Source organism: Elephas maximus, chromosome 3 (genome assembly GCF_024166365.1).
Source record: "Elephas maximus indicus isolate mEleMax1 chromosome 3, mEleMax1 primary haplotype, whole genome shotgun sequence".
In the NCBI taxonomy this organism is placed as follows: domain Eukaryota; kingdom Metazoa; phylum Chordata; class Mammalia; order Proboscidea; family Elephantidae; genus Elephas; species Elephas maximus.
Window position 1 is genome coordinate 62,288,506 of NC_064821.1, and position 143,381 is coordinate 62,431,886.

Consider the following 143,381-nt stretch of genomic DNA (forward strand, 5'->3'; position numbering starts at 1 on the left):
GATCAAAAGAAATGTCATTGGTGTGTTCTGCAAACTATTCTTTCTAGTTTTTGAACAGCAAGCACTGGGGAAAGAGGTGCCGAGTTGAATACTAAACACGTGAGCCATTCCGGTCTTGCGCGTGCGCGTTGGTCCAGCGCAGCGGAGGCGGAGGAGGAATTTAGGCTCCGCCTCGAGCCGTCCCAGCCTCTTCCTCCCCTCTCCATCCCTCCCACTTCCGCGGGCACCCAGCCGTGCGTCTCCTGCGTGGTGACGTCAGGTGCGTGCCCCTGTCCGGCAGTCGAGGAGACCCCGCGCAGTGCTGCCAACGCCCCGGCGGAGAAGCTGAGGTGAGTGCGGGGCCTCAGGCTCCCCGAGGGAGCGACTCCCCCATCGTCTTGTCCCTACCGCGTCGCCCCCAGTCTTTCCCCATTCTCGGGGACCCGTGGTCTCCGGGATTCTGGGACGGCTGGGAGCGCGGAACGCGGGAGGGTGCCCGGCTCGCGCTGCGCCCTCCGGGCGAGCGCGGGTCCGCGTTCTGTAGGGGCACTAAGGGGCGGGAGTCGCGGCGGGGAAGGCAGGGTGCGCGCCCGCTGCGAGGCGCGGGGCCGGTGCTCCGGGTGTCGGCCCGAGGGCACGGGCGGGGCCGGGCTGTCACCGGGCAGCGGCGGAAGGAAGGGGTCACACCCATCCCGGCCGCCCGGGTCCCCCTCCCCCTCCGGCCGGGCCCCGTGGGCACCCAAGGGCGGGCGGCCGGGCTGGGGCGCCTGGGGCCCCGCTTCACGGAGCCGCGCGCGGGCGCTGGAGGCGGAGGACGTGTCGGTGGCCGGGGCTCGAAGGCTGGGTGCTGCCCACTGCGCTCGGCTTCGACTTCCTGCTTCGCCGGGCGCCGCCGCGGACATTTTGCGGCGGGCGGGGGGAGGGGAGCGGCCTCGCGACCGCGGCGGGGAAGTGGCGGGCGGGGAGGGGGCAGTTTGCGGAGTGGCCCGGCCGGGCCTGCGACGCCCTTCCCGCCGCGGCCGCCCAGCTCGCCGGCTTCTCGGGGCAGGGTGGGTCCGGTCGCCCTCTGGCCGGGGTCCTTTTTCCTGCCCTAGGTAGAGTTGCCCACAGCGTTGCCGTTTGCTCCTCCAGCACCTAACGCTCTCCTGGCTCATTCAGCTGCGGCTTCCCCTTCAGGGAGTTACCTAACCCCTCCCGAAACTGTCGCTCGGCCGTCGGCTTAATTCCTCTTACTAAGGGGAAATTTTCTTTGTTCGTTTGTTTTTTTCCTCCCCTTTAAATCCTAGAGAAATGCAGTGTGGAAGATTACGTCATCGCAGTCTAAGGGGTGAGAGTTTTAACTCCTCCAAGTCAGGGACTCAGCAGAGTAAGACAGCGTTTTTGCAGTTTCAGTGGGTCACCCAGAGACTTCCCTTGCTCCGCTCCCCAGCGCGTCATATTCGGAGGTGGTTTTTTTTTTTTTTTTGATATCCTGTTACTCTTGTTCTTGGCCACCTCAGTTGCATCTAAAGGAAGGTTTAAATGTCAAAATTAGGTTGTGACAGAAAATAAAGCGTAAGACAACACTTTCTGTAGCCATTTGCATAGAATATAACTTTAAAATTCCCCTCTGACTGTACTTGAACGAAGCCACCTTATTTGTGGGTGCATTTTTTTGGCCCCCAAATGACTTTCCGGGAGTGATTGACTTGTCCCATATACTTGTTTGATGCACGGTACCTACCTAGATTGCCTCAGTTGCTCTCTTTGTGGCAAGGGTGTGGTAGTGAGAGGATCAGTTTTGCTTCCTAGGCACTTTAGTTTTTTAATTCAAAACAGTTTTGAGCTTTTACCAAAAAAAGTAAATGAGTGATATTTTTAGGCTTTTGGGATCACTGTTTTTGTTCCCAAGAATGTGAGGTACAGTCTAAATTTTCCATCCTTGTACAGAGTACGGTAGCACAGAAAAATGTTAGCATTGTAAAGCAGATGAATTTCAGTTGTGTGAATGCATTGTTACAAAGGGTAGTTCATGTTGGTACAAGTACTTTTCTATTGTTTCTCATTTGTGTAGAGAGAACAGATTGTTTGTTAAGAAACACAAACTTTAAGAAGTGGTAGATTTAAATGCGCTTTCTCCAGTGTGGGTGTTGAAGATAGGTATGGCACATGAATCTTCTGAAATAGTTTTCTTTGCGTTAAAGTGGTATCTTGCTTTAGAAGTATAAAAATGAAACACTGGTCTGCTGCCTTATTTCTCGAGTCCTCTATTTTTAAGAAGTCTCTGTGTATCAGTTCACATCTTTCTTCTTAAAAATATAGCAGAATAGTTTAAATGAACAATTTTCAGACTGAGACAACAAAATAATTGAGGATTGAAAATAAGCTCTTCCAGTAATGTCTTTAAACATCCTCTGTCTACTCTTAAAATGGTTTCATGTAGTAGCCAACACTTGTGCTCAGTGAAACTTTTTTCTTTGGAATTTAAAGGTAAATACACAGCTTTGAGTAGTCGGGGCTTAAACATCAGTGAGATTCTTAAAGAATACCAAGACCAAATCTTGAAGTCTTTTTGTAACTTCAAGGTTTGTTCCTCTTTTTTAGGATGCTTTTCCATTTGCACTTTTGTGGACTATTTGGAAGAGCATTTCTTGTTAAACGGTTATGCTAATAAAATGTTTTGATTCAAGAGCTGTCAAATTTGGAAAACTACAATTGCTGTGCCTGTCTGATGAGTAATATTGATAGTCATTCTTGAAAGTAAAAGTCAAGTTGTACTTATGGATAGATTTCTAAATGCATTTGTTTATTGTTTTAGTGTCTTTTTTGAGAGCAATGAAGAGCCCCTAATGAGAACTGTAGGCTACAGGGCTTTTCGGGGAGCAGGGAGTAATAGTGTGTTAACTTATTTCCCATATATGAATCTGTATATCCTCCTATTTGTAAAGGGCTCCATTCTAGGCTTTTATTATAATTCCTTATTCAGTTTTCTTTTCTAAATGTGTTTGTTGTCAGTCTCTCCCACTAGCATGTAAGCTCTATGAGGGCAGAGCTTTGGCCTGGTATGGTCACTCCTATATCCTAGCATCTAGAATAGTGCCAGGCACAAAGTAAGTCTCAAGAAATATTTGTCAGGTGGATGAATTTGATGCTGTCTAAGGGTTGACATTTTTCCTCTATGCGTATTCCATAAGCCCTTGTACTTTGTTTCCCAAGGCATCTTTTTGTGCTTGATCAGCTGTATCCATATTTGGGCTCATTGAAGTGAAATTACTAACTTACACTTGCTTGAGTTTATTTATCTGCAGCTTCATTACCTGGACAATTTACCATCACTTAGAAAATCTTTTCTGATGTCCAGCTCCCTTATTTCCCTAAAAATTACTCAGATTTAATGTTTGTTTCCTTATCTTCATCTATTTCTTTGCTTGCTGATAACAGTTTATTTTCTTCCACTTACTCCCTTCTAACCTGTTACTGTCGAGTCGAATGGCGTAGAATTGCCTCACAGAGTTTCCAAGGAGCGGCTTGGTGGATTCAAACTGCTGACTTTTTGGTTAGCGGCGGAACTCTTAACCATTTCTCTACCAGGGCTCCTATTCCCCTCTACAGTATCAAATTCCTAGTCATGTTGTGCTTTGTCCTTTACCAGTTTCTACTTTTAGTTCCTCATCCCTTCAGTCCAAAATGTTTTTGCTAAAGTAATTTTCACTGCTTGTCATTTCAGCTGTGTCTGCCAGTGCTGCTATTATAAGTCCTGGGTGTCAAAACTCTTCTTCACCTGTCACCCCTGGGACATTGGTTCTCAAATGGTTTATTCCCTGAGGTGAAAACCAGGTGTTTTGCCACCAAAATGGTATCTTTCCTTTCAATTCTAGAAAAATATTTTTTTTCTTCAAATACTTGGCATTTTTTTTACTTGGCATTAGCTCTTATGCTAAAGTTGAGAACAGTTTTTAATGTAGCAAAGAACTACATATTGTGAAGTCTGGTATTCACCAAGCAACAAAGTTTGTAGGTGGTCTGTCATCTGAAGAGAACCTCTACCTTAGGCTATGTTACTCTCTGTTTTTCACTTTAATATTTGGCATTCTCTTCTCCAAAGTAAGCTGTTTCTCTCCATTTGCTGTTTTAATTCTGCTACTCTGTGTTCTTGAGACATGTACTGCTATTATAGTGGTTAAAAGTGTAGACTGTAGAACCAGATTTCCTGGGTTCAGATCGTGGCTCTGCCATTTATTATCTGTGTGATCTTGGGCAATTTAAGTATGTCTCTGTGACTTAGGTTTCCTTTTTGTAAAATAGGGGTAACAGTAGTCCCTATCTCACAGTATTGTTATGAGGATTAAATTAGTTAATATATGTGAAGTGCTGTCTTACTCATCTATTGCTGCTGTAACAGAAATACCACAAGCAGATGGCTTTAAAAAAGAGAAGTTTATTTCCTCACAGTAAAGTAGGCTTAAAGTCCAAATTCAGGGTGTGAGCTCCAGGGGAAGGCTTTCTCTCTGTTGGCTATGGAGGAAGGTCTTTGTCCTCAGTCTTCTGGTGGGGGAGCTTCTCAGGGACCCTGGGTCCAAAGGACACAGTCGGCTCCTGGTGCTGCTTTCTTTGTTGTATGAGGTTCTCAGCTCTCTGCTTGCTTCCCTTTTGATTTCTTGAAAGAGAAAAGGTGGTGCAGGCCACACCCCAGGGAAACTCCCTTTACGTTGGATCAGGGATGTGACCTGGTAAGGGTGTTACAGTCCCACCCTAAGCCTCTTTAACGTAAAATTACAATCACAGAGTGGAGGACAGCCACAGAGTACTGGGAATTACGGCCTAACCAAGTTGATACACACATTTTTGGGGGGACATAGTTCAGTCCATGACAAATGCTGTATAGGTATTTGCTCTTGACATTACCACAACCTCCCTCAGATCCTTGAGACACTATCAGTGTTTCTCCCAGACATCAACATTTTAATAACCATCCTCTCCCAGACTAATCTCATGAAATCATAAACACTATTAAATGAAGTGGGGGTTGTTACTTCCTTTAAAGTTTTATCCATTCTTTTTACCAGTGAGGAGCCCTGGTGGTGAGGTGGTTAAAGCCGTGACTGCTAGCTGAAAGGTTGGCATTCGGAACCCACCAGCCTCTCCACGGGATAAAGACGTGGCAGTCTGCTTCTATAAAGATGTATAGCTTTAGAAGCCCTATGGGCAGTTCTGCTTCTGTAAAGGTGTATAGCCTTGGAAGCCCTACGGGGCAGTTCTGCTCTGTCCTGTAGGCCACTGGGAATTGGAATCAACCCGACAGCAAACCACATTCTTACCCGTGTCCTAGAAGGAAGGGTGTCAGGCATCAAGCGTGCAGCATGTGGTTGAAGGACTAGTAGCATAAGCGTCACCTGGGAGCTGATTAGAACTCTCAGGCCCCATCCCAGGCCTACTGAATCAGAATTTGCATTTTTTACAAGATCTCCACTTAATTTTTATGCACATTAAAGTTTGAAGCACCCCCATTAGGGCTGCTAGACTAATGTGTTAATGAATTTTATTAACAACGTGGAGTGCTTTTATTTATAAAATTTTATTGTGTTTAAAAAAAAATATATAACAAAACACCATTTTAAGCATTTTTAAGTATACTTTTATTCAGTGACATTAAATACATTCACCATGTTGTTTGAGTGCTTTATTTTATGTTTATTTTTGTTCCTTGCTTAAGTATAATGTAGTTTTAGCTTATGTGACAGAACTTACTGCAGGAATGATAATCTGTAGAGGAATCTCAAGCCTGTTTGGCTTTTAAAGGAATTAGTTAATAGTTTTTCTTGCCTGCTGTGTAGAATTGCCTCATGTCGATGCTGATTATCAGCAGCTAATGTGCTGATTAAAGTTAATAAATCGGCCACTGCCCCCGATCTTAAGTTCTAGTTCAGTATATGAATTAATATTTGAACCTAAATGATGCTTTATTGAAAACGAATTGTTATAAAGTGTACGATCAGGATAATTCATATAATTATTGACTATGAAAACTTTAGATAAAATAAAAAATTGGTGTTTAGCTGGTCAAATGTAAAAATGTTATCTTCTTTCTTTGCTAAAATAAACCTTGTTGCCACTCTCAAGGGAAAATGTTAATGACTAAAATCTAGTCCCATTTAGCTGCCATCCTGGAAAAAAAATTATTGCTATTTTGCAAAGACTAAATTGAATTTGGGGGCATTGGTAGTTCAGTAAAAGGAGACCTGGTGGCACAGTGGGTAAAGTGCTTGGCTGCAAACCGAAAGGTTGGCGATTAGACCCTACCAGCTGCTCTGCAGGAGAAAGATGTGGCAGTCTGCTTCCATAGAGATTTACAGTCTTGGAAACCTTATGGGGCAGTTCTTCTCTGTCCCGTTGGGTTACTAGGAGTTGAAATCGACTAGACGGTAGCAAGTTTGGTTTAGACTGAATTTGGGGACATCGGTAGTTTAGTAAAAGGAGCCTTGGTGGCACAGTGGTTTAAGTGCTCGGCTGCTAACTGAAAGCTTGGTGATTTGAACCCACCAGCTGCGTCTCAGGATAAAGATGTGGCAGTCTGTTTCCATAGAGGTTTACAGTCTTGGAAGCCCTCTGGAGCACTTCTCTTCTGTCCTTTCGGGTTGCTATGAATCAGAATCGACTGGACAGCAGTAGGTTTGGTTTCTGTTTTTTGATAGTTAAGTGGTACAATTCTCGTCTTCCATGCAGGAGGCCCAGGTTCAATTCTCTGTCAGTGCACCTTATGCACAGCTACCACTCACCTGTCACTGGAGGCCTGCGTATTACTATGGTGCTGCACGGGTTTCAGCGCAACTTGCAGACTAAGAGGAACTAGAAAGAAAGGCCTGGTGATCTTCTTCCAGAATTCAGCTAGTGAAAACCCTATTGATTGATTACCATGGTCCGGTCTGCAACTTATCATGGGGATGGTGCAGGAATAGGCAGCATTTAGTTCTGTTGTGCATGGGTTTGCCGTGGGTCGGGAGCTGACTTGGCAGCAGCCGACAAGAAGAAGATTAAATTTATATCTCTAATACTTTCAGATTTTCATTTTTCTTAAACTACTTGGTTTAGGAGAAAGTGTCGTAAATGGTTAAGTACTCAGCTGCTAAACAAAAAGTTGGTGGCTTGAACTTACCCAGTGGGGCTCTGCAGGAGAAAGACCTGGCAGTCTGCTTCTGTAAAGATTACAGTCAAAGAGAAACTAGGTAACTGGGAGCCCCTAAGAAGCAAACACCTATGCTCATCCAAAAACCCAAAACCAAAAGAGTAAAAAGATTACTTACAGACTGGGAAGAAGTTTTTAGCTGTGGCATTTCTGATCAGCGTCTGATCTCTAAAATCTACATGATACTGCAAAAACTCAACTACAAAAAGACAAATAACCTAGTTAAAAAATGGGTAAAGGATATGAACAGGCACTTCACTAAAGAAGACATTCAGGTAGCTAACAGATACATGAGGAAATGCTCACAGTCATTAGCCATTAGAGGAATGCAAATCAAAACTACAATGAGATTCCATCTCACTCCAACAAGGGTGGGATTAATCCAAAAAACACAAAATAATAAATGTTGGAAAGGTTGTGGAGAGACTGGAAGACTTATACACTGCTGGTGGGAATGTAAAATGGTACAACCACTTTGGAAATCGATTTGGCACTTCCTTAAAAAGCTAGAAATAGAACTACCATACGATCCAGCAATCCCACTCCTTGGAATATATCCTAGAGAAATAAGAACCTTCACATGAATAGATACATGCACACCCATGGTCATTGTAGCACTGTCACAATAGCAAAAAGATGGAAGCAACCAAGGTGCCCATCAATGGATGAATGGATAAATAATGGTGTAGTCACAAATGGAATACTGTGCATCAGTAAAGAACAATGATAAATCCGTGAAACATTTCATAACTTGGAGGAGTCTGGAAGGCATTATGCTGACTGAAATTAGTTGCAAAAGGACAAATATCCTATGAGACCATTATTTTAAGAACTCTAGAAATAGTTTAAACAGAGAAGAAAATATTCTTTGATGGTTACGAGAGTGAGGAGGGAGGGAGAGGGGTATTCACTAATTAGATAGTAGACAAGAACTATTTTAGGTGAAGGGAAAGACAACACCATACAAGAGAGGTCAGCACAAGTGGACTAAACCAAAAGCAAAGAAGTTTCCTGAATAAACTGAACGCTTTGAAGGCCAGAGTATCAGGGATGGGGGTCTGGGCTTCATGGTTTCAGGGGACATCTAGGTCAATTGGCATAATAAAATCTATTAAGAAAATGTTTTGCATCCCACTTTGGAGAGTGGCATCTGGGGTCTTAAATGCTAACAAGCGGCCATCTAAGATGCATCAATTGGTCCCAGCCCACCTGGATCAAAGGAGAATGAAGAACACCAAAGACAGAAGGTAATTATGAACCCAAGAGACAGAAAGGGCCACATAAAGAAGAGACTACATCATCCTGAGACCAGAAGAACTAGATGGTGCCAGGCTACAACCGATGACTGCCCTGACAGGGAACACAACAGAGAACCCCTGAGGGAGCAGGAGAGCAGTGGGATGCAGACCCCAAATTCTTGTAAAAAGACCAGACTTAATGGTCTGACTGAGACTAGAAGGACCCTGGAGGTCATGGTCCCCAGACCTTCTTTTAGCCCAAGACAAGAACCATGCCCAAAGCCAGCTATTCAGACAGAGATTGGACTGGACCGTAAGATAGAAAATGACACTGGTGAAGAGAGAGTTTTCTTGGCTCAAGTAGACAAATGAGACTATGTGGGCAGCTTTCGTCTGGAGGCGAGATGAGAGGGCAGAGGGGAACAGGAGCTGGTTGAATGGACACGGGGAATACAGGATGGAGAGAAGGAGTGTGCTGTCTCATTAGGGGGAGAGCAATTAGGAGTATATAGCAAGGTGTCTATAAATTTTTGTATGAGATACTGACTGGATTTGTAAAGTTAAAGCACAATTTAAAAAAAAAGATGGCAATCAAGAAACCCCTGTGGGACGGTTCTGCTCTGTCACACTGGGTTGCTAGGTTAGAATCGACTCGACAGCACCCAGCAACAATATCCCTGTGCAGTATATCTCTAGAGTAGTACTTCCTTAGGACCTTTTTCAAATCGAGGCAGACATAGAAATATTTGTATGCTGCACTGGGGTAAATTGATGGTGTTGCTCTTGGCTAGCTGTATGTGCTCCAGACCCCAGGTGCCATGAGGACTGGGGGATCAATGTCTTCAGGCATAACCGTGTCCCAGCCTCTTTGTCCCAAGCGGCAATATGAAGCCGTAGCCATCCTTTGAGTTAAAAAGGTTATCCTGTTACTTTGTGGAAAGAGAAGAGCTTGTTTGAGAACATCAAATGAGCAGTGAAACCAGAGGGAGAGACAGAGGTGGAATAAAAGATACTTTATTAGCCTTAAGGAGCATGAGAAAAGAGGATAATTTCATAGAAGAAAGTAAGTGCAAGATTTCAGTTGCAAACTATTTGCTTGGTTGGCCGGCGATTCAGGAAGAGGTATTTGGTTTTTGTTTGTTTTTAAATCTGATTAAAAACAAACGAGTGGGAAGTCAGAATAGATTCTTAACAGATAAAGAATGCTGTCTGTGGTTTCAGGAATTTTCATTATAAGACAGCTTCACTATTACGCATGCGCACGAAAACCAGTGGCCATTGAGTCAACTCCGACAGGTGAGGACCCCATGTGTTTCAGAGTAGAACTGCGAGCCATGGGATTTTCAATGGCTGTGATTTTTTGGAAGTAGATCACTAGGCCTTTTTTTGGAGGCACCTCTGGGTAGATATGAACCGCCACCCTTTGGGTTAGTAGCCGAATGCTTAACTCTGCGCCACTCAGGAACTTTTTAATTTCATTATAAACCAAAAACCAAACCCGTTGTCATAGAGTTGACCCTGACTCATGGCGACCCCATGTGCTTCAGAGTACAGCTGTGCTTCATAGGATTTGCAGTGGCTGTAATCTTCAAGAAGTAGTCCCCAGGCCTTTCCCAGCGCTGCTGGGTGGATTTGAATCACCAGCTTTTTGGTTAGTAGCTGAGTGCAAAGTATTTGAGCCACCCAGGGACCTAAAACTTCAGTGTAGCTACTGATAATGTGTCACTAGCTGAATGTTACTTGAGAGGAGCTCAGTTTGAGAATCCCTTCTGAAATGTAATTAAGCCAATCATATCATTTATTACTTTCCCAGAAAGCCGAATTTTTAATGTGGGGTTTAAGATTAACATTGATATATTTAAATTATTAGATTTTAAAACGTAAATTTTCATTTATCAGGTTAAGGAAAACAATGGATAGATAGTTCCTATGAGTTCCACAGTGCTAGGATTTAAATCAATATCTAATACTTTAATTTGTTTCAGAAAGTGTACAAATAGTATTCCTAACATATAAGCTTAATGGAAATATTTAGATTCTTTCATGTCATGTTGTTTATTTCCTTTTCTCATCATAGGGCTAAAGGGAATGTTAGATCATTGTATAGTTTATAAACCAGTTGAGGTATAAACCAGTAGGAAATAATTGTAATTTTTAGACTAATGCCTATTTTTTTTGTTGAATGTGTTTCAGGGTGCCTGTAAGATGTTTCCATGGGCTATAAAATAAATCGAAAATCTACTTTTTTAATCTCTCCTCTTTGGGAATTTATTATGTGCACAAAAACCAAACCAAACCCATGCTGTCAACTTGATTCCGATTCATGGTGACCCTGTGCGTAGAACTGCCCCATAGGTTTCCAGGGAGTGGCTGGTGGATTTGAACTGCTGACCTTTTGATTAGCAGCTGTAGCTCTTAACCACTGTGCCACCAGGGCTCCCGTTATATGTATAACTTTATTAAAAGTTCAGAGAAGTCAGGGAATCTTTTTAACTCAGTGTTCCTTAAACTTGTTTCGTGAACTTTTTTTTTTTTTTTTTAAGGCTCGAGGGCAGTTGGTGTGGCCAAACAATGTTTAGTATAGGTAGAAAAAGGGGGAAAAATTCCTCTTAAGTTCCTGAGGTAGGTGAATGGAAGAAACTTCAGCAGAGGCCATTGATCATCTAGTGGCTTTGGCCAAAACCCCACTGGGGAGCTGGTTTACAGCTACTCTAATTTGGAGTTTCTTGAGATGGGACTGAACATGCTATGTATGTGAAAAATCTTTGTGGTATCTATGGGAAATGGGCCCATCTCAACCTAGAATCGGGACAAGGGAGAAGTAGACCAATATTAGGGATTGGGGAAGGGATCGTCCGTTGGCTGCGGGAAAACTTCTGAAACGGAATCCATGTATCCAATTTCTTCAGGTCTTGAATCGGTGAAACTAACTGGAGTATTTTATTGTTTTCTAATACTCTGAAAAGCTTGCAGTAATTTCAGAGCTATATTTTAATTTGGAAACCCTGGTGGCGTAGTGGTTAAGTGCTACAGCTGCTAACCAAGGGTTGGCAGTTCAAATCTGCCAGGCGCTCCTTGGAAACTGTATGGGGCAGTTCTACTCTGGCCTATAGGGTTGCTATGAGTCGGAATCGACTCGATGGCATTGGGTTGGGTTATATTTTAATATTCTGAAAGTCATATAATTCTTGTTTTATTTGCTCTTCAAAGAATTTGATAGTCATTATTGCTATGTAGTTTTTTCTTAATCGTTCGCATTCGTGGAAAGTTAAGTTTTTGGGGAGCTTGTGGTAATAATTTCCTATAAATTTTTTGTATTTTTACAGTTCAGAGTATTTCTTTTGCTGTTTATTCTTGGGGTAACACACACCTCCCCGCCCATCTCATCCTCTGAGAAACTTAGATTCTGTCCTTTAAATTGAATTTTCTTCTAGTTGCGGGTATTAACGTGGGCATGAAAATGGTACCATTTTGTACTCTTTAAATGTTGAACTTGGTTCTAGTTAAATCAGAGCCAGGAACAGAGAAATCACGCCATTTCTCTTACATCTGTGTTACCAGTTACTCAAGGGGCATGGAGGAGCGGGCAAAGTTGTAACTTTGTATATCACGGTTAGGGGTAAGCATTCAGTTTGTTTTATATCTTAAAACACATTGCTCTTTTTTTTGTAATTCAGTGAATTTTCTTCAGGGTCAAGATTAGTTAGTATCCTGGATATGACGTGTTGAAAAGACAAAAGTTGGTTTTTTCCTGCCACCAAATCCTTTACCTCTTACTCACAGTTGGGGAAATTGGTATCATTTCTCCTCTTAACTTACAAAAAATAAAAACCTGCGTCTCTTGCTCTCAGTCTCTCTCTTTTTTTGTCTAAAGATGAAGTCATTATTTCCAGATATCAAAAAGACAAGTTTGTAACTAACTTAATATGTAGAAGCAGCTTTTAAAATACGGCCTAATCAATGGCAAAGACTTTCTGAAGACATAAATTCTGGAGGTGATTCTCTGACAATCCCGGGATTCCTTAAGTTCATTATACAGTATTTTAATGAATTGAAATCCAGGTAGATTGTTCCAGAATTAAAGGCATGGTTGTAAAACTACGGACTGTAAAACGGGCTACACTGTTTCAGTGTGATACTCCTGTAGTTTTTGAGAATGCTGCAGCTTTTTGTAGAGTGTCTTTATTTTTTTTTGCTAGTTTCAAGGTCAGTAGAAGCATGCATTCCCAGAAGAGGATAGAGTTGCTCATGATGATACAGAACGTTTATCCTTTGAAAATGATACTGGCTGGCTTTAAACGTTTGGTGTTAACTACTTTAGCTAGTTTAGGTTGTAGACTTACGCTTTAGGAATAGGATTTTTCTCTTTCAGAGGGGTAGCCATTAATTTCTTTTTTTTCCTCTAGACAGTAAAGGAGAGGTTTTAGGTGCTTTGAGGACATGTTAAGAAGTGTATTCTGCATCCACTGCGCGAGTGTTTTGATGTGCTGTTTCTGTTAACCATGCTGTCTTACTGTTCGACAAGTCCTGGAGCACTTGCTCTGACAGTCACTGTCATAGGTGCTGGGGCTACGGCTGTGGATTAGACCACAACCAGTTTCTGGCCTCATGAGATTTACATTGTAGTGTATGATTTGGAGAAACATGAAGGGAGGGTCAGGGATAGGGTGGAGCGGGGTACGGTAGGGTCTAGTAGAACTCCGGCTGCAATTTAAAATAGGGTAGTCAGAGGAGATCTCACTTAGAAAATGACAATTGAGCAAAGACCTATAGGGAAGATGACTGAGTGAGCTATCCAGGCAAGAGCATTCCAGGTAAAGGGAACAACAGCCAAAGCGACTTTTAATCAGTGACAAGTACTGTCGTGCTTAATTGTGTATGAAACCTTTAAAAATAGACATTAAGCAAATGTATTCTGTAATGCATTAGGGGAACCATTATAGGAGATTTATTTTACCAAATATGATGTGTATAATTTCCATAGAAAAAATTGATAGGGTAAAAGTTTGTGCCTTGATGCTGGTGTTCTTGGTTTCAAAGTATGCTTGAAAAGGCAGATCTGTTGCAAACGCAGGATTGGTTATTTTTCAGAGTCTTTGCAACTCCGTCTTTGTTGTTTTTCTCTTGATCTCTTTTAGCGGATAGAATTATACTGTGACTGCTGTGCAACCAAGCCGAACCATCTGCAGTCATGCCAGCTGTACTGATTTGACACAGACCTCTGTACAAATGCTGTACCGTCTCTCATTTTTCTTTCTGGAATTATTCATGAAGTTTCTGATTGAATGCGTCTATGGAAGTTCACTCCGTTAATAACAGGCTTTACATCAAAATAGTAGACTGCTTTGATTCAGAATCTTGGTAATCTTATCTTGCCCTTTTAAAAATGGCTTGTGGTTTATAAGATTGTTTGGGAATTTGAATGTGAGTACGTCTCCTTCATCAGATATGACAGAGAATCATGACTTGTTTTGTAGTTGGCACTTAGTCTGGTGACCTTCCAAAGAATGTGCCAGGGTCCCTCATTTGGCTCTCAGTTTGTCACTCATTTACAGTGTTGCTTAGATAGTACAGTATAGTGATTTATTTTATGCTGCAAATGTATGCATGTATGCAGGATTTATGATATAATCTGGCACATGATTTCATCCTTGATAGACTTATGATCAAATTCCTCTGTATTGATTTTGAAAAGGGTGTAGTGGTTAAACACTCAGCTGCCAGCTGAAGGGTCAGTGGTTCGAACCCACCAGCCGCTCTGTGGGAGAAAGATGTGACAGCCTATTCTGTAAAGATGACAGCCTTGGAAACCTTACGGGGCAGTTCTAGTCTGTTCTGGGGGTTGCTGTGAGTGGGCGTCAACTCACTGGCAGTGGGTACGCCCTCGGACATAGGAAGGAAGCACTGGTGATCTGCTTTAGAGAGACCAGCCGGTGAGAACCCTGTGGGTCGCAGCCGTTTGATCTCGTCGGGCCTGAGGTTGTGGTGAGGCCGAGGCGACTCATGGCAGCTGAGCGGCAACCCTAGTGTAGGTTTTTCCATTTAAGTCTCGAATTATTGCATTGGTTTCTTAGCAGAGTTCCCTGACTTTTCCGCTTGCTTTTAGCAGTCTACTTTGGAATATAGGTACAAGAGTGATTTTCCTAAAAAACTGTAGTTCTTGGATAAGATATAAATGATAGCTTCCTGCTCTCTACCAAGTTAAATTAAAACTTCTCTGTCTAGCTTTCAGAGACTCTCTGACCTGGACTTTTCCAGCAGGTACTACTTGTGCCATTTTTCTTGGTATTCCTTCTAACTGGAGATTTATTTTCACATTCTCCCAGACCACTCTCTCATACTTATTATTCTTTTAAAAACCTGTGGCACTTGGAGTGTGTAGTAGAAGTTCGTAGCAATCTGAGACTATTAAAATTGTGTTAACCTTTTCCTTTTATAGCCAGTAAAGTATATGGGTGATGTATGTCAAGTTGTCTGGCATAGTACTTGGCACAGTGCAGACATTGTGTAAATTATTGAAGTGTTTTGAGGGCAGGCTTCCTTTCTCACCTAGTGTTGTGTTATTATAGGCATTTAAATATTTTGCTGACGTGTATAGTTAATAGAATCGCTTCTTGGAAAAACAGAAGCCTATTGTAACAGATGTTTTAGGCCCTAACTTGTGTTCAGATGCAATTAAGATTGAATAGGATCTGTTCAGTCCTTGGGCCCAGCACAGTTACTGTTAAACTTTTTATTTCTGTTTTTTTTTCCCCCCAATAGAACAACAATAACAAAAATCTTAACCATTAGTGATAATGTATGTTTTTAATAACATTAGGTGTGTTACCATGTAGATAGTCTTCACAACTATTTTTCATATGTATAGCATTTCATCCTATAGTGTACTTTTAATCATTTTTCTCTTGCATTAACTATTTTGCTGTTATAGCATTCCAGTGTTTCTTGATAAAGTATTTTTTTTTCCTTTTGGATAAATTTATCTAAGGTGGAATTACTGAGTCAAAGGATGTGAATATTTTTATGCCTCTTAAAATATTTGTGCAAGACTTTTAAAGAAATAGATCAAGGCTTTTTGTGAATTTGGTTTACTAGGACTTGTTAGGCTGCTAGACCTCAGGTCTGCCGATGATGTTTTTCTTAATTGTTGAATATGTTTTGGACGTTTTTTTATTTTAGTAAATTAATTTCCCTTAGTAGATTGTTCTTTTAAATAAATGAAAATATTACATGCATGTGGTGTAAAAATGGTGTGAAGGCAGTGTTTGACCTCCTCTAACTTCACCAGGGGGAAGGAGAATCAAGGTCGACAGCCCAAGGCTGATGCCTGTGAGGTGGAGGTCAGATGTGCCTCTTCTCTCTGCCATCTTTACCAATTTTGACACCAACCGTCCCTCCCACAGCACTCTATTTCTCTGCTGGGTTCAGTAATTCATTGCAGTGGCCACAGAGAACTCACAGATGGTACTCAAGATTATGGGATTTATTAGGGAAGTAACGTTACAATTCAGGTTCCAGAATGCTCAGGATACAGTTCTTTGATCAGAACAGCCCGCCCTCAGCCGTGTCTGCAGGCAGACCTCTCTCTGACCCCTCGGCCTCTGCCCTGCTTGGGCAAGTGTTACGAAGCCGTTTTAGCTCTGGCGATCAGTGTCCAGAGACATACTGCCCAAAGGCACTCCTGTGGGCCCGTGGATGCCTACTGCTCTGTCTCCTGCCTCTGTTTCTTGCTGTCTTCAGTGTTACAGCTCTCTTTGTCTGTCTCCTGGTTCCAGGAGCTTCTTGGCGCAGGGATCCTAGGTCCAAAGGATGCCCTCCACTCCTGGCTCTTCTTTCTTGGTGGTGATGAGATCCTTTCCTCCCGCTTCTGGGATGGCTCATTTTAAGCCTAGCAGAATGGCAAAACTGACCAATCCCTTTGCTAGGGTTCCATAGACATTATCTGCACGGCCCCATCCCCACACAGGTGTCACAAACTTTATTTGCATTATCATCAAGCTATCCAATCCCCTTGGTGTGGGAGACATTTGCCTTATTTACATGGTCCCAACCAGGTACTTGGGTGGGAGTTAGAAGGCCATGTCCGGAAGGGCTGTGTAAAAGCGATCCGCTGCGCTGCACGTGGTGGAAACTTTAGTACAAGAGGGAGTACGATGAAAAACAAGCCTTCCACCCACCTCAGATATCCATATCTCCTTCCCAGAGGAGCCAGTTACCAATTTCTTAAATATCTTTGCAGATAGTCTTTAGGTGGTGTATATGTGTATACACACATGCAGTCCCTGACTTGAACGGGGTTCCATTCCAATGACTGCATGGGAAGTTGGCTCTGATGCAAGTTGAATACCTCCTTTTTTTTTTGAGTTTTCATTGATGCCTTTTATTATCAGTATCTTCATAAATCTCATCTTTATTTGTCTTTGGGGTTGGAAACATTACGTTTAAATTTACAGATGTATTTTAATAATATATACATAAAAAAACTACACGTAACATAATTTTCTCCGATGAAGAAGAGTTGGATGACATTGGTGTTCTGTCAGTTGCGGTAATAACTCCACTTGTGGAAGGTTCTTGATTATCTGGATTATCCCTAGGAATGGGGATGGTGTGTCTCATCAGAAAAGTAGTGGGAGTTGTCTGTATGGTCCTTTTTTTTTTCTTTATTTTGTAACATCTCACTGCATCCTAAACATGTCTGTCAGCTTTAGCAAAACGATCAGCGTTTGGGTCCATGTTTTCAAGCAGCTGAAGCCCCTGATGTAGTGTAGAAAAAACTCCAGCTAATCATTGCACCGTAAAGTTCTTTAACAGCTGCTGCTGCTTCTTCATTATCTCTTTCTCCTTCAGCATTTCTTTCCTCTTCAGCATTCGTTAGATTCTGATATGTCAATTCCCCTTCTTTTGTGATCTGTGAGCTCTTTTACATTGGTGATACCAAATTCTAAATTCAGCGTTCTTGCCATATGGATGATTTTTCTACTGATCTCTTCCATCGTATTATCCTCATCAGATGCTTGGAGCGTGTTCACGTAACTCAGCAATTTTTCCAACATCCCCTGCACCCCTGGATGCATTTTCCCTGCACGTGAACATCTGAGAATGATAACATCAGCAAATTACGCACTGCAACGCTGTGTGTAGTACATATTACTAACGATAAAATGTACCCAAAAAGTTAAAAAAAAAAAAAAAACCCCAAAAACCAGATGGTCGTAAGTGTGGTTTGTTTTAACTCGAATACGTTGTAAGTCAGGAACTACCTGTATGTCACCACCAGTTGTTGTCAAGTTGATTGCAACTCATGGTGACCCTTTGTGTGTCAGTAGAGCTGTGCTCTATAGGGTTTTCAGTGACTGATTTTTTAGAATTAGATCTCCAGGCTTTTCTTCCCAGGTGCCTCTGAGTGGAGTTGAACTGCCAACCTTTCACTTAGCAGCCCAATGCCTTAACTGTTTGCACCACCCAGGGATCCCAGAGAAGTTAAGTAGCTTGGCCAGAGTCACACAAGAATAGGGATGTGCGCTTAGGACTGCTTGACTTGAAAGTCCATGCTCTTTACTGCTACTTTATATTGCCTTTCTTGGACATAGTTGAGATTTGGTAAATATTTGTTGAATGTTGAGCAGTGTTATTTTGTCTCTTCTTAAAATAGAAGTGGGTTATATCCCTCTCTAACATTCAGAATCCCCTGACTACAAATGTGACATTTATTTTAAACCTCTCTTTGAGATCAGAGGTAGGGAATTTCAGAAAGGAATGATCAAGTTAGCTAATAACCCTGTCAAGTAGAAGCAAGAATTTTTCTGAGTTTTCTCTTATATTGTTTAGATGCTTTCACCTAATAGCAGTAGTTCTGAACTTTACCACAGGGCCATTTGGGTTTCTCTCAATTTGAATTGGAGATAAGGATAAGGTGTCGTATTTGGTGTTTATTCTGCCAGGTGGCCTACTAGTGCTTTATATACCTATTTTATATATAGCAGTTTTGCGCATAAGATATTCTGTAAATGAGAAAATTAAGGTATAGCAGTGAAGTGACCCGCCAGGATCACATATTGAAGTGGAACCCATATATTTGCTTGTCTTCAAAATCCTATGCTTTTTTTCATATTATTACATTATAGTCAACAAAGTGTTAAAAATTTTTTAATATTTTACTTTTTTCTTTCCCTAAATGTATACTCAGTACTGTATTAGGTGCTTTGCGAGGGGGATAATGAAGTGTATAAAACAGAGAGCTTAAAATCTGTTAGAATAAAAACAGCGTGATTAAGTACTCAGGGAGTCCCTGGGTGGTGCAGCTGGTTAATGTGCTTGGCTGCTAAATGGAAAGGCTGGAGGTTTGAGTATACCAGAGGCACTTTGGAAGGAAGGCCTGGCCATCTACTTCTGAAAAAGCAGCCACTGAAAATCTTGTGGAGAACAGTTCTACTAACCGACATGGGGTTGCCCTAAGTCAAGTTTATCCTGAGGGCAGCTGGTTTGTTTGTGTGAGATCCATTTACTCAGTGCCTATTGTGTGGCAGATACTGAGTTATTTTCTGAGAATGTAGCAGAGACTAACATGTCCACTTTTACAGAGGTTTCTTTCTTTATTATCTGTCTCCTTTACTGTGATATAACAAACAAGATAATTATAAATGATGGCCCTGCTATAAAGGAAATAAACAGGGTGATATGATAGAGAGTGAGGAGGGAGGGGCAGCTACTCTGGGTAGTGTACCAGGAGAAGATTTTCTGAGGAGATGATGACTGAGTTGAGATCTGAAGGATGAGAACCTTTGTTTTAGTTACCTAGTACTCCTATAACAGGAATACCGTGAGTGGATGTCTTTAACAAAGAAATTTATTTTCTAACAGTTTAGGAGGCTAGGAGTCCAAATTCAGGGTGCTGGCTCTAGGGGAAGGTTTTCTCTCTCTGTCGGCACTGGAGAAGTGTCCTTGTCTCTTCTGAGCTTCTGCTTCTGGGCAATCTTCTTGTGGCTTAGCATCTCTCTTGCCACATCTCTGCTTCTCTCCCTTGCTTGTTTTCATCTTTTTTGTCTCAAAAGAGATTGACTCAAGACACACCTGTATCATTAACAGAACAGAGACAACCCATTCCCAAATGGGATTATAACCACAGGCATAGAGGTTAGGGTTATAACAGATTTTTGCGGGACACAGTTCAGTCCATAACTGTATTGTAGGCAAGTGTAAAGCCCTGAAGGCAGGACAGGGTCTGGAATGTTTGAGGTCTGTGCAGCTAGAGCATGGAGAGTGAAGGGGAGAAGAATATGAGATAGGAGATTTAAGCTGTAAGAACAGCCTTGCCTTGGGAGGTCAGAGGAGAATTGGGGGTAGTTTTTGAGAGCTGGAATAGTTTGGGACTGCTTCCCAGATAGGGTGGGATTTTGGGATAGAAGCTTAGAATAGAAATAGGAAGAGTTGTAAAGCCAGACATCCAAGGTTTGGGGGAACTATGTGAATAAAGACTTTGAAATAAACAACAAGCCATGCTCGATAATTTAAATACTATCAGGCACTTAGCAATTGATTAGATGGCAGAGTAAGATGCATAGAAGCTGGTTGATCAATTTCTGTCTGATTTTCTCTAGGTTGTTTAGACCTCAGTCAGAGCTGTGGTAAACATAGATTCGAGAATTGGGATAAGCCAAATGCTTTTATCTTTTGTTATCTGGTCTTTTGCATGAAAATAAGAGGATTAAAAAAAAAAAAACACTCCTTGTTAAGAAAGTAGGATTGTGTTGCCCTTTATTAATTTGGAAACCCTGGCGACGAAGTGGTTAAGTGCTACAGCTGCTAACCAAAGGGTCTGAAGTTTGAATTCACCAGGTGCTCCTTGGAAACTCTACAGGGCAGTTCTTCTCTGTCCTATAGAGTCGAAATAAGTCAAAATTGACTTGACAGCAACAGGTATTTACGGGTTATTAATTAGAGATCAGGATTGTGGGAAAACTGCACATCAGTAATGTTACAGAGGAAAAATATGTGCTTTAGAAGGGTGATGCTTAATTTGTTTATTGTCTGTCTACTCCAGTAGGATTCTTGCTCCAAGAGGCATGAACTTTGTTCCAGATTTTGGGAGATGTGACTATGTATAGGACAATGCTTGGTGCATAGCAGATGCTTCCTAATAGCTTAATAAAGGTTTGTTGAATAAATGAATAAATCTACAAGTCTTGAATATTTGTGGGAAAATCTCATTGTAATCTTCATCTCTTCTAATGGAATACCTTGTTAGTGCTGTTATATGTTCATGCACTCTTCAACTTTTCTAAATTACTTGTTTTGAAATAATCTAAAATTATGTAGCTTTATTTAAATAATTACCAATTTAATTTTTAAATACCCCCCCCCATACAATATAAAATGATGACTCTGGCTAGTATCCCTTAGTTTTTGTAAATTCGAGGAAGGAAACTCAGCATTATAGTAAAAATTCTGATACAAGTTCTCATTGTATCAGACATTCCAGAATGAAGTCATTTTCAGAAATGAAGCTGAGACAGCAAACCTCTGCCACTGCTGAAAACATCTTTTACCACATAGAACTGTAGCCCTTCATTTTATAAATGTCACATCAGCATATTTTCTCATGTATGTTGTGATTTCACAACATGGATCAGTTTCACATGAGGCAGAAAATGAAGGAGTTTGAATAATTGCTTCAATAAGTGCTTGCTTAATATTTGCCATCCAGCACTTTGCATGTATAATGCATTTAATTGGCATCTGGAGATGTTCGTTTTGCAACCATTATGTGGGAGACATATGCTTGAAAAATTCCAGATGGTATGTAGATTTGCCAAAAACCCAAAGATACTTTTGCTTTATACGATATCTGAAAACGTCAGTGTCTTTCCCAACAATCAAAAGTTGTAGTGGTGCTGTTGTCACATGTCTACATGCATCTATGCTGATTTCTTTGACTGTTTTTTTGTAAAATATCGATGAATTTTTCACATATTCACCAGTCTCATGTCAGAAATCAACAAGAGGAATGCAACAACAGGGTTCTCTGCCATGTATCGTGGAAACCCTGTCCTTTAAATTTTTATCATGATTTGATCTTAGAGGTGGATACATGAAATTTGGATAGAAAACAAGATTACCTACAGCTATTCAAGGATAGTAGAGAACAAAACAAGATTTACTTGAAAGATTAAAAATGTAATTTGCGTTCTAAATTTACAGCTAAACAAGCTAATAGTAAATAATTCTCGTTTATTTTTATAAGCTCACTGTGAGGAACCACCTTGCTTACCACCTAATTGTTCTTGTTAGAATAGACACACCTAGAAGATGGAACATGAACTAATTAAAACAACCAACTCCTAGAGAAGATATGCTGGCTGGTCTAGGAGTGAGGGGAAGAACAAAAAACCAAAAACCAAACCTGTTGCCGCCGAGTTGATTCCGACTCATAGCCACCCTATTGGACAGAGTAGAACTGCCCCATAGAGTTTCCAAGGAGCACCTGGTGTATTTGAACTGCCTACCATTTGGTTAGCAGCCGTAGCACTTAACCACTTACGCCGCCAAGGTTTCCGAGAGGAAGAAGGTAGAAAAAAAATGCAAATTATTTTAAGAACATTTTATCTCTCACAAAGTCAGTCAAGTAAACAATGTAAGGGCCTGGGGGTTTTATTTTATCCTGCTTACAAGCTGGCACGTTAACCTGGTACTAATGAATTAGCTGGCAGAAGACACAAGACTCCTGGGTCAGAGACGAAGAACTTAATTACTTAAGGCACACTAGGTGGCCTGAGCATTTGGTGTAAAACCCATGGAGAGATACAGAGGCCCAGATGAAGAGTTTGCTACACAGCTGGGGAACACTGAGTTTGGAGAGCCCACCATTTAACAGCAAGCAGTAAGCATACCTAGGCTTTGTCCTAGAGGGAGGTGTTACTGCATACATTTATCATTGAGAGCTGAAGGCAAACTCCTGGTGATATTCAGCCTCTTTTGGGTTTTTGTTAGAGCAAATACTTTGAGCAGTAGCTGTATTACTTTGACGTTTAGAGTGAGTGCCAAAAGTTCTCTTGAGATTATTTTCTGCCTACTGAAGACTCTGAAAACAAATTATAAAGGTAAATAAGAACTGTCTTTATATAACTTATTCTGTATTTGCCAGAAGTTATAAGAGTTGGAAAAGAATGTTAGGATAATTGGGTGCCAGATGTCTGGCTTTGGGGCAGGTCTCTTGGCGGGTTAAGTTAGTTCATTAAGGGACGGTCCGTTTCTTTAATTAAAAAAAAAAAAAAAAAAATTCATCCTTTGCTTTGATTCTTTTGAGTAATATTGGCTGAAGTCATATGTTTTAAGTTCCCTTAAAATTTTTTCGAAGTGCATTTCAGGTTTTAAAAACATTCCCTTTACAGTGCTTTCTTTGTTTTGCTGGAGAATGGTAAATGTGGTAGAGGTGTAATAGGATTTTGGGGTAAGACTTTATAGGCAGTATTTTATTCTCAGTTGAACATACAAGATCAGTCATATGCTTTTTATATTCATATATGAAGGAAATAAAAAACCGGGCCAGACAATATGTTAGTACAAATGCATGGGATACATCTCTCTAGTTTTGTATACTTAATAATCACAAAGAGCAGATATTTAAAAAGTTGTAGTTGAGGTATGCTACCATAATGTACAGCAAAAAAGTGCCTGGATTTGATAGGAGAGACTAGTGGTCTTGACTTTGTTGTTTATTCTATCTATAGTAAATTCTGCCACCAGACCAGCTGTTCCGTTGGATTGGTACAGAGGCTGACTTGTGAAATTAGGTCATTTCTCTTGATTCTTGTAGTGCCTCTTTCCTATGTCCTAAGAGTGAAGATGGATTACTTCAGGGGAACATGTATTTCAAATGAAAACAGCTTTATTTTTAGTGTATTTTGGATTAGTGTGAATTACCAAAAATTTGGTTTGCCTTTTATTCACATAGTTTACTATTATACTTGATATAGTTTTATGAAAGATACAATAATCTGGTTGAGAATATACATTTTGTGCAAAACAAACACACTTATTAGCAAATACTTAATCTCAAAGCTTTTCGTAGGTTATCTGTTCATTGTACCTAGAATGAACCATGGGACACTAGACGATAGAGTATCTGTAGCTGCGACCTGCCTCTTTGCCCATGCAAATCCTTTTATCAGGGATTGTTTATGGTGGAGTTTAGTTGGCAGCCAACCAGTAAGTATAGTGGTACTGAAGAGGGTTCAATAGCTCCTTAAAATCTAGAGCTCGTGGATCTCTGAAAACTTCAGGGGCTTTAGCCCTAAGATTCTCAAAGGGTAATTGGGCCACCAAAGCATTAAGGTCCTACCAGGTACAGATATCGGCATGGCTATCTGGTCGAGGGATAGGTGCTGTGAAGGAAGGTGACAGATACACCTTTTCACAATCTCACATTTGCCTTGTGAGCCGCAGAACCCCACCTCCGATTCTAAGTTGTAGTACAAATGATCTTCTATTAAAGAGAGATTGTTGTTGTTTTTGCTCAGTCCTGTGCCATTTTCACGATTGTTGGTATGTTTGAGCCCATTGTGGCTCTTATGTTAGTCCATCTCGTTGAGGGTTTCTCTCATTTTCGCTGACCTTTTTACTTTATCAAACATGATATCCTTTTGTAGTGATTGGTCTTTCTTGGTGATGTATCTGTAGTAAGTGAGCCAAAGTGCCATCCTTGATCCTAAGGAGCATTCTGATCCCAGTTTCCCTAAACCTGACTGGTGCGTCCTTCTGGCAGTCCCGGGATAGTGAGTGTTCTCATCAGCACCGCAATTTGAACGCATCAATTCCTCTGTCCGTTTTCATTGCCGAGCTTTTGCATGCACCTGAGGCGATTGAAAATACCATGGTTCGAGGCAGGTGCACCTCAGTCATCAAAGCGACAGCTTGGCTTTTTAAACTTTAAAGAGGGGCAGTATTCAGTTTCTGGGGCACAATAATTTTTTTAGCCGCTCTGGACAGCAGAATGGTCATTGGTACTATGTAGCCTCTTTTCTCCATAGTGATTTGACATTCTTTCAGTAGAAAGTGAACACAGATGTGCAGACAAGTCTGGCCTACTTTCCTCAATGCTGTTAAAGCAAAACCGGTCTCCTCCTTGATCGCTCCCTTCCCCCAAAATCTGTGGGTCATCTGGTGGCATTTTAATACATGAATTTAATTATTAATACATATCAGATGATTTGCAGAGTAGTTTTAATTGAACTTGATTGTAAAATGATCACCTTTGTAATGGTGGTTCTGAATTTGACTGCAAGAAGTTTTAAAACAGCAACAATTCCAACCTGCTTAGAAAGAAGCACACAAAAAATTTTATTTATTTCCTAAAATTATACTACTCATTGTTCTTATCACAATAAGTTTTTTTTTGTTTTGTTTATTTTTTATTTATTGTGCTTCAAGTGAAAGTTTACAAATCAAGTTAGCCTCTCATACAAAAACTTAAACACACCTTGCTATGTACTCCTAGCTGCTCTCCCCCTAATGACAGCACACTCCACCTCTCAACCCTGTATTCCCTGTGTCCATTCAACCAGCTCCTGTCCTCTGCCCTCTCATCTTGTCTCCAGACAGGAGCTGCCCACATAGTCTCATGTGTCTACTTGAGCCAAGAAGCTTACTCTTCACCAGTATCATTTTCTGTTTTATAGTCCAGTCCAATCCCTGTCTGAAGAGTTGGCTTTGGGAATGGTTCTAGTCTTGGGCTAACAGAGGGTCCAGGAATCACAACCCCCGTGGTCCCTCTAGTCTTAGACCGTTAAGTCTGGTCTTTTTTACGAGAATTTGAGATCTGCATCCCACTGTTCTCTTGCTCCATTAGGGATTCTCTGTTGTGTTCCCTTTCAGGGCAGTCATTGCTGGTATTTCTTCTGGTCTCAGGCTGATAAAGTCTCTGGTTTATGTGGCCCTTATCTGTCTCTTGGGCTTGTATTTACCTTGCGTCTTTGGTGTTCTTCATTCTCCTTTGCTCCAGGTGGGTTGAAACCAATTGATGCGTCTTAGATGGCCATTTGCTGGCGTTTAAGACCTCAGATGCCACTTGCCAAAGTGGGATGCAGAACGTTTTCTTAATACATTTTGTTATGCCAGTTGACCTAGATATCCCCCAAACCCCCGTCCCTGCTGCTCTGGCCTTTGAAGCATTTGGTCGTATTTAGGAATTTCTTTGCTTTTGATTTAGTCCAGTTGTGCAGATCTCCCCCGTATTTATTGTGTGTTGTCTTTCTCTTCACCGAAAATAGTTCTTGTCTACTGTCTAACTAGAGAATACCCTCCTCCCTCTCTCCCCAAACTTATACTCATCTCAATATAAGTTTTGACCCATTGGACAATCAAAAATACATGTGATTGAATTGATTGATTGGCACGTAGTAGAGGGAATGCATGTATATTGAATCTGTGCTGTCAGCCAGGTTCTTTTATGTTACTGAATCCTCATAATAACTATGCAAGGCATTGACCTAATTCTATTTTACAAATGAGAAAACTGAGCAAAAAAAGATTAGCTAGTAACTAGTGCTTGAGCAGAGATTAAAACCCAGAGTTTTCCTAACTTCAGAACTGCTCAATAACTTAGTCTTAAGTTATTCTATTGGGACCTTGAGACTTTGGAGTTTTTTTTCCCCCCCACCCTTTTGGATTCATCATCTTTGCTTTGTTGATATTCTTCTCATTTGATTGCACTTAAGATTTGATTTGATGTGGGTGATTAAAACTCTCAAATTGTTACGTCATTTGTCATATTTTATTTTTCCTTTTTAAAAATACGACAGATTTAAGAACTGAATTTAGACGTTGTACAGTTTAGAGCAGGGATTAGTAATTTGTATATTTTCAGTATGTTTACCGCTGTTTCAGAAAACAGAATGACCTTTTTAATCTAGAGATTTGTTGTAATCGTGTTCTTTTAAGAAGAACAGCAGGTAATCACAGGAGTATTTTATACTGTAACAGATGGACAGAAACTATAACAGTCCTTTTAATTATTACTAAAAATGGCAAGTTTATGTATTTTGGATATTTTTTCCAGTTATTAGGCAGGATACACGAGAATGACTGAATTGACTTGGGGGTGGTTTCTCCTATCATAAGAAAATAGAAATTAAGTTCCCAAAGTGGTAGTGTCTCTTTAATAATCTAGCCATATTGTCTGCAGAGCACTTTTCTGCACTATGAATTCTATGTTATGTGCTATTGGAAAATCCTAAAGCTCTCCCTCAGAAATTTGGCATTTAATTGTAATGAATTCATGCTTAAGGATATAGAGATATTTTAAAAAGTACACATTTAGAGGATAAAACTCATGAGCCATTTTGAAATATTGCTACGTTTAGTCCTAAGCTTACTTTGCAAATTTCTTTTAATGCAAGTTGTGTTGTGATATGTGCTTAACTCAACAGCTGTGAGTTTCCTGGTAGCCAAAACAGTCTCGTGTTTTAACATTTTCTTATACTGGTTCTTTGTCTCAGAAAGAGAGAGAGGGGTACAGCATTTAAAGTTTCTACTACATAAAGAACCAATATTCTAAGACAGTTTATTTGTAGGTGGTCTTCTGAAGACAGTTCATTTTAAAGGAGTTTCCAGATACATCTATAAAAAAGGAATTCAACTTGAATCAGATCTAAGTTCTTCTCCTTTAATGCAGTTATTAATGATAGCTTTTCCTTTTTCTGAAATGTTTTAGATAGCTCTGACCTTCTCCAGCACAGCTGTGTTTGTGATTTAGCCATGTGTCCCTCAGCTCATCATACTGTGGGAGCTTGTGTGTTGTGTTGATGCTGGAAGCTATGCCACCGACACTCAGATACCAGCAGGGTGTGACCTATGGCAGACAGGTTTCAGCTGAGCTTCCAGACTAAGACAGACTAGGAAGAAGGACCCAGCAATCTACTTCTGAAAAGAATTAGCCAGTGAAACCCTTATGAGTAGCAGCGGAACATAGTCTGATACAGTGCTGGAAGATGAGCCCCCCAGGTTGGAAGGCACTCAAAAGACGACTGGGGAAGAGCTGCCTTCTCAAAGTGGAGTCGACCTCAGTGATGTGGATGGAATAAAGCTTTTGGGACCTTCATTTGCTAATGTGGCATGACTCAAAATGAGAAGAAACAGTTGGAAACATCCATTAGTAATCGGAACCTGGAATGTACAAAGTATGAATCTGGGAAAATTGGAAATCATCAAAGATGAAATGGAACACATAAACATCGATATCCTAGGCATTAGTGAGCTGAAATGGACGGGTATTGGCCATTTTGCATTGGATAATCATATAGTCTACTATGCCGGGAATGACAAGTTGAAGAGGAATGGTGTTGCATTCATCGTCATAAAGAAGATGTGTCTTGCAGTACAGTGCTGTCAGTGATAGGATAATATCATACACCTACAAGGAAGACCAATTAATACAACTGTTATTCAAATTTATGCACCAACCACTAAGGCCAAAGATGAAGAAATTGAAGATTTTTATCAGCTTCTGAAGTCTGAAATTGATTGAACATGCAGTCAGGATGCATTGATAATTACTGGTGATTGGAATGCAAAAGTTGGAAACAAAGAAGAAGGATCAGTAGTTGGAAATACGGCCTTGGTGATAGAAACAATTCCAGAGATTGCATGATAGAATTTTGCAAGACCAACGACTTCTTCATTGCAAATACATTTTTCACCAACATAAATGGCGACTGTACACATGGACCTCACCAGATGGAACGCACAGGAATCAAATTGACTACATCTGTGGAAAGAGATGATGGAAAAGCACAATATCAGAACAAGGCCAGAGGCCGACTGTGGAACAGACTTATATGCAAGTTCAAGCTGAAACTGAAGAAAATCAGAGCAAGTCCACGAGAGCCAAAATATGACCTTGAGTATATCCCACCTGAATTTGGAGACCATCTCTAGAATAGATTTGACCTGTTGAACACTAATGACTGAAGACCAGACAAGTTGTGGAATGATATCAAGGACATCATACATGAAGAAAGCAAGAGGTCATTGAAAAGACAAGGAAGAAAGAAAAGACCAAGATGAATGTCAGAGGAGACTCTGAAACTTACTCTCGAACGTCGAGCAGCTAAAGCAAAAGGAAGAATTGATGAAGTAAAAGAACTGAACAGAAGATTTCAAAGGGCGTCTCGAGAAGACAAAGTAAAGTATTATAATGACATGTGCAAAAAGCTGGAGATAGAAATCCAAAAGAGAAGAACACACTCGGCGTTTCTCAAGCTGGAAGAACTGAAGAAAAAATTCAAGCCTCTAGTTGGGATAGTGAAGGCTTCTATGGGGAAAATATTAAACAACACAAGAAGCATCAAACGAACATGGAAGGAATATACAGAGTCATTATACCAAAAAGAATTGGTTGACATTCAACCATTTCAAGAGGTGGCATATGATCAGGAACCGATGGTACTGAAGTAAGAAGCCCAAGCTACACCGAAGGCATTGGAGAAAAACAAGGCTCCAGGAATTGACAGAATATCAACTGAGCTGTTTTCAACAAATGGATGCAGCACTGGTGGAAGTGCTCACTTATCTATGCCAAGAAATATGGAAGACAGCTTCCTGGCCAGCTGACTGGAAGAGATCCATATTTGTATCTATTCCCAAGAAAGATGATCCAACTGAATGTGGAAATGATCAAACAATATCATTAATATCACATGTAAGCAAAATATTGCTGAAGATCATTCAAAAGCAGCTGCAGCAGTATATCAACAGGGAACTGCCAGAAATTCAGGCCGGATTCAGAAGAGGACATGGAACCAGGGATATCATTGTTGATGTCAGTTGGATCGTGCCTGAAAGCGGAGAATACCAGAATGATGTTTACCTGTCTTTATTGACTATGCAAAGGCATTCGACTATGTGGAGTATAACAAATTACAGATAACATTGCAAAGGATGGGAGTTCCAGACCACTTCATTGTGCTCATGAGGAACCTGTACATAGATTCGAACAGAACAAGGGGATACTGATTGGTTTAAAGTCAGGAAAGGTGTGTGTCAGGGTTGTATCATTTTACCATACCTATTTAGTCTGTATGCTGAGCAAATAATACGTGAAGGTGGACTCTGTGAAGAAGAACAGGGAATCATGATTGGAGGAAGACTCATTAACAACCTGGGTTATGCAGATGACACAACCCTGCTTGCTGAAAGTGAAGAGGACTTGAAGCACTTACTGATGAATATCTAAGGGTACAGCCTTCAGTATGGATTATACCTCAGCATAAAGAAAATGAAAATCCCCCCAACTGGACCAATAAACAACAACATGATAAATGGAGAAAAGATGGAAGTTGTGAAGGATTTCATTTTACTTGGATCCACAATCAATGCCCATGGAAGCAGCAGTCAAAAAATCAAAAGATGCATTGCACTGGGCAAATCTGCAAAGGACCCCTTTAAAGTGTTGAAAAGCAAAGATGTCACCTTGAAGATTAAGGTGCACCCCTAGCCGTGGTATTTTCAATCACATTATATGCATGTGAAAGCTGGACAATGAATTAAGGAAGACCGAAGAAGAATTGATGCCTCTGAATTGTGGTGTTGGTGAAGAATATTGAACATACCATGGACTGCCAAGAGACTTACGTGAGAAATAAATTTATCTCTAATTAAATCTGTCTTGGAAGAAGTATAACCAGAATGTGCCTTAGAAGAGCCTAGATAGCGAGACTATGTCTTACATACTTTGGACGTGTTGTCAGGAGGGATCAGTCCCTGGAGAAGGACATCATGCTTGGCACAGTTCAGGGTCATCGGAAAAGAGGAAGACCCTCAATGAGATGGATTGACACAGTGGCTGCAACAGTATGCTCAAGCATAACAATGATTGTAAGGAGGGCGCAGGACTGGGCATTGTTTCGTTCTGTTGTGCACAGGGTTGCTATGAGCTGGAACTGACTCGATGGCACCTAACAACAACAACAAAGTCATATTCATGGCTTTAATTGTAGAAAGTTTTTGTTTCCAATTTCTTCTTCCTTATTCCCTTGTTGTGTACCACCAAGTCAATACCAACTCATAGTGACCCCATAGGACAGAGTAGAATTCCCCCATAGGGTTTCCAAGGAGCCACTGGTGGGTTTGAATTGCTGACCTTTTGATTAGTGTTGGAGCTTTTAACCACTGTACACCCAGAGTTCTCTTTACTCCCTAGGGAATAAATGAAAATTTCAAGAAATGATAGGTCTTCCTTTACTAGAAGTTTAAAGTTTATAGATGGCCTCTTGGTCTTAAATTTGCTTGTTAGTGTGGGGTATAATTCTTAAAAGTGAATACCAGATATAGAATGATGATAAGGAGTTTTGCCTTTAGGGATCACAATAAATTTGATTTCAACCACAATTAAAACTTAAACACAGCATTTCTTTTAGGTGATTTTGAGCCATGAAGCCAGTGATCAAGTTTCACTATAAAGTTACTCAGTGAATCCAAATATTTTTTATTGATTCTAAGCCTTTCCCACATGCATCGTCTCTGAATTTAGAGTGCATGTAATTGTCTTCTGTTAGAGTCCATAGGATAAGTAGTTGATTAGAATTTCAGTTCTGTTGTTGTAACAGAGAAATCCAAAATACTAAGGGAGATAAGTTTCTTTCTTTCTCATGTAAAAGTCCTGAAAGACAAACCAGGGCTGGCCCCTGCTGTTGTGTTGGTCATCCGTAACATATAATTTCTATCTTGTGGTTCAGCATGACTGCTTCAGCTCCCACCATTATGTCTGCATTCCAGCCTAAGTAGGGAAGGCTATGCCCTTTGCTTTTTTAAGGCTACTCCCAGAACTTGCATCTATCACTTCCATTCCCATTTTCCAGAGCCTAGTTACAGTGGTCACATCTAGTTGAAAAGGACTCTGGAAAATTCTTTATTAGAGGCCATATACTTAGCTTTGGGAGCCCTGGCAGAGCAGTGGTTAAGTGCTGGGCTGTTAACTGAAAGGTTGTTGGTTTGAACCCAGCTCTGCAGGAGAAAGACCTGTTGACCTACTTCCGTAAAGATTACAGCCAAGAAAGCACTGTGGGACAGTTCTACTCTGTAACACATTGAGGTTGCCGTGAGTCGAAATCAACTTGATGGCACCCGGCAACAACATGCTTAGCTAAAAATTGTACTAAAGAAGGGGGAAAGAATTGGCAGACAACTTGCAGTTTCTGCCACAGTGATCAAACATTAATTTCTGTCCAGTGTTGATGATTAAATTCTATGCTAAAAAAGATCACCTAATAATACTGGTCAGGAGAAATAGAAGATAGGTAAAAGAACTGAATTTAAAATATGTTTATAGGTAACTGCAAAATAGTCTGCAGAGTGATCAGAACTCTACCTGCTTACCTTGTTTTCCTTCACTCTGAATTGAAAAGAAGTTCTCCAGAAGACCTTATTTCTTAGTAGGACATTGCTCTGTTTTTCACAGGTGGACGCATAGGAACCGTGAGAGGACAGCTATTCTTCTTCCGTTTTAAATTTTTATTGGGAAAATATATACAACAAAACATTGGCCAATTTAATAATTTCTGTGTGTATAATTCAGTGACATTGATTACGTTCTTCATGTTTTGCAACCATTAACTATCCTTTTTAAAATTATTCCGCCACCATTAACAGAAACCTCCTAAGCAAAAACTCCGCCTTTACCCACCCCTCCCCCTAGTAACCGCTTATAATCTTTCATTTCTATATATTTGCTTATTCCATATAAGTGAGGTCATAGAGTATTTGTCCTTTTGCCACTGACTTATTTAATTTTTTTTCCAATGACTTATTTCATTTGGGGGGGGTTTATTTCATTCAGGACCCAAAACCCACTGCCATTGAGTCGATTCCAACTCATAGTGACCCTATAGAATAGAGTAGAATTGCCCCATAGAGTTTCCAAGGAGTGCCTGGCGGATTCGAACTGCTGACCCCTTGGTTACCAGCTGTAGCACTTAACTGCTACGCCACCAGGGGACAGATATTCTTTTTTTTTTTTTTTTTATAATTTTTATTGTGCTTTAAGTGAAAGTTTACAAATCAAGTCAGTCTCTCACACAAAAACCCATATACACCTTGCTACACACTCCCAATTACTTTCCCCCTAGTGAGACAGCCCGCTCTCTCCCTCTACTCTCTCTTTTCATGTCCATTTTGCCAGCTTCTAACCCCCTCCACCCTCTCATCTCCCCTCCAGGCAGGAGATGCCAACATAGTCTCAAGTGTTCACCGATCCAAGAACCTCACTCCTCACCAGCATCCCTCTCCAACCCATTGTCCAGTCCCATCCATGTCTGAAGAGTTGGCTTTGGGAATGGTTCCTGTCCTGGGCCAACGGAAGGTCTGGGGGCCATGACCACCAGGGTCCTTCTAGTCTCAGTCAGACCATTAAGTCTGGTCTTTTTTTGAGAATTTGAGGTTTGCATCCCACTGCTCTCCTGCTCCCTCAGGGGTTCTCTGTTGTGTTCCCTGTCAGGACAGTCATTGGCTGTAGCCTGGCACCATCTAGTTCTTCTGGTCTCAGGCTGATGTAGTCTCTGGTTCATGTGGCCCATTCTGTCTTTTGGGCTCGTAATCACCTTGTGTCCTTGGTATTCTTCATTCTCCTTTGACCCAGGTGGGTTGAGACCAATTGATGCATCTTAGATGGCTGCTTGCTAGCGTTTAAGACCCCAGACGCCACTCTTCAAAGTGGGATGCAGGATGTTTTCTTAATAGATTTTATTATGCCAGGGGACAGATATTCTTATTTCTTTCTCTTTCCTGTCCTGGAGTGGCAAGAGAGCATGCTGGCAATTTTATAGACTTGGGCCTTGTCTCAGAGCACAGTACCTGAAAGACAGTGTTCTGATTATCATTGAATTTCCCTCAAATCTAGTAAAGGACATTCTTCTAGAATAGTTCCCTAGAATTAATTTAGCTTTAAGTTTAGTATGCTTGGTTTTTTATTTTGACAAATAATTTTGATTTAGTTTAGGGATCAGATTCTTTAAACCTTTATTGCTATTTCAGTGTGAGTGCTTCTCTGGTGTGTAATAGAGAAAGGAAAAAGGAGAGATAAAAGGAAGTTAAAGAAATAGAATCGAGATGGTTTTGGTGAGAAATGGGAGAGAGTGTATTTTCTGTAGGTTACTCATCCACGAATAATTGAGTTTCATGTTGTGTATTTTGTTTGTTGTCATTATGTGATTTTCCATCCATTCAACAACTATGTGCCAGTCTTTGTGCTAAGTGCTAGAATTTCAGTGGTGAGTACCTGCTATGGATTGAATTGTGTTTCTGAAAAATGTGTGTCTACTTTTCTAGGCCATGATTCCCAGTATTGTGTGATTGTCTACCATTTTGTCATCAGTTGTGACTTTCCTATGTGGTGTACATCCCACCTTTATGATGTTAATGAGGCAGGATTAGAGGCCGATATGTTAATGAGGCAGGACTCAGTCTACAAGATTAAGTTGTATCTTGAGTCAATCTCTTTTGAGCTATGAAAGAGAGAAGCAAGCAGAGAGACAGGGGACCTCATGCTACCAAGAAGGAAAATGCCAGGAGTGCAGTGTGTCCTTTGGGCCCGGGATCCCTGCGCTGAGAAGCTGCTAGACCATGAGAAGTTTAATGACAAGGACAATCCCCTGGAGCCAACAGAAAGAGAAAGCCTTCCCCTGAAGCTGGCACCCTGAATTTGAACTTCTAGCCTCCTAGACTGTGAGAGAATAAATTTCTCTTTGTTAAAGCCATCCAGTTGTGGTATTTCTGTTATAGCAGCACTAGATAATGAAGATAGTACTGATTTAGGAATATAGAGATGTTAACAGGCATTTATAAAATAATCAGTTTGGTTAAGTGTTGTGAAGGTGCTGTAGGAACACACAGACATGGCATCCAACCCATTGCTAGGTGGTTCTATGATATTTTTATGTTTAATAAGGTGGTAGCTCTAGCCAACAAGGAATTGTAACCCCTTTAGGTTTATAATTGAAACTGAAATTTATCTTAAAAACTAGGCATACATGGGGTGATTTTTTTTTTTTTTTTTAATGTAGTGAAAAAATACACAACAAAAACATTCGCCAATTCAACAGTTTTTACATGAACAGTTCAGGGGCATTGACTATGTTCATCATGTTGAACAACCTCACCACTACCCTTTTCCAAAGTATTCTACCACAATGAACAGAAACTCAGTGTCCCCATAGCAATGGCTCCCCCTTCCGCCTTTCCATTCCTGGTAACCACTAATAAACTTTGGTCTGTGTATTTGCCTCTTTCATGTAAGTGGGGTCATACAATATTTGTCCTTTTGTGACTGATTTATTTCACTCAGCCTGATGCTTTCAAGGTTCATCCATGTTGTAGCATGTATCAGGACTTCATTTCTCTTTATGACTGAGTCATAGTCCATTGTTTGTATATATCACATTTTCTTTATCTGTGTATCTGTTGATGGACATTTTGGTAGTTTCCACCTTTTGGCTGTTTTGAAGTGCTGCAGTGGACATTGTTGTAGAGGTTTTTGTTTGCATTCCTGCTTTGAATTTTTTGAGTATATACCTAGGATTGGGATTGCCGGATCATTTGGTAGCTCTGTGTTTAACTTTTTGAGGAATTACCAAACTTTTCCACTTTGTATTCCCACCAGCAGTGAATGAGCGTTCTAATTTCTCCATATCCTTGGTGTTTGTTTTTTATTCCCCAGAAAACTATACATCATTTCACTGAATCTAAGATGCCATTTATCCCAATTTTGTAGATGTCAAAATGTTGAGCGAAATGGCTGATAATGATTGTTGTTGTTGCTGTGTGCCATCCAGTTGGATTTTGACTCATACCAACCCCATGTGACAGAGTAGAACTTTTCCATAGAGTTTTCTAGGCAGCAGTCTTTATGGAAGTGGAACATCAGTTCTTTCTCTCTCGAGCTGCTGGGTGGGTTTGAACTGCCAACCTTTTGGGTAGCAGCCAAGCAATTATTGTAAGGCTCCCTTAATAAAGACACATTGTGATTGTAGAGATTGTTTAAATGAGAAAAAAAAGTATCTCAGAAATGATGAAATAATAATCTTTACTAATCTTTGCATTTGTAATAACATCTTAGAATGGAGGAAGAGAGTAAAAGAAACTGAAGTAATGTATCTGTCTATAAGTCAGAATGATTTAGAGCAGTCTTTTCATTATAAAATGTAGATTTTGGCCTCTTCATGTCATGAATATTGAATTAGTAACTAGGCAACCTAGTGCTGAAACAGCTGCTGAGATCAGGGAGCAATCCCCCCGATGTTTACCCAGCTCCTCATGCTGCTCGTGTATCACAGGGAGGTAGCGGTGATGCCCTGCTGCTTGTTGGTTATAGCCTGAGCAACTACAACTCTGAGGCTGGGCAGATGGACAGTTCTTTAAAGCAGTGCCCTTTGTATTGCAGTCTGGTACACATACACATACATATGTATGTGTGTGTGTACACACCACTGAAGGAAAGCTTTCACAAAATAATACGTGTGATTCATTCAGATATAGCTTCTTGTCTTATAAAACGAATCATGCTGCTCATTACACCACTTGGACTTTTTTTTTTTTAATACTTAAGTCAAAATAACCAGGGGTCAGAAATTTAGAAAAATTGACTTTTAGATTTGGTGTTGTGACTTTCAGTAAGTCACTAGTTCTCTTCTTTTAGGTTCCTTTGTCTGTAGTAGTTGTGGTGCTCTGGATCAGTGAGCTTGTTGCAAATTGAGAAAATAATACATGTATAAATATATAGAAGGAAATAAAACAAATATAATCTTTTTATAGGTCAACGTCGAATCTGAAATATTTAAAGTGGATACAAAACTATTTCAGCAATGCAGACAATTAAGTGTGTCGTTGTGGGTGATGGTGCCGTTGGTAAAACATGTCTCCTGATATCCTACACAACAAACAAATTTCCATCTGAATATGTACCGACTGTAAGTATAAAGGCTTCTGTCTGTTCATAAAATGTATTGTGATTTGCTATCCTTTTGAAAACTTTTCTTGTTTGTGTACTGAAATTTTTCTGTTGTCTGCCTTTGTTTCCTGTTTTTAAAGATCTTGACTTCTCATGGGTAAATTATATACACTTTAAAGTTAAACAGCTGAAAATTCAGTGGAAAGTCAGAAGGGGTGACACAAGGGTTTGCAAGAAGTACTGGGAGGCAAATCTCCAGTAGACAAGATTCTAAAGAGTGGTGGTCTCAGTTTGGAGAAATATGCCCTACATCTTGGAATGAGGTGACTTTTATTTTTCTTTGATATCTTAGCCAATGATTGATCAGTGCTACAAGGTTCCCTAGGATGTTTTTTAGGATTTTGTAACTTCAGAGAAACTAGTGTGTCTCCACTTAGAGGGAAAGGAAAGAATCTTGTGGAGCTATTTCCTTAGAAATAATGGAGTTCCACACTGGTTCTTAAGGGTAGAGAAGACATGTTTTGTATGAGAATACCCATCAGTAGCCTTTTGGGGTCCTTTCCCACAATTACTTTACATCAACTCCTTAGGAGGAGGGTAGAGGGAAAATGGGAATAACAAAGATGATAGAGAGAGAGGGGACACAACTTATTTAGAGTACCACTCACTCGTGAAAGAATGGGTTTGGGATCTAGTGTTTGTCCCAGGTTGGTTGACTGACCCAATGGTATAATTACGTTAAACATAGATGACTATTCAGTGGTGAGAGGGAAGTTGGGGGTGACCTGTCATGGCAACAACCACCTCTGTTAAGTGAGCTGTTTTTAGGGGTTATGAGGATCCTATGTGTAATTAACATGGGACTGATATTCTTTGGAAGTGAAAAGGAAGGAAATATGTGAGTAATTTAGGTTAATCATCAGAGATACGAGCATTATTAGGAAGATGAATATAGGGTTAAAGCCTTGGTAATTGTGTTCCATCGGAATTAACAGTCTCCATAATGTTCCAAAGGAGCACTGGTGATGCAGTGGTTAAAGTGCTGGGCTGCTAACCAAAAGGTCAGCAGCTCGAACCCACCAGCCGCTCTGTGGGAGAAAGATGTGGCAGTCTGCTCCTGTAAAGATTTACAGCCTTGGAAACTCCTGGGACAGTTCTGCTGTGTCCTAGAGAGGATTGTTTTGATATGGAATTGACTTGAGGACAATGAGTTTTTTTTTTTTTTTTTAATAATATTCCAAGACAAGAAAAGAGATTGAGGTTATAGGAGAAAGAAGGTGAAGTTTCTTAGAGGGGGAGAATTCGAAGGTGTAATTAAATACAGAATCACATTTTTGGGTTGGTTCACTGGGGACGGTGTAGGTAGATGAAGTTCTGAGGTTGAAAGGGACTTTTAGATGCCAAGATCTTGTGTAAGAAAAGGACAACTGTAAGAATTTTTGTGTTTAGTCTTCATTAGAGTTATTTACCTATAAACATAGTTTCTCAGTGTTTTATGACTTTGGTCATTAGGTGTTATATTAAAGGTGAACTTGTGTTTGTATGTGAACCTCTGGGAAAAGGGTAGGGATGGGGGGTAGTAATAGAAAAAAAAAACTTAAATAAACTTTTTAAATACATGGACCATGAAGCACCAATAATGTAATCATGGTATCTGTTTAATCTGTTATGAAAATGAATTTGGTATGAAATGCTTTTTGTGTCCATATATAAACTGGGAGTTGCCATTTCTAAAAAACAAATTTAGAGCTAGAAGGGATTGTATCATCTTAACTCCTTCTCTTATAGTTGAGGAAGGGAACTCAGGCTGAAATGAAGGACGAGACTTAATGTCTTCAGTAGTCAAACACTAGATTAAGTGGACTGGAAAATGGAAACCTGCTTTTCTGATTCTTAGTCCACTCTTGTATGTGAACAGTCAGTAAAGGAGGACTATTTTTGAATTTCTTAAATGCGACTTAAAATAACTTGTACGTTTTGCAAGCTTAAACAAATTCATTACATCTTTTTGTTCTTGTTACCAAGAACCGAATTCATTTAACTTACGACCTTCCTCATGCCCTTGCTTCCGCTCTCCACGTTTAAACCAACTTCCAAACAACCCATAAAACATGAACCAGCACATTTTAGAGGCAGATAACAAGATAAGCAGCACTGGTCTTAAAATACAGCATCTTTCCCCTAGTTTGAAAGCTTTGTTTGTCAATTGTAAATTAATTCAGAGGAGGCCATGTCTTAGTGTTGGATCTTTACTACGTTCTACAGATAGAGTACCGTTACCTCCCTTTTTCACAAGTACTCAGTCCAACCAATATTAGTATAAACTGAGTTTGTTATGGGTTTTATGGCTTATTTATAAATAAAACATTAGTCAAAAAAAGTATCCTAGATCATGTGATACAGTTTTGTATCCAATAACGTGAATTTTCTTCATGAAATTCCCAACAAATAATCAGCCAGCCCTTTCTTGGACACTTTCCTTGAGTACCTTGAGGGACCCTTCATTTCTCTCAAATGGGCTTGTTTGCAGCAAGGTTCTTCTTGACTTGGACCTTGAAAGGAAGAAGATTACCATGACTCTAGGAGATTATAATTTTGATTAACAGGAACTGTTCCATTAAGAAATAATTTTTTTAGAAATCACATTGAACACTGAAGTAAACTACTGTCTCAAAAGTTTAAAACTTGAGCAATTAAACTCAAAAGTTTAAACTCGTATAGCTAGAGGACTCTGCTCCTGTGACACTTTTAGACCTTCTGGGGCTCTTCATCCAAGCTGCTGGGGTAGAGCAGACATCCAAGAACACATCCCCTGTCACTTTTTCCAAGAACCATTTAGCTCTTCCAAGAACTTCACTGGCAAGTTTGATATTATATAAGGAAGAGGGATAAGTCTTAGGAAGGAAACATGGCCTTAGTTTGGGAGTTTTACAGTCCCATTTTGACCATCCTCCTGCATACTAATGATGTTATATTTTTGTGTTTTTAGGTTTTTGACAACTATGCAGTCACAGTTATGATTGGTGGAGAGCCATATACTCTCGGACTTTTTGATACTGCAGGTGAAAACTTAATGTCTTTTGTAACAATGTTCTGGGCTATAATTACAACAGTTGCTGGTTATCTGTCTTTTTGGATGTTTTGAGAAACTAGCATATGAGCAAATCACTTGTTTTTGTTAGTAGTTAGCAGGATTGAATGTCATCATAGTTGATGCTTGACCAAGGAGCAGTCCCAGACCTGGACTAGGTAGCTGTCAGCTGGAGTTTAGAGTACCCTGGGTAGATAGTGTGGTAGGAGAAAAAGTAGACTGAGAGCAGAGTACAGCAGACAAACTGTGAACTGGACTAAAAACCGATGTGTGCACCTTGCAAGAGGATTGGGGACTGTCTTAGTCATCTAGTGCTGCTGTAACAGAAACACCACAAGCAGATGGCTTTAACAAAGAGAAGTTTATTCTCTCACAGTCTAGTAGGCTAGAAGTCCGAATTCAGGGCGTCAGCTCCAGGGAAAGGCTTTCTCTCTGTCGGCTCTGGAGGAAGATCCTTGTCATCAATCTTCCTGGTCTAGGAACTTCTCCGCTAAGGACCTCCAGGTCCAAAAGACATGCTCTGCTCCTACACTGCTTTCTTGGTGGTATGAGGTCCCCCTCTCTGCTTGCTTCCCTTTCCTTTTATCTCTTGTAAGATAAAAGGTGATGCAGGCCATATTCCAGGGAAATTGCCTTTACATTGGATCAGGGATGTGACCTTAGTAAGGGTGTTACAGTCCCACCCTAATCTTCTTTAGCCACAGGCAGAGACTATGATTTATTGTAACATACAGGAAAATACAGCCACACAGTATAGGGAATCATGACCTAACCAAGTTGACACATATTTTTGGGGGACACAATTCAGTCCATGACAGGGACTATATTAGTGATTGAGGGGAGACTAAGGGAATCAATATGTATGAAGCATGCCTACTGATTATCTCCTTTCACAACACCCTCACCCTCCTTCTTTCTTTTTAAAGCACAGAATTTCCTAAATATGCCCAAGGCTGTAAGCACATAACCGTATCCAATATTTGTTATCATCACCCTCTGAAATTTGAAGGCTTATTTAGTATATCTTCTGTATAATATATGTCTAGATAGCTTGTAGTTTTATATTACATCTGAAGATGTTTTGAGAGTGAACTAGTATCTAGCTAACAGTATTGAATTTGTGGTCAACTTTCTAAATTATAAGAACATGTTACTTTCTTCCTTAAACGTACCTAATTCCTCAGTGTTATTTCCTTCTTATTTTAAGAGTGGCCACTGGTCTTAATTTCTCCCTTCTTTCTCTGTAGTCTCTGTAATCAGCTCAGTTAGCCAAAGGAAAATTTCAGAAAGGTATTGTTGTAATGTGTAGGAATTTTAAACTCCATGCTTTTTGTGAGCTATCTTCTTGTTCTGTGCCATCTAGCAACCCTATATGACAAGGCAGAACTGCCCTGTAGGGTTTCCTGGGCTGTAATCTTTACAGAGGCAGATCATCACATCCTTCATTTTGCGGAGCCGCTGGCACGTTTCAAGCGCCGACCTTTCCCGCTTAACACGGCACCACCAGGGCTCCTTTATTAGAAAACTCTTCATCTTTTCTAAGTTTAAGTGTTCACTATTAGTACTCTTTGCATTTTACCTTCTCGATCAAATCCAAACAGTTCCTCAAAGTGGGCAGTATAATATGTTCCATGAACAGCAGTGTGTCAGTTATACTGCCCACTTTGAGGAACTGTTTGGATTTGATCGAGAAGGTAAAATGCAAAGAGTACTAATAGTGAACACTTAAACTTAGAAAAGATGAAGAGTTTTCTAATAAAGGAGCCCTGGTGGTGCCGTGTTAAGCGGGAAAGGTCGGCGCTTGAAACGTGCCAGCGGCTCCGCAAAATGAAGGATGTGATGATCTGCCTCTGTAAAGATTACAGCCCAGGAAACCCTACAGGGCAGTTCTGCCTTGTCATATAGGGTTGCTAGATGGCACAGAACAACAGCAGTTTTGTAAATGTTTCTTAGGCCTTTAGAACTAAAAGTTACATGAGTAATGTTATATTAGGGCTTTAACCACTGCGCGACCAGGTCTCCTTTACTAATGATAAGATGTACAAAAGAAAAAAAACAAGCAAAAGACAGACAGTTGTAAGTGCATTTGGTCATAACTCGACTATGTCATAAGTTGGGGATTACCTGTACTTATATGCCATCATTATTAGTTACATAGTAGTCCATTTTGTGGCACATCACATCACAATTTATTTAACTTCTTTGTGGAATATTGGGAACTTGCAGTTTCCTTTTATATTATGACCTATTTCAGTGCAAACATTTTAATATTTTGACACACATTTTTAAATCACTTTTTATCTTGACTTAATTTCAAGCTTGCAGAAAAGTTGCTAGTACAAAAAACTGTTTACCCAGATTCACCCATTTTTAACATTTTTCCACATTCTGTATATTCTGAACTAGTAGATTAAATGCATCATACCCTTTTGCTCCTTAATGCTTTAGTGCATATTTCTTAAGAATAAAGATGTTCTCTTACCTGATATAGTATAGTTATCAAATTCAGAAAATTTGACATTTTATATAAAAATTTAAACTTTAATCTATAGCCCGTTTTCTAATTTTGTCAATTGTCCCCAGTAGTGTCCCTTATAACATTTTTTTTTTTCCTCTGGTATAGATTCTAACCCAGGATCACACATTGCATTTAGTTTTAATGTGCCATTAGTCTCCTTTAACATGGAACTACTCCTCAACTTTTGATGACATTGGTATTTTGAAGAAAACAGTTTCTCTGTTGTTGTTAGGTGTCGAGTTGATTCCGACTCATAACGATCCTGTGTACAACAGAACTGTCTTTCCGTCCACACAGTCGTTACTGTTTGAGCCTGTTGTTGCAGCCACTGTGTCAGCCCATCTTATTGAGAGTCTTCCTCTTTTTCGCTGACCCTCTACTTTGCTAAGCATGATGTCCTCCAAAGACAGGTCCCTCCTGCTAACATGTCCAGAGTACCTAAGATGAAGCCTTGCCATCCTCCCTTCCAAGGGCCATTCTGGCTATACTTCTTCCAAGACAGATTTGTTTGTTCTTCTGGCACTCCATGGTATATTCGGTATCCTTCACCAATACCATCATTTGATTCAAAGGCATCAGTTCTTCTTTCTTCTTACTTATTCATTGCCCAGTTTTTGCGTGCATATGAGGCGATTGAAAACACCGTGGCTTGGGTCAGGCACGCCTTAATCCTCAAAGTGACATCTTTGCTTTTTAACACTTTAAAGAGGACTTTTGCAATGTATTTTCCCAGTGCAATATGTCCTTTGGTTTCTTGACTGCTGCTCTCCTGGGTGTTGATTGTGGATCCAAATAAAATGAAATCTTGGACAGCGTCAGTCTTTTCTCTGTTTATCGTTAAGTGTTGCTTATTGGTTCAGTTGTGAGGATTTTTGTATCTTGATGTTGAGTCCATTTCTTTGTGTTGAAGTCCATTTCCTCATGAATAGATTCAGTTTATATGTTTTTGGTGGGAATACCACATTGGTGATGCTGTATCCATCTCAGGAAATCACCTTTTGTTAATGGTAATTTTGAACATTTAGTTAAGCTGTTGTCCAGTGTTTCTACTGTATGATTATACTTTTTCCTTTGAAAATTAGTACTGAATTTGTGGGGAGATACTTTGTTGTTCCAACTCATAGCAGCACTGTGTACAAGAGAATGAAACATGTTGCTTATTGGTCCAGTTATGAGGGTTTTTGTTTTCTTTATGTTGAGGTGTAATCCACACTGAAGACTGTGGTCTTTGATCTTCATTATCAAGTGTTTCAAGTCCACTTCACTTTCAGCAAGCAAGGTTATCATGCAGATGACACAGGTTGTTAATGAGTCTTCTTCCAATCCTGATGCTTTTTCTTCTTCATATAATCCAGCTTCTTGGATTCTTTGCTAAGCATACTGGTAAATAAGTATGGTGAAAGGATATAATCCTGACGCACACTTTCCTGACTTTAAACCATGCAGTATCTTCTTGTTCTATTTGAACAATTGCTTCTTGATCTATGTACAGGTTTCTCATGAGCACAATTAAGTGTTCTGGGTAGATACTTACAAGACCATGTAAATATTCTGTTCTTTATTAAACAGCCCCTTCTCTAGGTTTAATATCCATTGATGATTCTTGCCTTGAATCAGTTTTTCCTATGATGGTTGTAAAATGAGATCTGGATGATAGCTGTGTTCATTCATTGCTCCTGGGGTCTGGAGAGGGATAAGACAGCTAAATCAGATTAATTGCACCACTGTGACTTGTTCTGAATATTACTCATTCACTAAGGAAGAGAATAACATTAGTAAATTTAACCTGGATAAATAGTTTTTATTGATATCACCAATTTAATCCAACTGCTCCTGGATAATAAGTTTTTATTGATACCACCAATTCAGACCCACGTTTCAGGATTCTTCCCTCCCTGCCATTCCATATTTTTATCTCTTTTCTACGGTTAGAAGGTTGGTTCCCAAAACAATATATTTGCTCAGTCCTACAGCACAAATAAAATAGTTTCACAATTGCTATTCCATACCACTATGAAACACTGGTAGCGTGGTGGTTAAGAGCTACAGCTGCTAACCAAAAGGTCGGCAGTTCTAATCCACCAGGCGCTCCTTGGAAACCCCTATGGAGCAGTTCTACTCTGTCCTGTAGGGTTGATATGAGTCAGAATCGACTCGACAGCAACGGGTGCCACTATGAAAAACAAACCTACTAATAAAAGCTCAAGATTTGTTTGCAGCTCTTCTTTTATCTTTAGCCTGATAATAATATATAGTTCTGTGTTCAAAAGTTAATTGAATTTGTTCTTTTTTTACCCCCATGTAATGTGGTTATGTTATTCATTTGGAATACAGTTGAGTTCATTTGTTTCTCTTTGCATTCAGTTTTAGGGTTGTTTTTCCTGACCCTTATTGATTTGTTTATGTTCGGATTCAGTTTTATTTAGGGTTGTTTTTCCCCATCCCTAGATATAAAAAATGTATCCTTAATTGTTGTCTTAGGTTGACTTTTCAGAAGATAGCTTCTTTTTGATTATTAATCATTGTAATCAGTCATAGCCCAAGCCCAAGCCTGCTACTGTTGAGTCGATTCCAACTCATAGCAACCCCATAGGACAGAGTATCACTCGGTAATTTCAGGTGTTACCATGGTGATAGAAAAGAGAAAGCTTCTACTTTGAAGCTAGATGGAGCAGTTAGCTTGGTTGCTGGCAAGTTGCTCTACTGGAGCGTAATTTCCTTGAAATGCAAAATGCTTAGAGTATTTCCTCTTAGTGGTGTTGTGAAGTAATGAGTTTTAAATATAAACTATTGCAATCGAGTTGATTCCAACTCATAGTGACCCCGTAGGACAGAGTAGATAGTACTGCCCCACAGGGTTTCCAAGGAGCGGCTGGTGGATTCTCACTGCCAACCTTTTGGTTAGCAGCCAGGCTTTTAACCAGTGTACCACCAGGGCTCCTTTAAAAGCATACATGTGTGCAAACTCAGGAGCTGCATACTTAGGATTCATATACTTAAAAAAAAAAAAAAAAGATTTTTTTTTTTTTTTTTTTTACTGTGTATTATAAAAAAAGAAACAACACAGTGACTGAGATTTGGTGCCACCTTTGGTATGTGATGCTTCAAATCTCCAGTTGGTGTTAGAGCCCAAACAGTTTGGATTGAAAGAATTGTTCATGAGCGTGGCTGATTTTTTTCTTTAAACCCATTCTTTAATTTTTAATCCCTGAGGAGTGAAAGTTGTACATTTAAACAAACACCTTTGAATTCCTTTTGACGCCAACTCTAGTGCATTGTAACACTAAGTGTTCAGTCAGTGTTGGAGGTGCTGATGGTGATTTAATTTTTTGTTGCCGTCTTCATTTTGCCATCTCTTTTAGCCTTTATTTAATTTTTATATTGTCCTGAGGATACCTTTGTTGTTTAATTATGGTATATTACTTATTTACGAGGTAATAATAGTAACACCTTATGTTAACTGTGTTTTGATAGCTCCCTATACATTGTAACAGTTTCCCTCAACATTGGCCAAAAGAAATAATCACAAAATATTTAGCTGTTCTTTTAATACATAGGATTTCTGTAGCTCAGTTTAGAAATTGGGATGATAAATCCTTTCCCTCTGTCTCCTTCATCCCCAAAATTTTGGAAATTTATCTGAGTATTTTTAAAAACCTTTTATCTGGAAATAATTTCAAGCTTACAGAACAGTTACGAGACTATTACAAGGAATCCCCATATATCCTTTAACAAGATTTGCCAGTTAAGATTTTGCCCCATTTGCTTTATTATTCTCTTTCTATGTACATGTACATTATTTTCTTTCCTGCAGTATTTGAGAGTAAGTTGCATATACCATGACCCTCTAGCCTTGAATAAGTATATATTTCCTAAGGACAGGGCCATTTTCTTACATAACCACTACTAGTGTCAGGAAATTTAACATTGACTTTATATATATATATGTATATTTTTAAATTGTGCTTTAGATGAAAGGGAAACCCTGGTGGTGTAGTGGTTAAGTGCTATGGCTGCTAACCAAAGGGTTGGCAGTTCGAATCCGCCAGGCGCTCCTTGGAAACTCTGTGGGGCAGTTCTGCTCTCTCCTATAGGGTCGCTATGAGTTGGAATCGACTTGATGGCACTGTGTTTGGTTTTTGGTTTAGATGAAAGGTTTACAGAGCAAATTAGTTTCTCATTAAACAGTTAATACACGTTATTTTGTGACATTGGTTGCCAAACTGCAACGTGTCAATACTCTCCACTTGTCAACCGTGGGTTCCCCATTTCCATTTGTCCAGCTGTCCTGTCCCCTCCTGCCTTCTTGCTCTTGAGCTGGTGTGCCCATTTAGTCTTATATACATGGTTGAGCTACGTGTATTATTGTTTGTTTTATGGACCTGTCTAGTCTTTGGCTGAAGGGTGAACCTTAGGAGTGACTTCAATGCTGAGTTAAAAGGGTATCATGGGGCCATATTCTTGGGGTTTGTCTAGTCTCTGTCAGACCAGTAAGCCTGGTCTTTTTCTGAGTTTGAATTTTGTTCTGCATTTTTCTCCAGCTCCGTCTGGGACTCTGTTGTGATCCCTGTCAGAGCAGTCGGTGGTGGTTGTCGGGTACCATCTAGTTGTGCTGGATTCAGTCTGGTGGAGGCTGTGGTAGTGGTGGTCCATTAGTCATTTAGACTAATCTTTCCCTTGTGTCTTTGGTTTTCTTCATTTTTTCCTGCCCCTGACAGGGTGAGACCATTGGAGTATCTTAGATGGTCACTTACAAGCTTTTAAAACCCCAGACGCTACTCACTGAAGTAGGATGTAGAACATTTTCTTTATAAACTATGGTATGCCAGTTGAGTGAGATGTCCCCTGAGATTGACATAATACTTCTATCTACTTTAGTATCCATATTCTAGTTTTGTCAGCTGACCCAATTGTCTTATTTTTGCCTCCTCGGTACAGTTTCATGTATTGCATTTAGTTGTCAAATCTCTTTGGTCTCCTTTAATCTGGATCAGTTCTTCAGCCTTTCATGACATTATTTTGTAGAATACAGGGCCCACCCCCTCTATACAATTTTCCTCATATTGGATTTGGTCGGGGTTTCCTTATGATCAGATTCAGGTGCCTTTTTTTTTTTTAATTAATTTTTATTAAGCTTCAAGTGAACATTTACCATTCTAATCAGTCTGTCACATGTAAGTTTACATACATCTTACTCCCTTCTCCCACTTGCTCTCCCCCTATTGAGTCAGCCCTTTCAGTCTCTTGTTTCGTGCCAATTTTGCCGTCTTCCCTCTTTCTCTATCTTCCCATCCCCCCTCCAGTTAAGAGTGGCCAACACACTCTGCAGTGTCCACCTGATTTAATTAGCGCACTCTTCATCAGCATCTCTCTCCCCCCCTCTGACCAGTCCTTTTCATGCCTGATGAGTTGTCTTCGGGGATGGTTCCTGTCCTGTGCCATCAGAGGGTCTGGGGAGCATTGTCTCCGGGATTCCTCTAGTCGCAGTCATACCATTAAGTATGGTCTTTTTATGAGAATTTGGGGTCTGTATCCCATTGGTCTCCTGCTCCCTCAGGAGTTGTCTGTTGTGCTCCCTGACAGGGCAGACATCTATTGTGGCCGGGCACCAACTAGTTCTTCTGGTCTCAGGATAATGTAGGTCTCTGGTTCATGTGGCCCTTTCTGTCTCTTGGGTTCTTAGTTGTCGTGTGGCCTTGGTGTTCTTCCTTTGCCTTTGCTCCAGGTGGGTTGAGACCAATTGATGTATCTTAGATGGCCGCTTGTTGGCATTTAGGACCCCAGACGCCACATTTCGAAGTGGGATGCAGAATGTTTTCATAATAGAATTGTTTTGCCCATTGACTTAGAAGTCCCCTCAAACCATGTTCCTCTGACCCCAGCCCCTGCTCCGCTGACCTTTGAAGCTTTCATTTTATCCCGGAAACCTCTTTGCTTTTAGTCCAGTCCAATTAGACTGACCTTCCTTGTACTGAGTGTTGTCTTTCCCTTCACCCAAAGCAGTTCTTATCTACTGATTGATCAATAAAAAACCCTCTCCCTCCCTCCCTCCCTCCCCGCTTGGTAACCACAAAAGTATGTGTTCTTCTCCGTTTTTTCTGTTTCTCAAGATCTTATAATAGAGGTCTTATACAATATCTGTCCTTTTGCCTCTGACTCATTTCGCTCAGTCAGGTGACATTTTTTGTTGTTGTTGGAATACTACGTTAGTGATGTGTCTTTCTCAGGATGTAAATCTTGCCACTCATTGGCGATGGTGATTTTGATCACTCAGCCAAAGTGTTGCCCAGTTTCTTTACAGTGTTGTTACATTTGTCCCCTTACAGCTTACAAACAATCTGTAGGGAGACACTTTTAAGACCAAACAAATACTCTGTCATCAAAATTTTCCCCGCATAGATTTAGCCTCCATTGGATCTTGCCATATTAGTTTTTCTAGGCATTCTTAGTTTCAGGTATCTATTTTATATGCATACAACTGAAAAATTGAGCCTGCTTTGATAGTCGTGTTGTAATGGATTTTGTCAGCTGAGTTTCCCTGAGATTTTGTTTCCTTGGATGTTTTCACTGTTTGTTTAACTAGATCTGACCAGGATTGGTTTTTAACCTTTTCTTTAGCAACAGTTTATTGTTTTACATTATTTTCGGGCTACAAGTGGATACAAAGATTGAAAACTACAAATTGGTAATACAATAAAATCCGTGAAAGCTGGAACCTGTGTAAGGCAGAAACCTGTCAGAGAAGGAAAACACAAATATTTTCCACTAATAGAGAGTGATAGGACAGTGGTGAGACTGCCCCCTGTCAGAGGTGGAAAACTTGAGGGATCTGGAAAAACAAAGTCCTGGTGAGCTCTGGCTCTTAACAGGTTTCACTGTAAAGGCAAATGATTAAAAAAAATTCATCACTGTTCTAAGTGCTTGACATGTTAAATTGATTTAGCTGAGTGAGAATATTGCCCAGATTTTATATTATGAAGCCATACCTTTTATCAGATAAGTCTGTTGTTTCTGTTCTGATAGTGATCAGTGTGCTGTTAAGCTCCATGCTTAGTTGACTTAGCACGTTAATGCTATGAGGACACACAGATTCAGTCCCTGACTTCTTTCTGTTTTTTCCCCCTAGGGCAAGAGGATTATGACAGATTACGACCGCTGAGTTATCCACAAACAGATGTATTTCTAGTCTGTTTTTCAGTGGTCTCTCCATCCTCATTTGAAAATGTGAAAGAAAAGGTGAGTTGGTCAAGCATTCTTTTCCCTGAGAAAGGTTGTCCCAGAACTTCTGTTGACCTGCTGTAAATTGCTTTTGAGGATTAGAGAGTAAAATTTTTAAATACCTTTTCTTTAGTGGGTACCTGAGATAACTCACCACTGTCCAAAGACGCCTTTCTTGCTTGTTGGGACCCAAATTGATCTCAGAGATGACCCCTCTACTATTGAGAAACTTGCCAAGAACAAACAGAAGCCTATCACCCCGGAGACTGCTGAAAAGCTGGCCCGTGACCTGAAGGCTGTCAAATATGTGGAGTGTTCTGCACTCACACAGGTGAGAGCTGTTTAACCATCATCTATTTGTTACCATTGAGTAGATTCTTAGAGCATTAGGATGTAAGGGTTATGTCTAGCAGTTGTCAGCAGTGCTCAGAAAAGCTGCCCAGGAAGAATCTGACCAGCTTCATAATGTATATTATTTTGCTTGAGGTCTCTGTAAAGAAATTATTAGTCTCTAAGTAAAGCTCTGGAAACCCTGGTGGCGTAGTGTTTAGGTGCTATGGCTGCTGATCAAAGGGTCGGCAGTTCGAATCCACCAGGCACTCCTTGGAAACTCTACGGGGCAGTTCTACCCTGTCCTATAGGGTCACCATGAGTTGGAATCGACTTGACGGCACTGGGTTTTTTAAGTAAAGCTCTTATGTTCATAAGCTCCTGTGTTGTACTGAATGATTTGCAGTGCTTAGGGATTGTGTTAAAAAAAAAAGAAATTATGGGAAAAGTCCAGATCAGTGTAAATTTAACACAAGAGGTTGTGATTTTTTTTTTTAGACTTAAATTTTCTTCTAGATATATCTAATATTTTCTTACCAGTTCTGACGATTGATGTTACTGTTTCTGGAGTAATTCAGCTGGGAGAGGGAATTATTCATAATTACTGAGATTTCCATGTAAGAAAGCTGCCTTGACTGTTCTGCCAGTTATCAAGCACGCTTTGCAGAGTGTCTCTATTTCTATTTGTTTTTGGAGGTGTTCTCCTTTTGTGGCCCTCTCCTTCCTTCTGTCCAATTCTGGGTGACTTAATTGGAACACCTTTCTTAGTTTGATGGGAAGCAGCAAATTGTGAAAACAGGGGGACAGTGTTAGAATATTTAGAGTGAGAGCTGTAACTGACTTGTATAATCCTCACCTTCATGGTATTACGGATTCCCTCCTTTGAGTACTGTTCTTGGGGACAAGGGAAAGAATTTTGGAAGCAATTAGCATAGAACCTTTGTATTTTACTGGTGCTTTGAAGCTTGACTAGTGAGCAAACATGCTTAATTAAAATAGGGCAGGGATGAAGGGTAGGGGTTTCTAATACACATATTAAATCCACCTGTATTTATCAGGGAAACCCTGGTGGTGTAGTGGTTAAGAGCCATGGCTGCTAACCAGAAGGTCGGCAGTTCAGATCTACCAGGCACTCTTTGGAAACTCTATGGGGCAGCTCTGCTCTGTCCTCTTGGGTCGCTATGATTTGGAATCAAGTAAACAGCAGTGGGTTTGGTTTGGTTTTTTAATATTTATCATGCTTATTTTTTCAGGTAATTGTTCTTTTTAAACTTTTTTTTGTTTTTTTACACTGTTGGAGTCTTGATTATATATACACTAAGGTAGATGACATATATGATTACTTATTATATATGCATTAGGTATTTAGTATATAGAGCCTAATGCATAATTTAAGAACTTCTAATTTTTTACTTGGTTATTTCAAGATAAAACTTTCTATGTTTACCTGGATATTTCATAGGATAAATTCAGAGCCTAATACCAGGTAATTTAAACGCGTTCTCCCAAGCCCAGTTTTTCTTGGCAGCTTAATGCCATTATAAAGCAGATATTTTAAAAGTTCAGAAGAATTTACGTTCTTGCACACAAAGCACTGATTAAGCTTTAAAAAAAAATTTCTGGTGCTTCTCTCTGGTGTTTTGATGCTATCCTCAGGAGAATATGGTGATGTGTGTTGGGGGGAGTGGATGGGGAGCAGCGTGTCACCATTGAATGAGCTCTTTCTGTATCTATTGCATACCCCAGTTCTCTAAATAAGGGATGCCTTTAGGGAAATGGAGACAGGTAGGCCATGTGGACCCAAGTAAAAGTCACTGTTGAAGCTTATGTTAGATAATGGATACTTCCGTAGAAGATTTTTACGATGTGAACAGGTTTATATATGTATAGTAAGTCGTTTTGCCAAGAATATTCAAAAGATCACCTTTAGCAGGTATGTTTTTCTTAGATCAGATTTTGAAGTTTGGAGACGGCAGAAGAAGAGATAGGAAATGGGGTCTATGGTTGTGTTTGAGGGATAGAACTTTGAGGATTCGATTCCGTTTGTTGACTCCTCTAAAACTAAACTCTATAAAACAGATAATAGGTAAAGCAAAGATTAGTTTTATTCTATAGGGTATTTATTGATCTTTGTCCAGAATAAGCAAGAAACAATTTGCTTCTTTTTAAGGGATATACAGTAAAATGTATTTCCCTTTGTACTCTCCCTCCTTTTTATATTTGACCATCAATCAGAGTTTGTTCCTAGATGTGTAGAAAGAATTTCAGAGGAACTTCAGAACTCTTGTTTAGCTTTTCTACTTTGTAAGTGATATAGAAGGATTTTTTGACCTGTTTTTTTAAAAAAAGTACTTGTTGATATTTCTCATTTATCTTGTATCTAATGGAATGTGTGGGTACCAGTCCCCTGGGATGCTGAGGTGGGAATAGTTCGGTGTGTGTAGGGGGGGGGGGTGGGGGTGGGTGTTTGACTTGGGATGGCCTGGGGCTGGTGTTTGACTTGGGGTGGCCTGGGGCTGGTACTTGTTACTGGATCTGTGTTATGGGACTTCTGGAAAATTTTTTCTTGGGATGAAACTGACCTAAAGAACATGTGAAACTCTTTGGGTGGTAAACCTGTGGCTTCAGATTTAGGTGAGTTTAGGTGAGTCTATAGACCTGGGCCCAAAGTACCACTACTGCTGAGTCACACTGTCACGGTGGAGTTTCTGGCTGTGGTGTAAGTGTATTTCTGCATCTTAACCCCCGTAGACCTGAGAATAGTCTTTGTTTTCACGCCATGCTTTATGCTCTGATACCCATGCGGACATCTTAAAGCATTGGACTGCTTGCTAAAACTCATTCTAGGACCCCATTCTTTGTTTTCCTATGACTTGGGTGGTGGTTACTTGCTCAAATAACATTACTGAATAACTGAAGTGTGTGCTGTTTCTAGAGTCTGGTCTTTAAATGCCTTCCATTTGATACTGTTGAATAATTAACACTTTCTAAACGTCTAAAACTTTTTGTTCTAAGAAACCACTTTACTCTGGAATCCTGATATAATCCCATCCTGATATGTCATTGAACCTAGAAACATGTAGCATGCCTGTTAGTCTGCTGTCTATGTCCTTCAGTTATTCAGGGGCTGAATTCACATAAGCTTGAAATTATAATAAATTTATTTCCAAAATGTATATGCTATTGTTATTAGTAGAGATACTGAGGAATTCCGCAAAGCTTAATTTTCCAATTACTTCATTTAACCAAATATATATCTTATGTTTACATATTTTTTTCTCGGCATTATTGTAATTAAAATGCTGTAATGTTAGATTTCAGTGTGCTGTTATTATTTCAGAGGTCAGTGTACTGCATTTTCATAAAAATTGTTTTCTTGCTCAGTTAACCTTTTTTGAGGTAGGGAGTTTCTCCTAGTAATAGATTTAAGATCTAAAAAAGCTTTCTGGAATTTATTCTTGACATAGATTGCTTCTGTGAATTCAGCTCATTTGATCCGGACTGCTATGTGTATCTGCTAGTCTTTCTAATCCTCTAACCTGGCTGCTATTCTCTCTCCTCCCCTCTGTCTTGTAGAGAGGTCTGAAGAATGTGTTTGATGAGGCTATCCTAGCTGCCCTCGAGCCTCCGGAAACTCAACCCAAAAGGAAGTGCTGTATATTCTAAACTGTTTTCTCCTTCCCCTCTTTGCTGCTGCTTCCTGTCCCACTACTGTAGAAAGATCGTTTAAAAACAAAGGAATAAAACTATCCTGTTTGAAAGCCTCTGCGTCTTTTTACTCACTACCTTAGAGCACCTCTGTATTAGTTTTTGGTCAAGAATGCAATATCTTATAGAATATTTTTTGTGATCAGTAGTCAAATTGGACTTGTTTTACTTTCTGCTGCTTGAGTTGCCTGATGCTCAGAGCTTTTTGGTTTGGATTACTGTTGCAAAAGGGAACTTGGTCTGGCATTAAGAATGTCCTCTTGGAGAAAATAAGAAGAGTTTTAAATACTTCTAGATCTTAGTTCTAGATGGAGAAAATGACACAAACATCATTTTACTCTTATGATCGATTGTTAATTGTAATTGCATGACAAATCTTCATGGAAAAAAGGTGACCTGCTAGTAGAGCTGTAATGGGGAAGGGAAGATTCTTTTTCGGTTTTCCTTCGTGCAGTGAAACTTTGTGTTGCTGTTGCTTTGGCTGTCTGTGCTGTGGCGGAGTGTCAGTCTGGGGTGGGAAGATACTGATGTATATGCTACTGCTTTATGGGATCGTTTGTTACATTATCTTTTAAGAATAGCATCCGTTTTAACAGTTGACTGAAGGTTTGTTAATGTTGAGATGTAAAGCTGCTACCTTTATATTTTCCTGCTTCTGATTTTATTGTTGTGAGGGAAACATACAATTGTGGTTACCTTAAAATTTTGAAATTAAAAAAAATACAGTTGTTTGTATAAATGCCTGATGAAGCCTTCTTCCTGTTGCACTGACTGACTCTAGTTTTACATTTGTACCAGGTTCCCACATTTTTGCTTCCTTAAATCTCCGTGGCTCTGTCTGATTGGTGGGATAAAGGGAGTTCAAAGTGAATATCTTTGACACAGCCGCCATAATTGCTCTTTCCATCTTTGCCTGCGCCTTCCATATAATAAAGTTGCTACTCTCGTGCTGGTCCTCTCAGTCCTGTTCCACATCCAGCTGGTTCATTTGAATGCAGAGCTGCTTCACTTCTTTTTATGTAAAATGTTTCAGCAGCACATTACAAAATTTATATTGAATGAGCAAATGACACATGTGCTTGTTTGCTTCTTGTGACATACATTGGTCTGCAGAAAGCTTTCTCAAAGGACCACTGTCTCGCTCATGAATATCCGCTCCTCTGCTCCTGAATTGCTGGATCCTTCCAGTGCCCTGCCTGGACAAAACTTGGTGAAGTGAGATTACAGTGTTGAGATTCAGGGTTGTTTTTAATATTTCATTCTTTGCCGTCTCTTGAGGATTTGAATGTTTTTTATTTGATCTTCGACTTCACTGAAAATCAGACTGCCCATTTTTTCTTTCTACCCCTTTTCAGAAAGGCCTAAAGAATGTATTTGACGAAGCAATATTGGCTGCCCTGGAGCCTCCAGAACCGAAGAAGAGCCGCAGGTGTGTGCTGCTATGAACATCTCTCCAGAGCCCTTTCTGCACAGCTGGTGTCGGCATCATACTAAAAGCAATGTTTAAATCAAACTAAAGATTAAAAATTGAAATTCGTTTTTGCAATAATGACAAATGCCCTGCACCTACCCACATGCACTCGTGTGAGACAAGGCCCATAGGTATGGCCCCCTTCCCCTCCCAGTACTAGTTAATTTTGAGTAATTGTGTATTGTCAGAAAAGTGATCAGTACTAGTTTTTGTTTTTTTTTTTTTGTTTAAAAGCAAGGCATGCTTGTTCATGACTCTGTTAACAGAAACTAATTCAAATTGTTGAAGCTGCTCCCTGGTTCCACTCTGGAGAGTAATCTGGGACATCTTAGTATTTTTTTGTTTTCCTTTTTTGGGGGGGGTATGTGGGGAATTCGTTTTATTTAGTCTTGTTTTTTAATTCGTTAACCAGTGAATATCCCTTGAGGGGAGGAGGACGGATTGATTCCACATTCCACTTCCTAGATGTAGTTTAGAAAGCATGTTCCCCACCTGGTGCTCTTAGGAAGGAGTATGGTAAATGCCTCATTTAATAGCATACTCCTTTTTGAAAGTTGCCTTTCTCTCCACCCTTGAGTAGGTCCAGTATTTGATGAAGCTCATGAAAGTGGGTGGAACCTGTCTTGCCCCTCCTCTTTTCTAGGATGCACTATATTTGTGACTGTGACTTTCAAGGAAATTTGTTTGCCATTTGCTGATTTTTTTGGAAGTTAATTTCTAACTTCTTTTACTGATAAATGAAGAAAAGTATTGCACCTTTTGAAATACACCAAATGAATTGAGTTCATCATTAAAAAGAATTTTTTTTCCCTGTCAGTCATTGTCTAATATGCTTAGCTTAGATATGCAGCTTAATAGTGTATGATGTGGTGTTCCTAGAACACAGCCGAAGACCTGGTGTATAGAGGAAACATGAGGGGTGGTGCTAGCAGACAGATGTCTATGGAATGATTCACATCCTCTTTCAAGTGATGAGGATGGAGGCCTGCTTCAGTAAGAAGCTAGGGGTGGGGGTGGGGGTGGGGAGAACATTTAACAACATGGGGACCAGTCAGGGGAATCCCCTTATTTCTGTTTTACGTATGAGGAACCCTAGAGCAGCCAGCTGAGGCTCTCTAGTTTAATAAAAATCACAGAAAGAGTCTTATGAAGACTCTTCATAAGTGTTAATATGGATTTTATTGGCTTATTTTGGTTGCAGTTTCCAATTTTTTTTTTAAATGTTTAGGTAATCTTTTTCATCTTCCCAAAATCCTAATTCTTGTAGATTCATCAGTGTTGGACAGTGCTTTCTCATGTCTCAATTCTTTGTATATGCATTCTTTTCAGATGTATTAAACAAACAAAAAAATCCTTTACAAGCCAGCCTGAGGGTTGTTATTTTCCCTCCGCCTCCTTTCAGGTATATAGGAGTGGGAACTTAACTCTTAACATCAATTTCTAACAGATTTGGGCATAAAATTTTCAAGCTCTAATATTTTTATTTATTTTGTTTCTTTTCTGGCATTCAGTTTGTTTTCCTGACAGTACATTCAGGTTTGTGCTTTCTCCCCCAAGTTTGGCAGGCAGCCCAGAAACTCCTTTCCTTAATACCACATGAGTTCATAATAGTTCTTAATGAAGAAATGTTCAGGAAGCTTACTGCCCATGTTGTTGCAAGAAATAGTAACATACCTCTAATCCATAGATAAGTTGGCATGTTTTCTGCAAAAACTTTACCCCAAGCTTTCTGTATCAGTGGTTCTCAGAGTTGGCTGCATACTGGAGTGCAGCCTGTGTAATGGAAATCTTAAAAAGCTTTTCAGGTATTTCAAAAGTGCAGCCAATTTTGAGAACCACTACTCTTAGGTTGTTACCTCAAACTATATCCGTCAGGTTCCAGCTTCTGCTGTGGATCTGAACACCAGACACATTTTCTTAAAGTGGCAGGAATGATTCACTTACCTTAAGAGCAACACACTGATCTGGGACTCTGAGAAACTCAGGACTGTGATTGCAGGCAGGATGATACAGTGCAGCCACATTTTCCTCTACGTGGAGCCATGTTTGTCTTGGTTTCATACTGTCTGCTAGAATCAAAGTGGGTTGGAACGGCGTTAGGAAGAGGCAAGTCTAAGCATTGCCTGTTTTAACCGTGTGTCTTATTATTCCTTGTTGACCACACTGGGGAGAGATACCTGGCTCATGCTGTGAGGCCCTGGGCAGCAGAGACTGTATATCCCTAGTTACTAACACAGTGACATATAGGACCTTAAGATATATTTGAATACACACTGGTCGTTTTTCCACGCATGAGTGACCAATTGAATGCTTATATCCTCATTTTCTATGTCACTTTCTTCTAGGAGAAAGTTTACTGTTTTCTCTTTTCCCCTCCTGAAATAATTTCTCCTCAAGCTAATCCTTGTGCAGAGTTCCTAAATGCTCTTAAAAAATCTTGTTCTCGTAATAAAAAATTTCAAAAATTGCAGGAAGTGCCTAGTAATCCAATTTAACCTATTTTATGTACTACTCAAAGTTTGCATTTCTTAGAAGCAGTTTCCTAAAGTAGATGCATGAGATTGACTACATCAGCAGATAAAACAGATGGGAAGTTTTAGCATAGTTCAATGTTTTGCAACCTTTTTTTCATTTTCTCTCCCCTCACCCTGATCGCCACTCCTTTCTCCCACCACGAAGTTAAATTTAAGGAATAACGTTTTGTGGAGTAGGGTTAAACTTGGGGACTGGGAAGGGGCACAAACGATTATAATATCTAAGATTTTTTCACTCTCCAAGAACCAGTGTTTGCTACATTGGAAGCGGTATTAAACCTGTTAATACTGCATGAAGAGGAGCCCTAGTAGCACAGTGGTTAAGCTCTTGGATGGTAACTGAGAGGTCAGCGGTTTGAAACCTCCAGCTGCTCCATGGGAGAAAAACGTGGCATTCTGTTTCCATAAAGATTTACAGCCTTGGAACCTCTATGAGGCGGTTCTCCTCTGTTTTAAAGGGTCATTATGAGTTGGAGTTGACTTGACAGCAACAGGTTTTTCATACTGCCTGGGTTTAGCTGTTCTCACTTCAAAGTCATGTTTGTAATTCCTGATAGCCATCCTGGTTCTTTTGGATGGGGCTGAATAACTAAACTGGCAGGACTTTGGGTAAGTGATGAGCAGCGCAAATCCTCTTACTATCCAATTTAAGAGTATCTGCCTGTGCGTACGAAATTTTGGTGCCATCTTGAAGTTGTTTTCAGAATTTCAAAACAGTATATTTTTATCCTTATGTTATGGACATTTTTCTGCACATGGGCTTAAGTAGAAAGATATGCAATAAGAGATTTTAGAAACTTGCCAATCGGTGTAATTCAGGGCAGGTTTGACAGAATAACTTTTTGTATTTAATATTAAAGCCCACAGAGCTTGCTTCTAGTCAGTATTGGCCTTTAATGGCTGTGTTTTGCATCATAGAATTTCTTAGTTGAAGAGTATGTACTGACAATCCAGTTGTTACACATGTCCAGTTGTGTACAGTTTGCCCCTGATGTATCTAATGCTGACTTTTCCATAATCCCTTTTGGATAGGACATTTAAATGACTTTATTAGTCTCATTACTTCGTGATGCGTACTGGGTGTCTGAGACAGTATTGGTCAGGGAAGGTAAAGAGCCAGTGTACGTTCTAAAAGGTGAGGAGAAGTCTTGAATATCTGAGAAGATGGCAAGTTTTTTTGATTTAGGAGGCAAGAAATAACTTGTAAAAAGTATTTTTCCATGAGTATTTATATGTGGTATATCAAAAGATTCAGTTCTCTTCCTTCTTACTGAAGAGTACCATTTAGTTGAAGCTAAGTCATCTTTAGTCTAAAGTGGGTAGATCATAGACAAGTTGTTTACATTTTGTGGAGACTGACTTCTCAAGTGCTTCTCTGATTCTTGAAGTTGTTCGCAAAAGCAGACGTTCATTGTGAGATTTAATGCATATAGCAATATACAACATGTCCCCCGTTTTCCTTCTTCCTTATGGGATTCTAATTGTCAGAATATGATCCAAGTCTGAACTTGGCTTTTATCTAATTCATCTAATTTTCTATATATTCAGAATTCTGTGTTTTCATAGTTCATCTGTATCTGGTAACTGGAAGCACAAAGAAAGAACCTCATTCTTTTCAGCATTTGAAGCAAAATTGCCAGTCACCAATAGTTACCTGCTAATTAACTTTTTCAAGCCCCCAATGGGGACGCTTTTTTTTTTTTATTCCTTTCCTACACGTTCTGTGGGATAGGATCATTGCTCTGGGAATACACTTTTTACTTTATACATGTTTAGGTGTATACTCATGTCTTTGAAACATGGTGTGTGATTCTAGCCATAGTTTTCAGAAGAGGTCAAGATTTGCTCCCAACCAGCATACTGCTAGCTGTGTATTGGTGTGAATTCTACTTTTATCATACTTCTGGTTAATGCAGCTGTTGCCTGTATTTGGGGAGAGAAGGATTGTAGGTACTAGACAGTGCCCTCCATCTGAAGAGATGGAGTTCTATGGACAGTGGCAAGTAAGCACCAAGAACTGAAAGGGGAATAAAATCGAATGTTTAGAGAGTATGGGAGGACGCATTAAAAAATGTGTAGAATGTCAAGTTTGATGAGTATAAGCTGAGGAAAGATAAGGGCGTTAGGAAAACTGTAAATGTGTAAAATGTAAAGTTTGATGAGTGTAAGAGGAGGAAAGATAAGGTGGTAAGGAAAAGTTGGGGAGCACTGAGGATATATAGGCAGAGAGGACTCTCAGCCATTTTGTGAGGAAATAATCTGCTGTATAGAATCCGTCATGGGAATTCTGGAAAGCCCAAAATTGGTAGTGCTGATTACTTGGTGATATTACAAGTACTACTTTTGCCTGTAGTTGCCCAGTCATTCTAAACCAAAACGAAACCCATTGCCATCTGTTTGATTCCGACTCATAGCAACCCTACAGGACAGAGTAGAATACTTGCCTTTGGTCCTGAAAAGCTGTCATTAAATTTAATAGTGTCTTAGTAATTGTTACATTCTTAGAATGGATAAAATAATGGTATTTTCTTCATTATTAAGTTTGGACTATTTTTTTTCTCCTTCCATTTTGAGGTTATTAGTAGCTGTTTGGGTGTTGGGTACTAAGAAACTTGATATACAGGGCCCTCCCTGCTCAAGGATTGGAACTTAGTCCCTGCTGGGTACTGCTAACAAATGTTGGAGAATTGTTATGTAACAGTGTGAGGAAGGTACAGCATTTCACCAGGAAGTAGCAACTCCGTTATCTTTCAGGGCTTCATAGTTATGGTATCTCTGAACAAGGGAAGTGGCTTTGTTATATGTGCTGCTGGAGTGAGCACGAGGGAGGTGGCTTTAAATCTCACACCTATTTTAGCTCTTCCTGTTTGTGTGCTGCTTGGAAACTCAATGGGGCAGTTCTACTGTGTCCTATAGGGTCGCTATGAGTTGGAATCGACTGGATGGGAATGGGTTATGAGGAGCCCTGGTGGCACAGTGGTTAAGCTCTTGGCTGCTAACTGAAAGGTCAGTGGTACGAACTAACCAGCTGTTTCCTCGAGAGAAAAGATGTGGCAGGCAGCTTCTGTTAAGATTACAGCCTTAAAAGCCTATGGGGTAGTTCTGCTCTGTCCTGTAAGGTTGTTAGGAGTTGGAATCAATTTGATGGCAATAGGTTTGGGTTTTTTGTTGTGTTTTTTCCTCTGTGTGAGCCTTACCATGTGTTCACCCAGCTTCAAAGAATGGTGATTTAACTACATAGAAAAACAGAAAACCTCACTGTGTTATTTTCTTTCCAGGGCTTCTTTAATACCTTAAGTTTATGTGCTGCTTTTAGGTTTTTTTCTCAAGTGCTTCCCACCTTATTTTTTTTTTTAAATAAACCTTGTATTAGCTATTGCTGCAATAATGTTGCATTTTAAACCACTGGCCCTCAGTAGCTTTCTATAGTAAACATTTATTTTCCTGACTCATGGGTCTTTTGGGCTTGTCTCTAGGCTTCAGGTTGAGCTCAGGTTGACTCCTTGTTTCTCAATTCAGGAGCCCGGCTCTAGAGGCCAGTGGTTACCCGAGAGTGAACTTCTCATGGTGAGCCTGGTGAAGTGCAGGGTTGCCAGGTCAGGCAGTTTAAACACGCCTTTTATATTCCATTGATCAGAGCATGCCATATGGCCAGGCCCAAAGGTAGTACCATTCATTCAGGGCCATTCATTCATTTGTTCATGGGTACATTTATTTAACAGATTTCATTCTAGCTAATTATTTTAACACTTAATAAGGTACTGAAGATAGGGCAGAGAATAAAATAGATGTAATCTCCTGACTTTTAGTTGGGATTTTCTTTCCCTTACAGTTTTGATAGCTGCGTATTCTTGAATAACCATGTCGTCTCATTCTTCTATGAATTGCTCTCAAGAGAGTAAATGTGTGCACAAGCCTGTGACACACATTCATTTGTCACTGTTTATCGGGCATCTGTTTTGACCTGGGCACTGGAAAGATCAGAGAATGACAATCTCAGGCAATTGGAGATGTAAGCAGGCTAAGGTAAGGGCTTCCATGTAACCATCCCATATGGTATTCAGTCCACTGTGTTGTGTGTGTGTGTGTACTGCTGTGCTGTGGGTTAGCTGGAACCCCTGCTGGGTACCTGGGCCAGTGGTAGCTGATGTTGAGCCTTGGTGCAAATTAGAAAAGGCTATTTCAAAGACGCTTTACTCATGTGTTACAATACACTTTTGTTTTTTTTTTAAAAGAGTACAAGAATTCTGGTTACCCTTTGCTAGAATTGTCTTAGTAATTATACAAATCACTTTGATCGTGAGTGTTGCCTTAGATGTAGTGCTGTGATATAGCATGTTGGAGTGACTGTTGTTCCCTGTTCTTGTGGGGTTTAGAATGGGCTAAGAAGGAGAACTAGGTGAAGAAGCGGTTTTGTAGTCCATTCATTTTGCTGGCAAGCTAAAGGTGAGGAAGTTCATATGATTTACCTACCATTGCACAGTTACATAGTTGCAGAACTGGCCTTAAAATCCATGTTCCTGGCTTCTCTTTTTATTGTGTTTACAAATGCCGTTCTCACTAGGATTAGGCCCAGGTTGCGCCCTCTCAAAGCTAAGGGCTGTCTTCCTGCACTAGTTAGTTTCTCCCAGGATCTGTCTTTCTCATCTTGCTGCCCTTAGGTAATTTGGGCATTAGAGCTAGTTTGTGACAGAACTCTTAAACTTTTGTGAAATCAGAGACTTGTCTATTTGAGGCACAGCCAGTGAGTCATTAAAGTCTTCTGTTAGAAAACTGTAAAATATGTTTAAACTGTAGAGTGAGTAAGTAGGAGATTTAAAAGCACTTTGCGGATTAGCGGGCTCAAGATGGGAGAAGAACCCTGAATTTAATGAAATGCTGTAGGGGTATAGGTGATTTACCAAAAAGCATGTGCTTTTTCCCAAAAGTAAGCAGACTTGGGGTTCATTGTTGTATTCTTCTCTGTGGTAGGAGTGACATTTCCAAGTCTAAGGTAAGTGTGTCATTTTCTTCGCCCTATGAAAGTAGAATCCAGGGTCACGGTGAGCTCTGATGGCACTGAGGCATCCCACAGAGCAGTGTTTTTCTCAGCGTGAACTGTAGACCACCTGCCTCAGTCACTGAGATTCCTGGGCCCCACCGAACTCACGGAACCTCAGGGAGTCGAGGAGCCTTTATTTTAAGCAAGCATCCATTTACTGTGATGAAGTTTAGAACCCACTGCTGAGAATTTTACTTGCAGTGCTGCTCCTAACTTAGCATGCCGTTTGGCAGTTACTTCCACTGTCCTGGACTGAATGTAAAATAATTGTGAATTTAGCTATTTTCGAGGTCACAAATGCGAGTCAGGTACCTGGTTCATCAGTTACTAGGCATTTAAAAAAATTCCCCTGAAATTCTCAATATATAGTATGGGGTGAGACCTAGAAATCTAGTTTTTAAAAGCTCCTCAGATATAACTTTGATTAGCCATATTTGGGGACCAGTATACACCTCAGTCGATCTTATCTCTGGCTATGTGTCACCGAGGGAGCGTATTTTTTAAAATTGAAGAAATACCTGGGGCCATTTTAATCAGTCTGTAGAGGTGGGATCAGGGCATCACTTAAAATTATTCTGTAAATGTTTTGGGGGGACATCTTTAAAGTTCAGCAGAATATTTTAAAGTGCTACCAGGTTTGAGAACCATAGCACTAGATGATTTTGTAAGGTTTCATTTAAGTCTGACATGAATTTTAGAGTAATTCCTGGATTATAGGTCTTTACAGCTTTATCTGTTCTTTGAGGAATAAGGTTTTCTAACTTGTGGTCCCAGATCACCATTCAGCCTTGATAAAAAAGTTTTCCAAAGTTCATAGTCAGGTAATCTTATTGGTGAACTGGCACTGAGATCGTTTGGGCAGATTCTTAAGAAATTACTTAGGCAGCAGTTTGAGAGAGGACAGGTATTTGAGTTGCAGAGATCAGTTGAAGGTTTTCTAAGTCAAAGTCAGAACGTAGAAGAAGGCTGCATTTCCCGGATAACTTCAAGAAATTGTTCCAGGCAAGTTTCACTGGAGATGGATATCCTTTTTACTCCTCTGCAGTATTCTGAAACACCTGCAGAGAGTATACAAGATCAAATTCCAAATAATGTAAGGTAGTGCTAGAAGTTAATACGAAATTGAAGCTATTCCAACAGGCTAAAAATTGAACTTGATCACGTCTCTTGCTAACTTAGACACATGGTCTACTTTGTTCTGTTGTGGACCCCCTCCTACTCCCATTTTTCTGATTTGCCAGACCTTTAGGCCGGTGTGTGGTTTTACTTCTCCATCTCCTGTAAGTGGATATATAGTTCTAATTGGATTGCTTTTTTAAGCCGGAGTGATTAAACAGCTGCGATTCCTTTGTGTATTGGCCTGGTACTGATGAATTAGTTCAGGACTTTGAACTGGCTCGAACTGGTTCATTCATGGCTTAGGAAGTGAAGACAAATAGACCTGAATTTTTACAGTTTGGGCACTTCAGAATGATAAGGAACAGGAAAAATTATGGGTCGAAGCCCTGGAATGGGAGACTCAGAAGAAGCCTAGTGAGCCCTTTCTCCTGATGCGGGAAATGGGATTATTGGCAGAGCTGTGGAGAGTGACACATATTCAAAGTTGTGTGGTGGGCTGCCTTCTTTTTTTTTAAATTGTACTTTAGATGAAGGTTTACAGAACGAACTAGCTTCTCATTAAACAATTAGTACACATATTGTTTTTTTGGTTACCAGCCTCACGACATGTCAGCACTCTCCTTTCTTGGTCTTGGGTTCCCTATTACCAGCTTTCCTGTTCCCTCCTGCCTTCTAGTCCTTGCCTCTGGGTTGGTGTGCCCCTTTAGTCTTGTTTTGTTTTATGGGCCTGTCTAATCTTTGGCTGAAGGGTGAACCTCAGGAGTGACTTCTGAGGGCCCTACTCTTGGGGGGTGTCTCTGTCAGGCCAGTAAGTCTGGTCTTTTTTTGTGAGTTAGAATTTTTTCTACATTTTTCTCCAGCTCTGTTTGGGACCCTCTGTTGTGATCCCTGTCAGAGCAGTCAGTCAGTGGTGGTAGCCGTGAACCACTGTCTTTTGAGTGGTGCACTGCTGTTTCCGACTGCTCAAAGTCCAGCGGACAGGAGATTTGGTTGCTCTATAACACGTATGCTGCTCTTGTTTTCGAAGATGGAGATTAGGTTTCTAGCAGAGCTTTGACCCACAATCGTTCTGGTTCACTCAGATTTTAAAAATTCGGGTCTGTTCTGGTTTTGCTTTCTCAGCTGTGACTGAACTGGAAAGAACTGGTTCGAAACCCTAAATTACTTGCTGTATCTTTGTGGTTTAGCTGTAAATTGATGCAAAGTCACTTGACCAGTTTTCACAGAGGCAGGAATTGGAGAAGGGCACTTGGGTGGATTTACAAATTTTTAGTGCTTTTTGAGCCACAAAATTTGAACTGTAAAAAGTTCTCTTAACTCCCTGGCTGTTGGGGCATGGCCTTATGAAGGTGGAGAAGTTTGTGCCAGTACCACACTATCTATTTCTTGCTTCTTTTAAACCATTGAGCTGCTTCTAACTCCTGCCAGTCTTTGCTCCCTCTCCCAAAAAACTAGCCCATGAGCTTCTTGGATGGTCAAGATTAGCTCCACCTAGTGGTGAATTTAAGTTAAAATTGGAGGTTGCATCCGGGGTGCGCTTTACCAAATAACTGGATACCACTTCCTTATGGGGTCTTGATGGATGGCAAAAGGGTGGGGAGAAGGTGGTGAGAGAGAAGGGAATAGAGGCTGAGCCAATACTTTGGTGGGTAATTATTTAGGAGAAGTGGTTAGTCACCCGGAGACTTAATAGTCCATCAAAATTTTAAATCCAAGGTAGTATCTCCTGTAGGGTATTAACTGCCGAAAGCCTTGACTCTGCCCTTACTAGATGTGTGATCTTGGATAAGCCTATGAATGTCCCTGTGCTCCATTTGCTTCATCTGTAAATTAGGAATAATGATAGATTTCAGGGGTGTGTGTGAGGATTGAATGAGATCATATAGGTGTAAGTTTTTTGTAAACACATAAATGCCATGCAAATATTAGCAGTTACCAGATTTACATTGCAATGGAAAGAATTTAGGTTATATACGAAGTAGTATTTACTGATACCATTGTGACATGTTACTGGACCTATGTGAGAGATTTTGTGTTTCAGTAATTACAGGAGTACAGATTCAGTATTTATGACACTAGGATTTAGAGTTCAAGGTGGTTTAGGAATTCCTTTAAGAAGAACCTAAGACCCAGAGAAGAGGTTTCACCCAAACTCTTTAATTTCATAGAAGGACTTCATGTACATAGTACATTGTTTCTTAGGAACTCTAGATGCTCTACCTCCTAAATTGATTTTGTCTTTTTAGGATCCTGGGAGTCAGGGAAACAAGAAACCCCTGAAGATCAGGTCCACTGGGCAGTTTCCTCTGTGTCCCAGAACTATCAGGACTGTTTTCCTTAGATTGAGGCTGTCATCAGGATCCTTTTGGTCCACGCCAGTTTAATGAACAACAAGGGATAAGATATGTTCAGGAGACATCACAATATTAGGAACTCTAAATCTCCCAAATGCTTTGTCTTGTGTAAGGTCAACTTAATAGATGTTTTTTTTTTTTTTAGCACTGAGATGCCTGCCGCAAGGCCCTGTGTTAGCAAAATGGTTGACTGTAGTTCTAGAAAGAATGAAATTAAGGGGTAGGGGTAGCTGAATACATCAGGATGAAGAGAAATCACATTTAGTTGTTTCTCTATATTGAAGTGGAATGAGGGGAAGGAAATCATGAAAGGCTTCTTGAAAAAGGCGACATTTAGTTGTACCTTGAAGGATGGGTCTGATTTGGACATGCAGAGATACGTAGGCGTTCCAGTGGACAAGTATGGACATTCTGGGTAGAAGGAATGTGAACAAACATGGCAGAGTCCTGACATGTTTGGGGAGTAGCCAGGAGCCCTGCTTAGCCACAGTGTAGGATAGGTCTAGTAGGAAGAAAGCTAGCTTTCAAGACCCCGATTAACAAGTGAGTGAGCTAAAGAGGGATCACTGATCACATTCAGGGACAGCTCTGCTCTAGGTGCTGAGGATCATAAAAGGAACGGAACATACTCTTTGCTGAAATTATAGCTACATTTATTGAACACTTACTGTGTGCTTTGGACTGTGCTAAGTACACAGTATTATCACATTTAATCCTCAAACAGCTCTGTGAAGATACAAGTATCTTCATTTTATTAACAAGGACTTGGAGTCTCTGAGACTGCATAATTGCTCAATAGCTTTCTTTAGTTGGCATTTGAACTCAGGTCTGACTCTGGAACCTGTGTGCTTAACCATTATGCAGCTTCTTGTAGAGTTAAAATGGGCGTGACTAATTACAAAGCTGAGCACTGTAGCTTCAGTGACATGTAATGCCCAGGGCAAGCATAGCAGTATAAAGCTTCATCTGTAAAGGTAGGTTAATCGGGGAGGAGCTTTTTGGGAAGGTAATTTAGTGTCATTTGTAACATGAGAGAATGACACCCTTTTCCTTTGAGAGGATGTACTGTGCCTCTTGAGGTACCTTTGCCCATTGTGTTATTTGGTCTTTTTTTTTTTTTTAACATTTGAGTGTTTATTTTGTACTGACAGTCTTCTAAACCCTTAAGTGTGAATAAACCATTTAGTTCTCACTGCAAATTTCCATTTTTAGATGTGAAGACTCAGGCAGGCATGAATAAGTTAAATAACTTGTCCTAGGCTTTAGAACTAGCAGATGACGGAACTGGGATCTGAATTTGGATCTCTTGCCCCTAGAGTCTGTGCTCTTAGCTGTAATTTTTCATTAGAGCAGCCCTGTGAATTAGACAGAACAGGGGTCATTTCGTGAGAAAGCCAGACCTTAGTGAATACCCAAGGTCAAGAGGATGATGGGGGGATGCTGGCTCTGGAACTGAACTCCCTTTCTCTTTACCACCCCACCGAATGGCAGCTAGCACAGCACCATTGTTTCCCATGTATCCAATAGGGGCGGTCAGGAGAAAGGTAAGAAGACTTCATAAGCTTGATCGAAATACAGGGAGGTCATTGGGGCTCTGGAGCTACATCTTCTCCCCAAATATCAAGGGTCTTCCTACTGTTTTGAGTTAGGTAGTAAACTCATAAACTTCAAATCATGTTTGCATTAATGATTTCACTTGACTTTTAGTACAACCCTATATCGGAGACAGGATACCAAAACAAACCAAATCCAGTGCCGTCGAGTTGATTCTGACTCATACCGACCCTATAGGACAGAGTTGAACTGCCCCATAGAGTTTCCAAGGAGCGCCTGGCGGATTCGAACTGTTGACCCTTTGGTTAGCAGCCATAGAACTTAACCACTACGCCACCCAGGTTTCCAGGAGGCAGGATAGGTGGTTTCATTTGTCAGATGGGAAAACTGAAGTAATGAACTTGGCAAGTTCATTAATGAACTTGGCATTGTGGTGGTGTAGAAAGTGCATGCAAAGGCTTTGGGTTTGAGTTGTGACTCTGCCACTAACTTGATCTCCGACCTTAGGCAAGTAACTTAAACCTTCTGGGCCTTGCATTCTCCTGTGTAAAATGGAAATACCTTGTTTCTTTGCCCTGAGAGTTGTGATGGTTAAATGAAATGCCATGTGTAAAGAACTTGGCTCAGTACTTGGCAAGTAGTAGGTCCTCAGCAGGAAATGGATAGTGGCTATCATCACCATTGTCATTATTATGTCAAACTACAACCAGAAAACCTGTTAGCTTCTGGGTCCTTAGATTGCTATATGAGTGAGGGGCCCTCAGCCCCATTGCAGGAATAGGAAAGGGCTTTAAGGGAGCTTGAGAGTCTATCATACTCCCTTATGTCTTATTTCTAAGAACTCTGTGATAGGGCTGGAAATTTGCCTGGAGCTCCGATCTACCATGAACCCTCAGTGTCAGTTTCTTGGCCCTTCTTTGGAAGGCTTTATAAGATTTGCACTGGTTTAATGGAGAGAATTTAGGTTTGATTTGAAGCTCTTGTTTCCTAAAGAACTGCAGCTTTTTCTCCTTGTAGAGTTAGAGATGTTAGGCAGTCAGGAACAGGCACCTGTGAATTCTTCACTTACCTCAGGCAACAATGACTTGTTTAGAGGATGTGGGGTATGTGGTTACCTCATCTGTTACTACAAAACTTCCCTGTCATGGATGCCAGTTTGGTCTAAGACCAGTCTTTTGTTAGCCCCCAAGGGACTTTGTACCCTGGTAAAGCTAGTATGGCTAATCAAGTCCTGTTTTTCCTGTTAGCTTGCATTGTGGTGATTGGTCTTACCTCTTCGTTTCTCCTGCAGTAGTAATATCACTACTGGGAAATGCTCTGGATTGGAAGTTGGAAACCTAGGTTCTAGTTGGGACACCAGAATTTCCTTGATCAAGTTCCTGTAACTCTCTGTGCCTTTGTTTGCCCATGTGTTCACAAAATGGTTTTTTTGGTGTGTGTGTGTGTGTGTATGTGTTTAGCTGTACACCTCCTTTTTTCCAAAGAAAAATCTTAAGTAGAGCCCCATTATATAAACAGAAAAGGTATTATATGAAACAGCTGCTATAGTTGAAGCAAGCCCAGGGGTTTCACTCCCTCCCACTGCTTTGCCCCAAACATAAATACAAACTTTCTGCACCCTTATGGGGCTTCTGAGGCTCTGCCAAGAGATTTGACCATCGTACGATCCTGACGTAGGATTATTTCTGCAGCCTCTCCTATAGCTATAAGAGTTTTTGTGAGCTAGCTATTGACAGGTAGTTAGTAAAAACCCTATAAAACCTGTATACTTAAATATAAAAACAACCAGGTACTGTTGAGTTGATTCTGACTCCTGGTGACCCCATGTGTGTCAGAGTAGAGCTGTAGGATTCTCAGTGGCTGGTTTTTCAGAAGACGGCCACCAGGCCTTTCTTCTAAGGTGCCCCTGGGTGGACTTGAGCTGCCAAGTGCATTAACCATTTGTACCACTCAGGGACTAGATACACAAGTACAGGTAGCCCCCAACTTGCGATGTATTTGAGTAACGAACCCCACTTATGACTGTTTTTTTTCCTCCTTTCTTTTCTTGGGTACATCTTATCATTAGTCATAAGTACTACATCTAATGTTGCAGTGCATAATTGGCTGATGTTGTCATGCCAGCCCCCTAAAATAAAGATCAAATTTGTGAAGATATTGGTAATAAAGGGCAATAATGAAAACTTTAAAAAAGAAAAAAAGATACTTAGAACTGACTCGTGATGGAGTCGTTGGAACAGGACCCTGTCATAAGTTGGGGACTACCTGTAGACTGTTGAGTATTTAGGAAGATTTTTGTGATTATTACCTATTTTCTTTGATGAGTTTAGATTTTCATTGGTATATTTGAGAGGCCCTGATATTTGGTTCAATCTCTTGTGTTTTGTATATTTGTAGTGTTCCATAAAGACTGACTTGGTTTTTGCTTGTAAGATAAATATGGTTTCTTAACAGTGGCAGACACCGTATCTCCTTATCTGATGGATCACCCTTCTGGGAGTGCCAGTAGGATCCAAGCATAAATATAACTAACTCAGTGGTGAGACTAAATCCCTTTACAGGGACCGCTTTTCTTAGAAGTATTCTGGCATTCTCCATTACAGCTTATATAAAATAGCACGTTTACTATAGTTACTTGTGTTTTAGAAATCCTTCTAGTGCTAGTTCTATATAGAACTTTTTAATTTTAAAGAGAAATAATATTGAATAGTAGGAAAAGCACATGCAACTTCGGACTAAAAAAAAACCAAAGCCATTGCCATCGAATCGATTTTGACCTAATGTTGAATCTGACTTTGTCAGTAACTGGCTGTGTTTGGGGAGCTTTGGTGGTACAGTGGTTAAGCGCTTGCCTGCTGTATGAAAAGTTGGTGGTTTAAATCCGCCAACCACGCTGAAGGAGAAAGATGTGGCAGTGTGCTTCTGTAAAGATGACAGCCTTGGAAACCCTGCGGGGCAGTTCTACTCTGTTCTTTAGGGTTGCTATGAGTCAGAATTGACTTGATGACAATGGGTTTGGTTTGGTTTGTTTTTACATATCTGTAAAATTGTGCCAGTAATACCTTCCAACATTTTGCAGAATTGTCATGAAGATTTAGGGATAATGTGTTGTTCCTTCTTCCCTCCCACAGTGAACACTCAGGCAGACAGATACGTAAAATGTGTGACATGTCAGAGATTGTGCTAAGTACCAACATAAAGTAGGGGACTCCGTAGTCTCGTCAGGTCTAATTCCTTAGACTTAGGAATCTTTAAAAGGAAGGAAGTCCTTGAAATTCTCAAAAGGGAAAAAATTGCTTCTCAAAATCTAGGTTATGTATGACATAGAATTGCAAGCATTTTAAAGAGCTTGAAGAAGACTTTTAGATTGTTATGTTTATTTCCCCTCTGGTTTTTAGTTGTTTTGAGGATGTATTTTACTATTAGGACTATTTAGGACCCTCCTAGGGGTTTTTGGAAACACTGGTAGCGAAGTGGTTTAGAGCTACGGCTGCTAATGAAAAGACTGGCAGTTTGAATCCACTAGGTGCCCCTTGGAACCCTATGGGGCAGTTCCACTCTGTCCTGTAGGGTTGCTATGAGTCGGAATTGACTCGACAACAACAGGTCTGGGTTTTGGTTTTGGGGGGGTTTTTAAAAACTGGGGTGACAAATCCTTTCCTGGTCCTGGAGAAAGAGGAAAGAGCCCACAGTTGGAGGGAGGGCCTGACACCAGTGATAAAAAAAAAAAAAAATAGAGCTGAATATTTAGCAAAGTTGGCAGATCTGACCCTGACAACATATTTCTGCTTTGTGGTTTGAAGAGTCTTTTCTGCCTCATTTTAAGTGCGTTTTTTTTTTTTTTAAATAAAAGAGGCCACAGGTTTTATAGGAGGGTCTTGTACACCTAGAAGAGATCTAAGATTATCTTCAGAACTTCATTTTACACTTGGAGGGGGGAACGTGCTTGCGCAAGGTGTCCCATACACACAGTTCTTGGGCAGAGCCCATCTTTATCTTAGGATGCATACATAGTCCAGAACTGTGTCCCTGTTACACAACAGAGGGTACTCACTTTCTTCAAGATTGGGTGAATAATTCTTGGCCAGTGCTGGTGAAGAGTAGCAAAACTTAGTATTTAATAAGTTACAGAAAAATAAGGAATCTGCAGACATGGAAGAGTTTTTTTCCAGAGGTCATGGATCATGAGGCTCTATACCTGCTTGGAAGACTGATAGGGAAAGTAATCAGTGAGATGGGACTGTCAGATAGTACTTTTCAGAGAATGGAATTCTTGAGCTAGGGCTCAAAAGAAAGGTTGTGTTCCTGATGTCTTGTATAGTAAGCCTAGCTTGTTATACAGGAAATTTACATTTACAGTAGCTTGCCTGAGGTGAAGCTTCTAAATAGTGAAACCAAGATTCAAATCCATCTACTCCCAAAGCCAGTGTATCTCCCACAGTGCATGCTGCCTCCCAGAGGACGAATGGATATACTCGGAAGGGTTGAGCTCAGGCTGGATTCATGCTCATGGAGGATGTCTGTAAAAAGAGGAAGGACCAGAGCAGGAGGTGGGATGCATTTGTTCTGTTTTTCTTTCTTGGAGCCAGGGGGTATGCAGAAGTCTAAAGTATAGGTTGTTTAACGTAGAGAGAGGGGGCATCCACCTCTTGTAGGCAGAGAAGCTGCTCTGCGCTTGGAAGGAGGGCATGTAGGAAAGTTATTCAGGTGGCATTGATGGGACTGGTCTTAATACCAGTTTGAGTTAGTTTAGGCCAAGTTTAGGCCAAGTTGTTGATGCTGGTAATGACAATGATAGATGACTCAGTCAACTAAAAAGACAGCTGGAATAGCCTTTAGAGCTTATTTAGATCAGTCCTCTTTTTTTGTTTTTGGTGACAGCCTTGTTGATACAATTCACATACCACACAATTCATCTATTTAAAGTGTACGGTTCAGTGGTTTTTATTATATTCAGAGTTGTGCAGCCATCACCGCAGTCAATTTTAGAACATTTTCATCACCTCAAAAAGAAACCTAGTATGATTTCTAACCTCCTATTTACCTAGCCCTTTTTAAGCAGCCAATAATCAGCTTCCTGTGTCTATAAACCAAAAACCAAACCCACTGCCCTCGAGTTGTTTCCAACTCATAGGGATCCTGTAGGACAGAGTAGAATTGCTCCATAGGGTTTCCAAGGCTGTAAATCTTCCCGGAAGCAGGCGGCCACATCTTTCTCCCACAGAGCGGCTGGTGGGCTCGAACCACTGACCTTTTGATTAGCAGCTGAGTGCTTTAATCACTGTACCATCAGGGCTCCTCTATGTTTATAGATTTGCCTATTCTGGGTATTTTATATAAGTGGAATCGTATAGTATGTGGTCTTTCCTGGCTTGTTCCACATAGCATAGTGTTTGCTGCAGCATGTATCAGTACCTTGTTCTTTTTTATGTGTGAATAATATTCCATCGTATGGATATGCCACATTTTGTTTATTTAGGTACAGTTGCTAGACATTTGAGTTGTTTACACCTTTTGGCTGTTATGAATAATGCTGCTGTGAACATCGTGTACACTTTTTTTGTGGCTTCTCACTTCAGATGGTGAAATTGAGCAGGGTGATTTGCCCAGTTCACAGTGCTATTTCCAAGGTATCCTGGGGCTGGAGGAAGCTCTGGTGCAATATACTTGACCAGGATAGTAACTAACCATTTAAATTATTTTTAGTTTTGGAAACTTCTCTTCCTTCAGAGGTGATACAGTGGCATAAGGGTAGACTTTGGTATCACATTTTCTACTGACCTTTTCTCCGTTTTACCCTGGACAAGTGACTTCTGTAAGCCTAGGTTTTCCTGTTTGGAAAATAGGATTAATTCTCACCTTGCAGTGTTATGAAGATTAGCAGTAATTTAGGTAGAGCACCCAGCATAACGTGGGAATGTCTCTAAGTGGTAGTAGTATTTAGGAAAATACTGAAGGGGCTGAGAAAAATGGCTAGGAGATGGACCTGTAGTGACCCAGAGCAGCCACTAGATGGCAGAGAAGCAGCAAGAAAAGCCTGGCGGTTGTGCACCGGGCACTTAGAAAAGTTCTTGAGTTTCTGCCTTTCTCATTGTCCCTGGGAAGAGAGCGAAGACTTCTAAATTGCTAGGGAAAGAGCTTACTGCCCACAGTGTCTCCTCACCTGTACCTGCAGCCTGCAGTTCAATTCTGAAAACCATTACTACCTTCCCAAGCCAGTGATCTTGCTTCACATTTCTCAAATAATTGGTGCCGGTTCCCTAGACCCCAGTCTGCTTGATTCTCATGGAACTGTATACCTCTCAGCTAGCCTTCAGGAAGGCATCAGTCTTCATCCTTCTCCCCCTGCCCCCGTGTGTTTTTCTTTTAATTACATCATAAACTAAGCCTTGGTGCAGACTCTGGGGGAGCTTACAGACCAAGACAGCTCCTTTGCTATGTATACACATGACACATGCTGCCCCTGCAAGCAGCAGCATCAAAGTTGGGCTGTCAAGGAGTAGTGAGTGCCCATGCGTGGGATCAGATTTGAGGGGAATTGGCTTATTTCAGGGCTGTAGAGAAAGTTTGCATTGGTTGGAATGTGTGCAAGCAGAGAGCCCCCTTTAAGGGTGCCCTTGGGGATCGCTGTCCCTGGGTGGTACAGATGGTTAAGTACTCAGCTGTGAACTGAAAGGTTCGTGATTGGGGTCTACCGAGAGGCACCTTGGAAGAAAGGTCTGGTGATCTACTTCTGAAAAATCAGCCATCAAAAGCCCTATGGAGCACGGTCCTACTCTGACACACGTGGAGCTGCCATGAATTTATAATTTACTCCATGGCAGCTGGTTTGATTTTGCTTTTAATTGGGATTGTTAGGCCAGATGACTTCCATATTCTCTTGCAATGCTGAGCCTAGTGGGCCAGGATGGGTATGTAAGGAGAATGTTTAGCTTTCCCCATGGCCATTCAGAAAGATTTCCCACAGCTTGGTCTCTCCCAGCCACTTTTTGCTCCCAAGTAGGGCAGTTTTGTCTCTCACAGAGCTGAGGCTCTCCATTTTGCAAAGGCCCATGAGTAAAGGATGGAAAAAGCAGGTGTGCTAAGGCCGATAGGTGAGATTTTGGGGCTGGGAGGAGCCTTGAAAGATCATGTGGTCTGTATCCTTGCCTTTGGGCAGATGAATGTCTGAATTAGAGGGTACCTAAGCCTCTGTTCCTGAGGTCCCTCAGCCAGGCAGGCCTGAAGCTGAAGCAGATAGAAGTGAATGGACCCTGGGCGTTCCTGTGCCTGAGCACTTTAGCACGTCATTCCTTCAGTTCATTGGTAGCCAGTTGGTTCTGGTCTCACAGTGTCTAATCATCTTACGTCTCTCATCTTTTCTTAATGTGAGTGGGAGCCTCTCCTGGTATCCAGCATGGTGTTGAGCACACAGTGAGTTCAAATGTTTGAAGAGAAGAAAGGCAAGGAGAAGAGGGGGAGTCAGGAATGTAAAAGAAACCAACAGGGAAAAAAGCATGCACAGGCCATAATACCATCTATTTATAAAGCTGCTGATACTAATGCTTTCGTGCTCATCCTCCTAAAAGCCTGTGAGAAAACTGGATTAGAGTTTAGCTCCTACAAGGTTTTGCAGATTGAACCGGAGTCTTGGTTCTGAGTCCAGTACTCCTTCTCCTCGAGCACTTGTGTGTGGGAAATTCGCTCATCCATCCAGTGGGTTCCGTGGTTGAGAAGGCTGGGACTGGCCGCCTGCCAGTTCACAAATTGGGTAAGGCTCATCCTTAGCACCTCTCACGTCCCTCTTCTGCCCCCACGAAGCCACATACCCTTGGGACAGGCCTTCGCCATCACTTGGTCAGGTTGAGGTAAATGACTCATGAGAGACCAGGCTGGTAACTGCTGCTATGGCTTCCAGATTAAGGAGTCTAGGTTTTACTTTCTTCATGAATTTTCCCCTTCAGATATTAAAGGGAAACCAGTTCCACCCTTTTGGGGCTGAGAAACCAGAAGTTGGGGAAGAAGGAAAACACACAGAAAGGCAGTTTTGGAGTTAGAGCAGCAGAAAGGCTTTGGAGTGAAAACATCTAGGTTTCTAGCCTCCTGTCCCATCTGTTAGCTGAGACTTTGAACAGGTACATTAACCTCTCTGAGCTTCAGTTTCTTCATCCCTAGAATTAAACAATTGTTGGGCTGATAAGAATTAGAGATGTGTGCACAGAGAATGGTGTTATCTCCTGTGTGCTGCCACGGGTTGAACCCCTGATTGCCTTCTGCTTTAGTGAACTGATAGCAGGCATCCTGGACCCAGGCCTGCTTCTTGGGAAGTTCACCCCAGGGGCTCTAGGATCTGATGCATTTGTACTTTCCCAGTAGAAGAGGAGGTTGTCTTTAAACTTCTTGCTGGCTGCTGAGCCCTGGGACAAAGAGGAGACAAGCCCCAGGGCTGAGACAATCGTGTCTTTATTATCTCAGATGTCTCGGGCCTGTCCCCCGCCTGGAGATATATGGCTGGGAAGGCTAGCTCCGTGGCCTCGGCGCGATTCCAGCTCCTAGGAATGTCTGGCTGTTTTATAGCAAACAGGATCACGCACAACAGCCCAGCATCCAGCATCTCCACCCCAGAGAGCTTATTCTCTCCGCCAGCTTGTAAAACAGTGGGACCTACAGCAGTGTGACACAGGCCTCATGGCTTTTCGGGCCCCAGCATCCTGGCACAAGGCAGCAATCCTAGGCAATGGCACATCCGCCCAGGGCTCTGGGCACAGGGCCGTGGCATTGCCATACCCAAGGGCCTCTTTTTACACCGGCTCAGTTCTCTTAAACATGGGCTGCCCTGATTCTAGCCTGTTTCTCCCTTTTGACCCTTTGGGAAGCAGCTGCAGAGAGCCACTGAGAAGGCTTGTTTACAGATGCACTTGGCACAGAATGGAGAGACCAGCAGCGATGAGTCCTTGAGTTCCAACCTCCAGCTGCTCCCAGGTGCTGGGGAGCCTTCCACTCTGGGCTTCGAAGAAATGAGTCCACACTGTTGTCTTTGGCTAAGGCTTCAGGAACTTGGAGATGAGGAGACCAGCAGACAATGGGTCAGATGGCTGTCCAGGGCATCATTTATAACAAAGCCATGTGGGCTGGCCCTCCAGGGAGGCCTTGCACAAGGACCAGGGGTCATGAACCCAAGCTGAGACTCTTCTCTGGGGCCCTGAAAGAGGAATTGGTTCCTGATATCCAGGGTCCAGTAGTGGGTGGAAATGGTTTAATCCTTCCCCGATTCCTTTATCTTGGAGGGGGAGCCCGGAGTTACAGCCATAGAGCTGTAGCATTTTAGAGCTTTAAGAGGATTAGCGCCCACTTCCGGGCCACCTTTCATCTGGAAGTCAGTCCACCTTGTACCTAGCTAGTGCTCAGTAGATGGTTGGGTTGGATTGCTTCTAGTGCCTCACATCTTTCGGCATTTATTCAATGCTTCCTGCCCTCTAGCCCCATAAAATAGAAGATTCAGATCCCACCCTCAAGGGGCTCACAGTCCAGAAGGAATATGAACATGTGAACAGTAATGTGGCACCAGGACTGGGTGGCATGTACCTGAAAGAAGCACCAGCCCTTTTTTTTTTAACCCCCTGCCCAACTTAAGTGTGGAGAGTCTGCCCTGAAACATCTCCTGGCTCAGTGATTCTCAGGACGGGGGCTGGGAGGTGGAGGCAGGTACATTCTCGGATGTTAACAACAGCAGTAGTAACAGCTAAGGACTGAGCGCCACTGTGTAATAGGCAATGTGCTAAGTGCTTTGTCTTCACAATAGCTGTGTGAGGTAGGTGCTGTTTTTATTCTGATTTTATAACTGGTTAAATGACTTGCCCAAGGTACACAGCTGGTGGAGGTGGGGTTATTTGACTCCAGAGCTTTTAACCACTAGACACCACTTGAGGGGAAGTATCAGAATAGCCAGTAGGCAAGAGGTGTGTATAATTTGAAAATACTTACTTTGAAGTCACCGTAGCTTTGGTTGTTTTTAGTCACAGGATTTACTTTGAAATGTCAGAATTAACAGAAGGCAGGGGTTTTGTCTCAAAGTCAGGGGCGTGGGTTAGAGATTGAGAAGCTCTTTCTCGCTAATGAACTTATACCTCTGCTGAGTAAGCTCTACTGAGCTCTGACCCTTGAGGGTGTATTGGAGGGGATTAACCTGCCTTTCCCTCACTGTACTGGGTCTTCCCAGCAAACTGAAGCTGCTGTGTGGTTGAAAATGGCAGCTGGCAGCTGGGGTACCAGGCATCATATACCACATTGAATGTGCCCAGGTTTCTGAGAGGAGAGGACTGGGGCGTGTGTGTGGAGTGCTGCTGTCAAACATCTGGCCAGGTGGGAAGGTGAGAATGGGTGTTCCCGAGCAGAAGTGAAGGGAATGGGAAGGAGAACTGTTAACCTACCTGCATACACTTCAACGACAGCAGCAAAAAAAAAAAAAAACAAAAAAAAAAACCAAACTTGTTGCGGACTAGTCAATTCCGACTCATAGAGACCCTATAGGAAAGAGCAGAACTGCCTCCTAAGGTTTCTAAGGAGTGGCTAGTGAATTCGAACTGCTGATCTTTTGGTTAGCAGGCAAGCTCTTAACCACTGTGCCACCAGGGCTTCATGTTATGGTTCAGTTCTCTCAGCAGCCCTTTGAAGGGGTATAGATGGGGAAACTGAGACAGGGCTTAGCTTATCTGAGGTCACCCAGCTAGGGAGGGGCCTAGAAGGGGTTCAAACCCAGATGTGCGTGCCTTAAGCTGTCAGACTTTATCACATCATGACTGATCTTTTGAAGAGCAAGTCTAAACCTCCCCTCCTCATCCCCTTCTGATTTGAGTGATTGAGCTGCCCCTCTCTCAGCCTCCGTCTTCCCAGACTGAAGCGGTCTGAATTCATAGCAGCAGCCCTGCATCCTCTTGGTCACCTCTCTGGATCCACTCTGGCTCCATGAAGAATCAGAGGGGCAGCAACTTACCCTGTCCTGCCTGTGATAACCATTAGCTATTCCTGAAGCTTCTAACCTCTGCCCAAGAAGGTGGGGGAGGAGGCCCAGGCTGCAGGAGGTGCTGGAAGGATAAAGGAGGAGGAATGGAAAGACTCCAAGGAGAAAAGACACCCAGCAAATTCTAGTGCCATCTAAACCCGACGGGACCAGGAGCCATTCTGAACCTACAGTACTGTCTCCCACATTCCCTCTTTCTTAAAGAAGACTGCCATCAGCATCCCTTACAGCTCTCCACAGTCCTCAGAGCACTTCCCCATTCACTGCTGCACTGGTCCTGCAATAGCCATAGGTATGGAGGCTTTGGAATTACGTCTGGGTCCAGTTGTGGCTCTGCTGGTTATTTTCATTTCTGTTCACAGATGGGATTTGGAGGTTTACTAACTTGCCTCAGATTCCATAGATCATCAGCAGTGGAGCTGGAACGAGAACCCAGGTCTTCTGATGCATAGAAAGAGGTTTCATGAAGAGGAAAGGGAGAAGCAGTCTCTATAGGGCTCTGGTTAGGTGCTTGTTAAAGTCCTGCTTCAGATCTTCTTGTTTCTGTGTACTTAGGATCTGTTGAGCTTCCTTCAGTTTCCTGGTAAAAGATCTTTTTGGAAAGTATTTACCTCTCGGCTGAACTGAAGAGGAAAAGGACTCGTCTACACCTTGGTCCAGGATAGATGTCTAGAGCCAGATGTGGGAGCAGCCCACAGGGTTCGGACCATAGATTGTCCGCCTCTTCCTACTGTGGGCAGGAACTTAACAGCGTGTCTGGTGGGCTCAGGGCTGGGTCTCAAGTCTTGTGCCACTCCAGCCAGCCCCAGTGGTGGGACTCCAGCCTTCCTCACCGCCCCTCTAGAGAGGAAGCTGTGCCTGCAGAGTGATATATAGGTCCCCAACAGAGCAATGTAAGGCCTCCATCAGAGTGATAGACTTTAGCTTAGCCCAGCCAGAGACAGATAGGACTGCTTTGTGTGGACGAGTGGCAGGGGTGGCCTCAAGGTTCTGAGGTGCTTTGCCCAGGAAGCATCAAAGAGCAGGGACAATAGTGGGGTAAAGGAAACAGGCTGGTGACTTGTGATACCCGAAGACCTGGGATTTGACCCTAGGCAAGTCTCTTAGCTTCTCTGGGCCTGAGTCTCCTTATCTATAAAGTAGGGACAAACCACATACCTACCTCAGCTTAGGGAGAAATATTTACGGTCAGTTCTTTGCATGTGACCGTGACATGGGATAATGCTGGTAGAGTGGTGGTTTAATGGTCTGATCCACAGCCAATAGGTGCTCTGTGAATGGTGGTAGTGTTGTGTTGATGATAGTGATGTGCTGTGGGGGCATTGAGAAGGCTTCCCAGAGGAGGCTGTGTCTGTTGCTTTCCCAAGAGAAGCTCCAAGGAAGCTTCATTTTTACCTTTAGCCCTGGCAAGGGGTCTTTGAGGACTTGGAGGGTAAGGAGAAAGGGGTACCTAGGTAGGTGAAGATGGAATCAAGAAGGGGAGGGGTGGGGAGTAGCATTAGGTTAGCCTCATCTGGGGTCTGTGCTCTCCCAGTTGTTGCTGACTTGAGCTAATTAAGCCCAGAGGAGCCACTCCCTGGTCCAGGACTAGTCATTGGCAAAGCTTGTCCTGGTCCCCTTCTGCCTCCCTGGATACCATTTTCCCAACTTGTCAACTTGTGGGTCTCAGTTTGTTTCTCCCCCTGGGGTCCTCTCTACCTTCTCTGTTTTGGGGGGTCCTACACCAGCCTTTCAAAGTCTGGGGCTTGCTGCTTGGGGCTAAGGCTTGGTTCTGCCCCAAGGTCAAGCACAGGTCTCTTCCCTCACTAGACTATGAGCTCCTTGAGGGCAGGGTTCAGGTAGGAATTGCCTCTGGGCTTCCTTCCTCAGCGTGGAGCCTGCATTCCTTGGGTCCTGAGCAGAGGGTACAGCTCCTCTTGGTTTCAGTTGTTGGCCTGGCCAAGGTGAGTTGGGCCTTCTCCCTCACAGGTGGCTTGGGTGGGATGGGGGTGTGTGCTGATTGAGAATACATGGTTCCTTGTGTCCAGTTTCCTCTTCCATGCTGGCCCAAGGCTTGGGAACAGTGGCTGCCTTTCTGGGGCAGCTAGGGCACCTGGCCAGAGTATGCTCTGTCAGGCACTGTCCGCTCTTCAGCAGGCCCCGGTCCTCCTCTTAACCTAGCGAAGGCCCTGGGTTATTGGTGTTGTTCTTGGCGGACCACCGGGCCCCTCAGCAAACAGGGAGGCGAGTGTGCACCCGGCCTGGGCCTGTTTGTGTTGGCCTTGCCAGGCGGGGGATTAGCTCAGCTGGGCTGCTAATTGCCTTCGAAGTGCCGGCTGGGATGCTGACAAGGGCTGGGCTCTTAGTCCCCTCCTCCCTCAGCAGGCTCAATGCCAGGCTTGGGGGCCTGGCCCAGAAGGGCCCCTTTTCTCCCCTGTCAGTGCTTGCTTGGCCTAGAGCCTTGAGATGCGGGCAGGGGGTCACCAGGGCTGGCGGCTCAGGAAAAAGTGGGGGAGATGCCTATGAAGTCATCGCATGGGCCAGGCCAGGCCAGACTCCCCATGCCCCTCCCCCACATCCCTGAGAGTCTCCCTTCCTGAATCAGCTCCACTTACCTCACACCTTCTCTTGAAGCTCAGCACTTTCTCCTCTTACTAGGAGGTTGCTAGGTACCTCTGCCCAGATGTCCTCTACCTAGTAACTACCCCATGGTTTCTCAGCCTCTCTTCTCGTCTGTCTCCCTCTCTGTTCCTCTGTGTCTGTCCTCCCACCCTCTGCCTTTTCCTCACTCTATTTCTCAGCACCCCATGCTTTCCCTTCTGTCTTTGGTGTTCTCTGGCCCTTCCTAGGCCTGTGGTTGACCCCAAACCCTGCCTGTGGTGTTCCCCAGACTTCCCAGGATGCCTGCTCTCAGGAAGAGGCTGTGAGGAGGGCCACTTGATCACTGTGTTCCACTGCTTCCCAAGAGCTCTTCAGGCCTGAGCTCAGGGCAGCTGCCAAGGATAGAGTCTTCCTGTGTAACTGCCCACTCTAGGAGCCTTGAATGCCCCCTAATCTGCCTGTCTGTGGGCTCCTCCTATCGTCACAGGCTGAGCCGTCTGGGCCTTGCTACATACTCTTCCTGTTGCTCTGACATTCCCTCCTTGGTCCATGCTTCTCACCTACATTGGGACCTTGGTTTAGCCTCTATAGCTGGTGCCTAGGGGCTGCCTTGCCATAGCCTTGCTTACTGCTGCCTAGATATCTTCATGCACCCCTCCCACCTTGAGTCTCCGTTCTCTTGTTTGGAGATCTCTGCCCTGAGAGATTTGCCTACCTTTGTTCTTGGAGATGAGTCCAAAGTGGAATCACAGTCTGGGGGCACCTGCCTTTGGTGTTCTAAAGGCTCTTCATGTTCTAAACCCTCTCCCCCCCTTCCCCCTGCCTTTTCTGGCATCTTTTTAGCTACTTTAACTGCATCCTGAATTCCTGAAAAGGGAATAATTATAATAATTATAATATTTATAATAGCTGCCATTTATTGAGCTTTGCATACGTTACCTTACTTAACATCCCCCCCCAAATAGGATCAATTATTATTTAGCCCCTTTTGAAACGGGGGGCGGGGGGGGGCAATTCCATATTACAGATGAAGAAAATGAGTCCCAGAGATGGGAAATGAGTTGCCAAGGTCCACTTACATCAAGGAAGTGGCAGCACTGAGATTCAAAGCCTGACTCCTTTCACAGTTCTAGAAAACGACTGGGCATGGACAACTTTACCATTTTGTTGCCATCTTGGACTTTCTACATCACCGGTCCCCGTCTCTTTGCCTTTGACATCTTCACTTGAGGATGGTGTGTCTTTTTCCGTCTACCTGTACTCTAGACCCATTCCCTTTGTCCTGGCTCCTCCTCCTGTGTGATATTCTTTCTACCCCTCCCCCAGTTTTTTCACAAACTCATGTGTGTCCCCTGCCATCCTGAAAGCACTTTCCTTCAGCCCTCTTTACCCCCACTCAACTTCTGGAAAGGGAAGCACATAGCAGTCTGCTGGACTTCATGTGACCAGCTGTTCCCAGACTGGTCCAGATTTACTGTAGTGAGGTGGAAGGGATACAGGGTGGGTGATGGGCGCAGGCTATGGCCTCCCTTGGTAAGGATGAGCACTTTGCCCACCTAGGCTGGAGGTTCCTGGAAGCCACCTTGGGTCACCCCGGCCGCAGGGTCCCCCCTTGGCTGTGACTTTTGACTGGAGTTATATGAAGTTACTCTACCCACACTCCCTATCCTGACTGGGCTCGAATCCCTGGGGTTTATTTCCAGCCACAGACCTTGGGTTCCTGTATGCCTGGGCAGGAACTAAGTTTTTTCCATTGTCCCCTACCTCTTCTATCAGTACCCAGACCCTCTTCACCACAGCAACGCTCAAGAAAGGTTCTGATCAGCTCGTTCCGGCCAAGGTTTAAATAACTGGTCATGGCTCAGCGAGATGCAGATCTAGCCCCTGTGTGTTACTGGTGGAATTTCAGATGGTGTGCTGGTGGGTCCTTTCCTTGCCCTTAAACCAGTTAGTTATTCAGAAGAAATGGGGGTCACCACATCTACAACTTGCTACTGTGAACCTGCTTTTCCCCTGTTTTTCTCCAAGTTTCTCTTCCCTCTTCTACAAAAAAAGTCACTGCCACAAGTGCGAGATAAAGAAATAATCTTTTTATCGTGCATCAGACTATGTCGTGGGGATGTCACAATGGCAAGGAGCCTAGTATAAAAACTGGACGATGGGGGTGGGGACAGCAGAGATGGGTAGCAGCATCCAGAGCTGGGGCTTATCTAGCCCTAGGCCTCAGAGGGCATGACCATTGCCTTGGGACAAGACTAGTAGAGAGGGTTTCAGACAGGACAGGGACCCTCTGGCCAGCTTCCAGGCCCCTGTGGGATCAAGAATGGGTGGACTATGTCTGGGACCTGTGCTGGTTCCTCTTCTCCTTTATTGGGACAGCTTGGAGCTGCCTGTGTCAAAGGAAGCTCCATTTTCCTGGGGCTGTAGATCCCTTTGGCCTTTGGGGGAAGTGGTAGTGGTAGTGATGGTGGTAGGGCTAGTGCTAGGCAGAGGTGCCCAGAATCTGGTCCAATTCTCCTGGGTCGTAAGGCTTCAGAACCCCAGGAGGGTGAGCTTTGAGCAGCCCCCAGGCAGGCAGCAAGGTGAAGCCTGTGAACAGGCACAGACCCCTCCCACCACCACTACACCAGCCTGGACTCACTCCTTCCTTAGCTCTGGGGAAAAGACCTGGGGGTGGAGGGGAGTGGCTTAGCCCTATTTTCTGGGGAAAGGAGTCCCCACTGCATCTTTTGGGTCTGGCTTCTGCCAATGAGGGATAGTGTTTTCCCTGGTGCTGAGAGCCAGCTGAACTGAGCTCCACAGAGGAACAGTGGGCCCAGCCGGGCAGCTGTGGGGATACTTGGGCAGCTCAGCTTTCATACACATGAGAGCCGGCCTGCCCCAAGATTATCCCCACATTCGGCTCCAGCATCTCACTTGGTTTCGACCTCTTTTCTGGATGGACATTGAGCAGAGAGCTTGGCTGGGGGCCAAGGGTGCTGACCCTCTCTTCTTGAAGGAGCCAATACCAGGAGGCACAAACCACAAGGCCTGGAGGAGTTTTTGCAGGCTGGAGCCATATTCTGAATCTGGACTTTGAATTCAGACACTGAATACTGGAGCCTAGAGCCCTACTGTGGTAGCAGCTTGGAGGCTGGGCTGGGGGCTGAGCGGGAGCCTCTCTGACAGTGAGCTCCTCTGGTGGTTGGAAGCCCAACTGGGAAGTGACCACGTCAAGGGCCAGGTCTTGCTCTGCACGTGTCCCACTCGCTGAAGTCTGGGCCAGGCACCTGAGGGTTTGGCTGGGACACGGGGTCAGGCCCAGGCTGCTGGTGCTGTGTCTTGGGGACTACTCATGGAACCTGGGACTTCAGAGGTTTGGAGGTCCAGGAGGTGGCGGGGGGAGAGGGCTCAGCAGCTCATTTTGCCAGCCTTCTAGCGGTGCACCTCATCCCTCAGAGCCTGTCCTACCCTTAGGAGCCACGCGGGCTCCGGCTCAGACGGTGTGGCTCCTGTTGCTGTCTTGCCCTTGCCCTTGCCCTCCAGTCGGAGCCCCCTTCCCAAGGCTCCTATGTGTGTGGGTGGAGAGTTGTAAACTCTTTTTTTCCTGGGGGTTGGTGGTGGTGGTAGTTGTGGTCGTGTAACTTCCGTCATGATGGCAATGATTTTTCCCTGCCACAGGGCCACCTCCCCTTCCTAGATAGCAGGGCCAGTAGCCATGTGGCTCTAAAACTCCTTGTTACCCACCTTAAGTCTGCAAGTAGAAAAATGGGCACAGATAAGGGAGTGGTCAGTAGCAGCCCATGTGACAGCCAGAGGCATGAGCAAGGTCCCTTTGGTCAGTGGCAGCCACAAAGGCCTAGGCTTCAGAGAGACCCTGTTTGACCTTGGGGTCGCCTGCCTGGTTTCGGCAATAAATAACATGAGGACCCAAAAACCAAACCAAAACAAAAAATAAAACCAGTATCTTTTGGGGTAGGTGGTGGGTGACTTTAAATTATCGGCCTTCCCCGGGCCACTAGGTGGTTGCTGGGCTTGTGGCCGGGCAGGCAGTCATCGGCACGTGTGCAACTCTACGAGCCGCTGGCACTGCCGGCACTTGACGAAGCAGCACCAGTGGAATTTGCAGCTGCAGCGTTCAGCCAGCTCCACCTGGGCTGTGTGGAAGCCGCGGCCACAGCACAGCAGCTCACAGCCGTCGATGGCCTTGGATGTCTTGTTGCACGTGCGGCCTCTTGTGCCCAGCACGCCGCTGCGTATGTCTTGCTCACAGAAGTCTGGGCTGGGCTCCAAGTACACCAGGTCCTCATCTGTATGTGGCTTGAACTGTGCGTTGCGCGGCACCAGTGCCCTGGAGGAGCCCACACGACGTGGCTCCACCTCAGTGGCGCCATCAAACTTCTCCTTCAGTGCATGGCCCACCTGGCGGAAGGGCGGCACGGCCCGCCAACACGTCTTTACCTCACAGGAGCCTGACACCCCATGGCACTTGCACTCTACCCGCATGTGTGACAAGATAGCCTGTGGGGGAGGGGCAGAGAAGAGGTCAGTGGAGGCTGGAGAGGGAGCCGTGGGGACACTTACCCTGCAGATTGGAAGTCTACTGTCATGCTTTCTCTGCATCACCACCACCACCAGTTTCGACTGATGGTGACCCCATTTGTGGCAGTGTAACACTGCTACCATAGGGTTTTCATGACTAATTTTTCACAAGCGGATTGCCAAGCCTTCCTTCCAGGGTACCTTTTGGTGGACTCAAACCTCTAGCCTTTCAGTTAGCAGCTGAGCTTGTTAACTGTTTACACTACCCAGGGACTCCCCTTTGCATTAAGCACCTAGTGGTTAAGAGCTCGGCTGCTAACCAAAAGGTTGGCAGCTCGAACCCACCAGCCGCTCCTTGGAAACCTTATGGGACAGTTTTACTGTGTCTTTTAGGGTCGCCATGAGTTGGAATTGACACAACAGCAATGGGTTTTTTCTTTTTTATATGCTGTGGTGGGGCCATAAGTAGTGTTGGGAACAGATGGACAAGATAATTATCTGTCCTTGGGGTACTCAGAGTTGATGGAGGAGAGACACTTAAGGGCAGTGTCATGTGAAACAGTGAGTGACAAATGGTATGAGGAGGAAGAACACTGCAGCATTTAATCTTCACAGGAACCTTGAAAGGAGGTATTGAGAAGGCAAATGGTATCATAGTTAAGCACGTGACTTTTACTGTGACACTGAAGTGTTCATATCCTGGCCCTACTCCTTACCTGGGGGTGTGTGTATGACAGAGGAATGGGCACACACACGTACATATGTGTGGGTGGGGGCATGTCCGCTGTGCTGGGGGCTGTTTACACTGTTCTGTGACACCTACTCACCTGTCTACTTCCCGCACCTGCTAGCCTGGGGCCTTCTTGCCCACAGGTTCTGGGACTTGGTCCCAATGTGCCCATCACACAGCTCAGTTCCTGGCTTATAGGAGGTGCCTGGTGCTGGGTAGAAGCTTAGCACATGTTCTCCGAGTGGCTGTATGAGTGGGGGAGTGCTGTGGGGCCTTCCCCATGCCCATCCCTCCCCTAGTGGTGATGGGCAGTGGGTTCCACACTACCTTCCTGCCGGCCTCATTGTTGTGGAGGTTCATGAGGGCCCGGCTGGACGAGGCTCCCTTGCTTCTCTCCCGCACGTCCACAAATGATTGTGAGAAGGCCACGCCATAGGCGATGTTGTCCGAGCATCCTGACCACTGGAAGCCTGGGGCACAGTGGGGCATAGAGAGGGCCACAGGTGGGTGAGGGCCAGGACCCTGCCCTTCCACTCTGGGTAGTGGAAGGGCAGACGTGAGGGTGCAGCCCCAGCCTGCATCCTGCACTTACCCTGTGGGCTGACCCCGTGCACTGTCCGGTCACAGCCGCACTTTTCTAGCTCGCCACTGCTGCACGCCCGTGTCACCGCAAAGGCCACACCTGCTGAAGAGATGGCGTACACGAAGGCCGCCTCCCGTGTCCCTGGGGGAGGCAAAGGGAGGACAGGGCTAGGTCTTGGTGCTACCCCCTTGCACCCTCCTTTTCAGGTGGGGAAGGGGTACCTGGGGCCTCGTGAATGATGGAAGCCCATGGTGGGCAAGGCAGGTGGAACTCACGTGTGCCAAGCACTGTGCTGGCACTTGTTCTTATGCCTGTAGCTGAATGTGCACTTACTGTACGCCAGCACTGCTCTGAGTTCTTCATATGTTCTGATCTTTTAATCCTCATAATCACTCCATGAGCTAACTACTGTTAGAGGTTAGGCAACTTGTCTGCGGTCACGCAGCCCGTGGTTCAGCCAGCAGGCAGTCTGGCTTCAGAGCTTGTGTTCGTAGCCACCGTGGGATACTGTTCCCACAAGCCCTCCAGAAGATTAGTGATGTTAACATCATTTTACAGGAGACAACAGCCTGGAGAGGTGAATTTACTTACCTGAGATGACAGGGCTATGAAAACAGCACTGCTGGACTATAAATCCAGGGCTAGCTTCCTCTAAAACCTGTTTTCTTTTTCTCTGTTTCCCAGCTGGCCCCACTGTGCTCTGAGTGGGGTCCCCTGGCCCTCTGTTCCTGCCCCTACCCTTCCTCCTGAGGCTGGGCCTGTTTCTGAGTATGTCGTAAGTTTCTCTAGTAGGCTAGAAGTCCGAATTCAGGGCGTCAGCTCCAGGGGAAGGCTTTCTCTCTCTGTGGGCTCTGGAGGAAGGTCCTTGTCATCAATCTTCCCCTGCTCTAGGAGTTTCTCTGCGTAGGAGCCTCAGGTCTAAAGGATGTACTCTGCTCCTGGCACTGCTTTCTTGGTGGTATGAGGTCCCCATGTCTCTGCTTGCTTTTCTCTTTTTTTATCTCAAAAGATATTCGGCTTAAGATCCAACCTAATCTTGTAGATTGAGTCCTGCCTCATTAACATAACTGCTGTTAATTCCATCTCATCACATCATATAGGATTTACAACACAGGAAAATCATATAAGATGACAAAATGGTGGACAGTTCACACAATAGTAGGAATCACGGCCTAGCCAAGTTGACAGATATTATTTGGGGGTGGCTGGGGAGGCACGATTCAATCCATGACAGTTTCCTTATGACTTGAAGAATAACTCATAATGTCACTGAATTGTACATGTAAAAAATGTTGAAATGGCAAATGTTTTGTTACATATCTATCTACTGCACACACAGGTGCGCGCAAAAGTAAATCATAGTAACACTGGCTCCTCCTACTTACCACGACGACTGCGGGTTACTAGGTGTCTGTTACGCACAAGCCCTCCACCACCAGGGCTTTATCTACCTCCATTTTACAGATGATGGAATGAAGGCTCAGGAAGTGAGGGAGCCGGGACTCAAACACAGATCTGTCTGCCTGTGCTGCCTGCTCTTTCCCTTCCGCCCATGACTGCTCAGAGATTCTATTTTGGTGCCTGCCCTCGTCCCCTGCCTGAATGGGTGTTTTTATCCTCCTAGGAACTGTGCTGTTTAGAACTGTGCCTCCGGGTGTGTATGGGGGGTGTAGCGGCTCTAGAGACTCTTTCTGGGGGTGGGGCTGGGGAAGAATGTGCAGAGCATGTGCACATGGCTGGCTGGGTGTGCGACCAGACAACCCTGCTCCCCTCCTGGGCCCTGTGAAGGCCTCTGTGTACCGTGACTGTCCTTCTGTCTCTTGCTGGACTGCCTATGTTCACAGGAGTGGAGGGGGCAGGTTTTGGCCCTGTGGTTGGCAATTACCTCTGCGACACCCAGGCCTGTGCTCTCGGCTGCCCCAGGGAGCAGTCATCGTGGTCAGACTAAACAATCACCTCCTCTGTCCCTGCGTCTGTGGACAGAGGCAGCAGAAGCCGGCACTAGGGTGGGAGGCAGCTCAGTCCTCAGCGACTCAGGACACCCAGTTCTTGGTTCGGGCCTTAAGCTGGGGATACCGCCCACCATCCCCTCTCCACTGCTCACTCTTTGCCCTCGCCTGGCCACTCTGGGCCAGCACTGGGGGCTTGGCTGGAGCAATGGGGCCTTGACAGCTTGAGACAGAATCTTCTCCAAGTTAATTGAGGTTAATAGCAGGATCATGTTGGTTGGTTTTGTGCTGTGGCCGCCCAAAGACAGACGACTTCAGTTTCTGGTATTTCTGGTATTTCCAGGCCTGAACCAGCACACATCTTTGCCCCAAAGACAAAGGGGGAAGGGAAGTCAAATCAGGAGATTGGGCTGATGGGACCTAGGGGGTAGTTCTAGCTCTTGACCTCGTGTGGTCCTCTCTCCTCTGCTTCTTGTGGCTCTTTGGCAGCCCCACGTGCACCCCTAGCTCTGGGCTGACTTCCTCCCCTAAGTACTAGTAGCTCCTGGGGTGCAGGGCCCCCGTCAGGTTGCTCAGGGAGACTTCTGCCTCTTTCCCCAAGCCAACATCCATCCGCTAGGACTCTTGGACCTCCTTGCCCCGACCTCAGGAGTAAAGACACCATGGCTTTCTCAGCATGGGAGTGGGCCTGAAGGAAGAGATTCTGGAAGAAGATCATAATAAGAGCTAAAGCTGAGAGATACAAAAGTCAAATCTGTTGCTGTCAAGTGGATTCCGACTCATAGCAACCCTACAGGACAGAGGAGAACTGCCCCATAGAGTTTCCAGGGAGTGCCTGGTGGATTGGAACTGCTGACCTTTTGGTTAGCAGCTGTAGCTCTTAACCACTACACCACCAGGGTTTCTGAGAGCTTACGATAATATGTTGGGCTAGCACCTTACATATATTAATTTGTATACTCTTTACGACAACCCTATGAAGTAGATGCTTTTAGTCCTCATTTTACAGATGAGGAAACCTAGACACTGGTTGTCCAAAATACCCAGAACTTGAATTCCGGCAGTCTGGCTCCAGAGCTTTCAACCTCATTATCCTGCTTCATGGAGGCCCTGAGCCTCCAGGGAGTATACAAGCAGCCCGTCTCTTTCTACCTCCCATGTGTTAAGTTGAGAAGGGCTTCTTTAAGTCTACCCTGAATCCCATGGGCTGTAGGATAAGCCCAGTTCCTTTTGTGGGTTCTTTACCAGGGATGGTGAGCAGTTGGCCTCTGTGTTCAGCACAGGAGGCTCCAGAAGGCCTAGAGAATGTGGTTAAGCCATCTTGCCTCTAAAACTGATGCCAGAGGCTTCTGCAGCCTTCTTTAACCAGCCCTGGTCCCAGCCCTTTGATTCCAGTGCTGTGGCCGCTCGCAGCTCCCACCTCTGCCTGGTGTCCAGGAGCTCAGGCTGGATGGAGCCTTGCTTGCTAGTGGAGGACCCTGGCAGGGCCTGCTGTCCCCTGAGGCTGAGGAGACAGAGTTGTGGTGAGTCTGGGAATGTTGCAGTGGGGCTCCACATCGAGGTGGTGGATAACTGCTCCTGGTGAGGGGGTTTGATGTCCCAGCCACAGGAAGAAGGCAGTCCTCGCTTTATCCTTTCCTGGGACAGTGAACTGGGCCCAAGTAAGGCAGAATTCTCTAAGGTGCTGATGAAGTTTGTTCTTTTCCATAAAGCCACTCACCCTATCCCACACCCAACTCTTTCTTCCTGCTGTTTGCTCTTCCCAGATCACATTCCTTCCCTGGCTCCGTGGGTCCGAATCTTGCATGTACACTGGGCCTGGCTTCTATGCTATCTTTTTTGAGATGCAAGACTGCCTGAGACTGGAAATTCAGCGCTGTCCTGTGGATCCAATGATGGCTACCCTTTCTGAGGGCCACTGTGTGCCAGGGCCTTTCCATATGTGTCTAAGGCACATGACAACTGGCAACCCACTTCCTCCAGCTCTGCTCTCCAGAGGAGGAAAATGAGGTTCAGTGGCTTGCCCAAGGTACTCTCAGCCAGTAAGTGGCCAAGCAGGAATTGGATCCCAGGCCTGTCTGACTCAAGACTCATGCTCTTCTGTCTCTCCCAGATATTGGAACAAAGGACATTGAATGGGAAGGAGTGTTTGGGGGAGAACAGGCTGAGGCTGAGTTGGGCTGGCAAGGAAGCCATGGGCATGGTGATCCCCTGGGCACCAAGGCAAGTGTCCTGGTGGAAGTGACGGAACAGGCACAACTGAAGTTGTTCCAGAGCAGACCCAGCTCATGTCTGAGGGAGGTAGGGCAGGACAGGCACACGGCTCAGAGAAAGACCTTATCCCCTGCCCTCTTTCCATCCTTGCCCCGAGACCGCTTTTCTGGTTCCCTTTGTCCCTCTCTCATCTACAAAGGCTCACCTTATTCTGAAACCACCTCCAAGAAGCCTCATTGGATTTAAGTAAAGAGCAAAGGCTTTGGAGTCAGACAAAGCTGTGTTAGATTCTTCTTAGCAGTGAGGCCTTCCTCTCTGAACCTCATTTCCCCACCTCTGATGCGGGACTGGTAATGCTGGCCTGCAGGCCAGACTCTAGCTCTTCTCTGCATTTTGCTTGCACCCTCACATGCTTCCCAGGACCCCAGGTGCTCTTGAGGGCATGCCTGCCCCATGTGATTTGTACCAGCCTGCAGGCTATTTTATCTTCCGATTTTCTGGTGTGTTTGGCCTCTTCACCCAGACTGGAAGCTCCTGGGGCCAGACTGTCCCTCATACGTCTCCTCTGGAACCCCCACAGGGCTGGCAGGCCAGGCCCTTCACAGCTACTTGGAGGCAGTTGAGCACTGGGAGAGAGCATGGGTGCTCAGCCAGGCAGGCTTGAGTTCTAGTCCTGGCTCTGCCACTTCTTAGAGGTGTGATTTCAGTTTTCCTGTCTATAACATGGTGTCAGTATGAGTACCTACTCAGCGGTGATTGTGAAGATTTAATGACATAAAATATGGAAAGTGCTTATAGTCCAGTGCTTAACACATAGTAGGCACTCGATACATAGTAGCTATTGTGATTGTTGTTGGTGGTGGTTAATGCCCTTTTATTCATTTGCTAACAGAGATCAGTTGGGGAAGGACACTTTGAAGGTCTTTGAGTTGACCACGTGTTTGCATTGACCTTTCGGCTTCCTCAGCAGCATCTTTTGCTCGCTTTTTGCTGATCGTCTGCTCTGAGCAAGGCCCCACGCACTAGGTGTACTGAAGTGAATCCTGTCCTCAGTGAGCTCCCAGTTCAGGAGCGTGTCTGGGGTGCTCCCTTCCCTCAGGCCTCCTGTGACTTATCTGATGGCACCGAAGAATGTTCTCACCCAAACTGGGTCTGACTTGATGACAAGGTTGATGACAAAGGTAAGAACACAGGTTTTAGTGGGTTGCAGCCCAGGACTGAAAAGCATTTACTTCTGAAATCTAGCCTGGTGCCAAGTCAGTAAGGTGTCCTAGATGGTGTCAGGTTCACAGGGAGTGGAGAGGTTGGGCTCTGGAGTCAAAGATGGGCCTGGGTTTGAGTCCTCACTTTGCAAGGCCAGGGCACACATGGCCTCCCAACCATAGCAGTCAGAGCCTGAGGAGGCATCGAGCTCATTGAGTTCGTCTTTCCGGAGGGAGACTTGAACGAGGTCACATGATAGAGGTAGGAGGAGGCCCACTGTTGTCTACAGATGGGGGAAAGCAGGAGGAGTTTTTCTCACCTTTCCTACTTCTGTCAGTCCCCACTGGGCAGCCCACTCTGACCCTCCAGCACTGCCCGCTCACTGCAACCTTTCACTTTTGCCTGCTCCTCTCCCTCCCACCCTCAAACCCTTTACATTCATTCATCAAGTATCTGTCGATTACCTCCTTTCAGCAGGTCAAGGCACTGGGGCCAGGCAGTGACCAAAACACACAAAGGCAATCCCTCATGTGGCCCTAATGCCTGCTCAGTCAAGTACTCACTTCCCCTTTTCCCAGCCACTCCAGACACAAATCTACCAAATTTTCAGCTTATAGCACAGAGTTTGGCCTCAAATCACACAGAGTCCTTATCATTCACCATTACTTCATCTCCTGTCTTGGCCCTGTGGGCCAAGAGCATGGGTAGTAGCCTCCACTACAGGGAACTCAGGGAGCATGGAGTTGGAGGCTGAGACCTTGGGTAATGCTGGCAGTCATGGCATTGCCCCTGCGAGCCCGGGGCGGGTGAAGGAGCCCCTCATTTGCATCATCTCCAAATCTAGGAGGTTGGTCCTATGATTGTCCCCATTTTACAGGGAGGAGGTCACTGAGGCTTAGAGAGGGGATAGAACTTGCCCAAGATCTCATAGTCAGGAGGTGGCAGATGCAGGGTCTGGGCATGTGACCACCCTCTGCTGGCTGAGCCTCCTTTCCCAGGTGTACCATGGGAACATTACAACCTCACAGAGTTGTCGTGAGGATGTCTGATGCAGGAGCACATAGTAGGTCCTCGACAAATGTCTCTTTAATCTCTAAGGAGTGCCTGGGTGATGCACATGGTTAAGTGTCCGTCTATTAACTGAAAGGTTGGCAGTTTGAATCCACCCAGAGGCACCCCAGCAGAAAGGCCTGGAAATCTACTTCCAAATGTTCATAGACATTGAAAACCCTATGGAGTGCAGTCCTACTCTGACACATGTAGGGTCGACATGAGTTGGAGTCAGCTGGATGGCAACTGTTGGTTATTTTTTCTTCTCTAACTATGGCCTGGATCGTTGGTGGGATCTGTTGGCTGTGTCCTCTTCCACAGCCTGAGGCCATGACCCCAGCCAGGCTGCTCATGTGTGTGGGCTTCAGCCAAACTCCCTAACACCAATAGCTCAGGAGTATGAATGAGCTGGCGGGCTGAAGCCCATGATGATGAGGATGGCAACATTGATTACTGACGGCTCCTCTTAGGTCAGGGTCATTGGATCTTTGTGACAACCCTCTGAGGTAAGCACTAGTGCCGGTCTCATGGACAGGTGAGGACACTGAGGCTCCAAGGAGTGAAGTCACTTGCCCAAGGTCTTACTTGCCCCTGCTCCCGTCCTCCTGCCTCATCAACCCCTGCATTTCCTGAGGCCAGTGCTTTGCCCTCAGGCCTCAGGATTTTTCCTCTTGGCACTCCCTTTTCCTCTTGTTCAGTGGAAAATATAGAATTTTCCAAGAGGAATTTTACCAGGGAAAAAAACCAGAAAATACAAAAATGGGGAGATGGGTGAAAGGGCAGAGAGCTCAGACTCCAAACACGATGGACATGTGCCTGGTGGGGCTGGCCTGGGTCAGGGTACCTTGACTGAGCTCTGAGGGGACTGGATGCTTGACCTAGCCACTCAGACATTAGCCTGGTTTAGGCTCTAGCCAGAACTGGTAGGATTCTCAACATCTCCAAAACTTGCTGAGTCAGGCCTGGGTGCCCCCTCCTTGGCTTCTGTGGCCACAAGTAAGGCAAGCACTTCTCTACTGGGTCTTGAGGATGCTTACTGGATTCAGGCCAGCACTGGCCCATGCAGCTGTGCCCCTTCAAGTCCTTGCCCCAACCTGTCTCCTGTCATTAGATGACATCCGTTGACTGTTCCATACCAGCCTCTGCCATGTGCTGGGGAAACAGGTACAAGAAACCTCACTTTGGCCTTCAAAGACCTCAAGGTTTAGTGACTGGGGAGTGGGAAGAGGGGGGAAGAGACAGGTATCACAGTTCAGTCCAAAAGATGTAAATAATAAAACAGTGTGAAGCAAACGGCTTAGAAAAAATGTGCATATGTATAAATACATAGAGAGCAAACGATAAGGCAAATGGGTTAAGATGTAAACAGTTGTTGAACCTGGATAAAAAGTATATAGGAATTTCTTGTACTATTTTTGCAACATTTCTGTACTCTTTTCAAAACTTTGTACCAAAACAAAAAGTTACCAAAAAAAGGAAAGGAAAAAAAAAAAAAAAATCCAGCGAGAACAAACAGCCACGGGAACCCCAAGGAAGGAGCCACCACCTGCCTGCAGGAGCTGGGAAGGGTTTGTGAAGAGGGGATGGCTGAGCTGGTTGAGAAGAGGTGTGGGCATTCGGGGTAGAGGACTTAGCGTGGACTAAGACGTGGACGGGAGGAAGGGTCTGGTCTATGAAACCCTGCGCCTTATCCATCAATTCATCCCGAACACTCACTGAACACCTGCTGTGTGTGAAGGGTTGTCCTGAGCTCGGGGTCATTGCTTGAGGCTTGTATCTGGGCCTCATCAAACGGGCAGCCACCGGCCCTCAGGAGTGGGCACCATCACCCTGAAGATCCTCCACCGCCAGGCCGTTCACTGGGTCTCCACCTCTTTTCCAGAGCAGCAATGTTCAGCAATGCCAAGCATGATCATGCCTTTTTGGCCCTGCCAGCTCCTAGGAGAATGGCTTCCAAATTTCTATCACAGTTGGTTTCCAACAACATCCACTTGGTTTGCCACAGCCCAGCAGCCCTAGCCATCCAGGACCACAGGTGCCAAGACAAAGGTTGGCTCAGGCAGGCATCCTCTTCCTGCAGCCTGAGCAAGTCAGAGGGCCCTGCTGACTGTTGGTGGCTCCGAAGTGTCAGTTTCATGCTCAGAAAGTAGAAAAAGCGGCAGCTGGTTTAGAGCACTCCCTTGAGGGCAAGGAGCCTTCCCGAAAAGTCAAAAAACAAAACAAAAACAAAAAAACCCGTTGCCTTTGAGTCGCTTCCGACTCATAGCAACCATATAGGACAGAGTAGAATTGCCCCATAGAGTTTCCAAGGAGCGGCTGGTGGATTTGAACTGCTGACCTTTTGGTTAGCAGCCGAGCTCTTAACCGCAGTGCCTTCTAGTTTCATGGAATGTTCTCTGTGCCCTGGCCCACCTTCCTTTGGCTTAATGCCTTCTCATCTTTCTGGTCTTAGCTGAGCGCCTACTTCCTCCAGAGAGCCTCTGCTGATCACCCCACCTGGCCAGGAGAGGTGTCCACCTTTGTGCTCCCCCAGGCTCCTGTGCCCCCACCATGACAGCGTTTTCCCATCATGGGTAAGAGCACAGACTCTGCAGCGTTGTCTGTGCTCAAGTTCCGGCTCTGCCACTTCCTAGCTCCGTGACCCTGGACAAGTTACTTAACCTCTCTGTCCCTCAGTTTCTTCATTTGCAATATGGGGGCCTATCCCAAAGGGCTAGATGAGTTAATATTATTAAAACGGTGTCTGGTCCATAGGTAGTGCTCTAGATGTGCAAGCAACTACCCCTACTATGTTGTAATGCACTTATCTGCCTCCCCCCGGGACTCTGAGCCCGAGAGAATAGGAGCTGGGTCCTGTTGATCCCTGTGTTCAGGGTCAGGCACGCAGAGCTACTCAGTATGGTTTGTCAGATGCACAAATGAATGAGATGCACAAATACGTGAGCAGAATGCTAAGGTAGAAACAGCACTTGACCGGGATCTGGAGCGCCCCATTTTGCATTCTGGGGCTACTATCAACTCTGAGGAAGCCTGGGCAACTAAGTCTTTTTCCTACCTAAGCCTTGGTGTCTTCTATAATGTGAAGCTGGGACTGAATACATTGCACACTAACGTGCTGCGGCCCAAGCACCAGCCCACTTGCCCCACTCACCTCCCGCGTGGGTCCATCTACCCCAGGGTCCAACGACCGCATTGTTTATGTTCCCCATCATAGTATTCCCCACCCATCAAAGTGGTGGTTTCTTTGGGCGGCCCAGGGCCCAAACCCCTGGCACCATGGCCAGCCCCAGGACCCCCCACCTCTCAACGGCTTCCCTCACCTTGCGTTACCACCTTGCCAAAGACTGGCAGGGAGTCAAGCGTGGAGCAGTTCCAGCGCCGGTTCCGGAACTGGTACTGGCACTCCTCAATGGCGAGCTGGGCACCGCGGCGCACTGAGTCCATCACCTCCAGGTTCCGCTTGCACATCTGCACCTGCCTCTGGATTAGGCCCTTGAGCTTCTCGCACGTTTCCTCCTCCGAAATGCTCCCCACCGATGACAGCTTGGCCAAGTACCTGGGGAGAGGGCGGCAGGAGGTGGAACGCCATGCACAGCCGGCCCCAGGGCCCCTGCCCCCTCCTCTTTCCATTCCTAGACAAGGCCTAGACCCCAGCCCTGGGGTCTGGAAATGACTGGTCCCAGCAACTGGTCCTGGTGGCTGACTTCTTTCTGGATGCCGTGACAGGCCCTTCTGCCTGGGGGGCCAGCAGGGCAGGAGTGCTGTCTTCCACAAGACGGCCCGTCTCCAGACAGAGCAGGCAGCAGGACCCCCAGCCATGGGCTCCTTCCTCACCCCGGGGGCCTCCGCACCAGTGTCTGTCTTCCTGATGGTATCCTGTATCTCATTGACCTATGGACTCCTACACATCCTGGGGGGCTGGAGCTGCTGTCTGCCTAGGGTATCTGTTTTCCCACACCCCAGACGGGGACCCTGGTGACCTTAGTCTACCTTCTGGCTGCCAGCGAGGCTAAGTTCCTCACTGCCAATTGTATCCCAGGATGGCCAGATGCAGGCTAGTGTCATTGCTGCAGCCCTCAGAGTTGGGATAATGAAGGCCAAGATGGGCTATGGGGTTGAGAGGGGGGGACAGGACATGGGTGTCTGGGGGGCTTTTAAAGATAAGGTTTGCCGTGCTATACCCTCCACTTCTTGAGCTTTTTAGCCTTAAAGTGGGGGCAACGATGCTTGCCCCACCTCATAGGGTTAATTGTGAGGGTCACAATCCATGTGAAGGCTCTGTGACTAGGGAAGGGGTTGTAAATGCTTCAATTTCAGGGGAGGACAGGAGTGAGCACACTGTTTATTGAACACCTACTATGTGCCACACACTGCGGCAGGCACTTTGCCCTGTTGCACCCTCCCCACAAATTTGTGAGGTAATAATTATTCTGCCCGTTCTATAGATTCTGAAATAAAGGCTAAGAGAGTGATGTGCCCAAGGTAACACAGGTAGCAAGTGCTAGAGCCGTGCTTCAAACCCCTTCTAGCCCCTTGGGCCTTCCTATGGCCTGTCCTCCTGGGTGGTGGGTTGAGGGGCCCAGGAAGGTCTGCTCATCTGGTGACATACACTTTGAGAGCCAGCCAGAAAGTAAGAGGGCCTGGATCGAGGCTGCAAAAATGCTCACTGGGATGGGAGCAGAGCTGGGGAAGGCTCTGTGAGGGAGGAGCAGCTCCCCTCTCGAGGGAAGCCGATCCCTCATTAACTGAGCACCTACTAAGTATAAGCTGCTTTTCAGAGAGGTGACATGCCTGGGTCCTGGTCACCCAGCTTGTAAGGGCAGCCCTGGATTGGAGCCCAGGTCCAGATGGCCCCTTGGCTCGTGTCCTAAGCACTGCCTCTACCTTCTCCATCGTCCCGGGCCAGGGCCAAGAGCACATCGAAGGTGCCCAACAAAAGGCAGCAGCAGCTGGCAGTGGGAGGAGAGCTGAGGGGTGGCCTTCTCTCCGTCCCCTGCCTCCTTCCCCATGTGTCCACTGGGGAGGTGTCTGAGCATCTTCTGGGCAGGGCTGCCAGGCTCTTGGAGGAAAGCAGAGTGCAGAGAACGACAGACTTAGGGAATGCTCCCTGGCAGTGGTCTGGCCCAAACTCTCATTGTACAGGTGAGTGTGCTGAGGCCCAGAGAGGGAACAGGGCCTTCCTGTGGCCTCCCAGGAGGAAGCTGAGGCCCTGACTCTACCTTCAGCCTCAGCCATCCAGGTCAGGGGCTCGGGACAAAGGAGAGTGAGTGTCCTGCCACCCTGGACTCTGCAGTGAACCAGGCCCCCAGAGACTTCTCCAGCAAACTGGGGCTGCCAAGGTGGGGGCCTTCTGGGGGTGAGAGGTAAGGATGACGTTGCACCTGATAACCAAACCAACCAAACCCAGTGCCGTTGAGTCGATTCCGACTCCTAGCGACCCTATAGGATGGAGTAGATCTGCCCCACAGAGTTTCCAAGGAGTGCCTGGCGGATTCGAACTGCTGACCCTTTGGTTAGCAGCCGTAGCACTTAACCAGTACGCCACCAGGGTTTCCTTGCACCTGATAAGCTGCATAAATTTCTTATCCTAGAAAAGACCATGGGAGAGGCAGAGCCGAGGGGCTGAGTCTGAGTCCTCAGGCAGGCAATGGCTTTCTGGGACTCAGTTTCCTTGTCTGTAGCATGGAGAAGATAGCAGTGGTTCTGCCTGTGTCAGGGGGCTACTGTCAGAGGCCAAAGGGATCCTGTGGGTGAAAGATGGACTGATGTAGGGCCTGAGGCCATGAGGCAGGAACTCGAATTTGTTTGCTGAATGAAGCAATGAATGAATGACAACCGAATGGAAAAGTACATGGAAAGTGTTATTAAAATAGGAGACATATTTATGACTGTGGTAATAAGGACAGCTAAATTTTATGGAATTTAGCTAGGACTAGCCTAGGTACTCAGCTATGAGTCACAACTGACTCGACAGCAATGGGTTTGGTTTGGTTTTAGCCTAGGTACTTCACTTACAGTATTATTTAATCCTCTCAGCAAGTCAATGAAACTCCAGAGGAGGAAACTGAGGCACAGCCAGGCTAAGGAATTGGCTTTGTGTGCAAGGTTACACAGCTGGTAAGGGGTGGAGCCAGGATTTGAACCTGGTCGTGCCTGACTTCACAGCCTTCGATGGAGACAGTAGTCTTTTATATGCAGCTCAAGGATTAGAATTGGGACCGGTGGGCAGAAGTCGTAGGGAGCTGGGGTGGTTCACCCTAAGGTTAAGGGCCAGGGTGGGCTGCCTGAGGTGTGCAGGATTTGATCAGTCAAGCATGTGAGTTGGACCAGAGCAATGGTTCTCAAATCCAACGGTGCATCAGAAGCATCTGTGGGATTTGTTGAAAATGTAGGTACCTGGGCCCCACACCAGGTGAGGCCTGGTGGGCATCTCGGTTTTTAACACTCTCCCAGGTATGGTCACCCAGCTGAGCTGGCACTGGCCTGGAGGGCATTTAGGGGGATGCTCTGGGTAACTGCTGGTGACATTTCCTGCTAAGCCCGAAGAGGGAGACCTAATTCAGGGATACTGCTCTCCTCACCACTGAACAGGCCTCCTGAGATGCTTCCTCACCCCCCTGGACATGGGCTGGTCTGAGTCTGTCTTTCCTCATCTGCCTGTGGAGATAACAGCTCCTCTCGCGGAGGGCAGCTGAGAGAAATGGACATCTGGCTCTCAGCAGGCACACTGTAGGGATTTGTAATGGTGAAGGTCTCTCCTCTTCTGGCAGCACGGGTGAGTGGGAGGTGGGGGGCAGCCCAGTTCCCCTCTTCCCCTGTACTCCTCGTCTTCTGGGCCTTCTCTGTCTTCACCAGGCCCTGCCCAGAGGAGGCAGAGACTGGCAGTGTCCTGAAGTGGCCCGAAGCTTTCAGAGGGGAGATGAGGGTGGAAGATGACTGAGGGGCAGGGAAGTGTGCATCTGAAAGGGAAGGAGGCTGGCCTGGCTCCTCAGCCCTGCCTGGTTACTCCCCCTTCCTGGGCTAGCTGCGGGAAGGGGTCTCCTAGGGACCCAGTCCCACCTGCTGTTCTTGGCCTGCAGGGGGCGCCAAGAGCCCAGCTACTGGCGATGGGCCAGGTCCATGTTTGGGAGGTCAGGGGTGTAGGTTGAGTGACAGGACAGGAGTTGCACCTGAAGTTGGATCCTACTCTGCTTGGACTCAGACTTGGCCTTTTGGAGGGGGGTGGGGCCCTATTCCCTCTGACACTGGGGCACAGAGCAGGCCTGTCCTCATCCCAGCCTCTGCTCCCTCTCTGTTCAGCCGAGGTGGCCAGGTCAGGCTGTGCTAGCCCTGGCCTCTGGTGATGGGGGTAGTGGTGAGGCTTCTTCTGGCAGGGAGGAGCAGGCTGTGTGACCTTGGGGAAGTCCCCACTGCACTCTGGGTCTCAGTCTCCCCACGGGTACAATAGACTAGTGGGCCTGTCCAGCCTCGGCCTTTTCTGCTGTCTGAGTTGACAGTCCTCCTTCTACAGACTGGAGTGGGGGTCCAGGCTGAGAGATGGAAATCTCGTCATTGAGCAAGGAGTGAGCCGCCCACCCCCTCTGCCCTCAGCTCAGAACTCCATGAGGGGAGCTAGGCTGAAATGACAGTAGCAGGGATTTAGGGGTGAGTGCAGGGCTGCCACGGCCATGAGTCACTGGGACAGCTTCCAGCAAGAAACTGAGAAAACTCTTCTGCTGAGGAGCCTCCCTGTCCCCATGCCTGGCATCAATGCCCACCACCCCCAGCCCCTGTCTTCATCTGGCACAACAGCTATCCCCTTCCACGCCACATAAGGCACAGCCCCATCCCCGGCCTGCTCTCCCTGATCCCAGGGTCTTGCCTGCGAAGGGCTGGGTGCTGGAGTTGGGAACAGAGGGTGGAGGGAGGTAGGATCCCAGGCATCACAGACCCTTGCGTGCACTGCTTCAGCTTGGGTGCCTGACCTAATTTTATAGGTGAGCAAACTGAAGCCGAGAGAGGCAAAGTGGCTCACTCAGAGTCACACAGCTGGAGAGTGGCAAAGCTGGGATGCAAGCCCAGCCTGGTCTGCTTCTCATCGCTTCACTGTGGCCTTGCCCTGTTTGATGGCTGAGAGGGGCCCACTTCACCTGTGTCATATCTGTCTGTCCCTCAGCCTCCTCAGTGCCTAGCACAGATGTGGCCCGCAGGAGGTGTTCAATACCTCCTTGCAGCAGGAATGGAGGGCTTGTCCTGCCTTGGTCCCCTCTGCTCGCCTCCTGGCAGAGCACACAGCATAGGGACAGCAGGGGCTGAGGACTGAAGACAAGGCTGCCTCTGGAGCCCTTCCTGCCCTTCGCCTTCAGCTGCCGAAGGCTGGGAGACCCTTTGGGGCTAGGCCCTACTGGTCCTGGGGACCCCAGGAACCTCTCCCTGGGCCCTAAGGTGGCTCAGCCTTTCCTCCAGAGCCATGCATGCCACTCGCCGACCCTGGCATTGGACCAGGCTGAAATATCCACTGCACCATCCATTTCTAGGGGAGACAGAGTGCCTGGGCGTGATCAAAGGTGGCCACAGCTGGCCTGGGCTGAGCCTGGGAGGGCCTCGACCATCCCTGCTTTTTCTCTGCTTCTGGTGGCACTGCCCCACTTTAGACTTCTTTCTGCCACTGCTGAGCAATTTGCCACTGGCCACCTGGCCACCCAGGCCTCTCGAAATGGCCATGCCATCAATTGGGTTACCCTGCCAGTGTGGGCCGCCCCTGCCCCAGAGCCTCTCTAAGGGGGACTGCAGGTCCTTGAGGCCCCTCCCAGGAAGCCCCCCCTGCACCCGGCCTGTGCCTGCAGCCTCCAGGCTTGAGGGCCCTGCCAGGGAGATCAGATCCTCTCGGCCACCTGCTGTTTTCATTAGAAACTAAAATTAGCTGGGCTTGTCCCAAGCTTTTCCAGGTTTGCTTGCTTTTTTAAAAAAAACATACAAATTCCTAGAGGAAAACCTGCACCTCTCGAACTCCTCCCTGGCTCTTGCTCTGTGAGTCCAAAGGAGAGGGGACGGGAAATAGCTGGAGCGTTTGGGAGGCCAACCAGATCAGTGTCGTGGGTCCTGGCCCGCGGGCGTCCAGGTGGGGGCTGGGACGCCGGCCCAGGCCTCTCTGCCCCCTCCCTTTGGCCTCTCCGCCTGCCTGGGCCACATTTAGAGCCTCCTCAGGAGCGGTCGTGCCTGCGATACCAGGGTGGAAGGAGGCCAAGGGGCGGGAGGAGGAGCCGGAAGGAAGCCCAGTGCCTACTGAGCAAGAGCTACCGTGGGAGCCGAAGACCAGGGTGAAAGCAACAGCGACTACAGCTCCATCCAGGACTGTGTTCTGGGGTGAGGGTACCTGCTCCCCCAAGGCCCTTACGGCACCTGCTCTCCTCCAGTCATTTTCAGGCTTCTTCCCATGTCTATAACCATGGTCTTAGACTCCTGTTCTCCTCTCCCCCAGGGCACCCTAGCCCCTTGGACCCTTGTCCCCAGCATGGCACACTGGTTCAGGGGATGCACCTTGGAGCCCGGCAGCTTTGTCAAAATCCCATCTCTGCCACTATGGACTATGTGACCTGAGGCAAAATAGTAAAGATCCCTGAGCCTCAGTGTCTTCATCTATACAATGGGGGTAATAACACTTTTCACCTCAGGAGGATGAAATGAATTACATGTCTGCAAAGCACTTCATAGAGTAGGTGCTCTCCCCCTACTGGCAAGATTATTATATTATCATTATGAAGAGGTTCACCATCACCTTCATCCCAAAGCCTACCCACAGTCCCTGTAGCTGGCCTCTCTACTGGACCATCACCAGCCACTGGGTTCTGTCCCTTTGTTCTTCTTTTGCTGGCCTCTGACAGCCACCTAAGGCCCGAGCGCACTAAGGGTTGGAGCACACTCCCACTAGGAGCGGTGGATCGCTTGAGCCGTGATTCCCAGCTATAGATTTTGGTCAGAACTTTCTGACGGAGCACGCAGAGTTACAGAACGTGTTTCCAGAGATTCTGACCCACCAGTCAGACCCTCTGAGGACCAGGTGTATGAAAGATTGGGTGGGGGCGATGGTGCTCTTGGGAAATCAGGGGCTGGTGACACTGGAGAGAAGGACAGGGACAGCAGGGGCTGGAGACACTGGAGAGAGAAGGACGGGGACAGCAGGGGCTGGGGACACTGGAGAGAGAAGGACGGGGACAGCAGGGGCTGGGGACACTGGAGAGAGAAGGACGGGGACAGCAGGGGCTGGGGACACTGGAGAGAGAAGGACGGGGACAGCAGGGGCTGGGGACACTGGAGAGAGAAGGACAGGGACAGCAGGGGCTGGGGACAGGATCAGGTGTGCCAAGGGGACTTGGCTCAGTTGTTTCTGGGCACGTGAGATGACAGGAAGAGTGGGACCTATGTTCCCTTGTCACTTGTGCTAGTCAACAATAGTCACATGCCTCAGTATATCCTATTGCAACAATGCAGGGTTGGCCAGGCAGGTATGGCCACCTCCATCTTACAGATGAGGAAACAGAGGCTCAGACAGGGATGTGTTCAAGGTCATACAGCCAGTCAGGGTGGGTCAGGATTTGAACACAGGCCATTCTGGTTCCCAAGCCTGGGGACTGGCTGGTAAGGACCAGGCTCCAAAGATGGCCCAGGGCACCCAAGGGTGTGATGGTTTGGCAGTCAGTGGACTTGAGGGAGGTGGCCTGATTTTCCATTGGTGAGTCCCTCTAGAGCCCCACGTATTTTCTGAACCACAGTGAGGGCCTGTGCCGTAGGGGCTTCTGAGCTGCTTTTAGGAGTGAGCAGTGCTGGGGAGGGCCGTGTCCTGGTAGTTATGTGGCTACCTGGAAGGCGCCTGGACCTGTGGTCTCTGCAGCTATCAGAGCCATGGAAGGAGTTGTTGCTCCTGGCCTGAAGCCCCCCAGCCAGTGAGGAGAAACGCACATGGTAATTTACAGGTGGTGGGTGCTGCCTCCCTCCACCTTCTTCCCATCTTGGCATAGCTCTAGGGTCTCAATACCCAGTCAAGTTCTCTTTGCTCCAAGTACATGTCTCTAGCTGGAGGCCTCCTTTGGAGCCGAGCCCCCACTCCTGTGCTGAGGGCTCTAATTCCTCGCTTTCCTACCTCCTGGCATCCCCAGCTCCTCAGAGGTCTTAGCATCCCATTTCCTGTCTCTTGGCTTCCCAGTCTTCTGTACTTCCAGTACCCTGGTGCCCCTGCTCTTTTATGTTTCACTCTATGTCCCCCACTTCCTGTTTGGGAGCCCCCTCACTGCCATTTTCCAGTGGAGCTGGTGGCTAATCCAGGGCCAGGAAGTGGCCGCTCAGACCTGATGGCTCCAGAGCTGTGCCCGAGGTAAGAATTGTCCATTTCCTGGGGCATTTGTGGTTGTGGGGTGAGTGGGCGTCACATTTTGGGAGCACTTTTTTTGACCTCACCTTGCCCCCTAATTTGCCAGCAGAGAGCTTCTTCTTTGCAAAGACCTACCCAGCTCCTCATTCCCAGACTGCCTTTCATGCCCTTGTGACTGACTATTGAACCGTTGAGCCCTTGAGCTGTCCTCCCTAGCTTGGGGGAGGGAGCCCTGGGCGTGGGGAGCAAGAAGGGATGGATGAAACCACAGCTGACCCATCCAGAGCCAGTGCTGGCTTCCTGGAGGAAGGCTTATACTCTGCTGGCCCCAGGTTTCCAGCAGGTTACTCTGTCTTGGCGTATCCATTCTAAATACTCAATTCAGGGAGCGTCTATGACCGAACCCCTCTTCCCCAAACCAGGACAGATGGGGAAACCTTGCTCCTCCCTTGCTCACCACCTCCAGCATAGAAAGATTGGCTAGGGGTAAGGGGGTACAGGCCTGTTTTCATCTGCTCCAGAGAAAGTTCTGGAAAGATAGTCAGAAGACCTGGGATCAAGGTGCAGCTCTACCACTAATATACTATGTGACCGGAAGTGCCTAGGACAGTGCCTGACTCAAGTAGGTCTTGACAAGTGCTTGATGTGTTCGAATGGGGCACACTAGGCCCCCCACTGGGAGCTGATCATCCCTGAAAACCCTCTAACTCTGATGCCTGTGTAAGCCTGGGGTGCAGGACAGCTGGGTGTCTCTGACTTGACAGGGAATATGCTGCTGCCTCTAGCCCTTGGGGAAGAGTTCCTGGACCCAATCCTGAGATGATAGGATTTGGGAACAGAGTGAGAAATAGGGTCTGAGAGGATGATTGAGAGTCACAGCAGGGAAGAGGCCCCTCAGCAATTCCCTGCTGCTTCCAATGGGCCTCTCAAAAGATACTTTGTGAGCTTCTGGAGGCTCCTTCCCTCCCCAAAGACCATCCCTCCCTCCCTCCAACCCCCTCCTTTCCTCTCTCTCCTCAGACCAGGTCCCCTCCACTGTGGGGGTTCGGACTTGGCTGGGGAACTTGTAAAACATAGTTTGGTTTCAAGTTTGCCAGGAGATGGGGAAGGTGGAGAGAGGTTTGGATGGGGAAGGGGGGAGCTGGCGGGTTCACGGCAGGGAGCGAGCCTTCTCTGAGTTTGGCTGAATCACAGAAGATGCAGTTCAGGACTCTGGAGATAAAACCTGGCAACCCCTGTGGAAATCTGGAGAGCGAGCATGGGGTCGCAGGTTCACCTTCCAGCTGGGCTCACCCAGCACGCACAGCTCTTGCAAGCTTGGTTGGAGCGCAGGGGTGGATGGAGGGGCTGACAGCAGGCAGCTGTCACCCCTGCCAGTGGCTCCCTGGCCAAGTCCATGCCCGGCTGGCCCGGCTGGCTCAGCCGACGCTTTTCTCCCCAGAGGGAGGAACAAGAGGAGGGAGGCTTGATGTAAATGCTTAGCTTCCCAGATGCACCCACAGGGCCGATCTGGGCGAGTTTCAACAGGTTTGGGGAGCACTGTCTTGTCAGAGGCTTGCTGAGTTGCTCAATTGCTAATCCAGGGTTGAGGGAATAAAGTCAAACCATAGCAGACAGCTGGGTAGGAGCTGCTGCCTGAGCAAACCCCCCGGGCAGAACCCGGTCATGGGGCCCCGTGACAGAGGTGTAAGAAGCTCAGCCTGGCTCTGAGGAGTCTGCTCTAGCCGAGGATCTGGGGGTCGAGCAGCAGACGGGCTGGCTGACCACCACACACCTGGACACCCACAGCCCTGACACTCACTTTGGCCCATTTTGGCATCACTGAGATGTAGGGCAATGAGGCTGAACCTCCTTCCTAGTGAGGGCTTTGAAGACGGGGTACCATTTGATAACAACTTCAAACCCTCTGTGGTGAGCAAGCCCTTTTTTTGTTCATCCATCAAATACTGACAGAGCACTTTGACGTGTCAGACATAAACTAGGCACTAGGAGGTTATTCAGAGGTGTTTATGCCACGGCCTTGGCCTCTAGATACTCAGAACTTTGTAGAATAAGAAAAGAAGTCACACTACTGGCCTATTGTTGTTGTTAGGTGCTGTCGAGTCGATTCTGATTCATAGCAACGCTATGGGACTGAGTAGAACTGCCCCATAGGGTTTCTAAGGCTGTAATCTTTAAGGAAGCAAACTGTCACATCTTTCTCCCCTCGGAGATGCTGACCTTACGGTTAGCGTTCGAGTGCTTGACCACTGCGCCAGCAGGGCTCCTTAAAGATAGCTTAGGAAACCCTATGGGGGCAGTTCTACTCTGTCCTATAGGGTTGCCATGAGTCAGAACTGACTCAACAGCACACAACAACAATCTTTACCGCAACAGATCCCCAAGTCTTTTCTCCCTCAGAGCCTCTGATGGGTTCGAACCCTCAACCTTTATGGTTAGCAGCTGAGTGCTTAACAATTGTACCACCAGGGCTCCTACAGGGTGTAGATATATATAATATGAAACTGTTTTATAGGTAGGGGATAAAAACCATGAGATTTGGATGCGTGAGAATAAGTCAAATTCAAGTCCTGCTTCTGATGTGCAAAATGAAGCTGGCTGGCTCAATAGGATGAAGGGTGTGAAAGTGCTTTGCAAACCTTGATTCTCAACTAGAGTGTGATGTTGCCCCCAGGGAATGTTTGGCAACGTCTGCAGACATTTCTGGTTGCCGCAGTGGCGGGGGTGGGGCGGCGGGGTGGGGGAGTACTATTGTATTGGCATATTGACATCTGGTGGGTAAAGGCCAGGGATGCTGCTAAACATTCTATGAGGCACAGGGCACCCCCCACAGCAGAGAATGACCCAGTCCAAAATATCAATGATGCCAGTTGAGAAACCCGCCTATAAACTGTAAAGTGCTATGAGTGTGTTAGTGATTATAATTCAATGCCCAGAGCTATGGGAGGTGCTCCAAGGAGCTGGGTTTTCACTACTTAGAGGGGCAGGAGGAGTCCTTTCTAGCTGGGAACTAGGGGACACTTCCTGGAGAAGACAGACCACACCTTTACCTGTGGGGCTGGCACTGCACACCTGGGCCAGCTCAGCCCCACACCTGGCCTAGTCATTGTGGCCAGAGTGCCAGGCCTCCCTCTGCCCTCAGCCAAGGGGGCTACACACCCCCCTGCTGGGCAAGCAAGTGCAAGGGAGCAGGCCCAAAGACACAGACCCAGGGAGGAGTGCGCCTGCCTCCTTCACCTCCCCTGAGTGGCACTAAAGGGTGCTCCCAGCCACAATGCCTCTGGCCAGCAAGCTTTGCCTGTGAACCAGGCTGGGCCTCCCTGGCTCTGTGAGGCTCTTGGGGGGCCCTGGTTCAAGAACAGGGAGGTGGCAGCCCAGGATCCTACCTGTGTGACCCATGTAAGATCATGGAATCCAGACAGAGCAGTTTGGGATGAAAGGGAGTTGGGAGCAGCAGCCTGAAGCCCATTCTCTCCATCATCCCTGTAGACAGGGACATAAGTATCCCAGCCCAATGACAGCAGCCCTCAGCGTCCAGCAGCAGTTCTGGCATGGGGCTTGGTGTCCTACCAGCACAAGCTCCTTCTTTCCTCACCAGCCCCCACAAGTGGGTATCATTTTACAGATGAGGAACTTGAGGCTCAGGGAGGTTAAGTAACCTGTCCAAGGTCACTCGGCTGCTAAGTGGCAGTGCTGGCATAGGACTCTGGGCAGTCTGTCCTGGAGACCCAGTTCTTAGCCACCCTGCTGGGCTGTCTCCGAGAGCAGCAAGGACTCCCTGCCCCTTGCCTCATGGACCTCTCCTAGGGCTCTGTACCATAGCCTTCTTTCTGGACATCCACAATAACAAAACCTTAGCTTATCTATTCCCCAACTCTTCCCAGTACTCTCATTTGGGGTTCAGAACAATCTGCTGAGGACTGTGGCCCAGCAGCAGGGAGAGACCCGCCCCAGGCCACCCAGCATGTGGAGCAGAGCTGGGACTGGAACTCAGGTCTTCCAATGCCAGTGCAGCTCAGTGCCAGGGAGTGGGGTAGGGGGGCATTCAGAAATGTTTCTGAGCCCAGGTCTGTGGCAGGACAGCCTCCTTGAGGGCAGAATCAGGGCCTGCAGGACTTGGGGATTTCTACCGACCGACTGCGTTCATCCATCCATCCCTCTCTCCATAGTGGAAGCTGCCACAAGCTGTCAGCTTGTTCCGGGTGCCAGATGCAAGTCTAATCAACAGCTTCCAGCTTCTCTGGACTTGCCCAGGCCTCAGGCTGCAGAGCCCTCCCAGCTCCAGGCTCTGTCCTGCCCAACAGCTGCACACAGCAGGACACCTGGTCTCCCCACCGGGCCACCCGCCCTTCTAAGACAACAGACAGCACCGGCACATGCAACCAGCCAGCCGACCAACCCTGGGTGCTAGGAGGGGACCGGACACTCAGGCCTTTCCTCTCAGTGAGTGCTGCAAGCCATCCTCTGGCTCACACTTAATAGGCACAGTGGCAGCCTTCATGCCTGAGTGGATATCTGCTTGCCCAAAGCTTTTCCTTCTAGAGGCAGCTTTTGGGTCAGAAGGTTCTGCCATTTACTAAGAGAGTGATTGTGGGCAATTACGTCTGTGATCTTCAGTCTTCTCGTCTGTAAAATGGGATTCTAACGTTGCCGGGATTTAGAACATGCAGTGGAAGCTATTATATTATTCTCATGATGCTACAACCTCCTGGCCAAGTCCCCCCCTGTGACTGATCCACCTCCCACTCCACTCCTTCCTCTGACAGCTCTAGCACAGACACTGACCCACCCCATTCGTGGTTTTGCTTTTACCTTGTCTGTCCACCTAGACCCCAAGCTCCTTGGAGGACAGGCTGTAATATCTCTTTCCCCAGGGCTCGCTGAGGGGTAGAGGCTGATAAATACAAGGCAAAGGACCCAGCCTGGGAATGTGCCCAGTGATCATCACAACCTCTCTTGTTGGGTGGGGTCTTGGGAAGACCCCTGCTCCTGTGGTCCCGGGCTGAGCAAAGACCCTTGGCTAGAAGTCCGGGGTGCAGCAGGAGTGAGCTGGGTCATCCAGAGACCTGCTTCGTGGCAACCTGAACCATCACCATTGCAGAGAACAGGTCTGCCAACCTCTCTTCTCCCTCTAGGCTGCCCCTCCTCACCCCACCCCCCATGTTGCAGGCACAAGAGCTGAGCTCTTGGAATTCCCTACCGTTTGTGTGACCCAAAGCTGGGGCTGCCTCCCTGGCTAGGATTCTGGGCTTTAATGTGGCTGAAGGTGAGTGGTGACACTACCTGGGCCACAGTGGCTCAATACTGGGAGGGCTTCAGGGAATGGGGTGTGGCGTTACTGCCTGGGAGCCAGAACACCTGAGTTCTGGTCTCAGCTCTGAGCTAGGTCCAGTAGCTTCCCCTCTCTGGTCCTCAGTTTTCTCATCTGTAAAATGAGCCCAAAGACTAAACACTCCAGAAGCACTGTCTGCTGCAGATGCCACTGTCTTCCCTGAAGGCCTGGGTCAGACACTTGAGTTGCTGCTTTTCTCTCTGTTCCTTGCAGCTCTCAGGGCTGGGTGGGTAGGTCAGACTCACTTTGGAGTCCACAGCTCTGAACGCAGGCAGTCAAGAGCCAGCTCCAGGGGCTCCAGGCTCCCCCAAGTCCAAACCAACTCCCCCCTTCAGCTCGGTGCCCTGGGCCCCACTCAGGGGGCTAGCCTCCAGGGGGGCAGCAGGAGGAGGTGGCGGTGCCCTGGTTTCTGTACACCCTGCCACTGCTCCTGAAGTGTTAATCAAATTAAGGCTCCAAGAAAAACAAAAGCTCTGCAGCCACTTCAGACTGCCTTGGAGTCGCTGGCTCTCAGAACAGCTGGGAGAATTCCACGTCACCTCCGTCCCCCAAGCCCTGGGTGGCTCTGACCCCAACTGAACACTCTCCTTCTAGCCTCCAGGTCCTGGCTGGCTGCAATGACCTCAGAGCAACAGACATTGGACACTTGGGGCAATTTCATGGGAGATATTTGTTCTTTGGTCTTGATGCAGAGAGAGAATTTTTTCCTCTCCCCCTGTTTCCATGGAAACCCAGCTACACTGCTGGCTGTCCCCCTTCCCACCTCATGCTTCTCAGATCAATATTGGAGCTAAGCTGCCACTGGCTGCCCACAGCGAATGGGGGCTGAGCTATGGGGAGGGGGATTGCTGCCAGGGTTAAGACTGGGGTATGGGGGCAGCTACAGAGGGGGCTTAAGGGGTCCAGGGTCCTCTTGCTTTCCCTGTTCACCCACTCACCTAGCTCATCCTCCTACGCCCCATCCCCCCAGTGAAACTTCTGTGCCTTCCCAGGAGCCGCATGAATGCAGGCCCAGTCAAGGAGAAACAGACAGACAGACAGGTCACTAGCGGTCACCACCCCTCCCTCCTTAGGCGAGCCACAGGGAGGTGGGGGGCTGTTGCCCCCTCAAAGGGCTAGACAGAGTTTCTTCCTGCCCCAGGGAGAACCAAGGCCCGGTCAGCGCCAGCTGGGGCTCTCAGAGGCCCCGCGCCCCGGCCCCTTCCCTTCTTCTACCACTGGCCCCCGCCTCCCAAAGAGAAACAGGTCCCTGCACGCCTCCAGCCCAGCCCGCAGCGCGGCGCAGCTCGGCACGGGGAGCTCGGTCTGGGACTTCTCGGGATTAACCTGCTGTTATGTCCGAGCCCTTCCCTGGAATGGGCTTCCTCAGCGACCTGTCAGCCCAGCTTGGGTTGCGTCCCGCGCCCGGCACCTCTCCCCGGCCGCCGTCCGGTGCTCTCACCCCTTGCGCCCTCGGGCGACCCGGGACGCATTTAGGCGCGGACGCCGCCGCCACCGCCTCTGGACTGGGAGTCGGACCCGGGTAGGGGGCGACCCGGGGGTTCCGGAGGGAGGCCCGGGCACCAGCGGTGACAGCGGCGAGGGAGAGCGAGCTTCCGTCCCGCGGCCAAGACACCTGCCGGGTGCCCCGCGCCCACTGCCCCGCGCCGCCTGGCACGGGCTGCTGCCCTGGGCCCTGCCCCGCCCCACCCTGCCCGGCCCGGCCGGCCCGGCGGGTCCCGGCCCCACTTACAGCCAGTTGCTCGCAGCGGCCGAGAAGACGGCGAAGACCAGGAGGCGCAGGGAACGCAGGCACGAGCGGGGACTCATGGTGTCGCCGCGGGCGCCCGGCGCGGGGCAGCGGCCGTGGCCGCGGGGGGCCTCCCGTCGGGGTGGCAGGTGGGAGTCCGCGGGCGGGTGGTTCGGGCGCGGCGCCGGGCGCGGGCCGGGGCGCGCGCGGCGGGCTCTGCCTCGGAGCTGCCGGCCGCCCTGCCCGCTGCTGCGCCCGCTGCCCGGCGCGGACCAGACTGTCAGCGCCGCCCCAGAGCCGGGATGCGGCGGCGGCGGAGGCGGGCGGGTGGCGGGGGGGCGGGCCGGGGGCGGGCCAAGGATGGGGTTACCTGGGCGGGCCCAGCGGCCCGGGACACCCCCCCGGGGGCGGGCCAGAGCCGCAGCGGCTGCTGCTGCCGTAGCCCGGGGGACTGGGCTTCTCCCCGGGCCTCTCCGGCCGGGCGCCCCGGAGGACTTAGGGCCGGAGCCCGCTCCAGGCACGCCTGTCTGCGCTCCGCCTGGCCCGGCTCGGCGAGAGGCGCGGCGACCCAGCTGCCTGGTCTCCGCCCGGGCTCTGGGGACAGGCGGGCACAGCTCCCCCAGCCCGCTGCTGCGGGCACTGCAGCGCCGCCCTGGTCGTCTTCCCCCTCCCCCCGCGCTCCCGCCAGCGCCTCGGAGCCGGGACCCCGGCCGGACCGTGGCAGACGGACCAGAGCGCGGCTCCCACTCGCGCGCACCCAGCCGCTTGCGCTCCGGCGTCCCGGGCTGCGCACTCCAGCGCTGAGCGCAGCAGGCCGCCCCCCGCCAGGCTCCTCCCTGCCTCTCGGCCCGCGAGTCCTCCGGGCCAGCCCCTCCCTGGCGCTTACCTCCCTCCAGCCTTCCGGGAGCTGGACGGGGCCTCCCCAGCTTTGGGCAGCTTGGGACAGTGGCCGGAGACTGCGGAAATCCGAAGCCTCTCTTCTGGCTAGCCGCAAGATCTGGGCGCGCCCTAAGCGGCAGGGTCTGGGCCAAGCCCCTTACCTCTCTGAGCCACCGTTTCCCCATCTGAGAAATGGACATACGACCCTGGGGTTGTGAGGATGGAAAGGTAGGGACGGTCTCATTTTAGAATACTCACCAGGTACTACTTGCGTTTTGGCTTTTTCTATGTGCCTGTTTTACTTACACTCCCCGACCTTGCAGATTCAGCATCTTGCTGGTCTCTCGGCCCCCAGCGCCTTGCTCGATCCCTGGCACAGTGAGTGGCTGCCGGTTTGTGGGATGCATGCATGGAGTGGAGTTGGCTGCCACGACCCACATCTAGAAAACTCAGTTCCACGTGATGATAACCCGCAATAGTTATCTGGCCATGCCCAGGTCATACCTGGATCTCTTTCTGCCTTAGGCTTTGTCCCACAGAACCACAGCTTCTCAGAGCTGGAGGCACCTCTTGTCTAGATGGGAACACTAAGGCCCAGACAGCGGCAGGGCTCTGCCTCACCTCACCAGGGCTTGGGGACAGAGCCAGGGACCAGGCCTATACCCTCACCCCTGACTGGGTGCTCTTCACTGTTTTAGGAGAATGAGGGCAATGGATGGTCATGTTTGGGTGCTGGGATGGTGCCCTTCACTATATAGAATCCCCCTGGGCTCAGCACAGGGGGTGAGGGGCTCAAAAAGCACTTGGGATTGAGACTGGGCAGAAGGTGGCAGAGATTTGAAAGGACCTCGCAGGAATACAGATGGAGGTTCATGTACCATATGTCTAAATATTTGCAAATTATGAATCAAGGTAACAAAATGTGAAATAAAATATGTTTTATTCTCCTATCTTGACAAACACACTTTCATAACAAACTAGAAGCTTTTGAACGTAGAATTCTCACACTCCTCGGACCTTGCAACGGAGCATGGTGGTGCAGGGGGAGGGGGCCCACAGTGTCTGACCAGTGCTCTCCCCCCCCAACTTCTGCCTCTGTCCTGCCCTGCAGGGGGCCTTGTGCACACGCCAGTGAACATCTCAGCCTGCACATGCAAACACTGTCCACACCCCACAGAGAGCTGGCCCTTGGCTGTTGTTCAGGCCCAGGGATGGGCACACAAGGGGTCAGTCAGTCCTCAGTGGAATGGAGCTGGGAAAGGCCCCCACACAGGCCCATCTGGGCAGGCAATTCCAGGGTCTCGGGTATCTGGAAGTCCCTGGGTGGTGCAAATGACCTGCTCTCATCTACTAACCTAAATAAAGGTTGGTGGTTTGAACTCACCCAGCGGCACCAAGGAAGAAAGGCCTAGTGATACATGTTGGTAAAGATTAGAGCCAAGAAAACCCTAAGGAGCAGTTCTACTCTGTAACACATGGGGTCGCCATAAGTCAGAATCAACTTGATGGCAATTTTTTTTTTTAATGTTTGTTTTTGGATACTCAGAGTGTGACCTAGAGGAAGGTGTACAAGTGGGCATGTCCCCTTGGCCCCTGGTGACTTTGAGCCGACATATTTGCTTCCTGGAGATTCAGTGCGTTGTGGTGGGAATAACAACAACAATAAAAATTTAAATAGCAATAGGCAGTTACTTTAGGGTGGCCAAATAATTTTCTTCCAAACCAGGGCATTTTTGAGAGTGACAAGAGACTCAAGCTGAAAGTGCTGCTGGGGTATCAGGCAGAAACTGGAACTGTGCCAGACAAACCAGGATGTACCATTCTGCTAAAATATCCAGCCCTTATAGGCCGGGCATTGTTCCAAGTGCTTTACGTTTTCACTCACTCAATCCTCACAACAAATCTATTATTTTCCCCGTTTTTACAGATGAGGGAACAGCAGCTCAGAGAAGTCAGTGACTTGCCCAAGGAAAGTGGCGGAACTAGAATCCCAGAGCCATGTCGTCAGCCTCCACGCTGCCCTGGGCTTGGGCGCAGGCATTTGGGTTTGAGCCTCTGCCCCACAGCACATGCCCCTTGACCTCTGGGTAGCTGCTGGACCTTCAGTGTCTGTACCTGTCAGATGGGGACAATGTTGCCTCACTGGCCTCGTCCTGGGGCTGCTGGGAGGCTCATGTGCATGAGTCCTGTGAGCTGTACAGGCAGTCCTCAGATTACGAGTGAGACCCGTTCCTGAGTCTGTCTTCAAGTCCAGTTTGTAGGTAAGTCAGAACAGGTACATACGTACGGTTGTTATTCAGCGTCAGTCAAATGTTTGTCTTCGTATATAGTATGTATTTTTATCTTTCTATGCATCTAAAGGAAACCCTGGTGGCGTAGTGGTTAAGTGCTATGGCTGCTAACCAAAAGGTTGGCTGTTGAAATCCACCAGGTGCTCCTTGGAAACTCTATGGGGCAGTTCTACTCTGTCCTATAGGGTCACTATGAGTTGGAATTGACTCCGCAGCAATGGGTTTGTTTTTGTTTTTTATGTGTATAAAACACTTAAGAAACACTTTTAAACCATGCAGTGTTTTCATGAGCATCACAAAGTAGTGTGTGTGTTTGTTATTATGAACCATAGTATTTAAGCCAGTTTTTTAATGTAATAGGCTTTATGGCAGTCCGTAAGTCAGTCGTTGGTAACCTGGGATCTGCCTGTAATGAGCTGAGCTGAGGGAGGGAACTGGAGCCCAAGGCCAGAGAGGACCACCCTGATCTGTGATAACGCTGAGGAGGACCCCTTTGGTCTGAGTCAGTGGAAAGTCTTAATGTGAAAGTCTTTTTTTGAGGAACTGTCTGAAGGTGAGGTTATAAATGCAAATTAATTTTAAAGTTCTATTGTCAATAGCTCTTTAATATGGAATAAAATATCATAATAGTAGCTAATGCTTATCCAGAGCTTCCTGTGTGCCAGCGCTGTTCTAAGTGCTTTGCCTATTAACTCTCTTACTCCTGGCCACAGCCCTGGGAAGTAGATAGTGTTAACTATTCCCTTTTTTAAAAAATTGGGCCCTGGTGGTACAGTGGTTAAGTACCCGGCTGCAAATTGAAAGGTTAGCACTACACGGGAGAAAGATGTGGTAGTCTGCTTCCGTAAAGATTACAGCCTCGGAAACCCTACGGGGGCAGTTCTACTCTGTCCTGTAGGGTCGCTATGAGCCGGAATTGCCTTGATGGTAATGAGTTTGGTTTTTATTCTCATTTTACAGATGGTGAAGCCCAGGTGCTGCTCTCAAATGGTTTAAGATATAGCCGTGACACTATGGCATAGAAGGACCCGAATATACCAGCAATTGTGAAGATGGAGCAGGACCGGACAAAGTTTTGTTTTGTCATTACACGAGGTTGTCATGAGTCAGAGCCAATTCGATGGCAACTAACAACAACAATGGCATAGATACTATTAGTACTCCCATTTTACATATGGAGAAACTGAGACACAGAGAGGTTAAACAAATTGCCTAAAGTCACACAGCTAGTAAGTGGCACTGCCAGCGTTTGGAAGCAGGTGGTCTGCGTGCTGAGCTACCTACTAAACTGTTCAATAGACAAGAGTCTTCCACACGGAAGAATTAACATCTGGGTCCTGAGGGTAGATCTGGGAGGTTTCTCTGAGCCCCTCCTAGAAGGTACCATAAGTCCTTCAGGCCTGAGGCTGCTTCACTCCATACCCCCAACCTTGCCCAGTGCATTTAGTCCTCCTCCCTGTCCATAATGGAATCCGAGCACATTTTTGCCAAGGAACCAATTCCTTAACTTTCTGAGGGATCCGTTTTCAGAGTAAATTCTCCTTCCTTATGAATAAAACTATGGAAATTCACTGAAGAAGGGAAACTTTGCCAAGTGTTTAATCAGAAAGAATCACATACACCGTGTCTAAATTAGCACCAGCTCTCAGTGAGCGAGTCCAAGGCAGTGTGGTGGGATTCGTTTCTAGTCCAATCCTAGGGGCACCTGCTAGTGGAGTGTCTGTGCTGAGGCTCTCAGTATCAGCTGGTGATTGGAACTTCCCCCAATTTCTCAGATTTTTAAGGTGGAGAAACCAAGGGCCTAGGCTTGGGCTCTTGTTATCAATGTTAGCTGCTGTTCTGTTGGTCCTTGGTTCATGGTGACCCCACACACAAAGGAATGAAACACTAACTGGTCCTGTGCCATCCCCATGATCAGTTGCGGATTGGACTGGTGTGATCCATAGTTTTGTTTTTTTTTTAATTTATTTTGTTGTTGAGAATATACACAGCAAAACATGCACCAATTCAACAGTTTCTACATATACCGTTTAGTAACACTGATGACATTCTTCAAGCTGTGTAACCATTCTCGCCCTCCTTTTCTGAGCTGTTCCTTCCCTATTAACATAAATTCACTGTCCTGTAAGGTTCCTGTCTCATCTTTCAAGTTACTGTTGTCAATTTGATCCCATATAGATAATTCTTAAAAAAGCGTAATGCTCAAGGCAGACATTTTTTACTAGTTAAGCTAAACTATTGTTTGTTTTTAAGAAGACTTCAGAGGATACTTTTGGTTTAAAGTTTAAAGATTATTTCAGGGCAATAGTTTCAGGGGCTCATCCAACTGTCATGGCTCCAGGAAGTCTGCAATCCATGGGAATTTGTAATTCTGTTCTAATTTTCCCCCTTTGGTTCAGGATTCTCCTATAGAATCTTTGACCAAAATGTTCAATAATGGTAGCTGGGCACCATCTAATTCTTCCAGGCCTGTGGCAAAGGAGACTGTTGTTCATGGAGGCAATTAACCACACATTCCATAGCCTCCTCCTATTCCTGACACTTTCTTCCTCTGTTGCTCCAGACGAATAGAGACCAGTTGTGCCTTGGATGGCCGCTTGCAAACGTTTAAGACCCCAGGCACTATGCAATGAACTAGGAGGTAAAACAGAAGCACTAAGCAAGTTATCAGGCCAGTTAACTGGGTTGTCCCATGAAACCATGACCCTAAACCTCCAAATCGACAAACAAAATTCCATGAGGATTTTGGTTGTACATAAGCAGCCTCAGCAGCTGCTCCTTTTTTTTTTTTTTTTTTTTTGGTCGTTGTTGTAAATACGTCCCTCTTAGTTATCTAGTGCAGCTATAACAGAAATACCACAAGTGGATGGCTTTAACGAAGAGAAATTTATTTGCTCACAGATTAGGAGACTGGAAGTCCAAATTCAGGGTGCCAGCTCCAGGGGAAGGCTTTCTCTGTCTGCTCTGGGGGAGGGTCCTTGTCATCAGTGTTCCCCTGGTTGAGGAGCTTCTCAGTGCAGGGACCCTGGGTCTAAAGGACATGCTATTCTCCTGACTCTTGTTTCTTGGTGATGTGAGGTCCCCATATCTCTCTGCTTGCTTCTCCCTTTTACATCTCAAAAGAGATTGGCTTAAGACACAACCTAATTTTGTAGACTGAGTCCTGCCTCATTAACATAACTACTGCTAATACCATCTCATTAACATCATAGAGATGGGATTTACAACACACAGGAAAATCATATCAGATGACAAAATGGTGGCCAATTCACACAATACTGGGAATCATGGCCCAGCCAAGTTGACAGATATTTTGGGGGGGGGTGCATAATTCAATCCATGATGATATCTATCACACAACTTTCGCCAATTCAACTTTTTACAGGTGTACAATTTATTCACAGCTATTACAATCATCTCGATGGCACTAGTTTTTTTTTTTTATTACAATCATCAGCTGTACCACCGTAGTCTTAACCAATGCGATAGTTCCGTCAGTGTTAACACCCCTTTCCACCTCCCTCCTGCCCTGGCAACCACTAATGAACTTTGTTCTCTATACTTTTGCCTCTTCTTGTCTTTTTATATAAACGAGGTCATACAATATTTGTCCTTTTGTGATTGACTTATTTCACGCAACATTATGTTCTTCCAGCTCCATCCATACTGTAGCATGTATCAAGCCTCCATTTCTCCTACTGGCTGAACAGTGTTCCATTGTATATATGTGCCACATTTTGTTTATCCATTCATCTGTTGGTGGACTTTAGGTTTTCTCCACATTTTCGCTATTGTGAATAGTGCTGTAATGAACATTGGTGTGCAGATCTCTGAGTCTCTGCTTTCAAGTCTTTTGGGTATGTACCTAAGAGTGGAATTGCTGGATCATATGGTAGTTCTATTTTTGGTTTTCTGAGGAACTGCCACACTGTTTTCCACGATGGCTATACCATTTTGCATCTCTACCAGCAATGGTTTAGGGTTCCAATTTCCCCAGATCTTGCCAACATTTGTTATTTTCATTTTTTTAAAATCTGAACCATCCTAACCCATTGCCATCTAGTCAATTCCCACTCATAGCAAGCCTACAGCCATCCTAGTGGGAATGAAATGGTATCTCACTGTGGTTTTGGTTTGCAATCTCTGATGGCTAACGTTGACCATCTTTTCATGTGTTTGTTGGCCATTTGAATGTCTTCTTTGGTGAGATGCCTATTCAAGTTCTTTGCCCATTTTATGATTGGGTTGTCTTTTTGTTGTTAAGTTGTCAAAGTTTATACATATGTTTTGGTTATTACATTCTTGTCAGATATATGGTTTCTGAATATATTCTCTCAGTTGGTAGCTTGTCTTTTTACTTTTTTGGTTAAGTCTTTTGATGAACAAAAGTTTTTAATTTTTATGAGATCCCATTTATTTGTTTTGTCTTTTGCTGTTTGTGCTTTTGTTGTTATGTTAGATAAATCCATTATTAAAAGCTAGGCCTGACAGCTTTGCTCCTGCTTTTTCTTCTAAGAATTTTATTGTCTTAGTTTGCACATTTAGGTCCTTAATCCATTTTGAATTTATTTTTTTGTGCATGGCATAAGGCATGGATCCTGTTTCATTTTTCTCTGTGTGTAAATCCAGTTTTCCCAGCACCATTTATTGAAGAGACTGTTCTTTCCCCATTGAACGGATTTAGCATCCTTGTCAAAAATCGATTGACTATAGATGGTGGGTTTATTTCTGGACCCTCAATTCTATTCCATTGGTCTATGTGTCTATTGTTATACCAGTACCAGGATGTTTTGATTACTGTAGCTGTATAGTATGTTTTAAAATCAGGAGGTGTGAGTCCTCCTACTTTGTTCTTGTCTTTCAACATTGCTTTAGCTATTCAGGGCCCCTTTTCATTCCATGTAAAGTTGAGGACTGGTTTTTCTATTTCTGTAAAGAAGGCTGTTGGAATTTTTATCAGGATTGCATTGAATTCATAGATTGCTTTGGGTAGTACTGATATCTTAACAGTATTAAGTCTTCCAATTGATGAACATGGAACATCTTTCCGTTTATTTAAGTCTTCTTTAATCTCTTTCAGCAGTGTTTTATGGTTTTCATTGTATAAGTCATAGGGTTTTCATTAGCTGATTTTCAGAAGTAGATTGCCAGGCCTTTCTTCCTAGTCTGGGTCTGGAAGCTCCACTGAAACCTACTCAGTGTCAAGTAATGCGCAAACCTCCACTGAGAGATGAGTGGTGGCTGTGCTTGAGGTGTATTGGCTGGAAATCAAACCTGAGTCTCCTGCAGGGAACATGAAAATTCTGCCACTGAACCACCATTGCCCAGGTTGAGGTCTAGAACATTCTTAAGCCTATAGAACCATTTTTCAAGAAGATAAAAAATACAAGGTTTGTGCCCTGCCACCATAGCCTGCACTGTCTCGAGCTTGGCTGAGTGAATCCGCACAGCCATCCAGAGTGTTACCCCAGGGCCCCAACCAGGAAGGGAATGGGAAATGTGGTGTCTGTCCCTGCTGGCCACTCGTGTTTGTGTGCTGCTGGGCAAGTTACTGCTCCTCTCTGGGTCTGGTGTTTGTTCCCTAGAACGATGCCTAGGCCCCCCTAGGAATTTAGAAGAGCATTGAAATGGAAAGTGAAATTCTCAGGAAGACCTGCATTTGTTGCCAGCCCTACCAGATCTCTTTACCACTCTGAGCCTCAATTTCTTCATCTGTGCAATGGGATAGTAAGAGTTGTTGAGGGGAATCAATGAGATCATGTATGTAAAGCCTCCTGAGCATGGGGCCTAGCACCACATACGGCTTCAATGAATGTTAGCTCTTTGCCTGTTCTTTGGTTTAAACCAGAAGTCACACATCAGTGGTCAGCAGATGTGTATTGTTTGTCCCACCCAGTGTTTGAAAACATAAATTTGTTGACATTTTAAAACTAGATTTCCCATAAGAAACTCATCCTCAGCTTCTCTTGAAAAATGAGGAGATTTGGCAATATGGGGCTTACATTCTTGGGTGAAGAAGAGCGACCTCTGTCTTTATATGATGACCACATCTCTGGGTACTCACTCACATCCCTGCAGCCCCTGACAGAACCCTATGGGAAGGATCCAGGAAGTCGGCATTTACTGATCATCCTACTATGTATCAGGGATCATGTCAGAAGCTGTGCCTACATATCACATTTCATCCTCCCCATAAGTTATCAAAAACCAAAACGCACTGCCTTCGAGTTGATTCTGACTCATAGTGACCCTATAGGGCAGAGTAGAACTACCCCATAGAGTTTCCAGGTTGCAGCTGGTGGATTCGAACTGCTGACCTTTTTGGTTAGCAGCCAAGTTCTTAACCACCATGCCACCAGGTCTCCCCATAAGTTATTACTTCCCTTATTTTGCCAACAAGGAAATAGAGGCTCAGAAAGTTGGGGTAAGTTGCTCAAGATCACACTGTTAGCAGGTGGTATAACCAGGACTTCCAATCAGGACCTCCCACTGCTTTTCTCTCTCTCTTTTTTTAATTTTAATGTAATTTATTTTATTTTTGTTGTTGTTGAGAATCTATACCACAGAACATGTGCAAATTCAACAATGTCTACATGTACAATTTAGTGACATTGATTACATTCTTCGAGTTGTGCAACCATTCTCACCCTCCTTTTCTGAGTTGTTCCTACCTCATGAACATAAACTCACTGCCCCCTAAGTTTCCTAACTAACCTTTTGAGTTCCTGTTGTCCATTTGATCTCATATAGATAGATCTTGACTTGACGACACTGGGTTTTGTTTTAGATAGATCTTAAAAGAGCGCAATACTTCAGGCAGGCATTCTTTACTAATTAAGCTAAACTTTTGTTTGGTTTTAAGAAGACTTGAAGAGGTATTTTTGGTTTAGGGTTTAAAGTTTAAAAATTATCTTAGGACAATAGTTTCAGAGGTTCATCCAGCCTCCATGGCTCTAGAAATTCTGGATTCCGATCGATGAACATGGAACATCTTTCCATTTATTTAAATCTCCTTTAATCTCTTTCAGCAGTGTTTTATGGTTTTCATTGTATAAGTCATAGGGTTTTCATTAGTTGAAAATTCTGTTCTATATTTTCCCCCTTTTGATCAGGATTCTTCTTTCTTTTTTTAAAATGATATTTTATTGTTTTTGTCGAAAGTTTACACAGCAAGTTGGGTTCCCATTTGACAATTTCTACACAACTTGCTCAGTGACACCAGCTACATTTTTCACAATGTGTCAACATTCCCTTTAATTATGTTCTGGTTGTTCCATTTCCAGTACTCCAGTTTCCCTGTGGAAACCCTGGTGGTGTAATGGTTAAGTGCTACGGCTGCTAACCAAAAGGTTGGCAGTTCAAGTCCACCAGATGCTCCTTGGAAACTCTTTGGGGGCAATTCTACTCTGTCCTATAGGGTCACTATGAGTTGGGTTTGGGTATTTTTTTGGTTAGTTCCCCTGTCCTTTTACATTCTCATCTTTGCTTTAGAGTAAATGTTGTCCTTTTGATCACATACAGATTTTTTTTGGTACAGTACCATTCTCACAGGTAATATCCTATTTGTGTGCCACTCTGCTATTTTGCTAAATGGTGATCTCAGGGGATAGTTTTGGTTCAAGATTTAAAGAGTGTTTCAGGGTGCTAGTCTCAGGGAGTCCTCTGGTTTCAACTGTTCCAGTTAATCTGGCCTTTTGAGTTTTGTTCTACGTTTTTCTCCCATGCTATTTAGGACCATACATTGCAACCCCAGTCAGAACGGTCAGTGGTGGTAGCTGGGCACCATTTAGTTCTTATGGGCTCAGGGTAGATGAGGCCGTGGCTTGAGTAGGCTATCAGCCTAGTAGATCTGTTTCTTCTGTGAGATTTTGGTTACCTTCTTACTCTTTTGCTCCTGAAGAGTAGAGACCAATAGTTGTATCTTAGATGGCCGCTTGCAAGTTTTTAAGACCCTAGATGCTACTCACTTCACTAGGATGCAGAACTTGCATTTCATAAACTATACTATGCCAATTGACTGAGTTGTCCTATAAGACTATGATCCAAAGCCTTCAAACCCAGAAAGCCAGTCTCAGAAGGTGTTTGGTTACATCTGAGGAGTATCTGTAGTTGTGTCTCCAATGAATATATGTGTCTGCACATGATATCTGTATTTGCACACACATAGAGCTGCTTCTATCTATTCTCACATATGTATACACCTGTACCTACCTATATACCTATATGTCTATACCCATCCATATGTGATCTTACACTCATTTTTTGGTCTTTGTTGGAGTTGTTGTTCTCTTACATTTGTCATATTCTTTAGTACCAGCATCCTTTTCTCTTGAGTGGTTCTCAGTGACATCATTTACTTTCGTCACGCTGTGCTCACTGCACCCACATCCAGTGCCACTTTTCTTATCACCAAAAATAACAGGTATCAAGCATGCTTTACCTCCCTACTCTCTCTCTGGTAACCAGCAATGACTATTAGTCTCTTTGAATATAACCATTCTTGCCTTCTTGTAAAAGAGGGATCGCACAATATTTGTCCTTATGTGCTTGACTGATTTCACTCAGCATTTTGCCCTGCAGGCCCATCTATGTTATAATATGTTTTGCAGACTCATCATTGTTCTTTATGGTTGCACAGTATTCCATTGTCGGTATGTACAGGTAGTCCCTAATTTATGACAACGTTCCTTTCTGATGACCCTGTCATAAATCAGTTCTGACATAAGTAGAATATCTCATTTTTTTTTTTTTTTTAGTTTTCATTATTATTGCCTTTTAGTATCAGTATCTTTATAAATCCAATCTTTATTTGGCTTTGGGAGTTGGAAACATTACATATAAACTTACAAATATTTTAATACATACATAAAAAAATACACAAATCATAAAAATTCACTCCAGCAATTAGATGATGCTGGCATTTTGCCAGTTGCAGTAATAACTCTGCTTGTGCAAGGTTCTGGACCATCTGGATTATCCTGGGGAATGGGGATGGTGCTTCTAGTCAGAAAATTAGTGGACATTTTCCGTATGGTCCTTTTCTTCTTTTTTTTTTTTTTAACTCTATTTCTTGGTAACATCTCACTGCTTCCCGAATATGCTTATCCACTTTAGCAAAGTGATCAGTGTTTGGGTCCATGTTTTCAAGCAAGCTCCTGATTTAGTTTAGAAAACTAAATCTATACGGCAGTGTTTTGAACAGTAAATCATAAAATTGAATATCTGAGAGTAATAACGTCAGCTAATTATGTGCCTCACCAGTGTATGTAGTGTTGTTGTTGTTGTTAGGTGCTGTCGGGTCAGTTCCGACTCATAACCATCCTATGCACAACAGAAAGAAACACTGCCCGGTCCTGCACCATCCTTACAATCGTTGTTTTGCTTGAGCTCATTGTTGCAGCCACTGTGTCAATCCACCTCGTTGAGGGTCTTCCTCTTTTCCACTGACCCTGTACATTGCCAAGCATGATGTCCTTCTCCAGGGACTGATCCTCCTGACAACATGTATTTTGACCCATACAGTACGTAAGACCCAGTCTCCCCATCCTTGCTTCTAAGGAGCATTCTGGTCATACTTCTTCCAAGACAGATTTGTTCGTTCTTTTGGCAGTCCATGGTATCTTCAGTGTTCTTCACCAACACCAAAATTCAAAGGTGGCAATTCTTCTTCGGTCTTCCTTATTCGTTGTCCAGTACATATTGCTAACCATGAGATGTACTAAAAAAAAGGCAGTCATAATTGCGGTTCATTATAACTTGAGTATGTCATGAGTTGGGACTACCTTACCAGATTTTTCTTATCCATTCATCCATTGGTGGGCACTTCCGTTGTTTCCATTTTTTTGCTATTGTGAATAAAGCTGCAATGAACATAGGCGTGCATATGTCTGTCCATGTCACTACTTTTAGGTCTCCAGGGTATATACCTGGGAGTGGGGTTGCTGAATCATGGGGTAGTCCTATTTCTAGTTTTTTTTAGGAAGTGCCATACCATTTTCCATAGTGGTTGTACCATTTTACAGTCAGAGGCATAACTAAGGTATGGCAGGTAGGCACGTGCCCTGGGCACTGCTTGAGGAGGGGCACTAATGAGCAGTTTCTATTGGCCGTAGCAGTTCCCATCACCAGCTGTGAGAGATCATTCACCAGTTTAAAGCTAACTGCCATAGGCACTAGTTTACGGTCCCAGCAGCAGTGGATAATGGCTCCAATCTCCTCACATCCTCGTCAACACTTGTTTTCTATTTTTTTTTTTAAATCAGTGCCATTTTATCTGGGGGTGAGATGATATCTCATTGTAGTTTTGATTTGCACATCTCTAATGATGTTGATCAGAATTTTTCTATAAAATCTTTGATCAAAAGGTTCGTTAGTGGTAGCCAGGGCCACTTTCCTCTTTTTGGGGCTCTCTTTTCATCCTCAGCCTAGCATAAGGTCCATGGAGAAACCCCAGTTATGACCTGATGATGGATTGGTAGACGGATTTAGGCATGTGATGTCGTGCCTGTGGTTCCCATCCTTCACCTCCAGCCCCCACGGGGCTGTGGAGTTCAGGCAGGGGCCTAAGAATCAGTGTGCACACTTAGGATTCTTGGAATAAAGGTCTCCCACCTATGCACGAGATGATTTTAGTTTAAAACCTTATATTTGGAAAATGTTCAAATATATACAATAGAAGAGAGTAATAGTATAAACTGAAAAATACCCCAAACCCATCGCTATCAAGTTAATTTCAACTCATAGTGACCCAATAGGACAGAGTAGAACTGCCTCATAGGGTTTCCAAGGCTGTAGTCTTTACAGAAGTAGACTGTCACATCTTTCTCCTGCGGAGCGGCTAGTGGGTTTGAATCTCCAACCTTTTGGTTAGAAGCCAAGCGCTTAACCACTGCATTACCAAACCAAAAAACCAAATCCAGTGCCGTCGAGTCGATTCCAACTCATAGCGACCATATAGGACAGAGTAGAGCTGCCCCATAGAGTTACAAGGAGCGCCTGGTGGATTCAAACTGCCGACCCTTTGGTTAGCAGCTGCAGCACTTAACCACTACGCCACCACGGTTTCCACTGCATTACCAGGCCTCCTTAAATAATATAACGACCCCTCATATATGCATCACCCAGATTCAACAATTATCAATATTGCTTTATCTATTCTTTTTTGTTGTTATTCTTTTCTTTACTGAATTATTTTTAAAACATGTGCTTTTGTCATGTTGTTGTTGTTAGGTGCCATCGAATTTCTTCCAACTCATAGTGGCCCTATGCTCAACAGAACGAAACAGTGCCCGTTCCTGTGCCATCCTCACGATTGTTGGTATGCTTGAGCCCATTGTCGTAGCCACTGTGTCAGTCTACCTCATTGAGGGTCTTCCTCTTTTCCGCCGACCCTGTACTTGACCAAGCATGATATCCTTCTCCAGGGACTGATCCCTCCTGACAACATGTCCAAAGTATGTAAGACGCAGTCTTGCCATCCTTGCTTCTAAGGAGCGTTTTGGTTGTACTTCTTCCAAGACAGATTTTTTCACTCTTTCAGCAGTCTATGGTATATTCAGTATTCTTCACCGACATCACAATTCAAAGGCGTCAATTCTTCTTTGGTCTTCCTTATTCATTGTCCAGCTTTCACATGCATATGATGTGATTGAAAATACCATGGCTTGGGTCAGGCTCACCTTAGTCTTCAAGGTGACATCTTTGCTTTTCAACACTTTGAAGAGGTCCTTTGCAGCAGATTTGCCCAATGCAATGCATCTTTTGATTTCTTGACTGCTGCTTCCATGGATGTTGATTGTGGATCCAAGTGAAAAGAAATCCTTGGCAACTTCAATCTTTTCTCCGTTTATCATGATGTTGCTTATTGGTCCAGTTGTGAGGATTTTTGTTTTCTTTATGTTGAGGTGTAATCCATACTGAAGGCTGTGGTCACTGATCTTCATTCATAAGTGCTTCAAGCCCTCTTCACCTTCAGCAAGCAAGGTTGTGTCATCTCCATATCGTAGGTTGTTAACGACTCTTCCTTCAATCCTGATGCCCCATTGTTCTTCATATAGTCCAGCTTCTCGTATTATTTGCTCAGCATACAGATTGAATAGGTATGGTGAAAGGATACAACCCTGACACACACCTTTCCTGACTTTAAACCACTCAGTATCCTCTAGTTCTGTCAGAACAACTGCCTCTTGATCTATGTACACGTTCCTTATGAGCACAATTAAGTGTTCTTGAGTCCCCATTCTTCGCAGTGTTATCCGTAATTTGTTATGATCCACACAGTCGAATGCCTTTGCATAGTCAGTAAAACACAGGTAAACATCCTTCTGGTATTCTCTGCTTTCAGCCAGGATCCACCTGACATCAGCAGTGATATCCCTGCTTCCATGTGCTCTTCTGAATCCGGACTGAATTTCTGGCAGTTCCCTGTCTACATACTGCTGCAGCCGCTTTTGAATGATCTTCAGCAAAATTTTGCTTGCATAAGATACTAATGATATTGTTCGATAATTTCTGCATTCAGTTGGATCACCTTTCCTGGGAATAGGCATAAATATGGATCTTTTCCAGTCAGTTGGCCAGGAAGCTGTTTTCCAAATTTCTTGGCATAGACGAGTGAGCACTTCCAGCGCTGCATCCGTTTCCTGAAACATCTCAATTCGTATTCTGTCAATTCCCGGAATCTTGTTTTTTGCCAATGCCTTCGTGTAGCTTGAACTTCTTCCTTTAGTACCATTGATTCCTTATCATATGCTACCTTTTGAAATGGTTGAACATCTTGTAATTTTTTGGTATAATGACTCTGTATATTCCTTCCATCTTCTTTTGATGCTTCCTGCGCTGTTCAATATTTTCCCCGTAGAATCCTTCGCTATTGCAACTTGAGGCTTGAATTTTTTCTTCAGTTCTTTCACCTTAAGAAATGCCGGGCGTGTTCTTCCTTTCTGGTTTTCTATCTCCAGCTCTTTGCACATGTCATTATAATGCTTTACTTTGTCTTCTCGAGCCGCCCTTTGACATCTTCTGTTCAGTTCTTTAACTTTATTATTTCTTCCTTTTGCTTTAGCTGCTTGTCGTTCGAGAACAAGTTTCAGAGTTTCCTCTGACATCCATCTTGGTTCGTTCGTTCGTTTCCTTCCTTCCTTCCTTCCTTCCTTCCTTCCTTCCTTCCTTCCTTCCTTCCTTCCTTCCTTCCTTCCTTCCTTCCTTCCTTCCTTCCTTCCTTCCTTCCTTCCTTCCTTCCTTCCTTCCTTCCTTCCTTCCTTCCTTCCTTCCTCCTTTCTCTCTCTCTCTCTTTCTTTTTCTTTCTTTCTTCTTTCTCTCTCTCTTTCTTTTCTCTCTCTCTCTCTCTCTCCTTCTCCCTCTCTCCCTCCCTCCCTCCCTCCCTCCCTCCCTCCCTTCCTTCCTTCCTTCTCTTTCCAGTGACCTCTTTCTTTCTTCGTATGATGTCCTTCCACAACGCGTCTGGTCTTCGGTCACTAGCGTTCAATGCGTCAAATCTATTCTTCAGATGGTCTCTAAATTCAGGTGGGATATACTCAAGGTCATATTTTGGCTCTCGTGGGCTTGCTCTGATTTTCTTCAGTTTCAGCTTGAACTTGCATATGAGCAATTGATGGCCTGTTCCACAGTTGGCCCCTGGCCTTGTTCTGACTGATGATATCGAGTTTTTCCATTGTTTCTTCCACAGATGTAGTTGATTTGATTCCTGTGTGTTCCATCTGGTGAGGTCCATGTGTATAGTCGCTGTTTATGTTGGTGAAAAAAGGTATTTGCAATGAAGAAGTCATTGGTCTTGCAAAATTCTATCATTCGATCTCTGGCATTTTTTCTATCACCAAGGCCATGTTTTCCAACTCCCAATCCTTCTTCTTTGTTTCCAACTTTTGCATTCCAATCACCAGTAATTATGAATACACCCTGGTTGCATGTCTGATCAATTTCAGACTGCAGCAGCTGATAAAAATCTTCAGTTTCTTCATCTTTGGCCTTAGTGGTTGGTACATAAATTTGAATGATAGTTGTATTAACTGGTCTTCCTTGTAGGCATATGGGTATTATCCTATCACTGACAGCGTTGTGCTTCAGGATAGATCTTGAAATGTTCTTTTTAATAATAAACGCGACACCATTCCTCTCTAAGTTGTCATTCCTGGCATGGTAGACTATATGATTGTCCGATTCAAAATAGCCAGTATCAGTCCATTTCAACTTACTAATGCCTAATGCCCTATCACCTATAAATATTTCGGTGTACATCTCTAAAACCTGTGGTGTGCTGGAGCCAGCTGGTTCCGGCTGCCAAGATCTGATTATGCACATCTCTTCTCAACTTTGCATTCGGTGATACCATGTTGGTAGCTTGAAATCAGCCATGAGTTTTTACACCGTGGAAATTGGCAAACACTACAAACCAGGGCTTTCCTGCACCCCCAACCCAACACTGGAGAGCTTGTTGTTAAACATGCCCCAGCTTACCACTGACTAGAACACATGGATATTTTCTTACATAACCACCTAATGAAATTAACACTAAGTCCCTAATTATATGTCCCCAATAGTTTCCACAAATGTCTTTACAGACGATTTGTTCTAATCAGGAATCAGACAAGGTCCACTCATGACATTGGTAGTTATGTCTTTTGATTTTTCTTAATCTAGAGCAGTGCCCTCTAGCTCCAGCTTTTTTATGCCTTGATTTTTGCAACCCCTCAGGTCGATTGATCCGTAGAGGGTCCCCATTCTGTGTTGTCTGTGCTGTCAGTTGACATATTCCTCTGTCCCTGTATTTCCTGTATGTGCTCCAGCATCTGAATAGATTTAGTTCAACTTTTTTTGGCCAGAAGGTTTCATAGATAGTGCTGGTTTGTAGAGTTAATTTTTTGATGTTTGTAGATGATTTTGTGTCGAATGAAATGCAGTCATTGAAAAGCATTTTTAAATATTTTTATTGTTGTTAGATGCTGTTGAGTCAATTCCGACTCATAGTGACCTTATTTACAATAGAATGAAACATTGCCCAGTCCGGCGCCATCCTCACAATTGTTGTTATGTTTGAGCCCATTGCTGCAGCCACTGTGCCAATCCATCTCATTGAGGGTCTTCCTCTTTTTCACTGACCCACTACTTTAACAAGCAATGATGTCCTTCTCAGTAACTGGTCCCTCCTGATAACATGTCCAAAGTATGTGAGACAAAGTCTCCCCATCCTTGCTTCTAAAGAGCATCGTGGCTGTAGTTCTTCTACGCCAGATTTGTTCATTCTTCTGGAAGTCCATGGTATATTCAGTATTCTTCACCAACACCGTAATTCAAAGGCATCAGTTCTTCTTTGGTCTTCCTTATTCATTGTCCAGCTTTCGCATGCATATGAGGTGATTGAAAACACCATGCCTTGGGTCAGGCACACCTTAGTTCTTAAAGTGACATCTTTGCTTTTTAACACTTTAAAGAGGTCTTTTGCAGCAGATTTGCCCAATGCAGTGTTTGATTTCTTGACTGCTGCTTCCATGGGTGTTGATTGTGGATCCAAGTAAAATGAAATCCTTGACTTTAATATTTTCTCCATTTATCATGATGTTGCTAATTGGTAGAGTTGTGAGGATATTTGTTTTCTTTATGTTGAGGTGTAATGCATACCGAAGGCTGTGGTCGTTGATCTTCATTCGCAAGTGCTTTAAGTCCTCTTCACCTTCAGCGAGCAAGGTTGTGTCATTTGCATTTTGCAAGTTGTTCATGAATCTCCCTCCAATCCTGATGCCTCATTCTTCTTCATATATTCCCAAAAAAACATATATTCCAGCTTCTCAAATTATTTGCTCAGCAAACAGATTGAACAGGTATGGTGAAAGGATACAACCCTGACACACACCTTCCCTGATTTTAAACCATATGGTATCCTCTTGTTCTGTTTGGACAACTTCATGAGCACAATTAAGTGTTGTGGAATACCCATTCTTCACAACATTATCTATAATTTGTTACGATCCACACAGCTGAATGCCTTTGCGTAGTCAATAAAACACAGGTAATCGTTTTTCTGGTAGTCTTTGCTTTCAGCCAAGATTCATCTGACATCAGTGATGATAGCCCTCGCTCTACGTTCTCTTCTAAACCCAGCTTGAATTTCTGGTAGTTCTTTGTGGATGTACTGCTGCAACCTCTTTTGAATTATCTTCAGCAAAATTTTTACTTGTGTATGATGTTAATGATATTTTTCAATGATTTTGCATTCTATTGGATTACCTTTCTTTGAAATGGGTACAAATATAGATCTCTTCCAGTCAGTTGGCCAGGTAGCTGTTTTCCAAATTTCTTGGCATAGACGAATGAACACTTCCAGCGATGCATCCATTTGTTGAAACATTTCAATTGGTATTCTGTAAATTCCTGGAGCCCTGTTTTTCACCAATGCCTTTAGTGCAGCTTGGACTTCCTCCTTCAGTACCATGAGTTCCTGATCATATGCTACCTCCTGAAATAATAGAATGTCAACCTGTTCTTTTTGGTACAGTGACTCCGTGTATTCCTTCCATCTTCTTTTGATGCTTCCGGCATTGTTTAATATTTTCCTCGTTGAATCCTTCAATATTGCAATTCGAGGCTTGAATTTTTCTTCAGTTCTTTCAGCTTGAGGAATGCTAAGCATGGTCTTCCCTTTTGGTTTTCTAACTCCAGAAAGTGTTTCATTAAAACCCTTACTTTGTCTTCTCAAGTCACCCTTTGAAATTTTCTGTTCAGTTGTTTTATTTCATCATTTCTTCCTTTCACTTTAGCTACTTGACGTTCAAGAGCAAGTTTCACAGTTTCTTCTGACATCCATTTTGGTCTTTTCTTTCTTTCCTGCCTTTTTAACGACCTCTTGCTTTCTTCACATATGATTTCCTTGATATCGCTCCACAACTTGTCTGGTCTTTGGTCATTAGTGTTCAATGTGTCAAATCTGTTCTTGAGATGGTCTCTAACTTCAAGTGGGATATACTCAAGGCTGTATTTTGGCTCTTGTGGACTTGTTCTAATTTTCCTCAGCTTCAACTTGAACTTGCGTAGGAACAACTGATGGTCTGTTCCACAGTTGGCCCCGACTTTGTTCTGAATGATGACATTGAGCTTTTGGATCGTCTCTTTCCACAGATTAGATACCTGTGTATTCCATCTGGTGAGGTCCACGTGTGCACTTGCCATTTATGGTGGTGAAAAAAGGTATTTGCAATGAAGAAGTCATTGGTCTTGCAAAATTCTATCATGCGATCTCCAGCATCATTTCTATCACCAAGGCCGTGTTTTCCAATTGCTGATTCTTCTTTGTTTCCAACTTTTGAATTCCAATCACCAATCACCAGTAATTATGAATGCATCTTGATTGCATGTTTGATCAATTTCAGACTGAAAAATTGATAAAAACCTTCAATTTCTTTGGCTTTCGAGGTTGGTGCGTAAATTTGAATAGTAATCGTATTAACTGGTCTTCCTTTTAAGCATATGGATATTATCCTATCACTGACGGTGTTGTACTTCAGGATAGGTCTTAAAATCTTTTTGACAATGAATGCAACACCATTCCTCTTCAAGTTGTCATTCCTGGCATAGTGGATTACATGATTGTTGGGTTCAAAATGGCCAATACCAGTCCATTTCAGCTCACTTATGCCTAGGATATTGATGTTTAAGAGTTCCATTTCATTTTTGGCTACTTCCACTTTTCCTAGATTCATACTTCATACATTCCACGTTCTGATTATTAATGGATGTTTGCAGCTGTTTCTTCTCATTCTAAGTCATGTCACATCAGCAAATGAAGGTCCCCAAAGCTTGACTCCATCTACGTCATTAAGGTCGACTCTACTTTGAGGAGGCAGCTCTTCCCCAGTCGTCTTTTAAGTGCCTTCCAGCCTGAGGGGTCATCTACCAGCACTATGTCAGACAGTGTTCCACTGCTATTCATAAGGTTTTCACTGGCTAGTTTTTTCAGAAGTAGCCAGACAGGTTCTTCTTCCTAGTCTGTCTTAGTCTAGAAGCTCAGCTGAAACCTGTCTACAATGGGTGACCCTACTGGCATTTGAAATACTGGTGGCATAGCTTCCAGCACCACAGCTGCACACAAGCTGCCATGTACAACAAACTGACAGACACTTGGAAGATTTTAAATGTATAATGGCTTGTTTGTTATCTTATCATTAACATTTACTAAAAGTACATCCACTATGGAATCTTTTGCTATTCTGAGGGGTTGTGAGATTCAGGAATGCTGGGCTAGGCTCCTCTGGTTGGGTCTCACCAGTTGAGCAGTTTTTTTTACCCTCTGATCTGAGGGTTAAAGAACCTGAAGCTGCCTTTGGAAGTTCATTCCGGGATGTCTAACTACAGCATCTCCTGCTTTAGGTGAAGCCCATTTATTTTCTCTACCTGGAACCCTGGAATTTTTTAGGCTCCTCTCTCTCAAGTCTCATCTGCACTGAGGAAAAGCAACAACAACAACAAAACAGAAACAATGCAAAGTGTATTGTGATTCTAGGATTCTAAATACTATACTTGAAGTGGTAATCATTTCACCCTGGAGCAATTACAGCCTTGTTGTGCCCCAGCTCCTGCCCACGAGAAGTTGTGCATACCTTCTCTATCTGCTTGAAGGATGGGAATCCTCATGGATCAGGACAGAGGGCATCACCTTTGCCTGTTGTCCTGGGATGCCTCCTTACGCCCTAGCTGCCTGATCTGGGGTCTTGTCCAGTGACCCAGCCTCGAGTTGTGGTTCTGATGTCAGGTGGGCTCCTGTCCCACCTGGTCTCCATATCTTGAATGAGTCCTGGGTGCTGATTCCGCTCAGTCTTCAACCTCTTCTCTCCTCCTTTGGGTACTGACCCTGTCTTCCTGGGCCATTTGAGAGCTTGTTCTTTCCTTCCAGAAGCAGAGAACTATGATGGAACCACTCCTGCTGCTGAGCCTTCTGCTTGAATCTTGAAAATGGGTTGGGCTAGAAGAGATGCTGAGGCATTGATGATTCAGTAGAGAATTCTCTCTCTCTCTCTTTTTTTTCTTTCTTTTTTATGGGCCTGTCTAATATCTAATCTTTGGCTGAAGGGCAAGCCTCAGGAGTGAATTCATTAATGAGCTAAAAGGGTGTCTGGGGGGCCATACTTTCAGGGTCTCTCCAGTTTCTGGCAGGCCAGTCTCATCTTTTTTTGTGTGTTAGAATTTTGTTGTACATTTTTCTCCAGCTCTGTCCAGGACCCTCTATTTTGATCCCTGTCAGAGCAGTCTGTGGTGGTAGCCAGGCACCATCTAGTTGTGCTGGACTCAGTCTGATGGAGGCTGTGGTAGTTGTGGCCCGTTAGTCCTTCGGCCTAACAATAGTAGAATTCTTGCCCTCCATGTGGGAGAACCAGGTTTGATTTCCAGCTGATGCACCTCGTGTGCAGCCACCACCCGTCTGTCAGTGGAGGCTTGGATGTTGTTATGATGCTTATTAAATAGGTTTTAGTGGAGCTGAGCTTCCAGACTAAGATGGACTAGGAAGAAAAGCCAATGAAAATCCTATGGATCACGACAGAACGTTGTCTGAGCTGCAGTTGATCATGGGACTGGCTCAAGATTGAGCAACATTGTGTTCTCTTGTGCATGGGGCCACCGTGAGTCAGGGTCTCCTCGATGTCAGCTAACAATAACAACAGCAGAAGATATGCCGACCCCTTCAGGAAGCAAAGCAGCATCTGGGGACATGTAGCCTTCATGAGTGCTGTGCCCTGAGCCAGAAGTTTGAATCTGAGCCTGTGGTGAAGCTGCTGTTAGGAGAACAGCTGTATTCAACAGGACTTGACCTGTTGCTGTTATTGTTAGGTGCCGTTGAGTAGCTTCCAACTCATAGCAGCCCAATGTACAACAGAACACAGTACTGCCCAGTCCTGTGCCATCCTCACAATCGTTGTTATGCTTAAACCCATTGTTGAAGCCACTGTGTCAATCCATCTTGTTGAGGGTCTTCCTCTTTTTCGCTGATCCTCTACTTTACCAGACAGTGATGTCCTTTTCCAGAGACTGGTCCCTTCTCATAACATGTCCAAAGTATGTGAGATGAAGTCACACCATCCTCGCTTCTAGTGAGCATTCTGGCTGTAGTTCTTCTATGACAGATTTATGCGTTCTTCTGGCAGTCCAAGTATATTCAATATTCTTCACCAACACCGTAATTCAAAGGCATCGATTCTTCTGCAGTCTTCCTTATTCATTGTCCAGCTTTCATATGCATATGAAGGGTTTGAAAACACCATGGCTTGTCTGGCGCACCTTAGTCCTTAAAGTGACATCTTTGCTTTTTAACACTTTAAAGAGATCTTTTGCAGCAGATTTGTCCAACGCAACGCGTCCTTTGATTTCTTGACTGCTGCTTCCATGGTGTTGATTGTGGATCCAAGTAAAATGAAATCCTTGACTTTAATCTTTTCTCCATTTATCATGATGTTGCTTATTGGTCCAGTTGTGAAGATTTCTGTTTTCTTTATGTTGAAGTGTAATCCATACTAAAGGGTGTGGTCTTTGATCTTCTTCAGTAAGTGCTTCAAGTCCGCTTCACTTTCAGCAAGCAAGGTTGTGTCATCTGCATAACGCAGGTTGTTAATGACTCTTCCTCCAATCCTGATGCCCCGTTCTTCTTCATATAGTCCAGCTTCTTGGATTATTTGCTCAGCATACAGATTGAATAGGTATGGTGAAAGGATACAACCCTGACCCACACCTTTCCTGACTTTAAACCACTCAGTATCCCCTACTTCTGTCTGAACAACTGCCTCTCGATCTGTGTACAGGTTCCTCATGAGCACAGTGAAGTGTTCTGGGATTCCCATTCTTCGCAGTGTTATCCGTAATTTGTTAGAATCCACACAGTTGAATGCCTTTGCATAGACAGTGAAACACAAGTAAACATCTTTATGGCATTCTCTGCTTTCAGCCAGGATCCATCCGATAACAGCAATGATATCCCTTGTTCCACATCCTCTTCTGAGTCCAGCTTGAGTTTCTGGAAGTTCCCTGACCTAGGAAGCAAATTATCCAGAGGTGGGAAGGCCTGTTAGACCATCTCTTGTACAGGGATTGAGCTTTAGAACAGCTCATTGCCCTGAAGGGAATTTGGGGCGGGGAGTGTGAACCTGACTTTTTGCAAAGATAATTCACATGACCTTGGGGGAAGAAATTACAACTGGGAGGAACTAAAGCTAGCCCTGTTTTTACCATTATGAGGGAAACAGACAGCCTGGGAGGCCTCTGACTCCTGCAATCTTAGCATCTCAGAGAAAAGGTCTGACTTATAAGAAATATTCAAGGTAAGGTAGAAGAAGAATTCTTTCAAGTTCAAGGTAACAGGATTGAAACTAACAGCTAAGGATTACTATACAAGGTGCCAACTTGCTCTTAGATGTTTATTTTCTTGACTTGTTATTGGGATCTATAAAAAATGATTGCTAAGATGCCTTAATAAAGAACTTGATTTTATCAAACATTCCCAAGTGGGAATCTGTTTGACATGTTCATTTCTGAAATCTGTTTTTCTGGACTTGGGGCAATAATGGAGACAAATTCTGGTGATGTTTTCCTCTAGTAGTAACTTGTCATCATGGTGGATAGGTCCAAGTAAGGACTCTGGAGTTGGCCGGGATAGAGGCCTGACCCAGGCCTGCTCCTAACTGGCTGTGCGGCTTTTGACAAAACATCTACTCTGTGCTTCCACCTCCCATTCATCTCCCCTCCATCTCAACCTCCATCACTTCTCCATCTTCCCTCTATCACCCCTGTACCTCCCTGTGTCTTAACCTCCACCTCCCCTCCATCTCCCTTCCATCTCAACCTCCGTCTCCCCTCTACCTCCTTCCACCTCCCTTCTACCTCCCTCCATCTCTCCCCAACCTCCCCTCCATCTCAACATCTACTTCTTCACCATCTCACCCCAAACCTTTGCCCGTGCTGTTTCCCCTGCCAGAAATGGCCCCCGACTACTCTCCATTAGGTTAATTTCCTTCATGTCTTAGCTTACGTGTCATTCTGAGAAGGCTTCCTTGGGCTCCTGATTATATATTCTCTCTCAGCCCCTGGACTTTTCCTTTGAAGAACTATCAATCAAAATGATTATTAAATAGGTATTTATCAGATTATCTGTTTAATATCATCTCCTCCAGTATAATTTCCAAGAGGGCAGGAATCAAGCCTGTCTTGCTCATGACTGTGTCCCTAGTGCTGTTGTGTGCCTGGCACATAGCAGGAGCTCAATAAATAAGTGTCGAATGAATAAATAAGGCATAATTCTCTAAGCCTCAATTTCTTCATCTGAACAATGGGCCTATGAATGCCTCTCCTACAGAGTTATTGTGTTTAAATGAGAACATATGTACCTGACAGACATTAGTTTCTTTCCTATCCTCATCCTTTGCAAAAACACTCAGAAGAAATAAGCCATCTTTTAAATAAAAAAAAAAAAAAATTTTTTTTTTTTTTTTTTAATCTTTTAAATTGCTAGCCTGAAAATCCAAATCTCAAGATCTAAAGCTGGAATTTAAATCCTGAAGTGATTTAGATATCCACGGCTTCTACAACAGGGGGATGATTAAATGACCCTCTCAGAGCCTTCGGGGAGGAGCCCGTTCTCCTGGGGACGAGACAGGTGGTTTGCGTGTGTGTGCAGAGCTCAGGACTGGCCTGAGAATCTGTAGAGAGCTATGAAGGCTCCATCCTACCCTGGGTGTGGCTTCTAGGCTTCCCTTGGCCTTTGAGGTGGGAGGTGGGATGGCCCAGAATACCTGCTCCCCTGTTCGGGTCAGGGGAGACTTCCTGGAGGAGGTCACATCTAAGTGCAGGGTTAGCTGGGCAACGGGTGGGAGGAAAAGTTCCAGGTCAAGGGAACAGCATGTGCAAAGGCCTGTAGGTGAGATGGCATGGCATGTCTAGGAATGAAAGAAGTTCAGAGTGGAGGTGCAGATAGGTGGAGGGGTGAGTGGGTCAGTGATGAAGCTGGCAGAGGTCAGCATGGGCCAGGGCAAGAGCAAAAGAAGGAGGCCACCAGGCATATGGGGGAAGCTGTGGAGGAGGCTAAAGCTTCTGGGACACTGTGTGCATGCACACATCTGTGTGTGTATGTATGAGTGCACATGTGTATGTGTGTGCATGTGTGTATATATGTGTACTGCACATGTGTACATGGGCATGTGCACACACGTGGGTGTATGTGTGCATGTGCATGTTTGTGTGTGTGAGTGTGTGCACACACATGTATATGTGTGTGTGTGTGTGTTGTATGGGTAGTTGGGCAGTCAGAAGGGCATAGTCCCAGGCCTCCAGCCGGGAACCACGCACACAGATGCCCATCAGTCATCCCCACAGATGCAGACGCCCAGGCACTGGAGTGTCAGAAACCCGTGGAGGCAGAAGCAGCTGCTTCTAAATCAAGGCCAAAGACAGCCGAGGGGCCGGGTTGGGTTTGGTGGCTCTGCCGTATGGGCCAGTGTGGGGGCAGGGGCTGAAAGGGGCTCTCCAGCAAGGATTCTGGGCCAGAATGAACCCGGCTGGTTTGAGGAGGTTTATTTTGGAAGCTGAGATGATGCAAAATTAAGTGGGGAGGAAAAAATAGATGAGGCGACCGCGAGGGTCTGTCTGTGGCTGGCAGGGCTGAAAACGTCCAGCAAGAAAAGCGTGGTTGGGTAAACAGGTGGGGGTGGCAGCTTTCTGCATGTATACTGCTATAAATACCCCACAGCTCGGCCACCCCGCTGGGGTTTCCTGGCACCATGGGCGTGGAGATCAAGGTGCAGACAATGGTGCTTCCTGGAGTAGCAGGGGGTGGCTAGGACGCTGCTCAGATCCCGGCTGCCATGGCGGGTAGAGTGGGTCCTGTATGTGAGCATGAGCGGGGTGTGCCTTTGCTCCTAACTGGCTGTGGATCTTAGGCGAGCCCCCTCATCTCTCAGAGCCTCAGTTTCCTCAGCTGTGAGATGAGATAACATTGGCCCAGGCAGTGAAATACGGTCTCAGCGTAGACACACAGGAAATGATGTCTCCCGTGGTCACACCTCTCAGGAGCTGTGTGACTTGTGAGCCGTCTCACCTTCCTGAGTCTTGAGCTCCTCATCTAAGATACGGGGAGAAGAGTTAATGTCCAGAAGGATGAGGTGGAATTGTGGGTGAGGTTGTGGACTGCAAGTGGGGCAGTGAGCAGATTTCAGGGCCAACTGTGGGCAGGGCACGGGACTGTTCTCATAGCTATGACTCTGTAGTACGCATTGTTGGTAGCTGACGTTGACTTGCCCCCGACTCATGGTGACTCCATGTTTAACGGAGGAACCTGCTGCCTGGTCCTTCTCCATCCCCATGATTGGTTGTGGATTGGACCACTGTGCTCCACGAGGTTTTCATTGGCTGATTTTTGGAAGTAGATCACCAGGCCTTTCTTCCTAGTCCATCTTAGTCTAGAAGCTCCACTGAAACCTGTTCAGTATCATATCAACACACAAGCCCCCACCGACAGGCAGGTGGTGGCTGTGCATGAGGGGCATAGGTGGGGAATTGAACCCGGGTCCCCAGCTTGGAAGGCTAGAATTCTACCATTGAACCACCAATGCCTCATTCACTATAGCACTTAGTAGTAATGACAACAATGGTGACAACAGCCGTGCCCACTGCTGGCCTGTGATGATCCAGGGGCTTGGTGACTGTTATTTCAGTATGTCCTGCTAACCTCCTGTCTTAGAGATAAAGAGCCTGAGGCTCAAAGAGAGGAGATGGCCTAAAGACCACACTGCCAGAAGGAACAGAGTTGGATTCACAAGTTCGTTCATTCAGTCAATAAATATACATTGAGGAACAGCCATGTGCCAGGCCCTGGACCAGGCACTGGGGATTTAGCAAGGAACAAGACAGACCAGGTCCGTGCGTCCACGGAGCTCTGTGTGGTGGGGGAGACGGACTATACGCCAGGAATACATAGACAAGCTTCTAGCATCTAGCATGGCCCTGGGACCCTCCTGCTCTCCTGCACCTTTAACGAATGTGTTTGAGCTCCTCCTTAGACCAAGAGATTTTGTCATCCAGTCACCCACAGTGCTGGCCCTAGAGGTGACAGGTACCAGCCTGAAATGAATTGTTGTTAGGTGCCCTTGAGTTGGTTCTGACTCACAGAGACCCTCTGTATACCAGAACAAACTGTTGTCTGGTCCTGCACCATCCACACAATCATTGCTATGCTTGAGCCCATTGTTGCAGCCATTGTGTCAATCCATCTCTAAGAGGGTCTTTCTCTCTTTGGCTGACCCTCTCCATTGTGCCAGGATGCCTCTTTGGAGAAGGCACACACTTCTGTCTGCCTGCCTGAAACCTCTCTGTTCACAAGGACCTGCTCAGCCCTCCCACTTCCAGGAAGCCATTTCTGACCTGCTCCCAACCTCACCCAGGTGTGTCCAGGGATCTGGAGAGGCTCACAGGACCCTGACCACAGCAGGTAGCCCATAAATGTGTGTCGGCCAAATCACAGCCTGGAGGCACAACTGCACTTACAGAGAGAGGTGAGGCGTCGTGGGATGTACCAGCAGGGACGCTGGATCCCTCATTGCCCCAAACGACTCTAATTTCATGTATCTGGGACCCTGGTCCTCAGTAGGCCTCATGTGTCCATTTTGGGTTTGATGAATGTGATCATTCTAGAAATGTTCCCCCGGCATCACAGCCCTGCTCTTGGCCCCTCCAGGGATCAGAGTGGCCCTGGGCTCAACCATGAAACGCAGGCCTTATTGTGAAAAAAAGAGGAGGATGCTTTGATTTGGGGGAAATTGAGTTTTAGTGAAATTGTCAAATAACTGGTTGGTTAGGGGAGCCACCCAGGCCTCTGGGGTTTCTTCTGGGGTCTCCCCAGCAGCCCTCACTGGAGTGGTGAGAGAGCAAAGGCTTCTCTCAACCTTGAGGGAAGGGCAGCCTAGTGGTAAATGCATGGGCCAGGGCTTGAGTCCCTTCCTACCTCTGTGTGGTCCCAGAGCAGGGACTTCATGGCTCTGAACCTCGGTTTTCACAGCTGTAGAATGGAGGTTTCCTCAGCTTGAAGGGTGGTTGTGAGAAAGTGAAGTGATAAGGGAAGTATGACAGTGGGTGGGCAGTAAATTATAGCTGCTCTTGGTGCTTTGGACGGGGCCTCACCATGTGATGAATGTGCAGAGATTTGGTGGCACGGCTCAGGGTGATGCTAGTGATTTTATTTTTGGACTGAATAAATCCAGGTTCCCTTGTGAAGGAAGCTTAACCCCTGGGTTAAATGTTGGGACTAGAACCAAATGTGTAATTCAATTTGTATTTATTAGGGCAAGAGAATTATTCTTTTCTAAAACTCCAGGCTTTGAGGTATCAGAGTCTGTGCATTACCTCTTAGGAGCCTCACATGGGCTCTAAGAGATATCATTAGTGCTGTTTTACAGACGGAGCACCTAAGGCTCAGAGAGGCCAAGTGTCTGCTTAAGGTCACACAGTGAGTAAAGATACAGCAGAGATTCCAGCCCAGGTCCCTGCCCACCTGAGCACCTGCTCTCTTTCCTGAATAGATGGTGCTCAGGCCTCTGTTTTGGTCACATCCTCCACCATCAACCGAGAGCTGAGGCCCAGGAGGACAGTCTGAGCAGTTTTGGCAAAGCCTCTCCTGGCTTCCACAGGAGGCTGGCCTGTGTTTTGGGGTATGATTTTGGGTGCTACCCCAGGCTGAATATAGGCTCAGGTCTGCTCTGGAGTAACTAGGTCAAGTTCCCAGGGGTCCAAGGGGCAAAGGAAGTTGGCAGAATGTGGGCCAGTGGGCAGCAGGTGGTGAGGCCGCCAGAGAGTCAGTAAGTTGGTTCCCAGCACCTCCTCTTCCTCCCCAAGGCCCTTTCCTCCTCTTTCAGCCCCTTGCCAGGGCCACAAACATGTTCTCTCTGAAGCTCATACCCTCTTGCTGGGGGGAGTATCAGCCCATGGGCCCCTGGACTTGGTCTAGACCATACTCCCCATTGTAGAGATAAAGACACTGAGGCCCAGGGAGAGGAAGGGAGACTCACCAAGGACCTACACTTGTAAGAGGCTGAACCAGAACCAAGAACCTGGCCTCTGAGTTCCCAGCCCAGGGTTCCTTTCTCTGTAAAACTACTCTTGTTGATAGCTGTGGTCGAGTCGGCTCTCAAGTCATGGCGACCCCATGACAGTGGAAAAAAATGCTGCCCGGTCCTGTGCCATCCCCATGGTTGGTTTTAGATAGGACCATTGTGGTCCATAGGGTTTTCATTGGCTGGTTTCCAGGAGTAGATTGCTAAGCCTTTCTTCCTAGTCTGTCTCAGTCTACAAGCTCCACCGAAACTTGTTCAGCGTCATAGAAACACGCAAGCCTGCACTGACAGACGGGTGGTGGTTGCACGTGAGCTATAACTCCTAAAAAAGACGGTCTTATTTCCCAACAAGACACTAGTTGGTTCCCGTGGAAATTGGGAATAGACGATCTGGAGTCAGAACGTTCAAGGAAAATCCAGGGCACATCAGCACTATGATGTCACAGAGCCCCCACTCCCCCTTCCCCATGTTACTGACTGTATGCCTTCTTCTCCCAGGGGTGACGAGGTAGGGCAATGCTTTACCCAGACCCCTGGCTCTGATGGTGGAATTTCAGGCACTATGGCACCTGGGCAGGGTAGAGATTTTGGAACGAGGTGATAGTCCTGGGTTGCCTCCAGTCTTGCCTCCCTGATGGCCTTCGGGAAGGCTAACCAGAGCGCTTGCACCAGGCCGGCCCCCTTCGGAAGCCCATTCCCATGCCTTCCTGTTGCGGTTTTGACTTTGGAGAAATGCTCTGGCCTTGAACTCATCGAGGGCCGGCCCCGTGTGAAGCTTGAAGTTTGTTCAGCCGTTTTGGGCTCCTGTTGGCCAGGAGCTAGGCCTTAAGCAAAGTCCAAGCTGACCGCAGTTTTCCAGGGCGACTCTGGAGAGGACGGGACTATTTATATGTGGTGGGTATTATATCACCACTTCCCTCCACGCTTAGTTTGTGAAGGTTTTTCTCCAGGGTGGGGTGGGGGGGAGGCATGGCTCTCTTTCCATCATCACCCTTACTCTCCCTGGCCCTCAGGGCAGAGGGGATAGAGGGCAGCACTGCTGCAGAGCAGCTAGAGTGTGGATGCAGACAGACCTGGCCTTGAATCTTTAGGTCTCAGCTCAAATGCCGCCTCCTCCGAGAGGCCTTCCCTGACCACCCTGTCTTTCGGTCCTCGCAGGATTTACCGTGATCCGAATTATCATGTTCCATATTTATTTGTCTTAGTCTTTGTCTCCCCCACCAGAAGTCAGCTTCCTGAGGTTTGGGGCCATGTCTGTTCACAGATGCATCTTCAGTGCCTATAACAGTGCCAGGCACACAGTAGGTGCCCTATGTATGGTTGCCGAAGAAATGCATGAGTGGGGTATGTCCCTTCCAACAGTGGTTCTCAAACTTGGAGGAAAATCAGAAGGTTCCAGGGTCTTGTTAACCACGTGGATCTGGGGACCCCACTCACAGAACCTGAGTCAGTGGGTCTAGGGAGGCCCAGGAACCTGCACCTGGTCTTGGGGCCAGTCCTTGGCAAACACTGTCTGCAGAGACCCTGGACCCCAGTGGGGCCTGGAGTATGGCAGGGCTGGTGCTCGCTGTGGGTGGCTCCTAAACACCCTGGCCTGGAGGTCTTGGGGGAGGGAGCTTGGCAGCAGGAGGGGC

General features: G+C 45.0%; 2 protein-coding genes across 4 annotated transcripts; one reads left to right on the plus strand and one right to left on the minus strand.

The window, feature by feature from the left end:
• The first annotated feature begins 222 nt into the window (after positions 1-222).
• CDC42 (cell division cycle 42) lies at positions 223-54,872 on the plus strand. Of its 3 annotated transcripts, none has more exons than XM_049878215.1 (6): positions 223-329; positions 36,178-36,332; positions 39,303-39,375; positions 49,049-49,158; positions 49,274-49,471; positions 54,534-54,872. In XM_049878215.1, exons 2-6 carry the CDS (start codon positions 36,228-36,230, stop codon positions 54,621-54,623), a joined length of 576 nt encoding a protein of 191 aa, XP_049734172.1. In that variant the 5' UTR covers positions 223-329; positions 36,178-36,227; the 3' UTR covers positions 54,624-54,872. The 3 variants fall into 3 exon arrangements, with proteins under 3 accessions (XP_049734172.1, XP_049734173.1, XP_049734174.1); XM_049878216.1 differs by lacking the exon at positions 223-329 and adding an exon at positions 973-1,306; XM_049878217.1 differs by lacking the exon at positions 223-329 and adding an exon at positions 1,324-1,424.
• Positions 54,873-82,903: 28,031 nt separating this feature from the next.
• Positions 82,904-111,688, minus strand: WNT4 (Wnt family member 4). Its single transcript, XM_049878213.1, has 5 exons — positions 111,492-111,688; positions 96,401-96,636; positions 86,674-86,805; positions 86,409-86,551; positions 82,904-85,330 (listed from the first exon to the last, which is right to left on the minus strand). Exons 1-5 carry the CDS (start codon positions 111,566-111,568, stop codon positions 84,863-84,865), a joined length of 1,056 nt encoding a protein of 351 aa, XP_049734170.1. The 5' UTR covers positions 111,569-111,688; the 3' UTR covers positions 82,904-84,862.
• Between the last annotated feature and the right edge of the window lie 31,693 nt (positions 111,689-143,381).

Coding starts and splice junctions, on each gene's coding strand:
- CDC42 (XM_049878215.1), top strand. CDS start 36,228: ATGCAGACAATTAAGTGTGTCGTTGTGGGTGATGGTGCCGTTGGTAAA. Junction 36,333..39,302: donor CATCTGAATATGTACCGACT/GTAAGTATAAAG, acceptor TTGTGTTTTTAG/GTTTTTGACAACTATGCAGT. Junction 49,159..49,273: donor TTGAAAATGTGAAAGAAAAG/GTGAGTTGGTCA, acceptor CCTTTTCTTTAG/TGGGTACCTGAGATAACTCA.
- WNT4 (XM_049878213.1), bottom strand. CDS start 111,568: ATGAGTCCCCGCTCGTGCCTGCGTTCCCTGCGCCTCCTGGTCTTCGCC. Junction 96,637..111,491: donor GCCGCTGCGAGCAACTGGCT/GTAAGTGGGGCC, acceptor CCCTCTCCCCAG/GTACTTGGCCAAGCTGTCAT. Junction 86,806..96,400: donor TGGCAAGGTGGTAACGCAAG/GTGAGGGAAGCC, acceptor TGCCTCCCCCAG/GGACACGGGAGGCGGCCTTC.